The 144,179-nt window shown below is 37.9% G+C and overlaps 2 protein-coding genes across 3 annotated transcripts; both read left to right on the top strand.

Annotated features, from left to right (window-relative positions):
• Positions 1 to 48,374: 48,374 nt before the first annotated feature.
• Positions 48,375 to 82,602, top strand: GUCY1A1 (guanylate cyclase 1 soluble subunit alpha 1). The gene is made up of 9 exons (XM_034064862.1): positions 48,375 to 48,450; positions 69,010 to 69,418; positions 72,202 to 72,263; positions 73,859 to 73,917; positions 74,994 to 75,703; positions 77,190 to 77,675; positions 78,147 to 78,290; positions 80,402 to 80,556; positions 81,544 to 82,602. The coding sequence occupies exons 2-9, from the start codon at positions 69,170 to 69,172 to the stop codon at positions 81,743 to 81,745; spliced, it is 2,067 nt and encodes a 688-aa protein (XP_033920753.1). The 5' UTR covers positions 48,375 to 48,450; positions 69,010 to 69,169; the 3' UTR covers positions 81,746 to 82,602.
• Positions 82,603 to 90,910: 8,308 nt separating this feature from the next.
• GUCY1B1 (guanylate cyclase 1 soluble subunit beta 1) lies at positions 90,911 to 133,897 on the top strand. Of its 2 annotated transcripts, XM_013129004.3 has the most exons (14): positions 90,911 to 90,974; positions 91,273 to 91,346; positions 108,569 to 108,669; positions 109,316 to 109,434; positions 114,724 to 114,921; positions 121,241 to 121,471; positions 122,912 to 123,028; positions 123,849 to 123,982; positions 124,796 to 124,993; positions 126,816 to 127,053; positions 127,836 to 127,976; positions 129,127 to 129,281; positions 129,588 to 129,714; positions 132,580 to 133,897. In XM_013129004.3, the coding sequence occupies exons 1-14, from the start codon at positions 90,972 to 90,974 to the stop codon at positions 132,601 to 132,603; spliced, it is 1,860 nt and encodes a 619-aa protein (XP_012984458.3). In that variant the 5' UTR covers positions 90,911 to 90,971; the 3' UTR covers positions 132,604 to 133,897. The 2 variants fall into 2 exon arrangements, with proteins under 2 accessions (XP_012984458.3, XP_033920695.1); XM_034064804.1 differs by lacking the exon at positions 124,796 to 124,993.
• The last annotated feature ends 10,282 nt before the right edge of the window (positions 133,898 to 144,179 follow it).

Here is a 144,179-nt window from a genome sequence, read left to right as displayed (position 1 = left end):
TAAAGAGATTCACAGCAGAATTTGACCACTTTACAAAGCAACTGCTTTGTGCAGATGCAGACACAGACAAAACGAAGCAGGTATCTCAGAAGTATCTTAAATACTGTATAGCTATCAAGTCTCATATGGATTAGTCCATATGACAGTGTTACGGGAAATTAATAAGTGATTTGAGATTTAAAAAAAGTGTTCAGGTATGTGGACCTTCAGTTCCTTTTTCCCCATTTAGACAGATGGACATTTTCCAATACAAAATAAAGCAGTATTAGTTAAAGATCCATGGCTAGAATTGGGAACAGAAACAGAAAGGTTGATGATAAAGGTTTCACCAAGTGCTTGGATACTTGAGCAAGAGGCTTAAGTGATTCTGTGGCCTAACAGTTAGAGTGGTATGTCCTCTTGATTGAGCAGAAGACTTCAGTGTGGTAAACCACAATTTAAATGGATGAGAACTTTAAATCTGCTTTTATATCAGGCTGATATGTTCATCTTTAAGAGTTCAAGAATGTTACTATTTTAACAGAGCCTTCGCTTTAATAAGATCTCCTCAATGCCACTCATCCACCATAATTTCTCCAGCTGCTCTGATTGCTGACATGGAGTCCAGCATGGTATTCCCACTGCTGCAAGGTACATGGAAACCTGCTGTCAGCAATGTTACTTTATCCCTGACTATATTAAGATGCAAATTAAGGGCATGTGCAGGGGAGGAAGCTGCATTTTTATAATAAGAACATGGATTTTTATTGTTCACTGCTCAGCTGTCTTTGTCTCCTCAAAAAAATTACCTCCCTCCCCTAAATGTTCATCATAACAGCTAAGAAATGGAGACTAAATTGCTTTTCGGCTTTAATAATGAATCCACAAGTGGAGGAAATAGCTTTTGTCTGCAGTTTCTGGTTTTTTTTTTTTTTTAGTAGCAAAAATTGCATCACATAATTAATTTCTGCAAATATCCCCATGGAGTAAATGCATCAAAATCCTTGACAACTTGAAACTGCTACGTCTGTGTTACTGCAAAGCATCCTGCTGCCTGATGGCTTTTGGTCAAAACCTAGTACAAGCATAACTCAATTACATGAATTTTAATACAAAATTGAATTATTTTATTCATAACATTGGTGTTCTATGTGTTTATTAAATTGTCCTACTTTTCTCTGTATTAATTAAATGGAAGTCAAACTGTTAAAAGAATCATTTGAGGATATTAGGCTGAAATCTCTGTTGATATAAATTGGCAAAGTACCAAGTTTGGTCCAGTAGCAGCTGAAATTCAACAATCATGCCTTATTGCCAAGGCAACTTACAGCAGTTGGGCATAAACTTGAGCAGCTAATCATCAGACTGAAGAACCCAAGTGTCTCTGGTCTGCTCCTTTGTTTATTTGCTTTTGGGGTTTTAAATTCTGCTTAGTTTATTTCTGAAAAACAATGGTTGCTGTAGAAGAAATTCTACAAAAGGCATACATACACAATTTATTGTAAGAAAAAAATATCTTTAGAATGAAGATTTGAGCTCTAGAAAATAAAACACCTTCAGCAAATAAAAGTGTTCGCTTCTTCCTACCAATATCCACATGGCTTTAGAGCTGACTGATGGATGCTGTTACATGTCAAAGATGGTGGTATTTGTGCATTTAACAAGAGCATGTTATTTTATTCATGGTCACTGTGGGTACTTCACTGGAAACTGTACATTCCTGCAGGTTCAGATCAGTTTAGACTGCTGGTCCAGGCAAGCAAACTCTCCCTGGAATTTTTTACTAGCCAGGGGAATATATGAAAGCTCATAATGGGCAAGCAATAACTCTAGCTTCTGATAAAATTCCCCTGATGTATAGCAACTGCTTCATTTTAAGCATCTAAAAGCAAGACACCACTTTTTAGACTGAATATTCTGCCACTGCTACTTTTGAAATGGTCACTCTCAAACACAGGAGCACAGAGGGAGGTGCTGCCTTCTGCAGAAGCAACCAAATGCTGCATGAGCTCTTTCAAACTTTGTGTGGGCCAGGTGAACAGAACAGTTTCTGGCTCTGGTGAGTCAGGACTCCTGACTATCAGCCCCTGAATGCTGAGGAATTGTGATCCTACTCAAGGCCAAGGTAACATCTTCTTCCCATGCAGGGCTAAGTGCACGATCTGAAAATTTCCAAAGAAAACTTCCAAATTCTGGATTCCGCTTATGTTGGGTGGAGTTGCTGGCAGTTGACAATGAGTACAGAAGCTAAGCACCTCCAAAAAGCAGATGAGTGGAAACATTCTGTAATGCTGCTAAGGCTTCTGTGCTTTGGGAATCTGATAAAACAAACAAGGTAATAATTAATCTCAGACTAAATAGACATTTTCAACAAATGTATGCAATAATTTTGAGTTTAGATTCAAGTGGGGTTTTTATGTTAGAAAGCACCTGAAAAAAAAAATCAAATTTTGTTGCTTGCTAAGCTTTAAATAAAACAAAACATTTAAAAAGCAAACCGGATTCATCATTTTTCTAAGCTATATCTAAGGCAATCTTCTATGCTTCTTGTCATGTGATTGTACTATTGCACACAATGTGAAACTGGGAACTAACCCTTTAAAGCAAGGAACTGAGAAAGGCATCTAATGGTTCCTGTTATGCACAGCCCTCTGATAACTGGCAGAATAAACTGACTTTTCAGCACAAGGCACATACTCCCTAGTTGGAGTTGAACACATAAGTCCTCAGTACAAGCAGAAAAAAGGGAACAAGGGATAAATACACTGAGAAAAAACTGGAAAGTTTTAGGTCTCAACACTGAAAAGTTCAAAGTGCACAAAAAAAGCAGGGGAAATTGAAGATCTTTCTGTTATAGTGGGTCTCTATACCAAAAGGAAAGGAAAAAGGCAGTGCAGTCCCTAAGACTGGATAGTTCTACATTTATGTGGTTACTTTCCATGGTTCATTAGTTTCAGGGATGACAACAGACTTTTTTTTCTGCCTTTCATACAGAAATGAATTATGTGGGCAGCATGTTTTGATGCAGGGAAGGCAAAGGAAGGTGAGTCCACAGAGGAATTTGACTGATCTGACATCAAAGAATCAACCTTGCAGTTTTGTGGCTTCCTTGATGGGTAGTTGAATCATGACACAACATGCTCCAAAACAGGGCTAGTAGGTAGGAGATTAATCAAAGGGTTAGACTGAGGACATTAGCACTGTGATGAGTTCCAGAGGCCTTTACCATTATATATCTGAACAGGCAGCAGGCTGACATGGACTGTCTTATCCTTCCAGTCCACACACTTCTTTCTGGCAAAAAGCAGAGCACACAGCATGGGGAAGAAAAGGATGGCTTCACCATGCCAGGATGTTACTTTTGGTAGTCTTGAAACACATAGGAAGTGTACACCAGGAAAAAAGCAGTCTTCCTGGGTCTTATAATTTTGATATTACTATAGAAGACTTCCAATTCCTCTGATAAACAGATTTAATAAAACAAAGTAAATGTCTCTGACCAGACTGAAGATTATGGGTGGCCTACAAGGAGAAAAGAAGGATCAGAACATGCAAGAACAGAGAAGCAAAGAAGAATATTATGTGGGGTCTGAATTAGTATCTTACACAAAATATTTTAAGTGTCTATATGCCAAGATAACAAAGCCCCAAAAAATGACACTTTCTTAGTACTTCTGTTGGGAGATATTAGAGATTTTGTCAAGAGCTGCAAAAGCTGTTTTAATTGAAATTGAGAGGCAGTAGCTGAACAGAGTACTGCTTGGAATACTACTGAGCATTCAAGGGATATGATATGAGAAAAAAACAATCAATGAGTAATAGCTGGTAAATGCAGAAATTACAAAATAAAAATAAGACTTCGATTAAGCTGCTGATTTTTAATTGCTCATAGTAGCCCAAACTTGTTTAGATTGGTCCTTGTGAAGAAACATTTCTATCCTGGGCACGAAGACAAAAGAGAGTTAAGACATTTTATTCTTTTTCCTTAAAGGAAGGCAAGATTAAACCTAGCTTGTATAATAAAGAGCCAAACAAAGCAAGGCGAGTAGGGATTTGCAGCTGGGCATAGAACAGATAAAACATACACATCTATAGCAGAGAAATAAGAAAGAACAGAAGGCTAACCAAAGTGGGGAGGAAAGTCACACACTGTTACAACCACTGTCTTTTGATGAAAAGTCCCATTCAGTGAGGAGGGCAAAGTCTGAGAGGGTGGTATGGACATGGAAAGCAATGCGTCAAATAATGTCACAGGTACCTATTAACAGTGAAACCTAAGTCTGCATTGCACAAATAATATACATGAAAATAATCATCAAGTCATAAAGTCTATCTGTTTAAAGGTTTTCAAATTTCTCTGAATTATGAAAGCACAGTACTAAGTACTAAGGCACCACTTAACTTGTTCATGTTTTGGTGAGCTGATATATATTTAGTTGCGTTTGAATTTGCTCTTATTTTGATCTACTGTGAACATCAACATGATTATTAGGTTCTTCCAAAGATGGATCTATTGACAATACAAAATGGAATTGGCTTGGATTGGTAAAGAAGAACTGTATTTTAACTGCCTTTGTACAGTCAGCCTGCAATGTAATTTTCAGCAGTGACTCCTCAACCTTTTTCGCACATTACTGTAAAAGATCAAACTAATGGATGTGCCGGCTCTAATTTTTGTTTGCTGTTGATTCATATTTTTCTTGTCCTGTGGCACACAGTAGGTTGTACCCTAATTTTTAAATGTTTTTCTCATTCAAAGCTAAGGCTGATATGCTTAAAAAAATCTTGCCAGAAAAATGGCATACTGTTATAGTGATTAAAACTGTATCGGTAGCCTGTTTTCAGGCTTGTTACTACAAGGAATGTTAAAGTACTTATGGGGAAAATTGTTAACAATTCTAATAATTAGACATACAAATTGCCTGGATATCACTGGAAACAGGATATGGAACTATGGTGAAGCAGTAGTAATCCTGCCTTCATAGCCCAAGTGGACACAAAATTATTTTGTGGATGAATGTTTGAAATACAATAACTATAATTTGCTTATAACAAACATTATTAGCTTAGGTGTCATAACTCTCTTCACCTCAGTCTTCACATAAACCAGATCTACCCTGCCCTCAAAGATTTTTAGGGACTTTGAACAATGAGTAATATTGACATATTCCTAAATATTTCTCTCAGATACTTGCTAAATTACTGACGCCTGTCAACTCACTGATTATTCGAAAGAAGGATATTGAGATAACAGAATTAAAATCAGATTAGGCTTGACATCCATGTCAATAAAATACAAGTAATAGAAAATGAAGTGAAAGATAACAGGCTTTTAAGGGTGGTCTGGAACACAGCTTGAAAAAGGGTTTGGAATTTTAAAGGAAATTAATATTTGCTGAATGGTTCACACTGCTCTGAAGGTAGTTGATTGTCATCAACTTCTCTAACAATTAAGGTCTTTTGAGACAATTTCAGAATATGTTTACAGGGATAATAATGGAATACCCTCTTAATTTTCCCTTTGATGAAATAGTGCTTGACTCACAGGGTAATTTGACCATGATAATGGTTTCTTATTTCTCAATTACATGTTTGTGTGGAGCTGTGAAGAGAATTAATTTTATAGTGAATCTTCAGTTTCCTACAAATACCTGACTGGGAACTTGTATACAGAGGAGCTGCAGCAATCTGATGAAAGATGAAATGGTGAGGCAGTTTATTTTAACTGGTGAAAATTTGTCTGTAAACATTTATTAGTTTTTGTTGCATCTCTCTTTACAAAAATTATAACAAACTTCTCTTGCATCCCAGAAAGAAACAGCATCACACCAAGTAGTTATCAGCTGTGTACAAACAAAAAAGATTCAGTTACAAACAGTCTTCTCTTCTGACTGGTTTATGGCAGCTCACAAAGCACAGAACATACTGTGATCCACCACCAGTCTCACAAACTATTTGCAAGTTGAACATTTAACTCTGATACTTAAATACTCTAGTTTATTTTAACATTATCTTGCAGTTTTTTTAGGGACCTAGCCTTTCTCCAGGAGTCTGGAGCTAAGTGGGGCCCCAAGGTCCCTGAGTACAGCATATGGTGCACTCAGTATCCCAGAAAAATGGTGTTATTTATGGTCAACTTCAGCACTTCCTGCTGGCTAGATGGATAATCATCCCACCCTGTCACAAGGGCTGTGTGGACACAGCTCAGCTCACTTGGAGATGGTGCTGCAGAGCTATCTTCTAGATATTGCCCCTGGCAAGGTAGTGTTAAGAGTCTCTACAGACCCTCCCATACCTCAGAAAGAAGAGGACCTTCTTGTAATGTGGCAGAAGAATTCTTTAGTCAATGTTGTAGATTTTTCACAGATGAAAGTTGACACAGCCTGGTATCATTAGGTATGTTGTTTATGAGGTTATGAATTTTAGGAAGAGATAACTGGTAGGAAAGATAACACCCTTCTCCAACTTCAAGCATCTAGTGGGCAGCAAGTGCCAAAAAAGACTGTGTAGCAGAACGGAGGCTTACCCACCCTCTTTTTCACAGCCCTTCAAAATTCATTTTAAAAAGTCAAGATCTACAGGTCAATCAAATTTTCTTTGACAAGTACTTTGTTGCAGATTTTAAAAAGTGTTCGGCTCCTACATATGTAAAGAGATGCTTTGCACTTTCATTAGCATCACCGAGGTTATGATTTAACCTGTGCTCTACCAAGCACCAGATGCAGAGTCCACATGCATGCGCTAAGGTGTACAGGTTGCTGGTGAAGTGCAATGGATTTATACTAGTAGTCCCTTCTTTTATGACCATTTCTACATGAAAAGGACAGCAACCTGTAATATGTGCACAAGGCTCAATCTACAGTTAAAGTTGCTGAAGTGTGGGAAAATCTGGCATTACAATATTTTTGGGAACCTCTGTTGTCTGCTTCTGAAGATGTAAAATGCTTGGAGACAGGGTTTTCCAATCCCAGTCATGTAAAATTATCTAGAAAAGGAGTTTAATGTTGCACAGAAAATGAAAATATCTCCCATTTCTCCAATTATTTACAAACATCTGCTCCATGTATTTGCCATCTTGTTGCTTACTGCTTAATAAAGTACCTATTGATGCGCCACTTGTAATATTTTAAATATGTTAATGTATGTTAATATATATTAATAATGCATTGTTAGGACAAGCTTACCTAAAACTATTATTCTGTTCTTTTCCCTGAATGTTTGAATTTGTTCCTCATTTAGGTCTTGGAATCTTGGAGACAGGAATATGTATGTCCTAGAACTATGATGTCAATTGGATGCTATATAGAATCATAGAATCATAGAATAGTTGGGGTTGGAAAGGACCTTAAGATCATCTAGTTCCAACCCCCTTGCCATGGGCAGGGACACCTCACACTAAACCATATGCAGAGGGAACCCAAAACTCTTTCCGTCACCTTTGGGATCGCCACAGTCAAATGACTCCGTGGTATAAAAGCCTGTGTTGATACAGTCTGAATATACAGATTTATTTACAGGACACCCCGCAGCGGTGCCCCGCGCGTGGCCATCATGGGCAGGGACATCCCCTGGGCCTCCTGGGCACAGGCACTGCCTCAGGGCCAGCAGCCCAACGCCCTTTCTCCAAGGGATGCTGGGAGAAGGGGCAGCAGCAGCAGGGCTGCGGTGGGCAGGGCTGTGGGGGCCCCGTCACCTCCCCGTCATAGCGCCAGCACCCGGCAACGCAGCATCACAATGCTCTGGGGCAGAATGAGTCCAACGCCCTCCCCTGTCCCACTGCCAGAGTGCCCAGCGCTGCCAGCAGGACAGATCTGGCAGCTTGAGGGCATCCGAGAGGAAGCCCTTGAGGCATCGGGGGAATTACTGAGAGGGGGAGGGGGTTAATGGGGGGAACACTCCAAGCTGCATGAAGCTGCAGGAGGTTCTCTGCTGCCGTTCCAGCTCCTGGAGGGGCAATGCTCAAAGCTCATAGGATGGATGGATGGATGGGAATCCTGCTTCAGTGATAGGGGAGCTCAACGTCCTCATTTCCTGGGCACCAGCTAATCACATGAAGGGGGAGACTTAGGAAGGGAACACTTAATGGCACAAAGTTACAGGAGCCATTCCAGCTCCTGGAGGAGCCACACTCAAGCTCATTGAATGGACGGATGGATGGATGGGTGGAAATCCTGCTTCAGTCGTCAGAGAGCTCACCATCCCCATCTCCTGGGCACCAGCTAATCATGCGAAGGGGGAGACTTAGGAAGGGAACACTTAATGGCACAAAGTGCAGGAGGTTCTCTGCTGCCATTCCAGCTCCTGGAGGGACCACACTCAAAGCTCATCGGATGGATGGATGGATGGATGGATGGATGGATGGAAATCCTGCTTCAGTCATCAGAGAGCTCACCATCCCCATCTCCTGGGCACTGGGCACCAGCTAATCACGTGAAGGGGGAGACTTAAGAAGGGAACACTTAATGGCACAAAGTTGCAGGAGGTTCTCTGCTGCCGTTCCACCTCCTGGAGGAGCCACACTCAAGCTCATCAAATGGACGGATGGATGGATGGAAATCCTGCTTCAGTTATCAGAGAGCTTACTGTCCTCATCTCCTGAGCACTGGGGAATTAGTTGAGGTGGGACATAGGGAAGGAACCCTAAAGGGCACAAAGCTGCAGGAGGTTCTCTGCTGCCTTTCCAGCTCCTAGAGGAACCACACTCAATGCTCATCAGATGGATGGATGGAAATCCTGCTTCAGTTGTCAGGGAGCTCACCATCCTCATCTCCTGGGGAAAGAGTGGCAGCAGCCAGAAGAAGAAGGGTGCACGGATGGCTCAGTGTCTTCCACCAGTGCTCTGCAGCTCCCACTGCCAAGCACAGGAAGATTCTTGCTCCAAGGAGTCATCAGATCAGCGCCATTTTGGTGTTGTTGGAAGCCCCTGAGATAGTTCCAGATGAAGGCAGAAAAGGCAGTGCCAGTGTCCACTTGTCCCCTCAGAGGCATAACCAGCATGTGGACCGAGAGCAGGTCTTGCTCACATGCTCAGGGAGCAGCTGATCGCCAGCACTGTGGTCAGGAAGGAATTTTCCCCCGGGGCAGATTGGCACGGGTCCCCGGGGATTTTTTGCCTTCCTCTGAGCACTGAGCATCACCACTTGTCAGGGCTCCTCGGTCCATTCTGGCTGTGTTATGGCCTGGTGCTCGTGCAACACGAAGGTGGCTCGTCGTGTCCTGCAGCTGGGGGGGGAAGGCTGGACTAGCAAGCGTCCCTGGGGTTTTTTGCCTTCCTCCGCAGCCGAGCACAGCCCCTTCATGTGGCTCCTTTGGGCTATGTCAGCCCAAAGGCAGCTGCTCATGCTCCACACAGGTGGCCCTCATGCCTCGCATCCGGGGGGAGGAAGCCTTCTGGACTCTCAGGGTGGCCCCAGCATGTCCCCGGGACTTGCTGCTGTCCTCTGTAGCACTGAGCACCACCCCTTGTTAGTCTTCCCTGGCCCTTTCTGGCTGGGTTCTTCTTGCACTGCTCTCACACCACCACGGTACCGTTCCTGCCCTGCCTTGCCTTTGTCAGGCTGCAAGGGAGGTTTCTTCCAGCTCAACTGAAGGGTCTAAACTAAACCAAACTAAAATTAACTAAACTAAGCTAAACTAAACCAAGACAACTAAAATAACTTTATTTCTAAATAAAACACTCTTTCCACCTGTAACCGTTCTGATTTGTCTTTGAAAGTGCTAAGCAAAATAAGAAATGGTCCCTCTTCCTATTTTGTTCTAATGTACACTGGTTCCATGTTATTGCATTTGTGTACAAATAGATACTCTGTTATATAGGGTATCAGTCTATCACACATGAAGTATATAATTTTCCAGAATACTTAAATATTCCTTTGGGAATAAATCCAAATTGATCTAAACCCAATATACAACCTGATAGTCTCTCAAGCTATTTGGCTTGTTATATGAGCAATTCACCTTTTTCCACTTTTACCTGTGGAAAAAGTCTGTCAAAGTAAAACTTGCAAGCAGTTTCTATGATTAACACTTATGCACAAGTACACTCTCAATAGTGATTAATGGAAACTGTTCCAGTAATTTTATCATGTTTGAGAATGTTTACCAGCTAAGAGACACTAGGACATATCAAGTTATTGAATTTAGTCATATGATCCCTGAAACAGATTATTTTTCCACACTGCAGAAGCAATAGTAATAGTATACAATACAATACAATTGTTGTGGTTTAAAACCAAGTCCTCACAGCTCGTTCACTCACACCCCCCTTTGCTCCCCAAACTCCCAGAGAGTTAGGAAGGAGAATCCAAAGAATGTAGCCCCCACGGGTTGAGATAAGAACAGTTTAATAGCTAAGGTATAACACAAATCATTACTGCTACTACTACTACAAATAATAATGATAAAGCCAATAACAAGTGAAGAGAATACAACACCTCACCAGCCACCGACCCATAACTCACCCCACCCTGCCCAACCGAGCACTGACCGATACCTCCTCTATCCCCCCAGAACTCCAGCCGTTCCGGGTCTCTCCCGGTTACATCCTGGGTATGATGTGCTATGGTATGGAATACCTCTTTGGCTAGCCTGGGTCAGGTGTCCTGTCTCCACCTTCCTCCTGGTCTCCCCTCCTCCCTGGAAGAGCATGAGCTCAGAAAAGTCCTTGGACAAACCAAACATTTGAGCAGTAACTCAAAACATACTTGCAACCGTTCCCAGCCCGAAAGTCAAAACACAGCACTGCACCAGCTACCAAGAAGGAGAAAAATGACTGTTACTGCTCAAACCAGGACAACAATACAATACAGCTTCACAAGTGGCAATTTTCTTATGTTTTCTTAGTTTTATTCTAAACTATGCCTCTGAAAATTAAAGTCAATAATTAACCTAAGGTGCCAATTTGGGAATTTCTGTGGATGATAGCAGGACAAGCAATGCTGAAATGGCAGAATGGAGAATGCATCATTATGCAGGGGCATTACTGATACCTCTAAAAGAAAAACAAAAGAGAAAATCTAGTAGCGCCTAATATACTCAGTGAAGACAAGTTGCAGTATATTCTCATCAGAAAAAATAAAATCAAATGCCCCATGCAATGAATCATGCTTATTTACAGTGTTAATTTGAGAAGAATGTAACAGTAGCACTAATAAACAGCATTGATCCAAAGCCTATTGCACAAAGTTAAAGAACTGCCTGTGGCTTATGTGCCAAGCTTAACTGATAGTTCTAAAACCAGTACCTTTTTTCTATATCCTTGTCTGCACTGCTTTCCAAGTGTGAGATTGTATGGACTTGTTTCTTTTTCTTTTCCTTAAAAGGTTCCTAATGCTTATATATCAGGTTGCTAGCATTTGTGGAGGGGTTTAAACTATGAAAAACATTACATCGTTGGCAGGACAAAACATTCTGGCTGTTCACAGTAAGCTACAGGAAAGATAGCAATGGTACAAGTTTTCCATTTTACAGAGCAGCTAGTGGTATTTTACTGCATAGAATTGAAGATACTCAGATCTAGGCTAGCAGAACTGCTATATGCTCATAATAATATTTTTATAAATGATTGTCAGTATTTTGTAAATGCATACAGTCTTCTTATTAACACTGTACAAGCTGTTCTACTACATTGTTTAATCTCTGTACAAACCTATTCCTTTCATCCGATTACATAAGTTATGCTATAGTAGAGCTATTACTAATTGAATATAGTGACTTTGGTCCAGAAAACAAACTGTAAGTAGGAAAAAGATTGTATCTATTCTTACCATAATGTCCTAAACACAACCCTCACTGCCACAGGAATAGATCTTAATATGTATTTGTCTTATTCATGTTGAATTATGCAATTCAGGCTCATCTCAGCAAAAGAGAAATACATGACCACATTCAATATTAGCCTTAATATATATTGCAGACCTTCCCCTTTCTTTTCTATCTGACCCTCCTCCACTGACTCAGTTTCTGCAGAGTCTTCGTCCTATTTATGCTGCTAGACATAGTAAAATTCTTTTAAAATCAGTACTGGTATAACATTATCTCCATTCACCTTTACATTTTTCTCTCTTCCTGAATATTAGTTTCTAGCTAGTATTGATGATAAAGCATTGGTATTTTCTATAACTTTCAAGCTTCATATTTTGAGGCAGAACTTTGTATCTCCTCAGTAAGAAATGAGAAACTGAAAAGTTGGTGCTTTAGCCAGATAAGATTCAGCCTTTTCACCAGTCACTCTAACAAGCATTTCCTCTGCCAGCCTGTACTTAACAGCTTTGCTTTGGATTTCTGCATTTACCCTGAGTTGTAACAAAAATATGTGTGTAACATAGGATTATAGTCCATAAGCATTTATGTGCTCAACTCAGTACAAAATAGTCATGCAATAGCTCCTTTTCACGTTGCTTTGCCCAAATTTCCAAGTTAGCTGCATTATCAAGAATCAAGGCTTTCACATTAACTTCTTTTCATTTTTGAATTTCATCCATCCTGTCAAAGACAACAACTTGCATTTTTCACTGAATTTCATTATGCTTCATATATAACTTGATAAAATGCCAATATTCAGCTCAAGTCTGGCTGCAGTACAGTGCAATTACTTTTGTAGAGGAGATACAGACTGAACTCCATTCATTTTAGTACAAAGATGTGCAAAGATGTGCACATGAGTTGACAGTCTACTGGACTCAGGGGATGTTGGAGCAAATCTGAAAAGACTCATACCGCATGAAGATAAGTACTAACTTTCCTTTCCCAGATCCCTTAAGATTTTTCCATGAGCTGGATCATCTCTTGGTTACGAGAGTATCTTGTAAGATGTGCTCTCATGGTGGTCACACACTTACTTTTTTTCTATCAACAGTAAATATCTATTTTTACTTGTGTGTAAGGATAAAAAGATACTTTATTGCCTTCTTTTAACTTAAATCTCACACACAGTGCAGCTGGAAAGTGCAAGTTTTCTACTGATGATCATTTTAGAACATGTATTCCCCAAGGAGGGAAAAACAATGTCATTTTTTGAAAAGCATGTTCAGCAACATTCTCCAATTGAGAATTGATACTTTTTTCTTTTTTATTCAACTTAAAGGAAATTAAGCACTGAACCTGAATGGTAAGATGATAACTAACAAAAGAAAGAGATTGAGTGAGACAATATCTGAAGACTTTCTTAAAGCAGCAGGAGTACCAAATTATCATCCAGGCAGCCTGGAAGTAAATTAATATATTCAGCAACATAGGTCCCAAACGCATAGCTTTTCATCCTAAGAAACATTTCTTCTGCAAAGCTAAAATGCTTCTTTTGTGGAATGAAAAAATCCTGGATGTATTATTTTGAAGTGGCTATGAAAGGTCATTATGCATACAATAGAGCCTGAAATAACATCCCATATGTGCCTCAGTTTCCCTATGAGCATGAGCACAACAGTTTTCAAATGACTGCATAATCAGTGAGTTTGGCATATGATGTGTGTGGGAGCAAGCTTGTGAAACAGCAGAGATATGTGTGGACAGCTGTCCACCACTGGGACCCCACTCCTTTGTGTACCAAGATAAAAAAAAATGGTTTTGAGACTCATTGAGTTTTAATTAGAATATGTATGCAGGATTGGTGCTAGAATTAGTGATGGGGTGGGGGAAAATGTCTAGAGAAGCATAGACTGGATTGGTTCACTTGGCTGCAAGACAAAAGCCAAGTGCTCTTTATACACATACTGCCTGATGTGTTTTATGTGATACCAGGAAAGAAAAGAGCTGCTGAAGCTATATGAGGATTATGTTAACAGCAAAGGAAAATCAAAAAAGCCAAAACTTGCTCTGCGTAACTTCAGGCTGGAAATCAGAAGGAAGTTTCCTACCATTAGAGCATCAAAGGTAAGGAACAGTCCTCAGAGTTGTGCCAGGCAAAAAAATAAACCCTTAATTGGTTTCAAGACTCATAAATCAAGTTAAAACAAATTATAAAAGCATATTGCTTACAATAGCCTGGTTCCAGACCCCTGCTCCTCTTACAGCTCTGGGCTCCTTTGGGAGTGTGTTAGCAAGGATCAGAAGCATTAGAAGTGCCATTGTGGCATCTGTAGCCAAACCTCTCCCAAGAGAATCAGAGCTAGTATCAAAACTACCCAGACCCTGTTTGCCTGTCTCAGAAACCACAGAATAAAACAAATGTGGAAGCCTTGATCCTAGTTTTGTTTGTTTTCAGTGTAATTATCGCTGTTGGCAACTCTGACAGAGAAGAAATGACTCAGAGTGAATCAATACGTCCACAAGCAAAAGCAGACTTTTTATAGCTAAACCAGGGCAAAACTACAGTTGCATAAGCATATCTATACTATAGTCGTATTTGAGAGGCCTATCATACATAATAGAAAACAAACTGCTTCTTTATCACTTCCATATCCTCTATCAGTACTTGCACATGAGGAATCACATCTGGATTGTCACTAATGATGGATTTTTTTCAGAAAATGGAATTCTTGTCATCTTTCAAATGTTGCAACCTCACTTAAGCCAAAATTTTTGGTTTCAAAGATGCTTTTAAATAAAGTTTGAAATCTGGGACTGCAAAAGCCATCCTAACTAGAACAGGAAATCTCTCATTTTCTGTAGGGAAATAGCAATTTGTAAAGCCCTTTTGTGTTGTGTACAAACTTGCAATCATCTCCATTACAGTGTGATGAAAAAATCATTGCTGAAATCTCTGCAGTAAATTTCAAATCAAATTCTCCTCTGGTCAGCTATGTGACAAGATCAAATTTGCCTGCCATTAAAGTGCACAATGCACGTCAAATATGAAATGTTGTTATACTAGAAACTTTCATGAATAACTACCTGTTATTCCAGTGGAAGTAAGCTGCAAGTGATGTTAACACCAGTTTTGGACTGAGAAGAATCCAGATCTACAAATGTTAAGAGCTAAATAAATACCCCAAGTCCAGAAAAAGAAGTTCATATAACTGTAGCCATGACTTGTGATTAAAATACAGCCCAGTCTAAGTTATTGGCCCCTGCTCTCACAGCAGTCCACGTTAATGAACTGCTTAATGTAAAACAGCCATCATCTCAGGACTGTCTGATCCAATGGAGTTTACTGCACTGTGGCACAGTTCAACCAGGGGGAAAAAGCATCTGTCTCAGAATAACATAGCATAAAGCTTGTGGGAATAGCACTCTTATGCAAAGTGGAATATTTGAGTTGGAACTCCTCCAGGCTCAGGAAGATCTAACACTAGATCAACTTCCTGGTCTAGCCCCTTGGCTATGAAAAGGAGGGTTATCATCAGTCACATGATACATTAGAGTAGTGGCTGAAGAAAAGGCTAAAAATCAGGATAGATCTGCACTATTGGAGCATTGGTGTGACTGCAAGGATCTTAAGGTCAAATGTAATGTGCAATGGATTTGCGGGACTGAGCAACTTGCCTGAAAATAACAGTTAAGGGTTTAAATAGAATTTATATTTCTAGTTCCCCTTCAGATCAACTCCCCTATCCCTGGGTTTTATTATCTAACTCTTATGTGCCCTGTGACACTCACTAAAAATATACAGTGCCTGGTCTGCCCTGGATTTGCTTCAGATCTTTGTTAGCTGATATATTCCATCATGCTCTTTTCCATCCTTGGCAAGCTGAATCTTGAGCAAGGCTGAGGTAACAGAGCTATGTTTAAAATAACTGTTAAGGCTATTTAGCCTCATATTCCACAGGAAACAAAGGAAATTTACAGTGAGCTACTCCCTTTATGATGGCGCACAGCAAGTATTTACCAAGTAAAACACAATCATTTTCAGAGCTATTGCTTAACATTTAACATGACGTGGGGGGGGCATAATTTGTCAAGTTAAAGCCTTATATATCTTTATCTCTTCTAGCTCCCCACACCATTATTGAGGGTTAAAATGGGGTAATCCTTCCTTTTGCTTGTTGGTTTTGCCAAACAGATTCTAAGACACTAATTGCTTGCAAACAAAGTCAAAGTTTCACCCAGTTGGATTCTTTAAACTACTTATTGTAGTTGTGTAAAGTATCTCTACCAATAGGAAAAGCTCACACTGCATTACCAAATGGTGAGTTTTTTTTCCAAACTACATATATTTACAGTGATCCAACAATAAAAGTCCCTTTCTATAGTGCTAATACCTGCCTGAAACCTTGTGGAGCCACTTTTCATACAGATTTGTTTTCTGAAGATGCTGTGGAAGACTGGAGGCTCTGCCACCAAATCAATGCAATCTGTAGCAAGTTCCTCACATAATTTGAAGAATTCTTCATAATAAAAGGCAGCGTAGGGTGCTAGCTGCAAGAGCTCATGACTACCACAAACTGCCTCCTGATGCTTTTTAGTGAAGTTTGAGTTTACTTAAATCCTTGCTGGAACATGGCAGAACTGTTTTTAAGAAGTGCCTGAGGATTCAAGTATTAAGATTTTGGACTTAAATTGACAGCTGTGTGTGAATCTTTTCTTCATTTAGGTCTTTGCATAGGAGACCAGGTGCACTGCCAGAAGGCTGTTTTGTTCAAATGATTTGCAAAATACTTGGCTATACACCAGACAAGTATCTGTAGAACATAAGGAAACTGGAATTTATATGTTATAATTGAGGTCAACTCAAATCTTCATTTGCTGGGCAAAGAAACTGTATTTAATCAATCTCTGCAAATGCTCTTTACATGAAGAAATGATACTTTGTGCCTTACGCACCTTTGTTGTTATCACACAAAACATCTGAATATTTCCACTGTAGACTAAAACAAATGGATTCTGAGTTTGAGAAGCCCTACAAGTCCAGTTTCACTATTCTCTGACAAGGGATTTTTCTCCAAGACATAGCACACAGGACACTCACCATCTCTTCATCCGTGCACTAAGGAGATGGCTTAACCAGTGTTCCCTCCATTTTGATTTATAGCTGAACTCTTTCTTACAAGAAAAGAAGAGTAATTCCTGTCCAGGTTAATGGCAGAAACTTCTATTAATAAATTAAAGAATATTTTGGTAATATTTAAATAAGTTTATTAGTTAAATTTTTACTTGGAAAAAAAATGCAGAACTAAAAACTGGAAGACTCATTTAATATATTTGTATTTTTCCACAGAACAATTTTATTTCCTGTAACAGCAGGAAGAGGTTTCAGCAGATCATTGAGTATATCTCTCGCTGTCCAGAAAAGTCAACCAAATTTTTCAAACAAAAAAAATAAATCTCGACAATATGAAGCATGCTTTATTTTATTAGTTTGATAAGTTCTTCCTGATACAAAAGCCCGGTCTTCTCATCCAACTCTCCATCATCTTGCAGCAACTTGTATACATTTTGTAGATTAATTCATCCACTTTTGGATATGGACATTTTTTGTTACTGAAAGGTGCATCCACATATATAGTTCAAACCAGAAGTGCACTTCTAAAGTAAATCTCCTAGTTGCTCCCACTTACTGTTTATATATCACAAAATAGTCTTGGAGTACACAAATGGATTCCTTCTGGATGAAATGAAAGTTGAGGATGGACTCTAGAAACCCACCTAGTGGGCTTTGACCACAACTGACCATTCAATCCACAGGATCTTGTCTGAAGCAAAACTCCTTGAGAATTGTGTAGTACAGACATTAAGGGCTCGATGCCAACCAGCCCTATTAGGCCACAAATTAGTCAATATAAGTGCAGTCTGAGTACATTACTCTAATGTTTTATGAATCTAGAGGTTAAGCAGCACCCGCAGACCCACTAAGATGCTTCTGGCATATCCAGAAGCAGGTGCAACAAGAAATATAGTACCAAAGCATACAGGTCTCAGAATACACAGATTTCTCACAGGCTTGGCAGCAGCTGAGGACTGAACAACAAACAGGAAAAATGTTTTAGGTACTTAAGCCACAAACCAGCCACCAATGTTCCCACCTAGGCAGGTTAGGCAACTTCTAGGTTTTGGGGTGAGCTTTTTTTTTTTGTTTTTGCTTGAAGAGCCCACAGCAATCTCTGTGCATAATAAAAGAAGTCTCATCACTTAGTGGTTTTCCTCCTGCAAGCACCAAAGAGAATTACAGAACTCCATGCTTTGACTCTAAATATTCCTCAGTGCATACATATACAACCATGCATCGCTACGAGAGCTGTTATCTCAGATACTACAGGCCTGCATTAGCACACCCCTGTATCCAGACCAAGTATTCCTGCTTCTCAGAGGACTGCCCAGCCGAAGTGGCTCACCCTACCGACACCACTTCTTTCTTTCCAGGACCACCAGCTCAGCACCACATTCAACAGCACAGAAGCAGCTTTCATAGAGCAGGGCTTTGGTGTTATGTGACTGAATGTAATATAAAAGACTCACTGAAAGGGGGAAAAATAAAACACCTGGCAACAGTGGAGGTGGTCACATCACTTTGTAAAACATAATTGCAGACTGCTCCACAGACAACCTCTTCCAAGTCTATTATTTACATCTACTTTTTTCAGTTCTTTGAAGTGGACCTGCATAATTGCATCACCACAACTCTGATGTGTCAAAAAGACCAGTCCCACGCAGCGACAGAAACACTATATATCTATGCAACCATAACTGTTGTTATGGTTGTAAGCAGTACAACCTGGCAGTAGCTGGCTGATAAGAAGACTGAGCTATGGCCACCACACTCTAGACTTCCACAAAAGCATCAAATAAGGAGAACCAGACCTCCTTCCAGCCTCTCTCAGATGAACTGACACTTCTCCTCTGCAATAACTTTCACATGAAAATTAGGACAGGGCTAATTTAATCTACAGCAGACTGTTAACACTTTCTTGGACAGTGTGGAGTTTGTATTCCTCATCAGAGAATGTTTTCCACTTGAGTTTCATGCCTTTATAATAATGTGACTGAACTTCACTGTATAGTGAACACTCTACTCTGTAACTACATCGTCAGTCTCTTTTACGGTTGTAGGCCTCTCTGTACACCTTCAATGAATCAATACCTAGTAAATTCAGAATGAAAGAAAACACTTCTATTTTCAAATCTACTTCCTAGATCAGATGACCACGTCCATCAAAAGCAATGAGTACTTTCTGTTGTCTTCAATGGACTTTTACCAAGATCTGTGAACTGCAACCTTCTTCCTTTAAAATCTGTTTCTTCCATGTAGAATATTACATATTTGAAACTTTGAATTATATTAATGAATTCAGCCCCCCCAAAAAAGAGGGAAAAGTATCACAGATATTTCTTGCACCTTGTTTTCACTTGTATCTCTTGATAATCTGACATCAAAGTAATAATAGCTACATTGAAAAAATACTATGGTTTATCTTCATTACAAAAGTACAAGTATGAACCTCTTTTTTGGCAATGCAGTTTCCACAGCGACCATGCAATATCATCTGTTGCTTATCATATGGTGGTGCAAGACACACACTTTTTCTTGCTGATGTCAAAACAAGAAATGAAAACAGAAATCCTGGTGTGCATTGGTACATGTTCTTCAATATAGATATGAAAATAGGTATCTCACGTTTTTGTGGAGTATAATCCTTTGAGCCTCTAACAGAGAAATGTCACAGATAGATGCATGGCCTGATCATCAAAGTTACTGTATGTGTCTTCTGCTATGAGCTTCAATAAGGATATTTGCACAGGCAACAGAAGCAGTACTAGGTATATTCCCATTACCCCATTTCCAAGACTTGTCCTCTGGAATATTATCACTGCAATTCTAGCACTGCCCAACAACGCCAGGGAGAAGGAAGGAGAAAGTGTTCTACCCTGTATGAAATAGTAACTGATGAGCCCCATCTCCCCAAATCTACCAAATGTATTTCACTAAATTTCTTTGTAGATCTAACCTCAATTTTATTTTCTATAAATAAAAATCACATATCTTGCCTGAACCAAAGGACACCAAATGGTTATATAGGTTAAGCATGCTTAATTCATTTCCACACAGGATGGTAATATTTTCAATTCTTAGCTATCCCAACTCATCATATGTATCTTTCCTTTCTCACTGGTAGCTGTTGCTTGCCTATGGCTTGTATGCCTATGTGTGTATATGCAACCTTTGCTGTCTGGTAGAGTCACCCAGGATCTGTGGGTTTTGAATGGAGCTCCAGCCAATACTGTTAAACTATACGTTAAAAGTGGATTTTCTGTCTCTGACTAACAGTTTTGCTAGACTGAAAACATTACATTTTAACTACAAATACTCATGGGATTCATATTTCCAGCTATATTTGATTAATAACTGGAAGCATAAAGTAAGTCTCATATTTGGGCTTTGATCACAGGAAGCTTATTCACATAGGAGCAGACAATGTCAGTTTTACATGAAACAGTTCACAGACATTGCTAGGGGGCTGGATTTGGTCTCAGCTGTCTTTGACCCAGTGCTTTCCATTGTACTTTAAACAATGCTGCAGGAATGGGGCAATATCAAGAACTGTGGATTTAAACCAGCCAATTTTATATCTTTGCCTCTGAAGGGGCACACTGTTTGCTTTTGGATGTGACTATTATCAGCTGGGCAGGGGGAGTTAAGTCCAAAAATAACTAGCTAAATTAAAATGCTATGTTGCTCTGCCAGCTATTTTTATTATTACATCTAATTATCGTGAGAACCTTTCCTCAGTTCTCACCAGTCATTTTTTCACTTAAATAACTTGTCATAATAGCTGCCATCAAAGCTCTTCTTTGATTTAACTACAGTTATTCTAAGCTCCCTAAGTGACACTTGGAACTTTCTTGAGACAAGTTTTACAGTGACAGTGTCTAAGTCAGAGCAAAACCTGACTCCTCAGTCATTCTTTTTTCTCTGCTGAAACTGAGTGTATTGAAGTGCTTCATGCTATGGATTGGGTAGGAAATTCAAGTTTTAGTGCTAGACTTGGATGTGAAATCAGCAGAGGAAATGCATTTGTCTTAATGTGTAATTAATTGCTATTAGTGTATTTTCTATGTTGCATAGAAAACTGACTTTTCAAGTTCCTTGCATGATAAAGCAAAAGTTATGAAATAATGATAAGTGTATCAGAGAAAACATAGGCATAAATTATGGATGTTCTTTGCTTTCTTAATAAAGATTTTCTTTTACCTATTGAATTCTGCTGAGACAGTACCCTTCAAAAAGATTATAAATATTTTTCTTATATACCCCAGTAAATTATAGGGTTAAACTATTTTTTTATATAAGTATGAATTTCCCAGGAGTTTATGTAATTAGTCCTTCATGTAATTGAGTCTTGATACTTTTAATTAAGAGATGAACAGTCACAAAAGCAGCAAATGAGGCAAATGATCAGCTCTTTCAGAAGATCAGAAGTTTTGAGCTCTCTTACTCTGAAAATTTCCTATCTTCTTATTTCTTATTTTTAATTCTGAATGGTTACAATTGAATTTCATAGACTAGTTCTAATATTAAAAAGGATTAACTTGGGTAATAATGTGTTTTCTGTTCTGCATTGCACTATTGCTGTAGGAGAAGGGGTGTCTCAGTTTGACAGTACTTCCAGGAAGAAAAAACCATTATTGCACTGGGCTCCTTGTCTGTGTTCTGGTCATCAATTCTTGCTCTGCTAGCTAGGACACAGGTTTTAGGATATAATAATCCATTAGCTACAAAATATGCAGACCAATGACAATAGCTGTCCAGTAGAAGTAATAAGTTTTTATATTCTTTTAGCTGCTTTCCAGCCATGTACATAAGAACTGGTTTAACTTGACACTTCGGAAACAACCAAAAAAGCAGTTCCTCTACCACATTTTTATAATCATTTTTACATATTTTTACATATTTTTACATTTTTTTCACCTTATGTCGCCAGCAAAATTTTATGTCATTCTCTGGCTACATATTGCCACATATGCTTCAGTAATTTCTTTCTTTAAAATGCTGTACTAAATATCTTAAGGAAGGTTCTGGACAGTCTCACTTCCTCTGCCAAGAGGACTAATAAAGTTTATTTAGCAGTTCGTCAGATTATTATTATTTTAATGTGGGTTAAATACTACTCCTATTACGTATAATCATGTCATGTTTGAATAGCTGTAAGTGAAAAAGCCAGTTGTAATCAAGATACAGTGTCTGCATATCTTGAAAAAAAACCCAATTATACAATGTAAGCATAAGTGGAAATCAACTCTGGCATTTTAGCCCCTTGTGTGGTGATTTTTCTCTTTTAAAAACAAATTATACTTTCATAACTTCCCATAATCTAGAGTACAAGCAGCATGTGAAATGAAATTTACTTTGTGTTATTATTTTTAGCCTTGTTCAATTTCAGGCGTTAACAAATGACCAAAATAATGACACTGGATTAGAAGATGGCAGTGTGTGTAGCCATGGCAACAGAGAACTTGGTGTATACTCGCCTCCCAGATATTTACTGAATTTGTCAGGTGATGCCAGCATGCACTGAATTACTTGCTGCCACAGCCACATTTTATAAGTACCTTAGACAGTTAGGTTAGTACCAACTCAGCTACAGCCCCATGAGCAGCCAAGGCTAATGTCAAAGCAACATCTTTCAGGACTCACAAGTCAGCTGTGCACTCTGATGCTCAGGCAGAAAGTAATTTGCCTTATATTTATTGAAGACAGATGTAGTTCAACCAGGAATGTCAGTGTAGAGAAAAGAAAAGGAAGAGACATTGCCCTCCAAAGTACAAAATCTGTGGGCACCATTGCAAACCCCCTTCCACCCCGTCACCCTGAAAGTATTAAAATAACACTAAGTGAAATGTTTGGAGACAGTCAAATGAAACAGAGTATACCGATTCAGGTCAACCAATCTGAAAAGGAATGCATTGTTTTGATATTCCTGATAAAAAATGAAAAAAAAATAGACAGAAAAAGCAGTCTTTCTGAGCACAATTTCAATATTGTGCTTTCTGGGTTTTTCCAAGAAGTATTACTTTTAATTGCTCAACAGTATTTGAAGTCATTTTAAGTTGCATTGTTCATGTATATGATTGAACAGGAATGCAAACGCGCTCAAATTGGTTTTGCATTTGCTCCTGGTAAGACACTTTCAGTAACCATTCTGTGGGTCACTCCTCTCTCTTTCTGAGTTGTCTCTACTTAAAACACTCAAGAGAAGGGGGAGGGATGTGCTGTAAGTGAAGAGGACTGAACTTTTACATTAATGCTTAATAACTTTCTTCACTAAAGTAAATTCTTACACACAATTTCCAAAAACTTGGCAAAAAGGAGCATTGTTTACCTGATACCAGAAAAGAAACCAGGTTTCCAGGGGCACTGGGGAGGAGACAACACAATCCTAATGATCATTGAGTATGGATTTGAGGAAGATCTGAAGATCAGGCATAGCTGTTACTTACTTACATAGCTATGCAAATAAAGATCAGCAAATTACTAGGCCAGGGGTCTTCTGACAGTCATATGGTAGAGTCATAGAATGCCAGGGTGGAAGGGACCTCAGGATCATTTGGTCCAACCATTCCTGGCAAATCAAGAATAAGCCCCAAGTACTGCCCTTTCCTTGCACTCCTATATGGGTACTAGCAGATTCTGAATTCCCTGCCCAGCCATATTTTCTAGTTTACATTTAGTATATAAGGAAGTTACATTAATCACAGAAGTCCTATTTCTTAATGTTTACGCATGTTGCCCATCAGCAATATTACCAGAGAATCTACCAGTATTTTTTTTTTACTTTTCTGATTTCTCAAGCTAGCTATGCAATTAATCAATATAATCAAAGGCTGCAAATCACAGGAGAAATGTCCTGGGGGTCCATCACCCTATGTCACATTACCACTAATGTGCTATAGTGTTTCTCTTGCAGTTTTTTAGTAGTCTGCATCAAATTTTCTACAGATCTATTCGCTATAGTAGCTTGTCTCAGATCCCTTAACATGTCCGTTCCACCTAAACTGGGCAATACTCCATAATTGCTCTCAGGCACTGTCATCAGCATCCACTAATAGTAGCTGTGGGCACAGGAATGCACTTGTTCAAAAAAGAACATAAAATTATATTTACTCACTGAATTGAGTAAGTACACCTATATTGTAACTAAGTCATTTAAGGTGCTTTGGTGGTTTTTTTCTTTAAAAAACATTATGGACAAGTTCTTTATTTGAATCAGAAGCAAATACCCTAAACTGTAGCATAAAAAAAAATAAAATAAATGGAAACCTTAAGTTCCCTGGTATTTTTAGATATTTGTCAAACAGTACAAAGGATACCAAAAGCATGACCCTTTGGAGCTCCTTCCATCTACGCAAACTTGTAACCCAGTTTTCAGTTCACAGAAAACAACATTTTTCTTCTCTGTTTTACTTGGCTTGAATTTCAATTGGAACGTCTCTTTCCCACAGAGTACTCTGAAATGACAGAGAGAAAGAGGGAGAGAGAGAGAGATCAAGCATTTTCTTAATGGATGACAGCATTAGCAGTAAAGGTCTGTGACTTGCTAATTTTCAGTCAGCAACCTCTTTGGTAGTGTATATGCTAATTCATCACTATTCTCTTCAAATTCCAAAATGCATTTATAATATACCCTCCGGAAATGTCCCTTGGCCAATTTGCCAGCCATGCATTAACAGAGGAGTAAGTACAATAACCTAACCTTTACTGTAGGACATCCAGCCAGCCCCTGCAGAAGATGACAGAGAGGCACCCTGCACTGCAGCTGCTCCCAAATCTATTTATCATCAGCTACATGGATTTCAAAGCAAATCAGTAAAACATTCTAAATCTTCTCACTGCCAGTTGAAAAGACCTAATAAAAAAGCAGGTTTTGCCTGGTTACTTGAATTTCATTGTACATGAAGCTGTGACTGGTTTATCAAATAAACTACTCTGATGAGAAGTAATGATGTGATTCATGTTTAGAGCTTGCAATAAGGTCAGTAAATAATAAGACAGAGTTAATGGCCTTACATTACTTTAGTTACTAAGTAGTCTGGGTCTGATGCAAAATTGTGCATCTCCTAAATAAAATGAAAACCAGGGGAAAGACAACTTGCAGCGCTGAAAAATCTCCAAAAATCATAGCTTTTATATGTATCCCTGGAAAAAGGATCTCACTGCATCTTCACTGAACAGCAAGCAGTCTTCCCTCTTCAACTATGAGAAAGAATTCAACCAGTTTCTATTTTCTAGCATTGCTCTGGATATCATGTACTTCTAGCATTGTAGCTGCAGCACTATTAAAATCAAACTTACTTTATCTTTCTCATTATAACTGTAAATGTGCTTGGACTACCAGCTAGCTATTAACCTACAGGAAGTGCCCTCATTGCTGTAGGAATTTACAGTGTAGACAATTGATTGTGCCTGTACATCAGTATCCATTGTGGTTATGACCTTTTTCATTTACTTAACAAACAGTAATATAAATTCTTGATGAGTACTATAATTCTTATTTCCCAAGCACTCTCAGCCATTCTGATAAGAGTAACACTGTAATTTACTAGGGTAGCAGCCAAGTTGATGTTTATGGATAAGCACATGTGATAGAAAGCCAAACCTGTGCTGTACCCAGAGAAGCATTTTAGTGTGTGTTTATCTTTGAATACAAGAGCAACCTTATTATTCCTGTGAGCTGACTCAGACATTTAATATCAAGTATATGCTGACCAAGTTGGTAGAGCTGAAACTGTAACACATTACTGTTACGTGCTCAGTCAGCTGCACAACATTTATCAAAAAACATTTCTAATAAAGCTTTGCACTGGTATTATTTAATAATTTTCTGAAAAAGATAAAGCATAAATATTAAAAAGTTTGAGCCAAACTGTACCGTTATAAGTTTGCACACAGCTTCCAGTGATTTGGTATCTGCTGACTGCAGGTTAGCCACATGCTTCTGTCTGAAAGCAGAATTTGGCTCTATGACAACTTTAAAACAGAAAGAAGCCTTTCAAACCAATTTGTGGATAAATGCTTTGTACCAAAGGCCTTTGTATTTCAATGAAAATGAATCACCACACTTACTTTCTGTTTAGACAATACTTTTTCAAATCAAGTCAGCCTTAGGAAAACCACAAAAGCACATATTTGTATTAAAATACTTTTTTTTTTTTTTCAAATGAGAAGAATTCTAAACATCCATGACTGACATAGATATTTTCAGCAAGATAGGAATTAATTATATTTACTGGGCACTTTACTAATTCATCTTCACATTCTGATAGCAGAAAGCCTTTTAATGGAATTTGGAAACTATAGCAACTCTTTAAATATTTCATATCTAAAACATGAACTTACTTACATGATCACACCTGATTATAAACTATATTATTTATCTTCCTTAATACAACTATACACAAGCTAGTAACCAAAGAGGACAATCAGACCACAAGGTTGATCAATGGGTGAATAACTTTCATAATTTCAAATGTTACCAAACTGCCTGGTGTGACTTTGACCTGCTAGAGCTAACATTTCTCAAACAGTTCAACTGACAGCATGGGCCAAGGACTGTTCCAAGTAACCAGTCTGCACATGATCACCTTCTAAGGGTAAGAGTTTAGAGGCATAGACATGAGCATGTATGTCTCATGACCAGATAAGACTCCATAGTCCGTTAATAATCACAGAAACATAGAAAAAAAATCAGTTTGAAGGGATCCCTGGTCATTATCTGGTTCAAGCCCCTGGTCATTATCTGTTTCAATCCCCTGGTCACTGTAAGGCTAACTTCAGTTAGATCATTACTGAAGCCACTGTTCACTTGAGTTTTCCATATCTCCAAAGATGGAGAATCTGCAACATCTCTGGACCACCTGCTGCAATGGTTGACTACCCTTCCTGGGAGATTTTTTCCTTTCATTAGTCAAAATTTCCTTAGATGCAGGTTGTGTCTGCTATGTCGCCTCCTTTTGCTGTGCACACTGGGAAGATTCTGGGTCCTTCTTCTTTGTAGCCTTCCATAAATTAATAAAGACACCTCCTGAGCTTCCTTGTCTTCAAACTGAACAAATCTAGGTCTTTCAGCTTCTTGCGCATTATGTGCTTCAGCCTGCCAAACATTCTGGTGGTTTTCCACAAGACTCACTCCACTTTGTCAATGTCTTTGGAAGCACAAAATTGGACAGGTACACTACAGCATAAAAACTGTTCCCCCAGCTTAGTGCCATTTGTTATCTTCCTGAGAATGCTTTCCACATTTTTTTGTGAGCAGCAAAGGTTAGTGATTCCCATGAGATACTGCCTTGGCAATTCTTCTGCAATATCCTTGTCTGAGCTTGTGGCAAGCAACAGACTTCTTGAGATTACTCGTGTAGGGGTAAATTGACTCTTATATAAGTGGAGAAGCACACATACTCAAGATAGTGTTCTATATTAACTGTGCCTACAAAATCTGTTTCAGGATATCCCAGCTGTTTTACATAAAGTCGTGCTGGCACTAAAGTGGATACTAGAAGCAATATAGCAACATTTCCATCGAAGCTAATTCAACTGGAATTTTAATGCACCAATCCTATGATGACAAGAAATACATATTAATGCAAGCAGAAATATTCACTAATTTGGTTTTATTACTCCCAGTATTCAAGCCTCTCCATTTATACACAACTTTGACAGTTCTACGCTCTACTGCAATGTGCAGTATAGACATAGCCTTCAGCTGAACCAACCGCATTCACTGTGACTAGAACCCAAAGAGCTTCCTTCTCCTGCCAGATGGGATAGTTTTGACTCATGACACAGAAATTAACTCATAACTAGTCTTTAATGCATAAAAGGGAGAGGGGGAAAAGCAGCATTTTACTTCCATTTTGAAATCTGTTTGGTATCTATTTTTTCAATACAGATAGTACTTCTGACAGCTCACTTTATAATTAATCTTGACATCTCTGATGGTCTGTTTCTACATGAAGAAATGGTGTTTTCTTGCTATGCTGGCATTTCACATCCCACTGAGTTCAGAACAAAGGTGGTTTTGCTGCATTGCTTGAATGCTAAGTTTGGAGTAAGAGATGACAAGGTAAATGTAAGACTTTGATTAGGTGGATCCATTTTTAAGCCATGACTGATATATAAAATCTGCATCAGATTGTTACAAAAGAAGTCCTGTCCTGTTAAAATCTGCCGTACTTCCTAGAACAATGTATTGAAAGCATAAGTACATACTGCTATTGATAAGTTAGCATTACATGCTAGGTAACACTAGTGTTAGCTCTCTTACAACCATTACTAGAGTGGTGATTAGAATTTTTCTATATTACCCTTATCTGGAAAATGTCATTTTCTTTTAAAGTGACAAAAATCAGTCTCAGGATCCTTACCACAGATAAGTGGTAAATACCTAAAACTCAGAGGCTTTATTTGTGCCCTCTTCTAACTCTCAATGTCCTCCAGATGATGTTATCAGAAAAGTGTAGCATATGGCTACTTGTACATGTTTGGGATAGAGGACCAAGATGCAGAACCTGTTCACTTGGCTTTACTCCAGACAAGAGCAATTCCACACTAGCTGAACTGTCAGTTATGAGCTTTAAAGCTTCTATGTAATACAAAAGGAATATTATATCATCTGTTTCTCAACATATCTCACAAAGGTATTTTAAAACTCTCCCTGAGCTTTGCTGGAACAATCATCGGGATTTGGTAGGTGATAGAGGTTTAGTCATATTCCTTTGAAGCCATGTTTATTTGTTGATTTTGTGTTGTAATCAACTAAGGTAGGTGTTGGGATTCAGCTTTAAATACAGTTATAGTTCATTTAAATAAACTGAAGTAAAGCTTATCATCATGTAGCTAGTGGAATCAGATGTATCACAGAAATATAGTGCTTTTATTAAAATTAGGAAATCTAATGGCTTATGTGAAATGTATAATGTTCCTTAATTGTATTAAAGATCATCCTTCATCTGTTGTATAGTTTAGTGCAAAATTTGCACATGCACAAAATCTGCATCTCAAAAATAACACACACTGGTGCATCTGCCTTGGAACCGTAACTAAGCTTTTTGAGCTATTTGCTTAACATTTTTTTTACAGCATAAACACCAATTTTGTCTTTAAGCTGTAAATAGAAATAGGAAAATTCCAAGTTCAAGCCTCTGATAATCACAAAAAAAAGTCCTGCACATACTGATTACTACTGTCCTGTCTCTTATCTGTAAGACATATCAGCCTACAGCACTTTTAAGCAGACCTGCTGAAGGTGACTATAAGCAAACTAAATTGGGCGTGTCCACTTGCACTGTGTTTTATAAGTTTCATTTTGTATATAGGGTTTTTTCATGTTTTTTAAGATATTTTCTCATACTGCAGTTTTACACCAACTAACAGACTGAAAGAACTGTGTAAAGATTGGGACTCCAGAAAAAGACCTTGCTGCAATTATTTTTATAACCTTCTGAAATACGTCTCATACTGGTGGCCCAAAAATACATGGCAACAGTACACCACCCACACTGCAGCACTTTTCATGTGCATGGATCAGAGAAGGATTATCCTTTCTTCACTCTGTCCATTTTGAGCAGCTCTTTTGTGCAGTTGTAAAATGTGGGAGCCTTCCTCTACCATGGGATTTTGGGTTCTTTAATTTGGTGAAACAGGGTTCATTTACAACTGTAATAAGCTGATTAGATGATTTTCTATACAAAATCACATATACACACATTTATAAATTTACTTCTAGCCATACACAAGAAAACTGTTTAAACTCCTGAGTGTCTTCTCTGGTTGGCAAGACCAAAGAATTCATGAAGCAACTGATTTTGACTATATTTATCCTGTAGTACTGTACAAAGCAAGGAAAATAGTTCGCAAACTTGCATGTTTATTCTGATTTACTCATGAGAAAATTTTGCTTAGCTTCTGTCATAAATTACTAAATCATCACACAAAGGTAAGGTCTGATTCTGGGAGTAAGTATATCTGCAAAACACTTGCCAAATGCATCTGTGTACATAGACTGAGTCACATTGTGGATGATCAACAATGAAATTGTATGTTGTCGTTGCAGCAGATCCTTGCAGTGTATTTACTGAATAAAGATTTGAAGGAACTGCAGCATAAAAAGGAATATTATGTGTCCATGTGTCCTCCTGCTGCATCCAAGAAGGAATACAAAAACTCAGCTTTAATATGGTGAAGACAGGTAGCTATGATGGAGCTGCTTTACATTCTCATTTCAGTAACTGTCATTCATAAACTTCATTTTCCAATCCTCTCAGGAACTTTGTAGGAAAGAACAGATTTTCTGTTTAAAATCAAGATGCCCAAAACCCTCCACTGTCTTTCATGTTTGTGTGAGAGGTATTCTGCATTACAGAGAGCCTAGCCCAATGCTTCCCATATTCTTTAAAAGACTGCAGAAGGGTGAAGCAATATGTTCTTTCTGTTCTCCAATTTTACTCAGTTGGCTTATCCTGCTTTCTATTATTGGCTGAAAAAGCTGTTTGAGAGACACATAATAATCTAGCCACTCAAAGTTTGGTGCTTGAAAAAAATATACATATAAAGCCTATATGTAGAATATAAACCTATTATAATGGTATATTGTTTCTGAACACTTGAGAAAAAACAAGCAAAAACAAAACAACAAACCAAACAGTGTATGCATATATGTTTATATATGTATATATACATAAATATATGTATTTCTGAAGCATGAAAGGCTAGAAACCTTAGTTATATTTACCATAAACCAAGAAAAAAATTCCAAATATTGTATTCACAAAGCTTTTGATCATCTTATGCATTGATAGTTACCCAGTCTTACCTTATCTTCCAGATGGTTTCTGAAAATTAGTACATTAAAAGATTTTTAAGTGCTCAGAAACTGCAGAGCATTAAAGAGAGAAGGAAAATAAAACTCAAAAAGCTACCAAGAGAAACAGAGAAACAAAAGAGAAAGTCAGAACAGGCTCAAATACCTCTGGCAACGCATTAATCAGAAATAAGAATTTACGGTGGCCAGTAAAGGAAAACTGTAGTGAAAAGGCTCATTCCAATGTAATACAACCCAGAAATTTACCCTAATTCTCTTACACTGGAAAGTATTTCCTTTAAATAAATTGTTCAGTGTATTTTTCACAATAACTTTGTTCTTAATTTTGAATGGCATGGATTTTTTTTTTTAATTTTTTTTCTAAAGCGGATAGCTCTTGAATGAAGATTTCATAGGCATTTGCTGATACTTTAGGGACTGTTTTCCATAGTTCTCTCAATCCTGATGAAAGCCAGCAGGCAAAAACTAGGACTTTTCATAAATTCTTCTATTTCAGTTTTTATCATAGCTTTACTGTTTCACAGTGTCTAGCCTTGTTTCTCCTCTATCATGCAGCTTTATTCAGCAAGGCACTACATGTATATATATTACACTTTATTACATTGCATCCTATAATTATGGGAAATGTCTTTTGCAACATTTTCTGAATCCGTACTAAGCTGCTGAACTTTTGTGTTAATTCATAGCAAGAAAGCATGAACATTTTTTGACAGGTTTTCAGACTGAAACAAACATTACCAGAATAAACAAAACACAATGTGTTTGCAATTAATTAATCAGGGCACTTCTGTTTCTCATGAACAGAAATCTGAATTAATACAAAGAAAAATAATTTAATTATAAATATACTTGCAGTTGAACATAATGGTGCCATCAATTTTTTAGCAGATTCTACATTACAGTCCATAGGGGATCTGTTAAAATATTGATAGCAGGATATGACCCATTATGAAGACACACAATGTGTTCTATTTTAAACAGAGAATTAATAAAGATTTGTTTGAGAAAGATGTACGAAGAATAAACTGTAAGGTTTATTTCAGTGTGTCACTGGAGCATATAAGGAAATCTAAACTATTGAACTATTGCCTTTCTTATTTATGCCTTGCAACATGCATGTTATTAATAGAAAAGGAAAAAAATAGGAACAATGTGAACTAAAATATTTCTATTATGTAATCTATATAATTTTTGTATAGTAAAAGCTAAACTAAAGGGCAAAAGATGTTTCCATTGTTCTGAAGGAAGGAAATAAATCCCTCCATTTTTAACTCAACCTCCCTGAAGCCTTATAGAATGCATAACAGACACAGACACTAATATAGTATTTCACCTCTTTTATCCTTTTCCTGCTTTCTTACAAAAAACTGAGATACCTTCTATAAATGTTTTCCAGCTAATAGATTCAAATGCTTAAAAAAGGAGGGGAATATAATACTGGTGGCAACTTAGCCTTTAGAATTTTTACGTGAGAGCCTTTTCTCATTTTGCAATTTTTTCCCACACAAAGCATTCATTCCTCTCCTTAATCTGTTTCCTATCCTGGAGAAAGGGAGAGAAGCACAAGTGTAATGAGGAAGGAGAGGGTAATACAGACTGTCAAGCCAGCATAGTCCTTCGGACCCAGCAGTCCAGACTGACAGTTTGTTTGAGCTTGGTGTGTACTGGGTTCATCTGCCATTTGTAGGCAGCCTTAAAAGCCTATTTTGGAAACAAGGTGAATTTATCACTTTCTGGACAGGGAATTTGAAAACTGATGATCAAATCCTTTATCTTCAGGTTTCAAAGTTCAAGTAAACTGGAAGTTTATCTAACATCGTCATTTATTTTAGCTAGCACAATATATGAAGATAAGCTATGTGAAGACAGTTAGCTGTCAATGACAAGATTTTGGCTTTAGCAAGCTTTTGGCTTTCCCTGTTGGCAGGGCTGGGATATTTCTCAGAGCAGCAATTAGGGGTTCATAACTCCCCTTGCCTCCTAGAAGGGATAAAAATCATAGTAATGTGTGTGTCACAGCTGCCAAATCTAATTTGAAGCTGGAAAATGTTAATGTTGGGTCCTCTATGCAAGGGCAATTAGAATCGATGGGACTTGGAAACATGTGGTACCTGTACAAATGCCAAATCATCTCATTAGAATTGGTGAGATCGCACTAAATAATCATTAAACTATTCAGATTTGACTGAGCTATCAAATAAAAGGAAAATTCATATTCCTGAATTCCCAGTATCTAAAGTTATTTCATATTCTTGAGTTTTCTCTTTCCTTTTTCTCCATCTTTTATCAGTATACATTGGTTTGATCCCAGTCTCACTAAAACCAGTTTCAGCAGGGCTTGGATTACAACCTCGAAGCCATTCGAACATGTTAAATGAATAATCGCCAGGTGACTGCAAATTTATACAGAACTGAAACCAACAACCTCAAACAGTGTCATCAAGTGGGGCCAACAGTCATTCACACTGATGGAGTCATATTAGCATCTGGTGCTGGCAGGATGTTCCCTTCCTCTTACAAAACAGGTCAAGAAGTCAAGCATTAGATCCTGAGTTGTTTTCTTCAGCAGCTGCATCACAGGATGGTTTTCTACATCTTTACTTCTGTGCCTTTTTTACTTTTTTTTTTGTCTTTTAATGCAAGCCTTGATATAATTACGTACTCTTTGCTTATATGGGAAGGTTTTTATATGGAAGTTCCAGAGGCCTCTTCAATACTGAAACACAAAAGCCCAAAGTTTTTGTAAGGGGAAAAAGCTATACCTAGTCTAGTGTGGCCACATAAAGAAATGGATAGGAAAAGCATCTTTTTCATCTGTTTGAGCCCTTATGGCTCCATCTAAAAGGTGGATAGAATCTACAGAGCTCATAAGAGGAAAGCAGTAGCAGGTTGGGCACTCTTTATGAGGGCTCCTGTCTTGAGAAAATATGCAAAGTACCACATCTTGGATTTACAGAGATAGTACAAAGGCTGTCTTTTCCATAGATTTTCTATACACAATTTTATTCTAAAATTGAATAGAATCTATCTTGCTGATGGGCAAGAAGACATGAACTAAGTATTTTAGCTACAATGGAAATAATTTGGTTACTGTAAGTTATAAATACCTGAAAAAAGCACCCTTTGGTTGTAATGGTGTATAGCCATAATCACATTGTGTGTTACAAACAGGCCTCTTGCAGCTCTGAATCAAGCAACATGATGGGGATATTCCTTCAGTGTCAGGTCATGTTTTGTGGTGGAACACCATGAAGAGAGGATTTTATGAGTTCCTGAGACAGGGAGGAGCACATAGGACTAGGAGAAAGAAGAAATCTTTACCCTAGATAAGATCTATGGGATTTATAGGCTAATGTTTCTATACTTGTCAACAACCCTACAATCATCAAAATGCAGATTAATTAATGTAATAATAAATCAGTTAAGAGAAATAAATCTGTAAAGAGAAAATGGATATAATGAAGTTTTGATTGCACAAACTTAATTGTGTGCACATGTTTGCATAAAGGGAATGTATCAAACAGAAAAAAAATAATATTCAATTTTGCTTTGTAACAAGGATAGTTTCTGTAGTTAATTTACAGACCTTTCCTCTTAAACAACAGTTAAAGCAAACACCTAAAACCAGCTATTGAATAAATACATAGGTACTGTCTGAAAGATAAATGCCAAGGGTCTGCTGTATAGAGTCCCATTTGTTGGGTCTTAGAGAGAAAGTCCACATACTAAGGCATGCTACATAAGACTAACAGGTACTTCCTCTGTTAGCACACTTTAAATTTTTTATTAGAATTGCCTTAACAGCTGTGAAAATAGTGCTCTGCTGAAGTGAAATTAGAGATAAAATAAAAAAATTGATTTGTTACAGGAAGGTATTGGGAGCAAAGGGAGAGACAACATCAAGCTTTTGCTTAGAAAATGTTCTTTATAAGGAAAGCACATAATAAGGCCTGGTTAGACAGGACTATGAGCACCCTGGTCTAGTGAAAGTTCCCTTCCAACACAAACCATTCTAGATTCTATGCTTCTATGCTTCTATGATAAAAGATCTGTGGTGATCATAATTGGGTGTTTTGTGCTCACAGACACAGAAAACCACCAACAATTACAGATTTGTTTTGTCTTTCAACTTTAGCTCCTGCCAGCTATTGAAATACAGAAGAAAGGAAGAAATCAAATAGTGGCTTTGGATGGATGCTCACCATTTAGGGTATACTAGAGTGAGGCTGAGAGTTTCACACACTGCAGCCCTAGAAGCATTCTTTCCCTTTCAGGAAGAAGCAGACAGCCTATGACCTTGCAGAACTGGCTGCATGCCCAACAGGACATACAAGTTACTTCTGTCTACTGGGTCTCTGGCAGTCTATGCTTCTCATTTCAGAAGTTAAAATTTCTACATCAGAAAAATACTGAATTCAATAAAGAATGGCATTCACCAGAAATAAAATAGTGCGAGCAGATATTGAATCTATATGTTGCCTTACATCTTTGCCTTATCTCTATTTGTCATGACTGACCTTGAACCTAGCATTTGGGTACTATGAAAAGAACTCTGTTCTTCAGCTCCTTAGGGCAGTCTTTTTTGGATGTAATGGTAATGGTAGGTAATCATGAAATTAGTCTATAGGTAGTAGCTGTCTTAATCTACCAGAAATTTCATGTTTTACAAAAAGTCAGATGGAAGTGATATGCTCTATACACTGTATTTTGTATGCCTGCAATGCCCAGAACAGCTGCCTAACACAAGACAACACAAATGAATGGTGTCAAACAGCCTTTGTCACTTTTCATTACTTGAGCTGAGGCCAGAAAAATAGATGCAAAGTTTGTAAGTAAAGACCTGAAACTGCAGAAATGGAACAACAGTCTTTGTTGTGTTGGGTCTTTTTCTTAACAAAAATCCATGAGTAAAATATTGGAAAAACATTTAATCCAGACCAAAGGAGTATATTATGAGACAAACTCTATAAGTGTGTTTCTTTCTTAAGAGTATCTGGCTCTCAGAGTATGATCTACTCAATACAGATGAGGTCTTATGAGATAATTATGGCAATACAGTTTACGCTGAGTGATGAATAATGCTCAGATGTCCTCCCTGTTAAAAGAAGTAAGTGGCAGGAAAGCAGGTGAACATTTCTGAACTGGAGCTTTACAGTCTCCCATGATAACCTTGGCTCATCAGCCAAGGTTAGCTTTTATTTGCGACATGACTCAGCCTGTGTCACAGTTGTAAATATCCACACCTACACATCATATCAGGATTATAAAAGCACTTCATTTACAAAGTCCTTTTAACAAAGTACTGAGAAATATGAACATAAGTACCTCAAATATGGTTCAAGTAATTACCATTTTCTATGATAAACTCAAGGGTCTGTCTACATTAAGGACTGCAGAATTAAAAATATTTCATTTGCAATAACAAATAAATTCATTGTTCTAATATCATCCAGGGACAGGAAAGTTTAATAGCTTTATTCAGTGTTTGTCAGCCCCTTGTATGAAGCAAACTACATTCAATCATATGAAATACTCTACATAGAAAAAAAACTCATTCATTATGAACATTACAATAAGCATATTCATTCTCATCCATAAAAGAAATGTAAACATTGCGTCAAGTCTATGCATGTGAGAGTAGGACACGGTAAATTACCTTCTGGAAAATGGAAATTACATGATATAACCTGGAACTTGAGATGGAATATGCTGTATGGTGGTGCAATGCAATTTGGTGCTGATGTTTTGTATCCTTTTTTTAGAGGAAACAATGGAGAAGAGCAATAATCTTTCACCTGAGTAAAACAATGAAGTGATCATAGCAAAAATTGCTTGGCAGGAGTGGTCAGTGTCTCCTAGACATACAGTTTCCTTTGCACAACCTTCAGCAAGGATTCTTCTAATCATCACAGTAAGGAATACCTCCTCCAAACCAAAGCTAGACTTCCTATGGAATGCAAATAAATATTGCCACCAGAACATGTAGGCAGACCACTAGATTTTTCATAGACCAGGATCTCAAAAAATATAGCCTATACTGCAGCTCCACGGAGCACTTGCTGGTGGTTTGCAAAAATTCAGCACACTTAATGATGTTGCCCAGTCCTTTTTTCTAGGAACTGATTTGCATTACAAGATGTCTTGAAATACAAGGAATGCTTTTCTAAAGCTGATCTGCTATGGAAACAACTGCTGTGTTGTCACAAAAACCTGATGCAGCTACAGATGAGAAGATGTCTGTGCAGATGCAGGTTGGAGGAACAGCGCACACACTTTATGGGAAGGTTGGTTTAAACAACTCACCCATGTAAAAGCTATTTGTTAATAGAACTAGGAAGAACTCTCTGTAACTTTTTTAAGTGGTATCTCTTGAGTGTCAAGCTATTTTATGACTTTTGGTCCCAAAATATCTAGCCACTGACATTACTCTGTGCAAGAATAAGTCAGTGTCATGCTTGAACTCATGGCAGGTTATTCAGTGAGATGCTTTGAGATTTCTGTTGAAGTCAATCAGTCATTTCAGCTGTTGCTCTATAGACTCACACCCTCACAGAGAGGTAAGTACACAATTGCACACCATAATCTGGTTTTGTAATCTATTTCAGGAGTTTCCCACATATGGGTTTCTACAACAGGACACCATCACCTGTTATTCTAGCACTGTTAGATATTTAAACAGACTGGTTTGCATCACAAATGACAAAACCACCTGTGGGATGGCAGCAGTTTACACACCGAGGTGAAACATAACTGAAATAGAATTAAAGCAGATGGAGGAAACCTGACCCCTGCTTAGAATGTCTTACGCATATGAATTGTCTCATCTTGAGATCTGTTATTGTGAGCTCCGTGACAACATTAAGATTCAAAGAAAGGAAGCAATGCAATAACATCCTAGTTTTGACAGTCCTAAAACTGTGGCTGCTAGGAAAAAAAAAAAATACAGTGAATTTTTCATTTTTCAGCTTATTCCTGAAGCCACAAGCAGATTTTTTTTTTTAATCAGTTGACAATTATAAGCAGTTACAAAAAATCCATTCACTATGGACTTGGTCAGAAATTGGATTGCCTATCTGTACAGCTGAGTAAAGGGACAAAAAGCTGGCTACTGGAAGTATGCACTATATGAACAGGAAAAGCAGATTTTGACAGTGGTTTTTATGCGTATAGGAAAGGATTGGTAATTTAGTATTTAAATGATAATCTGATTCTAGACAGGTTTCCGCCACACACAAGAGGGCTGGCTTATAAGTTTGCATAGTTCAATCTCATCTTAGAAAGCTCACATAGTAGTTATAAGATCTTAAACATTTGTACTTAAAGATGGTAAATATTAAGCATAGAATACATGGTAAAAGAAGAAGTGGATGAAAATTCTCACCATATTCTAGAACAGGTTTGGTATTAGTTATTTTCCATTTTCAAGAAGGGGAAAATGGATGACCCAGGAATTACAGACCAGTCAGTTTCACCTCTATGCCTGGCAAAATCTGGGAGCAGATTCTCTTGGAAGGCATGCTTGGGCACATGAAAAAGAGAAAGGTGCTTGGTGACAGCCAGCATGGCTTTACTAGGGGAAAATCCTGCCTGACCAATTTGGTGGCCTTCTATGATGGGGCTATGGAACTAATGGACAGGGGTGGAGCAGTTGACATCATCTACCTGGACCTGTGCAAAGCGTTCAACACTGTCCCACACGACATTCTTGTCTCTAAATTGGAGTGTCATCAATTTGATAGGTGGACCACTTGGTGGATAAAGAACTGGCTGGATGGTCACACTCAAAGAGCTGTGGTCAACGGTTCAATGTCCAGCTGGAGACCAGCAACGAGTGGTGTCCCTCAGGGATCAGTGTTGGGACCGGTCTTGTTTAATATCTTTGTTGCTGACATGGACAATGGAATTGAGTGTGCCCTCAGCAAGTTTGCCAATAACACCAAGCTGTGTGATTCCATCCCTGGCAGTGTTCAAGACCAGGTTGGATGAAGCCTTGGGTGATATGGTTTAGTGTGAGGTGTCCCTGCCCATGGCAGGGAGGTTGGAACTAGATGATCTTGAGGTCCTTTCCAATCCTAACTATTCTATGATTCTATGATTCTATTATTTTAGCATTAAAACCCATCAACACAAAAACCTCCTTTCTAACAGTACCAGCTCCAAACAGATTTAAGCGTAAGGTGTGGCCACTCTGTATATCAACACGAGCAAATTTTGTGTTCAGTCAACATAGACCAACTGTAAAAAACAATTTCAATATGGCAGTTCTGACACTTCCCATATTCATATAATTTTGTAATAGGGTATTTCATATTGAGTATAATTTAAAGCAACCTTTAGGCTCTATATATTGACTTTCAGGAGGTTACAGTGCTTTGTACTTTGTAAATTACTATTGGTCTGTGATAGAAAAATCTATACTCATCAAGGAGTTACTTGAGGAGATTTCAGAAGGAGTGAAAACCAGTAGATTTGTAAAGCCCGTGCTTCTCATTTGGAAAGGCTAGCATGCGGTTCACAGTATGCTGCCTTCTCATTATCCCTTTTCATATGCTTCAGCAGCTCACACTTTATCAGAATTACAACTTTTTTAGAAAGTGCAAAATTATTTTCTTTTTTAGGCAAATGGCATTCAAGATGTGCATTTCTAGAGTTGAATAAATGAAACTTTTCTGCTTTAATTATATTTGAAGTTAAATTACATATTAGAAACTGAAAAAATAAAAATTCACTTACTGCCAAGGTCACATTTCTGCTCCTATCTGCATTATTCAAATAGATGAAACACCACATCCAGAAGCTATGAAGCAATTCTTCATTCCAAAGCTTACTGAATTAATAATTTTTATTAGAAAGAATGACAGGTAAACAATCTTACTGAATCTTTTTTCTCTCATCTTGATACAGTTTTCCTTATTTGAGTATTTGCTGGAAAAGTCTATTAAGAAGTCTAGGAGACTAGGACAGACCAGGATCATAAAACCATCTTTAACTTCATCAACACTTTGTTAATTTTTGCCTTGGCTTCTGATTGTTTGTTTTGTGGTGTGTTCATGGTTTTCCTAATCAGGAAAGATAACTGAATATACTTCTGAGGTTAGGAAAGCATTTATAAAATGACAAGCTTTCACATACCACCTACAAATGATGCTAATTAAGCTGCAATGGTATTTATATAGTGCCTTACTAACTGAAAAGATCCATAGCTTTGTACATAACTTAGTCCATGGTGATGATGCCTGTGATAGCTCCTTTCCTTAGGGGAAAGATTAGCCAACTTTGAAGCCTTGTTTACCTATCCATACTCCTAAACACACTGTAAACAGAACAAATCCTTACAGAATACTCAAGAGAATGTCTTTCCATCCTTCATGTTTTCACTTAAAAACCAGATTTTAAAATGAAGGGTTTTAAATTCAGATTCAAGGTAAAGGAGCTGTGGTTCTGTTACAAGAAATGTCACAGGGTGATCCTGGTGGCACCATCTGAGTGTGCAGGAGGAAAGCGAACATAGGTGCATGTGTCTGTAAGACCATGTATGTGCTTTGTATTTTTCTGGTTGGTAGTGTATAGTATATAATTTGTACTATAAAATGTAATAAAATGTACTTTCATATAACTTTCTTCATACTTTTCACCTAAGGAGCTGTCTCAAGAAAATCACATTAAACCTAATGATACTAAATAAGTACTAGGGGAAGTGATGGGGCTAACAGGTGCATATGATCTTTATCTGAGGAAACACGCCTTTTAGTCTGCTGGCTGAAGGACTTGTTTTATTTCAGTTTTGAGGATGTGTGATCCAGCTGTGCAGAACTCTTCTAAAACAGAGCTCTAGCTTTCAGGACTTTTTTCATACCAAACATACATACTTTCAAAACTTTTGAATTTCTCCCCATTCACTTTGTGAGCAGTAGTTTGGGCACTAAAAACCAAGGAAGTGCAGGGACATATTTTTACTATTGACTGTCTTGCAGCAGGTGCAGTGGCATTTGGTGTAACCTAGCAATGGAAATTTTCATAGAACAGATAATGTGTATGGAATTTGAAATACAGAGACAAAAGAATAAAATCATTCAAGTGATGCTCTCTTATTAATAATCACATTCTTTTTTTTATTCTTCTTGCCTGTATTTTTATCTTTTGCCAGGTAGCACTTCTTCAAGCTTTTCAGAACTTGGCATCTTTTCTCTTTTCCTTATTCTGGTTCTAGTCATTATATTAAGTCAATTTGAGATTTCCTTCTTTTGTTGTCTTATTATCATATTTAGTTATTCAAATCTGAGAGCATAAGTGTTACTTTGAATTGACTTTATACAAAGAATCTACTCATAGACTTATTCCATGGAAAGGTCTATAGAACAAAAGGAGTGTCAGGCTCATTATAGGACAATGCTCACTGCAAAGAGCTAATTCTTTGTGATTAATAAAGTGTGAGGTAAAGGGAAAATGACAGATGTGCATGCCTAATGTAAAACAGAAGGTTTCTACCAAGGTGTGGGATGTATTAAAAAATACTTTAGAAAGTTTTAGAATGAGGGAAAGATACACATATATTGGGGTGTGGGGAGAAATCAGCATTTTATTTTGTGATAATATGCTTTCATCTGTCTTGAACTAATTAATACGTGGTTATTCTTACACTATCAGTGCTCAGCTGACACTATACATTGAGCTTCAGCAAGACTGTTGGAATAACTTTTTCCTGGTGTTTAATAGGAAGTACTCTGCTGCTGCAGAGAGTGACAGGAGGCAGTTCCTTTCTCAGATCTCTGTAAGACATTCCATTTCTGTCTTGCTATATGTGTTATTCCTACCAGATAAGGAAAATGAAAAGGAAGAAGCAATGAAATAAGAGAAAAGTTACCGGACAGTAGCCACACTATTGCTGGGAATTAAAAAAGGAAAAAAAGGGGATGGATGAATTGGAGGGGTGCAGGGGGCAAGGAAGTAGAAGGGGAAAAAAAGTAAAGATCTGGCAGGCAGGAGAAGGAAAAGTGCAGGAAACTCCTTGAAAATGCAGTTCCCATTTGCTTGAGTGCTCCCAGAGAAGAAAACAATAAGACTGCCTGCATGTGAGTAGTCCACATGAGAAGTCCTGTGAGAAAGATGTTCCTTCCTTGATTTATTTTCTGTTTTTCTCCAAAAGAACAACCTGGGGAAAAAAAGGCTGTATTACTATTTTTTCCTCCATATGAATTTTGACCTAGGTTTCCATTACCTAGCCATGATTTCTTTGACTAGACCAATTGAGATTAATGAGGTCACTGTAGCTCAGTGTTTATTTGCATTTATTAAAATTAAACAACAAAATTTAAAGGGGGGGGGGGCAGAGGAGACGGAGAAGGTGTTTGCAGGCTTTTTCTGATTAATTAAAAAGCCTACTCCAATCAGTAGCATGATGAACCTATTCAAAATTTCCAGATATCAGTAGCAAGTGCTGAGAGCTAGATTCTGTTGATGATAATACCTTTGCCATTCATTTTAACTCCTTGTAAACCAAGCTAAGAGGTTTCAAACTAAAATGATCCAGGAACAAACACTGAAAACAAGAAACCTTACCTTCTTACAGTGTGGTCAGTAGGCATTTGCCATAGTAGTTAATTAGAATAAAAGAGACACCCTTATCTGTACTAATCAGCATTTGCAAAACTGAAGTCAACCTAATTTAATTTGCAAATAATGCTCTGCATTCTCAGTGGTGATGATTCAGTACTGTGTTCCATTTTCTTTTGACAAAAAAGAGTTTCTGGAATAAAGTCTCTTTAACTGCTCATGACAGTTTCCCACAAAATCAGTAATGGATCCAGATGTTTGCCAAACAGTCTGCAAAAGAGAAGCTTCATGAATTCACTCAAGAATGTTTTCATGAGCAATTATATCTATAGAAAATTGAGAGATTATGTGTACAGGAAGTTGGATCTTTGCATATGTTTGTACTCTCACAGCATCCAAACATGTAAAAAAATTGCTGGAACCCATTGTACTTGACACAATGCAAACAGAATCTCCTTAATAAAAAGTGAATGAGTAATCTTTATAATGATGTAGTTGTGCAACTTCATCTAATTTAGAATACTGAAGATTGAAATATTGAATGGGAGCTACTGTTATGCTCAAGAATGATGATCCTATTTTCAATAATACTAAGAGCAGATGAGAATACCTCAGATGTGATTACCAACTTGTGCACAAGTTTTTTATTTATCACATAATTTTAACAGCTGAATTAAGCTGATACTTGGAGACTGCGGAAAGAGGGTGACATTACAGCAGTGGGCTACAGTACATAAACATTTCTCAAAAGTGAGTAGGTTAGAATTCCTTTTTTTTTCCTATATAATAACTGGCATACAGCATCAGTAAAAGGCTGTTAAATAGTAGGGAAACCAGTTTGAAATTGTCTCAGGGCAAGTTTTCCACCACTGCCTAGTATAGTTGTGTCTTTCTTAACTGTAACAAATGCATTGAATAGGTGAATAATCTAATCTATATAAAACCTATATCGAGTTTCTTCCATATGAAGAAATAAGCAAAAGTTTTGCTAAACTTGAATTTCTGTGCCTTGAGGAATCAATTCACTAATCTGAAGATAAAATGTGAAAAAGGCTGAAATTTGTTTCAGCTTAAAGGCACTTTATGGTGTTTACTCCCTGCACTCCTAATTCCCTATGCTCTGTGTTCTCTTTGGGAGCACTCTGCAGCTGCTTTTCTGCCTGGGCTTCCTTTGAGTGGAAATCAATGCACAATGGAAACAAATATATTCACAGAGCTCATCTAAGACAAAGTCAGGTTGTTGTCTGGGCATGCACCTGGAGCAGGGAGCTAAATTATTATTTGGGATCACATCACATAGGCATAGCTGACGTTTCATAGAACACATGACAACAATTTCATAACAATCCACTTGCAACAGGAAGGATGCCATAACAATTAGAGGAGGATGCAAAGAGTTTTCAATTACTCAAGCTGGAACTTGTATTTAAACTTGAGAGTTTCCTAAATATGACTTAAGAAATTAAATAAATTTATCCTCTGGCCAAGTAGCACTACTTCCTTGTCTAAAAAGAAGTATTAATATTCAATCAGTACAAACAAGAATTATATCCATCTTCCAACTGGAAAAAAGAATATTGAGCAAGAAAGTAAATCCAACTGGCAGAAAGACATTTCCACGGGAAGTCTGACTATCTGTAACTTCCAGTGAAGATGAAGACTGAGAATCCTATTTATCTGATGCTGCTGTTAGAATCTTTGTAATATTTCTGTGACTTTCCATGGTAATCGCTGTAAGAACTTCACAAAATTGTCTGTCTACACAAGACATAGACATATTGTCAGAGGACACAAAACAAATCCAGCCTGCCCTTCAGGAAGAAGCAATTCACCAAGAAAACTTGCAACAGCCACAAAAATGCTTTAGAGCCTCAGAAAGCTCGTGTTGCAGGACAGCTTGCTTGCATGTGCATGAAGTCTATGAAAGAATGGGGAACCTGTGCTTTTATTCATTCATCAAAACGAACCCCTTCTTCAAGGCAGACTTCAAACTACACAAACCTTTCCTTGGTGAAAAGGTAGACAAATACTCAGGTTTCACTGACCAAAGTTGTAAGAATATGACATGTACTACTTGAAAAGGAGTCCTTCTGTGGAAGAGGGTGAAGGTAAAGCATTTTAATATTGAGGAGAGGGTATTTATGAGCTTTAAGGACAAGCATCTTCTAACAGATGATTTTACATTGTCCAGAAAAGGACAAATGAAGCTAGATGTGGATAAGCCACTGAAGCCTTTTCTGAATTTGATCAATTTTTAAAAAAAGTCCAGTAGATGCCTTCAGGCACATCAGTGGTCGCATGCTTTCTACAGTGTTTTCAACTCCCTATAGCAAGCACAATTGAAGCAATAAAAGGATACTAACCAGGTGGCAGAGATATCCAAAACCCACATGTAACCTCAGTACAGTTGTATTTTAGATACTGCAAAATTAAATTAACTCCTCAGTTGGCAGCACACCCTTAGCACTTATATTGATCTTAGAAGTTTCTTGAAAAGATATATGATACAATTTTGGATTTTTTTTAGGTTTTAAAATTCTCCTTCGCCTTCAGGAAAAATTGTCTTTTTTTGTTCTGTAAAACCTAATTTGATTACTAGTGCCATGGATCAGGTGACTGTCACCTTTCTGTGTCATGTGCACCGCCTCTGCACTGGAATGAATAGCTAATGTGTTCTTCATGTAAGTCTCCAATAAATGTCTTTGAATGACAATACTGAATATGTATCATTATAGAATGGAGGAGAAATCACAATTACAAACCAGACACATGATCTGAAAAAAATATAAAAATGGGTCAAAGCTACAGAGCCACGCATTACAGTTAAGGCAAGAATTAAGTTTGCCCATGCCTTGAAAAAAGAATAGCCACATCATTCCTGGGTTTACCAGCTAGAGGTGAACTGAGCCACGGAGACCAGAAGAAGGACTCTGACTGAGCAAGTAAAATTCAAGAGCTGAAAACATAAATAAGCATAGTACTACAGCCAAATGGACTACTAACTGAAGTGGAGCACTGCACAGTTACAACAGTGCTATTTGCAGTGTTGGTGATAAATGCAAATAATATCAATTGCGCTGCAATAAGCAGCATATGGCCTGTCTTAGGACGAGCACAGTCAGCAGGTGGAGGGGGATAATGATTCCCTTCTACTCAGCTCTGGTGAAACACACTTAGAGTGCTAGGTCTGGGTCTGGATTCCCCAATACAAGAGAGACATAGATTCATGTCAGCAAGTCCAGCAAAGGGCTGCTAAGATGATTAAGGGACAACAGCACCTTACATTTGAGGAGAGGTGCAGACAGTTCAGCGTAGAGAAGGGGACGCTCCGGGTGACTTATCCACTTGCATAAATATTTGATGGAAGAGGAAAGAATATAGAGCTGGACTGTTCTCAGTGGCATCCTGTGGAAAGACTGGAGGCTGTGGGCAAAACCAGGAAATTCCATTTAAATAGAAGAAAAAACTTTTTTGCTGTGAGGGCTGTCAAACAGTCAACACATTGCCTACAGAGGTTATCTACTAAAAACCTGACCAGCCACTGCCCTGAACAACATGCTGTGGTTGCCCCTGCTTTGCACAGCAGGGTTGGACTAGCTGACGTCCAGAGATGCCTTCCAACCTCAGTCTTTCTGCAGTTCTGTGATCCGCCAGCACCTCCGGTCCCATAGTGCTACTGGTGCCTGAAGCCATCAAAGCTGAGCCATCAGCTGCTCAGCACCACAGCTTCGGGCTGCAGCTTTCTGTGTTCTCAGAAATTTCAGTTGCCACGGGGGAGATGATAAATTTGAGAGGTGCTTCTTGAAGACATCTGATTTTGAGAACTTGATTTAAATACAGCAGATGCCAGTAAATGACAGTTTAGGAGTGCTAATTATACTCTGAAATATGATGCCCTTATATTTGATTATACGTATATCTCAGAGCGTTACATATAATATAATCTTTCTATTTTATCTGTCAAAAAGAGACCTTTAATTTAAAGAAGCTGAAGAAAATGCAGCCATTTTTAAGTGTGACATAGCGTTTCTTGATAGAATCATAGTCTTTTTGGTATTTGTAGGATTTTATGGAAGAAATTTAGCTATATTTGTTTTGAGAACTAAATTTTCAATTGCTAAATTAAAATGAATACTGCTTTACATAAATGTTTCAATTAACAGAAGTTGAAATATTACTTTCTTCTTCCAAATGCTTACTTCAAGCATTTTCTTTGGTTTTTATTTGGTGCCAGTTTGCGAGCCATTACAAGCATGCACAGCAATTGAATGATGGCTTTTCTAGAACTATGAGAGACCTCTGGATGCTGATGATCCAGTTACCTGCCAAATGTCCAAATTCACCTTTCTTGATAAACATCAGTTTTCCACACTGGGCACAGCAGGTTTACACTGAAGTGTTCAGCCCATCTAAATTTGCACAGTATACCCTGGAACAGGAGTTCTTACTCCTTTTCAGAACAGAAACTTGGTAATGGAATTTATTTATATCAATTGCTCACAAGCTGGTTCCACTTTATTTTTTACAGAAAAAGATGGTTCCATGAGGCAAGAAAAGAGAGAACAGTAAGAAGTAGGATGGTTTACAGGGAAAGGCAAACATTAGCAAGACCAAACCTTGCCTTGGGACTAATCTTTTGTTTCTGAAAGCAACAGACTACATCGATATATTATCCATTAATAGAGTAATTTTATAAGGTACACAATGTCCTAGACCATTTAGCACTCAATTAAGTTTCACATCGCTTGTCAATATCTTCAGAAATTGCAATAAAATGGGCTTTGGCAGATTATTTTCAGCTGACTAACCGGTGATTGAAGGAACTCATCAGTTCCCTACTCCAGCTGACAGGTTTCTCTTCTTTTAACACTGCAGTAAGGGAAGCATGGTGCACAGCACACGCGTTTGTTAAACCGTTTTTCAGTTCTGACAGTCAAAGAAGCAACAAAACATTCACACCTTGAGCTTTGATACTCTCTGTGTAAAACTGGTCTGTTCAAAACCGCTCACAGATGGGCTGCTTTTGGCTTGATTGATTTCAACTCTCTTTCATACTAGCTTGCTAAGGTACATCAGTGAACTACTAGAAATGACACACCTTCTTCTCTTGCCGTGTGGGTATGTTGCTCCTTCAAACTTACCCTTAGGCTTGCAGCAGCCATTTTTCTTGGTGAAATCTTGTTTGCTTCCATGAGATTTGTTAAGGCAACTAACACTACTATGAGGTCATTCACTGCTGGTTTTCCATCTCCAACAAAATAACTATTTTTGACCTTGGGCTTCAAAAAACTGCCCGATATTTCCACAGTGAAAATGCTATAAATACTCTATGGCATTTGTGAAGATTTAAAAGTGTGGAGTTGTCATTCTGTTTCAGTGGTGACATACAAGAATTAAGGGTATAATTTCAGACTTGGGCAACTCTGTAAGTGTTTCATGATTCTGTATTCTAAATTGAACCTGGCTATCCAGTATTTTTGAATGATTCTTGCTTTCTGTGCTTATTTGGACAGGTATTGTTTCCTTTCTGCCATTGCTTGGCTGTTACTTTCAATAGTCGCAATCCAAAGCTAGAATGAAAACGTGTATGATATGGATTGCACAGTGTCATTACCAGCAACGAGTACATGGAAGCCGTGGTAGGGGAAGTGCAAACGAAACGAATATGCTAGCACACGATTTTCAAACCAAAGAGCGTTCGGAAGGATGCTTGTGTGCAAAGCACAGCAGCCACCACCACGCCCTGCCACCCCTGCAGCCACTGGCTCCTACCCGCGCGGGAGCCGCACGCAGAACCTCCTGACTGCGCAAGTGACATATCTCGACACCCAGCTCCGTGCGGCGCTGCACGAAGCCGGGTTCATACGCGCCCTCCGAAGCCCCACTGCCGCCCCGCGCACAGCGACCGCTGCACTAACCCCGCACCGTGCCGCCGGCGCTCCGCGGCCGCGGTTCTTGGGGGCCGGGCAGCGCTGCCGGGGGCGCCCGGGGGCAGCTACAAACCCTCCCCGGGCCGCCACCACCCCCGCCGCGGCCCGGGGCCGCCCGCCCCTGCCCTGATTGGGCCGGTAGGGAGGCCCCTCCCGCCGGGCCCCCGCCCGCCCGCCGGGACGGCCCCGCCGCCGCGCCGCGCCCGCTCCCCAAATACACCTTTGCGGTGGCAGGGATCGGCAGCGGTGCCCTTCACAGAGCCCTTCCGCGGGGCTGCGCGTCCGCGGGTAGCCCCCGCGGCATGGTGAGTGAGCGGCGCGGACGGGGCGCGGAGCGGGGCGCGGAGATGAGCGGAGCGGGGCGGTGCGGCGGGGACCCTGGACAGCGCTGGGACGGGGCGGCGGGTTGTGCCGGCAGGGAGAGGGGAGCTCGGGGCAGGGCCGGGGCTGGTTTTCTCGGCCGGCTCAAGGTGTGGTGCTGAGTCCCTTGATTGGCAGTGGGGCGCGGAAGCCCCTTCCTCTCAGTGCCCCGAGCCCCCTGTGCACCTTGCCCTGAGCCAGATGTGGTCCTGAGCGGCGTAATGTCGCGATTTGGGGCTGGAAGCCACCTGGGAGCTCGCAGAGGTCTCCAGCCAGGAGGGGTGCTTGGCTGCCTTTGTGCATTGTGAGGCTCTCTAAGAATTTGCTAACTGCCGCTGCCCGTCAAGCGACTCAAACCTATTCAAGCTAGTGTTACTGCATTGTACTTAGGTAAGGTTTCTTATCTGGTTTTTCAGAGTAATTCATATCATTGCATTTCATGAATTAGACACAAACCTGGTATTTAATCACATACTCGATGTTTTAACAATGACTGCATTTTTGCATTTGTTATTTAAATTCTTTTTATTCTAGGAAGAAAAAATGAAACCCCAGACTGTGTTGTGTTCATTAAGATTGGCAGTTTACGTTTTCAGTTGATTTTCTTTGCGCCACCATTCTTTCTGTTTTTATCAAGACTTTACACTTCTAATTCTTTTTCTGAGTGGATAAGAGTTGTTTCTGTGGCTAAAGTTCAGTGGCCGTTACTAGCCTAGGCCTAGTAGTCATTGTATAAAATCATCTCTATGTATAAACATGCAACACTTGAAAAGTTTTCTTTCTTCTGTAAAGGAGTACTTTTATACATTGTTATGTACACTCAAGCTTGATCTAATGCTGCTCCTAAAATGGCTCTGTTTTCAGAGCTGGTCACTTTGTGTATACAGGGAGATGGCTTTCTAAGTTCGAAGGATGAATTAACTGGAAAAAAATCCTAAGCAAGGATTCAGTACTGCTAACAATGAGTACTACGCTGAAATTAACTGTATGCAATGCTTGATTTGGGTTCTGCACTTTCACTGGACTACAGGTTACACTGGCCTGCATATGGGTTGGTCTAAAGAGAACTGGTAAGAGTTCTGGTAGTTGAAATGCTAGTAGGAAAAAAGCCATTTTTATTCAGTCAGATTTTCCATTGTGAAGTCTCAGAGTACAGAGTTACAGAAAAATGTAACAGTGCACGTTTTCATAACAAGTGTAGAGTTTAATTATCTTTCTATGAATAGAACAAAGTATTTTACTTACTTGGAAATGGTCTAATCCTACAGTTTTTCCTAAGACTCCCAATGGAGCCACTCCCTTTTCTTGTAGTTATGATTAAGAGGATTTGTTTCATACCACAGAAAGTAGGCACAAGGCAGCATATACTTTCAGTCACATAAATGGGTCTGCTGCTTTTCCAGGGTTAGGAGCAAAAGGTGGTACCAGCCCACAATGGAAAGAGATTCCAGTAACAGACCATTTACATAATTATTCAATCAGAGAAGTTAAGCCATTTAAGCAACCAGAGAATGTGTGATGTGTTACAAATGCAAGCATGGGAAGTTCTTCTTATAGTAGTGAAGTGTCTTGCTTGGATTGTGTTGCTCTGGGGTGTTACATATGGCAATACATTCTGCAGTGCTGATGACTGTTCTCTTTGCTTTGCCAATAGCAAGAACCTTAAATGAACTAGATGATTGTAAGAAAGCATGAGGAATACCGTAATGGTGGTACAAAAGACTACACTGCAAATTCTCAGAAGAGAAAAGCAATTGCTGAAATCATGCTTATTTAAAGCGGGCAGGAAATGTAAGGAAGAAGAAAGAAGAAAATCACATCTTGAGATCTCATGGTTGTATTTTTTCTGGTGGAATTCTATAACTTGCAGCTATTGCTAGTCATGACAATGCAAGATCATGAGGGAAATGCTGGAGAAGAAAGTAAGGAATTTAGTTCTGCAGTGGGTTTTTTAGCCTTTTTTGACATTATTAATAAAATGGCTCACTGTTGCCTCTCTCACTGGTTCACTTGCCGAGTATTCACTTATATTATTCAATTGATCTTTTGATGAACTGTTATAAATGAGAAGTCAAGGTTGGTCTTTAATGTTGTGTCCATAAAAATAAGCACTGAAGTCTTGTGTATGAGTCTTATTCTGATTAATGCATTCTTCAAGAAACCTGTCTTTAACCGTTCTATGACAGACTGTTGCAAAACAGATCCCATGGTGAAATCAAAACATAAGTAAGAGTTTGTAATAAAACATAATACTCAAAACAGCAGTAGCAGTCAAAAAACGGTTATGTCACATAATACAATGTAAAATACCACAGCCTTTATGAAGATAAATGCCATATGTTTGCAAGTCTAAAAAAAATGCTGAGACTCAAAATAAGCAATCCAGGAAGTCCAAGTCGAGTTTGTAGCAAATGCAGCTATTTTCCTTATAACTGAAATGAGTTGTTATAAATTATAACTTCGTTAAAAGAAAAAAGCACCTCAGTAATTTAAGGAAACTGACAAAATATTCTAAATTATCAACAAGGAAATATGTATTGGAAGATACTGGATGCATTTTGCGTTTACTCTGTAGACAAGCAGCCAATTTCCTTTTTTTATACAAACTTACTCATTTAAGAAGAGCTCAACAGAGGTAAAAATAAGTTTAAAACAGTTAATCGGAAACTACAGGACATGTTCTAAGAAATGTTGTTGTTATGATATTTAGAAATCAGTGTGTTTCAGCTTGCACATTTTATTAGCAAATGAAAATTGAGCGGTGGAGAGCTGCCATTAGAGTTCCTTTGCTGGAATTCCTTGCACATTTTGTACTATTTCCTTTTTGAAGACCTTTATTGTCTATATGTTTATTAAAATTCACTGCATTTATTTAGATGCTTAGTGTTGCAATTAAGATTTTTAGCACTTGAAATTTAAATTAAGCCAAATCTCACATTTACGTCACGTTAAATATTCTATTCAGCATGTTTTGAGCATCTGAGCTATTGCTCTAATGCATATGAGATTTATTCAGGAAGTCTTGTGTGACGGGTTATACCAGGAGTAGAACAAAGATTCAAGATTATCATTGAACAGATACTGTATTTTTCAGTCAGTGTTCGGGGCATAAGTCTTTTATCAAGAAAGCATTGCTGTTCTGGATCAAATATTAGTATCCACTTAATTTTTAAATTCCTGTAGAATTTCATCATGTGCATAAATGGAATTGGGCTTCTGACCAGGGCTTCTAGCTAGGGCATAAACAAAGAATTTTATTTGTCTACTTTTCAATAAAGGCAGCAAAATTTGCTAGAGAAGGGATATTTTTCATAAGTGTTTTGCTTATATATCCACCTGCTATGAAACAATTGAATAGACCATGTTAATATCTCTAACGAAGCATTTTAATTATAACACAGATCTTGATTGCTACTCGTTTGTTAATATTCTGTTCTTCCCATTGTTTTGTTGTCCTACTCAGGTGATGCCACTCTTGGCTCAGTGTTAGTGCTGCCTTCTCATTTTGGCTGCTCATTTATAAGAGCTCACACAGGATGCTCACTTACTTTTGTAGATGCAGAGTCCGGAATAAGCTGACATCTACTCCCTTTTTGTAGGAATGCAGGTTTCAGTGCTGTCAGTTGCTCTGCTGCTTCATGGCTTAAGTCAGAACAAATACATTGTTTACAGATTAATTTTACTTCACTATAGAGGTACCTCACCAAGTCCTGTTCATTGCTTCAGATGCTAGGTAAATTTGAGCTTTAGGGCTTCCGCAGGCCTTCAGCCTTTGGGACAGTCTTGCCCTATCAGAGCATAGTCTTGTGATACTCACTTCCACTTATTTTTCATTCATATTTCTTATTATATGATAGGTTTTCTAAGTGCATTGAATGCCCTAACATTGTGAATTGATTTTCTTATTGCATATTCATACTAGAAGTAGCTGTTTCAAGAGAATGATGTCCTGTTATTATTAGAAGTAGCCACCTTGTCATGCAAGTCTGCACTATTAGGTTAATTTCTTACAGGCAGCACACTAAGCCTAGATGATAACCAAGCTATGACCCTATGTATAATTCCTGAGAGGATACTTTTTTTCATGAGACCCACTGTCTATACCTCCTATTCATATATATCTACCTGAATGTGAAGCAAATGCTATGCTGTCCCTGCTTCAGTGCCAGGACCACTTTTTCTCTGCCCTAGGGCAGAGGGGAAAAATGCCGGAAGACTTGCATCCCAGCATGGGACTACAGGGCACAGGGCTGTCCTAAACCCTCTCTGGCTACTGTTCATCTGTGCCTTGCACTTTATGCATGAATGTGCCCATTGATTGTTTTGGACAAGTACATATAGAAAATAGGTCAGCTGTGCAGTGGCTCAGGAAGAGAGCTTTAATTATGTGACTTGTAATCGAGAAAGCAGGGTGCGTGCATCATCATGGAGGAGGCTGGAACCAGTTCCAAAGATGTTATCAAAGATGTTGTGGAATCAAGCCCTTGACAGTTATTTGTATTAGAGAGCTTCAGGGAATATCCCATGCAAGTCATCCAGTTGTTTCAGTGAGTAAAAGGTCCTTGCTAGAAAGCAGTGTGCTAATGTCCTTTGATTATTTTCTCTTCCACAAAAGGAAATTGAAAGAAACATACATTTATGAAGTGAATCTCTTCCCCAGCTTCATTCTAAGTTATTCAGAACAAAAATACATTTCCCTACTCTTGTGGAGAAAATATATTTTGTGGGAATCTTTCTGGTTTATTTCTAGAATGTCATTGATTCCAGAGGGCACAGTAAAACTTACATTTTCTGTGATGCCACATACAGTAGTTGCTGCTAAACTCCCTGTTTTTAATGAATAGTAGGTTTCTCTGTGGTATATTAGATAGTAGTGTGTTACATAGTGGTGACTGCCTTTCTAATGCTGACCAAGGTAAAGATGTCTTTAATTTAATTTTAACCTCTCCTTTCACTTGGCACTTGATACAGATGGAGACTGACAAAAGTTCTTAAGGGAAAGCTGATTTTTTTCCTCGACAAATACAGAAACTCTTCACACAAGAAAAAGCAATAGTAAAGGCCTGACTACAATGGAGGAACACCTCAGAAAGAGTTTCAGTTTGCTGCTTGGAAAAACTGTGATTTTACAGTTGCTCATAATTATTTCTATGATTTGAAAACACAAGACAATATACCCAGTTGCTGCCTTCTGGTTAACAGGGAGGGGTGTCTGCTTATATTAATAGCTGTGTGGCTCCCTAGTCCTGACTGCAGGCACCCTGGAGCCTAAAATACTCATTGCAGACCCTGTTTTAAATAGCACTGCTAAAATTTCCCTGTCTTTGGAGAAAGCATGCATCAATCTAACTTTAACTTATTTTTTTTCTTTTGCCAAAACAGTCTTTGTAGTTGTCGATTTGCACTTGCAAGCTGAGAGTGCAAAACCACTTGCCTCATGCTGAGAAAAAATATTTGGTGCATTGATAAACTGTTCAAATTTTGGTGAAAATACAGCTGTTAGGCTGTAGAACTCATAAAGCATATTTGGAGGTAGGGTTTTAGAATTTCCGCATGGGAAGAATGGTGTGAAGGGAGGGATTGTCTTGTGAAGCTTCTCAAGGCTTTTGGTCAATGTAGAACTGATTTTTTTTCTTCTCTTCCCCTCAAAATCTTGAGGAAATTGTGATGGAAATAATTACAGTTAATTTTATCATAGAATCATAGAATGGTTAGGGCTGGAAAGGACCGTAAAGATCATCCAATTCCAACCGCCCTGCCATGAGCAGGGAGACCTTCTCAAATCCCCATCCAGCCTGGCCCTGAGCACTGCCAGAGATGGGGCATCCACAACTTCTTCGGGCAACCTGTGACACACTCATAGTGAAGAATTATTTCCTAATGTCTAATCTAAATCTCCCCTCTTTCAGTTTAAAGCTATTCCTTATTTTATCGCAGTTAAAGTTAAAGGTTCTCAAACAGGTTGCATAGTACTAATAAAACCAGCCAAGAGGAAATGTCTTTCCTATAAGTAATTACAGAGCTTATAGAAATGAGAAAATTAAGTTAAACCGAGTGTGTGTTAGCCATGAACCTATAGGGTGAGGACAGCTTTCTTGTTCTGCTTTTATATATTGCACCTACACCCTTTTACAAATCCTACCTGCAAAATATATTTGGATTTCACTTGTAGAAATGTGCAGTATTCTCATATTTATTTTTAAAATCTGACTTCAGATTTTTATCAGCTTTGACCTGATTTTTGTAAATCACTCAGATCTACTAAACTCCTGGCCAAAAAAACTTGTGCAACTCAGTTCAAGAGGTCTACATTCACTTCTTAGCTCAGCAGCAGCCTTTCTTTTGTGATGTCCAGCATGCCTTATTTTCCCACTTCTAAAAGAGGCATCTGACCTCTTCTTTTCATATCCCATTTTTCTGTCTTATAACTATTCAGAGGGCAAACCCTTCTAGTCAAACATCATCTTCTACTCCATATTTGGGTATTGCCCTGATCTTATTTGGACCTTTTGGGAGGTTAAAGTAAACAAAGAATACACCTAGCAACAGCAATAGAGAAGAAGCAAAATGCAAAATAACTGGCACAATTTGTCTGCTGAGCAACCTGCCCAAGGATGAACTCACCAGACAGATGGTTAAAAACCATTATTCAGGTTTAAGCAAAACCTCCATAAGAATTTTCACCTGCAGACCAAGTATTGATCTCACTGACTGAACGGTAGCCTACATGAATGCTAAAAAGTAATGAAATGTTTCCCTTCCCACAGAAAAAAAATATTTGATAGTGTGGTGGCAGTGAAGTAGCATAGAGAGCAGTCTTCCAGTCATAAGTTAGGCATGGCTTGCAAAATATTTTGGTAGGCTCAAGGAGGCAGAGACTACATTTGTAGTAGGACAAGAAGTCTACAGCTGATCTGAAAATCGGTATCAACTTAAATCATCTCTGCACTTATTCTGCATGTTACATGCTCCAAATCTGTGTGGAAAATGCATTAATATTCAATTATATGTGGAAAAAGTCACTGACCATAATAACACCAAACATAACATCACAGCTTAGTCAAAGTTTGAAGTGTGCAACTGTATCATGTGTGAGATAGTGGTGGGCATCATCACAGAATATTTATTCTCTTAGAAGATTAGAGACTGGCACTAGCAAATACCATTAAAATGTTTTTAATGATTGATTAATGTAATATATGAAATGTGGTTTCATGATCTCTTCCTTCCCTTTTTTCTTTGAAAATAATTTGCAGTCCTAAGTAATCCTAAATTCTAAGCAAAATTAGGTTTAAATGATAGATAGAGGGGAATTAAAAGCTAAAAGTATTTTTTCAAATAGGCTTTGAAGTGGTGAAGAGTAAGGAGTACTGATGGAATACAGGATTATGATTTACATGTAGTAAAAGCTAAAAAAGAACATCCATCCCTGCCCATGCTGTGGGCAGATTTTTGTTAGCAATAAAGTGGAATAAGTTAAAAATGAGATAAGAAACTGAAATGAGAGTAGCAGTGGCAGAAAAGCATCTAATGGGCTTGAAGTATTTAAAAAAATAGTTGTATTTTATTGCAGTTTCTGTAATGTACTGTATTGTAAATGGCTGATCTGTCTAATGCTGGAATAAATACACAAAAATAATATAGTTTATGCAAGATTTTCTATAACATATCCTCAGTGTTTTCTTTGCCAACTGTTACTCTGCAATCATGGAAAACACTCATAATCTTTAGTAAAATATTAATCAATGCATTCAGATCTTTAATGCTAAACTTAGATCTGGTACTGTCTTTTAGCAAAGAGGCTGCATTAATTAGGAATGGAATCCTGTTGTCAGTATAGTATGGGCAGCGTGGGATTTAGCTGCCTGTTATAAACAGAGTTTAAAACCTAGAGCAAGGGTTTACAACATGAATATGATGTAGAGATACTTGTGATACTGTGAGAACTTAATTTCTCCATTGTCACAGGATACTTGTAAAGTTAGTGCTTTTGCCTCATTGAAACTTGCCAGGTACAAATATTTAAAACAATGTTTTGAATTTTCAACATCACCTAAACTTGTAAGCGGAAATGTCAAAGGTTTCTGACCCCATGTAAAGAAATCATACACAGTGCAGCAAACTTTCTTTCCTGTTTTGTTTTTACCAGTCAAGAGTGTACACCACGAGATTCATGGTACTTCTGGATGCTCCAGAATGCCAAAAGGCTTAAAAAGATACTGTCTACATCTTGGCAAGAAATTCTTCATGAAGGAAATGCTACCATTCTTTATCCTTAAACTTAGGTTTCTAGTTATATCCTCTAGAAATTCATGCCTCTCATTCCTTCCCACCTGCTTAACTATACACATGGTCCCTCAGCCTTTTCATCATGAAATTTCATATATTTCTAGAAGAAGGGGTACTGGCTATGTGCACATACACAAATACAGAGGTAAAACTTGTTATCTGTTAGATGTTTTCTTTTATCGTGAGCCCAGTGAACAAAAAACGTTAACTTTGTCAACATTAACCATCAAAGGAGCATTTCTTTTCAGGGTACTCTATTCCAAGGCCATTCAGAACCCATTTGAAGTACTCTGAGTAAATACGAACTTGCCAGGGCCGGAATTTGATTTTGGCTCATTTTTAGGTTTTCACCCACAGTTCACTGTCCAATCTGTCTGTCCTTTCACCTCTGAAACAGATGAAATGTTTTCTGTATTAGCTTGAGCTATTATTCACAGTGCCACTATGCGACATGGCATGTAAGAGACATCTTGTTGCCTGGCCCCATTTTTGAAATGAATGTGGTTTCTTAATATAATGAAAAAAAAACAGGTATTAAGTGGTAGATGCCCATTTTACAGATTTAAAAAACAGCACATACAGAGTGGTTGTTCTTCTCCATTTTGGTGGGGAAAAGTACTTGAAGGACCTTTGGTGTGGGATGGGTCCTACATTAAAACTGAGCTTCACAATATCTGGGTAGTTTATCTATCATTGCACAAGCTGAAGTGTTGAGATAAAGATGTTTATCATTTGATATTAATTTTGATCCTCAGTGAAGTACAACTGAGATGACTCCATTGCCTCAATAAAGTCAATGCAGCCAAGATCCTACACAGTCATTGCCTGTTACTTGAGTGTTCAGATTTCAACCTTCAAAGGTGACTGGCAATGTCCATTGGTCAGCTGTTATTTCCACAAGCCTATCTGCTGCTACTTCTCCTTAGCTGATGCTCACATTTGGAGCCCTACCCTCTAGAGCAAGACTCAATCTGTGTTCTGTGCTCATTTTTCCTGAGCACTGAAACCCAAAGGCTGCCAGCACTGAAGCATAAATTGCCACTCCTTGAATTAAGAAATGAGTTCCCGTACAGTTCCTTACCTTCTGTGGTGGCACAGTGCAAGGAGGGCTTGGCTTGCAGTTCTTGGTGATTGCTGACATAAGTGCACTTCTGTGCTGCCTCACTGGACTGCAGGTCAGGGCTTTCAAGTAAGCTAGGTAAGTAGTGTTTCCATCCTGGGATCTCAGATGCCTGTGCAGCACTAATTGGTATTTCAGAAGGCCTGATGGAGAAAGAAAAGAGCCTCCTTATAAACATATTACAAAAGAGAAGTGAAATGTCTTTGAGGAAAAAAAATGCAAAACTATGAAATCTTAATTCAGTAACTATGTGTATCTGGCCTTTAAATCAGTGCCATTTAAAACAAAATCGTATGTATCTCCCTTCTCTCCTTTTTCTCTCTGACATAAAGACAATAGGTATTGCAAAATAGTGCTCTGATAAATGAGAAAAACTGCAATCTGAGGACTAGAACAAAGTTTTGATCTTTTAGACTCTGGTCTGAAAGAGCAGAATCTGTGATGTTAACATTGTTACAGTTAATGCAGTTATACAGGTTGTGAAACGAAAAACTATGGACAGTTTAATAACCCCAGGACGATTACCTCATTATTCCTACAATGTATAACGTTCATGTTGTGTATCACAGAAGCTTATTAGTTTCCATGACAAAACATATTTTTTGGTGAAAGTTTTTCATATGATTCTAGTCTTGGAAAATCCAAGTCCTCTGGTGAAATCATCCCCCTTCTTTTATGGAAAAGTTACCTGCATTTTCCCAGTGAGACAAAGGCCTGAAAGTCTTGCCCCAGAAGTCACAAAAGGATGTGGGAAAAGTAGCAGGAGAATCCTTATGGTTTAAATACATCTAGTTTACCTTTATTACATATTTAAACCCTGAATTTTTACCTCAAATTAGAGGCCAGTGATTGTACATCTGATGAGAGATTCTGCAGTCTATGCTTTGTTAACCCTTTCTTGGATTTTCATTCCTCCAAATCTCTTAATCTCTTTAATCTCTGTTAATCTGAAATGTCTGCCACAGAAATGAGTGAATATCAATGAAATTTACAAGTATTTCGAGCCAGGCGTATGTTTCTGTGCCTGTTTGTGCCCAGCACTCCATCACTGAAATAACAGGAACTGAAGCAGGTGCTAAACTTCCAAAAAGATGGATGACATTATTTTTATTTTTATGGGATTTAATATTCAGCTTTGATACTGTTACAAGAAGCTGCAATTCAGCAGTTAATGCACTTGAATCAGTATAATCCATGGTTTAAGACATGACAAATCTTTCTAAATGCATCTATTATAATTGGGGAAGCAGCACTAATTGAGGCTTCTACTATTCTGTGATTCAAATTGATGGTAATTTTTTAGACATAAGGATGAATCTTCATTGTTTAGCAGCACTGAAAGTTTGGAGAAGTAGCATGTATGTCATGTATTTTTTTTGTGTTAATGTCTCAATAATCCTCTGATTTTCAATGAAAGTATTATTTAAACAAGAAATTCCTTTATAAAGGATCTCACATTTCTAGATCTGAATAACCTAGATTTTTGCTGTTGTCTGTCCCATACAGTCCTTTCACTTTTAAATAGATGTGTCAAAGCTGAATGACCCATAAATATTTTCAGCTTACTTTTCTGCAGAGCTACATTTTCACCTCAGTCTCTACATGAAATTGCCACCAAGGCCAAGGGGAAGTTCCACTTACAGAATATGTGGCAAACATGGCATTATCTCTGAGTTATGTTTGCATGGCTTATTCTCTCTGCTGCTGTCATTTGCATTTGCTGACGTTTCCTATGCAAAAGTAATCTGAGAAATCTGTGCAATTTGATTTCTTTCACATGCTTAAAAGGGAAGTAGAATAAATTGAACGGAAGGATTTGAAGGATCAGTAACTCTGATAACTCCCAGCAATTGCACTGGAGGCAATAACAAGCATCACAGATTGAACAGTCTACAGGAAGCCAAAATCCGTGTCTTGACTTCTCTAATATTTAGTTTTGTTATAGAGGTGGTATACACTAACATCAGGCTAGCCTTAGTCATTGAGTTCATATTTACTGTGATTAATTAACAGCATTAATTTCTCTTAATACCACATGTGCAAGCTCAGTATTTCACAAAACATCTCATCTTTACTTTGCTTCATAATTTTGGTGAAAAAGAAGCCTGTGTTTTCAAAGATAATATAAATTTATATATTTACTGTAATTACTTACCTTTCTCTGCTTTAAATGCATATCTGCTGTATTTTCCAGAGGAGTATTAGAAAGCAACTAACTGATCTGCTCAACAGGGAAATTGGAATTTTAATTTATTCCTAGAGCATTCAGTCTCAGAGGATGTGCTGATAGGCTTTGCAACTGTGGTTTTCAAAGGTAAGATCCACTGCTCATATCTTTATTTAAATTGGCAGATTTTGAAAGGGATGGGCTGTGAATAGCTGTAGCTGCCCTTACATTTTGAGAAAAATGACAGGCCAATCAGGGAAATAAAAAATTAAGGTGCTCATTTACAATGCACATGCCAAATCAGCAATTTAAATGACTTTAAACCTGTTTTCTAGCAGAAACTCTGTAAGCATTTAATAAAAAAGGAGGTGCCTGATGGTCCTTCCTTGCCAATACCATGGAAGAGAACAACTGGGAAAGTAGCTGATTTCTCCTCTTCTTCAGAGCTGCTTTCTTTGCCATGGGCTTTAGCTAAAACAGAATCAGTAGCTGCATGATGGCTGTGAAAACAGCTCTTCACTCATCTATTCTGGTTGAATACTCTTCTTCAATTAATGTATTTTTTTTCTCTATCAGAAAAATTACGAGAACATAACCTTGCTGGTGTGGGATAAATGATTTTCACTAATTAGAAGTTCCTGTTAGGTTTCCATGCATAGTTTTTGACTTCTCCAGAGTCTCAAATACCTCAGTTCAGTGTTTACCATCACATTCTGCACACCAACCTGTGAAAAGGCAAAACAAAAAAAGCCTGGGCTTATTTGGCTTCAAAAATAAGAAAGATGCAAATCAGTATTTCTGTGATAAAAGTCACAGACTTGTTAGGTTAATCTTGTTTCTGCTATGTCCAGAAACCAGCTATTGACTTCAACGGTAATTGGCATGAGTGCTTAACTAAAAATAAATCTGAAAGGTAGCTGTCAGTGATTTTCAGTGCAAAAATGATTGTGTCGGCATTGTAAACAGAAGTGGCAGGTGGCAAATATTCAGTCAGAAAACTCTGCAATTGAAATCTACTAATGAAACACTTTGCTTTCTACAGACGTAGTTTTCAAACAGTTCTTTAAGAAATACAGAGTTTGGGGACCTTTATTTATAAAACTTGCTCTTCATTATAATTTCAAGTTGTGAACACAAAGGGAATGTTTAACCATAAGCACCGTCGTACCACACTACAATCAATGTTTTGTATTACTTGACAATGCTTCGGTATCTTTGGGAAAATAGAAACAATAATGGTGTTTATGCAAACCTGTGTGTCAGTTGTGGAAGCAGTTACCCACATTGAATTTCAATCAGATGAATGCATGCATGTAGGAGTCTCAGCAGGAAAAGTGTCTTTGAAGAAGTAGGGTAATTATTTTATCATCATGCTTCACAGTTAATCTAGACCATGGCTCTCAAATGAGAATTTACTTAATGCATTGGAAATCTGGATTTTTTAAATAGTTTATTCCACATGATGCAGCAATCCTGGCTCAGTCATGAATGCTAGCTAAAAATTTCCCTGCTCCTAAAAAAAAAAAAAGTTTGATCTATGAATTAAGTAAAAATCAGATTTTGTGGGCATTTGAAGTTTGAGGTCCAGTTGTATGAGAGAAGTTTTATGCATCAGTAAGTTTGAGAGATGCAGTTGTAAGTAGGTATTCGTAAAGAATCAGTAAGAACAACTGTTGATAATTACTTCATATTGTAGAAGCACAGCCCTTCTCCTTTTGTGGATTCTAATTTACATTCCATTTGCTGTAGGCAAGACTTCTGTCTTTACATTTAACTCCTGATAACTGTCATAAATACCACATGTCCTCAGGACAAGTTTTAATTCTTGAAATGAAAGAGTTCTGAAGACATTAATTTATTTCTTATCTTTCTTCTTATGATTTTTATGAAAGTATTGTACTTTCATGGACTGCAAATGCAGATTAAATGCTATATTTAAAATATATTAATTTAAAGTGTGAGAATAGTTTCCAGACACTGTAGATTGCTTTTGGTTTTGCCTGTCCTCATTGCAGCACCTCCTCTGTTTCAATAGTTTCCTCATCTTTGTACCCAGGTCACTTGAGTTGTCAACAGTTATGTCAGTTCAGTAGCAGGATTTCTCATTATAAAAAAATACCAAACAACCTAAATAATGTGTTAGGGTTACGTACAGCAGGTTATTTTTAGTGTTTGTGAGGTATCATTGACTGCTTCAGGAAAACTGCCCATGAGCAATCGCCTTCAAGAGTTCCCACAGTGTAAGCAGGTTGGGGTTTTCAGGGGTAGCATCTCCATCATAAGCTGCTTATCTGGTGGTACAAGCCATGCTTTGAACTGGGATGAGGGTCCAAGGATGTGCCACAACCAAAGGCTGCTGTCTGCCTGAGCATGTGAGCAGGGAGGCAGAGAATCAGGTGCTGTGAGACTGCCTGCTGGGCTTGCTATGGAGTGTTTTCACAGATAGGTTTTGACTCACAGGAAGAGAGTATTTTTCCCACGCTATCTTCTCAGCATGCCTCCCTGTTATTTGGTCCTGGCGTAGGAAAAATATTTACCCTATGAAAGTACATGCGATACTTAAAATGACAAATATATATTTTATAAACAACATTTGGGAATAAGTCCTTCCTTTAGCTACATGCCAAAACATGAGTGAAGTAATTAGGACTCCCCCTGTGCCTTTAATTGAAAGCAGAGATGTGTCTGCAATATAACTTTCACATCTGGAGTCTGGGCTTCTCCCAGGGATATATTTGGGTCCAGGGATTTGCTTCAGACCATTAGAGAGAAATGAGTCAGTCACAAAATCAGTATCAGAAATTCAGTGACACTTCAGAATTTTTCCGTGTCTTTAAGAACAGTTTTCAATGTCAAGGTACCTTATTACAGATCGTATTACACAAATCACAGAATTACAGTATCACAGAATCATATAGGTTGGAAAAGACCTTAAAGAATATCCAGTCCAAACATTAGCTACCACTGCCAAGTCCATCACTAAACTATATCCCTAAGTGCCACATCTACACATCTTTTAAATACCTCTAGGGAAAGTCTCTCAACCACTTCCCAGGACTGCCTATTCCAGTGCTTGACAACCCTTTCAGTAAAGAAATGTTTCTTAATACCCTATCTAACCCTCCCCTGGCACAACTTAAGGCCATTTCCTTGTCCTGTCAGTTGCAGCAGAAATGTCTGTCTCATAATGACCTTAAAATGAGACACATTAGCAGTTTTGAAGTTCATTTATATATTCCTTGAAACTTATTTTCTGCTGATTACGATAGGGACAAGATGGAAAAGGAGAGAACTTATTTTCTTCTCTGAAAACAAAGGTAATTATTTTCTTCATCTCCTGGCATTGTAACTATCTAATGTTGCAGCAACACAGGTCACAATCCATTCAACCTGGAGCACAGAGGAAACACTTGATTGTATTTCTCTGTTTATTAAAACACTTGATAAAGAAAAAAAAGGTGGAAAGGTGAGGAAATTCCACGTTACATCGAGAGAAAGTCTTTCTTGCAAGCAAGGGCTAGATTTTTAGCTTGCCTGAAGAAGTCATGTAGGACAGTCACTGGGATGAGTTACAACACTGAATTTGGATTTACTAAAATGTTTGGACTGTTAAAATAATAATTGATTGCTGTGACATATTATTTTATCATAGCTGATTTACTACCTTGTACTTACTTAGCTTAGTCATCACTGCAGTTCCATTAGATAGTTCAGTAAGTGCTGTGGTGTCCTGTGGTATTTCCTTACTATCAAAAGTATGCTGTGATTTACAGAAAACTTTTGAATATACTTATCTTAGAATTAGCCCTAGGCAGAGCTATGTCTGTCTGTAAGGACACTGGAAATGGGCTTGCACAGCACACAATGGCAATTAGTGCTTTGGAGAAAAAACGGTAAGACTACTCCAAAGGGCTAGATCAGCACTGGGGATGACTTGTCAAAAAGAAGGGTGGAAGTTTGCAGGAACAAGCAGAAAAGTTGATGCCTGATAAAGTATATTTTGAGACCTAGAGTGGAATTTGCTGAATCTAGCAATTTCTTGGGTACCAGTAAATTACTGTGAAGTCCACTGTCCAATATTATGTCTCATCCTGATGTATAGAGAGGATTTTCATCAGTTACTGCCTTTGTTCAAGTAGCAAAAATCTGTGTCATGAAAGAGGCTAGATCTTGCTGGAAAAAGGGTGCTACTTTGTAGTATAGGTAATGCCAATGTCTACACAAGAGTGGTCATGATTTAGGATTGAATGGTCACCTGTATTTGGAATCTCCTAGAGCTCAATTCCTCTGCTTTGCAGTTTCTTTCTATAGTTATGTTCTTTATGCTATATGGTTTGATTAATATTTTAATTACATTTCTGTTGCTGCTGCAGATTTAGAAATCCTGTCCCTACTGTGCGCTTTCCCTAATACGCAAGTTATACACGATATGGTTTTAAAATTATTCTTGTGTAATGACACAGTTATCCCGTGGTAGGTTAGCAAATGTATTTACTGTGTTAATGACAGGACTAAATTACCGGAAAGAGGTAAATGAGGCATCCTTACATTTCAGTTGATGGGTTAGTTGCTGACTGGAGAGATACAGGAAAACATTTCACTCCTCTTCACAAGGACACATTTTTTCCAAGATGTCCTCAACCTAAATCAACAACTCCACTTTTCTATTAGGTATCACCTGCTACCACTAGGAAATTTGTAATCAGATTTGCCTCTCTGCTCCAGTTACTTACATCTTGTTCTCTCTAAAGCAGCAACACCCAAACAAATTAATGCTTTGAAGGTGTGTGCCTTCTGAATGTGTTTAACAATGAAGCAGCCAGCCAAAGCTTCTTACCTGTACAGAACTTAATAAACCTAAGAAGTACTTACGTTGACTTCTTAAAATATTAACTTACTGATGTGGACTTGAGCAGTTGTCTCTGAGCATTTTAGAAGCCTCCTTAAAATCCTTGGAAACAGACAAATCACAAGGGCTTTGATTCTGTTGCTACACACAGTGCTTGAAGTATTAAAAATAAAGTGTGGATATTGCACTTTAGATTAATAAGACAAAATTATAGGATTTAGTTATTTTCCCTGTATTTGTCTGCTGAGAGGCACAACAACTGAATCCACAATGAGCTGCTACTGATAAGATGATGGGTACTAACCTGTCTTGCTAGAAGCTGATTGTGTTTTGCCTGTGAGTAGAAGGTCCTGCCTTGCTCTGTGCAGAGGCCTAATGACCAGCAAGGGACAAAAGGCAGGGATTTCTGCATCCCATAATGATTGGAGCTGAGAGGGAATTGCAAGACTCTGTCTTCCATAAGGGCAAGCTAGAAGTTAACAGCTGCTTCTATTGAGACAATGGCTCCCAGACCACACTTGAGTTTCTGCAAGCAGTGCAATCACTCTTGTGGTGAAAAAAGGTAGATCCAGTCAGTGATATCTTCTGACTGCTGCAAAACAAACTATTTGTCTTTCTTAATTCTTGTTCAACATGCAGCAGTTCAACTACCAAAGTGATATGCGTGATTAGAACCAAGAAGTGACATTGTAGCATCGTACCATATTCTGTTCCCTCAAGCAAGGGACTCTGAAGTAAAAAGTATTTAATATTGCTTCTGATTTTTGTGCCATATCCATAAGTCAAGATTATAAACCATTGTTAGCTACTGTTAACAAGTGGTAATTCTTATAAATGGCTGTATTAATATTAGGGGGGTTTATTGTGCAGTTGATTCATTACACTGTATTTCATGGCCCTGTCAAGGAAGTGTTCTAGCAGAGGTAAATATTCAAAAGCGCCTAGTAAAAATAAGCATACAGGAAGGCATTTTGGCCTTATGACAAGTATAGATGGAAATGTACAATGAAATGTTTGCACAAAGCATTTTGAGCACTTAAGTTATTCTGCTGCTATGACTATACTATGTAAAGTCATCTTCATTTTTCTGAGTGGCACAGTGCCATGTTGCATTCAGCCAGGCACTGAATAAATTGGTTGCTTGTAGTTTGATCTCACAGGAGATTATTTAATTTTAATTTTAAATTTGCTTCCCAAGGTAAATATGACATCAATTAATATGGCAGTGATGGAGAATTCACATGAAACACTGCTGCTCCCCTGGGATGAGCTCTCTCAAAGCATATTTGGAGATGAATTAAACCCAGAAACTTTTCCCATGTTTCCTAATATTTTTTTGTTATGATTAGAAAATGTCTTTAAACACTATGAACAAAGGGAGGGCTGCTGTTCCTCAGTCTTGAAACACAGCTGCAAATGTCAGACTTAACCTGTAATGTGTGCCATCTTTCTTCTATCTTTTTAAGGTCTATTATACTGTTGGAATTTCTTCTGTAGACTCTACACTGGTGATTCATCGTCTTTCTCCTGTCAGACCTTAAAAACACTAATTACTGTTTGAGTGAGACAGGTTTCCCTATAACACAGTAGACTTTGTTCTGAATTTTAGTTAATACATTAAGGGCAAGATGCACTTAGGATACCGGATGCAAACTTGATGTTTTAATAAAGAAAGACCTAGTACATGCGGGAGAGTTTTGGTTTGGTTTTTTTGGTTTTGGGTTTTTTTTTCAGTATTTGAATCCTCTGAAGGTCATGGAATTAGGTTTCCCAGTTTGTTTCATTAAAGATGTGATTTAGGGGGTCTTGCCATTGCAGAGGTCAGCAAGAGTTTTGAATTGCTCGCTGCTTGAAAATTGTTGATACTGGTTTTCAACCAGGATAAATGTTCACAAAGGACCATCCCATTTGTTTCTGGGAAAACAAGAACATTGGGGTACTTAGAAAAATGGTTCTGTAGGAAGCTTTCTTCAAGAATTGTGTTGTTGTTATTTGGAATTTAAAGACCCATACGTTAATGCTACTGGTTTTGTACAACGCTATTATTACTAGAAACATGAGGTATTCCCACTTTCTTGCACATCAGTGATGATTTTGTAGTCAACTGCAATTGGAAGGGGCACAGGGTCGTGTTCAGAGCAAGGGCATAGATTCCAGTCCCCTCCAGGGCTGGAAGAGGTCGAATACGAGTGTCCTGTGGCGCAAAGAGTGGCAGGCTATACTGCAAAAAGAAACTGCAGACACAGTAGGTACATGTCCATCAGCTTTGTCTGGATATCAGTGCCCATTCTGCCCCTGAACATAAGTCCTGGCACAAGATCTTCTTCTGGGGCCTCTCCTTCCCACTTAGCAGCTTGTGAAGAGGTGTAAAATAATGGCATCACTTCCTTCAGATTCTACCTGCCACATCAAATGTAATTTAATTAAAATGCAACATGCCATCATGGAATTGAACCCCCAGATAATTCCAGATCATTCTCCTCTAGAAACAGAGAAATAGTTTTCATTTTTAGTAATACAAATGTTAAATAATGTAAAGTAATACAAGGTTATATAATGGCTCCTGAATAAAAGTACTTTTACATGTATATAAAGTGCTTACGTTATAAAGAAAAAGTATTACATATATTTATGTATTGAAAGTGTTCTTCGTGCTGGAATTTTTCACTGCCTTTTTTGCTGCACAACAGTATTCAGTAATAAAAATAAAGCACTACTAATGTCCATGCAGTGGAAACAAATTAGTTTCTATGAAAAAACTGAAATCAGAAATATAGAATGTTTATGCAAACTTGTTCTTAGCATTGTGTTTATTGATTCTTAAAATAATACTTTAACAATTCTAATAGATGTCCACTAGAAGCAGACCTGACACTCTCAGTGTTACAGTATACTTTAAAAGAGCCTTTTCTGCCAAATAGTTTTCTGCAGCATGAGGTCCAGTTAAAGTAGCTTCTTCCTGTTTCTCCTTGTATTCATGACACTTGTGCTGGGTCTACAGCACTCCTCTGCTGTGCCATTCATTCCAGCTGTTTCAAAAGAAGCAGCTCATAACCTGTATCGGGGAATTAGTTATTTTTAACCCTGGTACAGTTACTGTATGACCCTAAAAGCCCTTTGGGTGTCTCAGGGGCAGAAATAAGCAGCATGGTTCACAGGCTGATTAAAGCCATAGTGCCTCTGAAAGAAAGAGTTATTGTACCATATCTCTATAGAGACAAATCAGCTGCTCCCAGAGCAGCCAAAAGCTCTTAAGGATTACCTTGTTCGAGTATTATATGAGGATAAGAGGATCTGATTCAATCAAATACACTTAATAGAAAATAAAGCCCTTAATGGAAGAACATTTTTCATACTCAGCCTGAAATATGTGTAACAAACATTTATTATTAAAATTATTAAAATGAGAATTTCAGCCTTTTTTTTTTTAATGCATTGTTTGAAAGGTATTACCTTCAAAGCACAAAAATCCCTTGGTGTTTCCAAAACGCTTCAGTTATGTGGTCAAATTCCCATTAGGGTAGTTGTCACACCAGTCAGTGGCTTTTACCCAATGTTCTAACCTTTGGTCTTGGATGGTTTTCTGTTCCAGAAGTACAAATATTAACTTTAGTTATACATCTCTTTGATACAAAAAGACTGTCTTGGGCATCAAGTAAATTGAAATTTAAGTATCCATAACAAATAATTTTCATTTTGCCGTATCATGTAGTTTTTAAATAGCTGTTTATGAAGAATTTACAAGATTTTCTCATTAGAATTTTGTTCTCTACTGTTTCAGAAGCTTCATCCATCAATGTGACGAAAGATACATCAGATAAAACAACTTCTCTGCCTTAATCACTAGAGCCCAAATTCAGCCAAGAACTTATCCATGCACACAACTTTAATTACCTGAATCACTGAAGTCAGTAGGGATTATATACCTAAAATGCCACATGAGTTTAAGTGCTTTCCTGAGCAAAGTCCTAGAAAAAGCCATTGTTGTAATGCACATAGGATAAAACTAGCACATCATGGGAATTTAAAAGAGAAAATAAATGTTTTTAATTTTTCTTTTCTTTCCTCTTGTTTTGCAGGGGCATACATTTGTTCCTGTGGTGATTTATAGCTACCAATAATCTTCCACAGTGGTTGCCTTATCTACTATTCTGCCATCTTCTGCTCTTGTTGGTAACAGAAGAGAACCATTAAACACAAAGCCAAGTACTCAATCTCAAAGGAGAGACTTTGTACAGTATGTTCTGTACAAAACTGAAAGACTTGAAGATCACAGGGGAATGTCCTTTCTCCTTACTGACTCAAAGTCACATTTCTGAGGAGTGTGACAAGGATTGTGCAGAAAACAGCTCTAGAGCAGCTTTGCCCATCTGCAAAGAAGTCCATGAAAAAGATGCTCACGGAAACCTTCCACAAAGGAAAACAAGCAGAAGTAGAGTGTACCTGCACACATTAACTGAAAGCATCTGCAAACTAATCTTTCCTGAGGTAAACAGATACTGCATAATAATACTGCAATATCTTTCAATTATAAATACTAAAAAAACATTTTATGCTAGCCTTTAGGCAGTCTTTTGGCTACAGAGTTTGTGTTCTTATGTATAGTTTAAATCCTCATTTCATCCTCTTCCATTCCTTCCAGATACAATTTTGCCACAATCAGTTTTGTACACACCATCCTTTCCACTTTATTTCCCTATAGCTTTGCTTTGTATTGGCAAAATTCCATTCATCATTTTAATTGTTCCTTTAAAATCCATGTATTTCTGTAGCAATTTATTTTGCTTTAGAGATGCAATCAGAGAAACTCTGCCCTGTTACCTAATTATGTAAATAATGCCACCTCATCACTTCAACTAAGTGAATCCATACTGCTAAGTACATTAAAATTAAGATAGCTGTTTTCATGTGGTGTGATGCTAACCTCCTGCTATACTATTTTTAAAACCTCTGTGTTTACCACAATGGTATTCTTATGTCTCTGCTCAACTCAACTGAAAACAGATACATGCATGGACAGTTATTTGTTTGAATGGAGATAAATATGGTTTATCTCTTTAAAAAGAACATGAAAAATGCAGCTTCATAATATTCAACACTTGGGGTTGCCTCAAATTCTGTTGAAAGTGTGAAGGAACTGGCTGTGATATACTGGGGCTACAAATGGCAAATGGCCAAGTCTGTAAGCTCATTTAATTACAATTCTGTTGTTTGTACGTTCAATGTTCCTTACTAAAAGTGCTGGAGTTTTGTTAAGTATGTTTTCAGATCTGTTTTCACAACTATTCATCTATTACTCTTTCACTAAAACTCCACATACGTTTTAATAGACCCTTTTTCACCTCTGCTGCATTTACAGAAGAAATTCATCTCTTTAAACTGACTTTTCCATACATAAAGGAAAAGACTTTTAACTCAAGAATGAACTCAAGAAAGGACCCTTTCTGTGGCGTCAGTATTGCTGTATTGCTTCTTTAGTATATAGTTGTTGTTGGGTTTCTTAATGAAATAACCGCGTTTTTTTTTTTTTAATTTAAAGAGTAGTATGGATATATGCAGCTATTTATTACATAATACCAATAAGCTAGTTCATCAGCTACGACAAAAACTTGGCAAAGTCAAAAATGTTATGACCATTTACCCCAGGAGCTACTGAAGTTCAAGATTACTGTCACTGCTATTTCCAGTTATTCAAGTCATATTCACCGGAACTTTGTCCAAGTGTAGTAATCTGTCCTCATGCTGATTTGGACTCCTGATCATTTTGCCGGTCCCAGTTCTCCATGGAAGGGTTTTGCTTGTTTCAGAACATACTTTTCATTGCTTAGATACTTTATAGTGCCTTACTTCACCATCAGTAATTAACATAATCTCTCTAATTGGAAACTTTAAAGCAGGGGGCCACATTATGGCTCCAGTTGATTCAGGAACTTGTCATGAAAAAGCGAGTTGTGCATGGAAGTCCAGGATGTAGAGCATCCAGAATAACTTCTGATTAAATCTGAGATAGTGTAGTATGTGTTATTGTTTGATTTGCTTCTTTGGGTGTTTACAGAAACACAGATGACATTGGCAAGTAATGAATTGGAAGGTATTCCACTAACTACCAGTTTATACACAGACATAGTGTACATTGCGTTCATACACATGGTAGAACAATTAGTTTAGATTTTTGCTTCAAAAAAGTCTCACGAAAATACTGCCTTTCTTTCACATGATATTTACTTCAGGTGTGCAAACTTTCCTTTTCAAAATACAGAAAGTAAAGGATGGAATAGAAATGCTAATTTCTCCAGTGAATGAGAACCAAAGAAAAAACAGAGCACAGCAAGCCTCACAGCCAAATTGTGTCCTGGCAGTATAGCACTAGTCTATGACCCTGTCTTTGCAGGAAGTTTGAATTTCAAGTGATCAGAAACTACATACATAAGACAGCCTTACTGGCCCCAGCAATTTGAAATATGCATGTTTGGAAAGTATTCTATCTTTTCCAATTAGGAACTTCCAATTAGGAATGTGGAACCATGGGATTGAGGTAAATTAAGATAAATAAATCTTCATGATACTCTAAAGGGTCTTTATTATGGAATCCTTTTACAAAGGTTATCTACAGTGACTAGATTTTCATCTGGAGTATATTTAGTTTTGCAGCATACATAGCCAAAATTATTCTTTTTGTACAAATGTAAAATAAATTATTCTAATATTGTCTTGAGATGCTGTATTCTTGAAATAAGAAAAGGAGGTAATCTGAAGCACAGAATGCTGTATTGATCTTTTATAGCTGTGTTTGAAACTCTGTTACCTTTTGCAATTGCAAACTTTGCACTTCTGAAAATTGTCCTGAAAAAATAAATTAACTCTTAATATTCCAAGAAAAGTTACTATGTAGAAGAGCTACTTCTTACTCTTTTGTTCTGGGCATAATGCAGAATATGACTATCTTTTCTGTTAGAATCATAGGATCATAGAATAGTTAGGGCTGGAAAGGACCGTAAGGTCATCTAGTTCCAACCCCCCTGCCATGGTCAGGGACACCACACACTAAACCATGTCACCTAAGACTCTGTCCAACCTGGCCTTGAACACTGCCAGGGATGGAGCATTCACAACTTTGCTGGGCAACCCATTCCGGTGCCTTACAACCCTCACAGTAAAGAACTTGGGATATTAGTCCCAAGGACAGTGAAGTAATTCCTCTCTGTATAAAAATGTTATGATTAAATTTTCAGCAATTACATATAATCAGCATACCTTTTTTTATTCCCCAGTTTGAAAGACTAAATCTTGCACTTCAGAGGACACTCGCAAAACACAAAATCAAAGAAACCAGGTATGTATGTGTAATGCATTTGCAATTCCCCTCACTGCAAAATTGTTTTGCAGACAGTTCATAAGGGCTGGAGGGGTAACTGGGAATAGGGATTCTGGAATCTGTTTTCAGTTATCTTGTCCTACTGGTGTGTAACATTTCATGTAATGTAAGTTAATAATGTTTTTATTTTAAAAACATTTACAAACATTTGTATCTCTCATAAAGTTGACTTAATGAGCAAATTTAGCCATTTGTGCAGGGAGTCAGGCAACGGCTGTGAAAAATGAGCAAGTATTTTGGAGGAAGTCAGAGTCTACTCAGGCATAAATGGAAAGGTAGATACACTTGTGTATAGATCTATCCCAATGCTTCTGAGATCTGAGAAAAAGATTTTTGAATGCAAACAGTTAATATTAAAAAAAATTGGCTTCTGAACAATGATGTGCTACACATACTGACACACGTTTTCACTGGGCTCACTTGGCTTCTTGTTTCTGTTTCTGAGGCACTCACCTTAATTTTCAGCACTCCTTAGTACTAACCCAGTATTAATCATCTGAGCCTCATAGGGAGTGAGAATTTCTTAGCATCTTGTTACACAATGAGGATTCAATATATTGAATGCAAAAAAAAATAAGTGGAGAAAAAAATGAGGCTGAAAACTATACACAATCACTCCTCATGATAAGAATAGACAATTGCAATGTATCTTTTAAATTATACTTGGTATTTTCAAAGCAGTTTACATGCATAGACTGAACCAAAGATAGCTGGTCATATGTACATTGCAGTTGCTGACTGGCATATTGTTATGAATGTTTTCCCTATCGTTAATTATGTGTTGCTTCCTGGCGTATTAGTTTGAAACCTAAAACTATTGTGCTATTCTGAATGATGCAATAATGCAAATGTAAAACAGATCTAAATATCTGCATTGCTTTTGCACATAAATACATGAACAATATTTCAGATGAAGAAATCCAGAAAGCATGTACCAAAAGCTTATTGCTTATATGGAGGTTAATCTAAGCTACATGTTCTTCTCATCATTGTGGGTTGGGTATTCAGGTAGATGTTTATTGACCTCAGAGGGCTGCAGTTTTGTATCACAGAATCTGAATTACTACCAATGAACAAATAATTTTGAAGTTTATAGATATTACTGGTATTTCCTCTCAAAACAGAAATGCCCTCTCATCTCTTTTGAATTGAATGCAATGTAATTAAAATAAATGCTTGAATATAAATTCCAATTATATTATAAAATGTGTTATGAAATTTAGTTATGGCTTCAAGCAAAAAACCTTAACCAAACGAAAAAACGGGACTGTTGCAACCTAAGAGTTTATAATCAGTGATGGGCCATAGCATTTGGCCTCAATCCATATCTGAGCTCAAACTGCTAAGACTTTAACTTACCACAAATACACAGGATAATCTAAGATCCTACCAAGACCCTATTTTGAATTAATGAATAACTGCCTATTTGATCACCAAGGCTTAGTTGACACACGTTAAAGACAGGGTAGGTAACTTCCATTACGTCCTATTTTTTATACAAGGTTTATCTTGACTTTTCATAGTATTTATTTATATTTTTATGATCTTTACAGAAAAACTGGGGATAGAGAAGATTTTGAAAAAATAATCAGTGATCATGCTAATGCAGCAGGTAATATAAGCTCATTCAATAATATATATATAAAAGCATATATATGTGTATATATATTATTATCCTGGTTTCAGCTGTTATGTGTGTAAAATAACATATGTATGTATAAATTAGGGTTGCTACTAACAAATAATTTCCTCCATGCAAGGGCTGAAGTGATGCTGGCAACACAGAAGCTAAACTGTGATCTCTGCAACTAACAGTTCAGAGTGTCAAAATTTGAGCTAAAGAGATGAGTTTCTCAAGTTTGAGATGTCATAGAATCATCTACCCCTAAAACCCAACATCTAAAGGGAGCTGAAACATTTGTTCATTAATAAGTTTCAGTCTTACGCTGATCCTTTTCTTCTGAAGGACTGTAGTCTGTTGGAAGAGAAGTGATGTAATTTGCAATATGGAACTCTCTGGCTACATCTGTAATAGTAAATTAACATTTCCAGGAAACGGAAACATGGTTTTTTGTACACTTGAACTGTTAAGCTGGCTCTGGCATGCAGTTGGCCTGTGACAGATAACACTTTTCCAAATGATTCCCAGTAACAGTTGGGGAGTTGGAACATTTCCAACCATCAGTCTGCTTGCAGCTGTGCTGTTAAAACAAATTTTCTAGCAAAGATGTGGGCTGTGCTGTGCCAACTGGTCTCAGTGTCCCGGAGTATTCCTAGGGTCATTTAATTTATTGTATCAGGCATAGTACATATATCTGTGTGGGTGCACAGATCCTATTTTTATTCTTCCTTTGTGTTCTTATTTTAAGTTTTTTAATTCTTATTTTACTTCTTTATATTGAGCTAAGGGAACTGGGTCAAATCCTGTGCCAAAATGTGCATTCATTCTGTCTACATCTCTACAAAGAAGATGAGTCTTGGATCTTTCCAAACTACAGCTTATTGTGTCCCTGTTGTCCGGACACCACAAGTATGTCTTTGGTTACAGCAGGACTTCTAAATGAGGGGGCCCTCAGGTGACCTTGCTGGATCAGGGAAGGATATTGCTAATTTGATTTGGTCTAGTGGAGGTTAGCATGCAATTCAGTGTGATGAGCGCAGTTCTGACTAAAATGTGATTCCATGCAGGTATTCCTGTGGAGACTCTACGGGAATCTCTTGGTGAAGAGCTATTCAAAATATGCTATGAAGAGGATGAACACATACTAGGTGTTATTGGAGGAACCCTTAAGGACTTCTTGAACAGTTTCACCACTCTGCTGAAGCAGAGTGGCCACAGCCAAGAAGCAGGAAAAAAGGACAGACTTGAAGATGCTTCCATATTATGCCTGGAAAAAGATCAGGACTTCTTAAATGTGTATTATTTCTTTCCTAAGAAAATCACAAGTGTTATTCTATCTGGTATTATTAAAGCGGCAGCTCATATTTTGTATGAAACTGAGGTTGAAGTGATGCTCATGCCTCCTTGTTTCCATAATGACTGCACTGAGTTTGCTAATCAGCCTTATTTGCTGTACTCTATACAAGTCAAAAGTACAAAACCTTCCTTGTCTCCATGTAAACCACAGTCTTCACTTGTGATTCCTGCCTCTATGTTCTGTAAGACTTTCCCATTTCATTTTATGTTCGACAAGGATATGTCAGTTCTTCAGATTGGAAATGGGATAAAAAGACTTTTGACCAGGAGAGAACTTCAAGCTAAGCCCAATTTTGAGGAGTATTTTGAAATTCTTACCCCTAAAGTAAGCTGCACTTTTAGTGGAATAATGACAATGCTAAATATGCAGTTTACTGTACGAGTCAGAAGATGGGATAATACTGATATGAAATCATCCATGGTAAGAGACTTTTTATAATCATTACTTCTGTGAGAAATTCGGTTTCTTCAGGTAAGAGTGAAGATAGCCATGAAACATGGTGTACTTTGCATTGTTTACATACAATATGACTGAAGAACAGTAATTTATTGAGAGCCGTAATGTAATTCAGCTTCTGAATCCAATATTCAGTCAAAACTCTGCTTTAGGAAAAGTAAAATCTGAACTGTTATCTTGATTTTATAAAAAAAACCATATTAAGTCAGTAAATTAAGATAAAGCAAATGACAGGCTATGCTGCTGAGAATAAGGGCATTTCCAGCACAATGGCAGTGGCAGGGAAAGCTTTCCCAAAGTGCTCCTCAATCATGTGGAAACAACAGCTCTATGATTTGGGGAAAGATGTAGACATTTCTTGTGCTCATTCAGCCTTTGGTATTTTGGCAGCTTTGACATTTTGATGTTTTCATCAGAGGCAATCACCAAAGGTCCCACTTAGTTTCAGCTGATGGGATTACTTGCTGTCTGCTGAAGCTGGGTCTGTGGCAAATGAACTGGGACAGTAAAAAATGTTGAATATTCAATGACTGCTTTTATTCATCACTGCCTCTTAGCTGAATTCCAGCTTATGTACACCTGAGGTACTCCAGGATGAATTAGCTGTTCAGCCTCAGTACTCCAAGAATTTAAATGAAGAACAGTAATAAAGGTTTCACTCAGTTATTACTGAAGTGGGAAAGAATGTAGCACTGAACAGCTGCTTCGTCTCAGATCCATTTCTGCACTAGGCAACAGTTTAATGATTACAAGGGGTAGTAGACTCTCAGTTGCTTTTGCATGTATTTACATCTGCAAATCTCTGTTAGCGTGTAACAGGTTTTCTTGAAAAAATGATCTTTCAAGCAATGTTAAGCAAAGCTTTGCAGCACCTTGTGCGTTTCACAACTGAATACAGAAGGGACATACAAACACTTCTCACAAAATATTTTGCTTTTTTTAGATTATTAAAATGGGGTATTTCTGCCATTTATGTCTTTAGTTTTAAATTGCAACGAGTACTGAACATCCTGTGATAAAATTGACGCAGGTTTTCTCAACTGTGTCTTGCAGAGAAAGTAGTGCATGAATGAAACTACTAGAGTTATTAGCAGAAATTGAGAGGCCACTATAGTCATTAACAGTTTATCCGTTGATGAAAATGCATAAAATTCTTTTTGTTTTTCTCTCCTTCCTAAGCTAAAACTGAGCCTGATACTCAAACACAATTAGATGTTTAAGTTGTGGCCTTAACTTTTGTAAAAGAAGGCTCAAGCAAAATAAACTTACTTGATAGCCCTATGATTTAGCACCCTATGTTTTCTCTTAAGCAACTAACTGAAAATATAATGACTATGGATCAGTCTCATTTTCCTAGGTTTAAGACAAATGTATTTCTTCAGAAATGTCTTGTTTCTAAACCACTGCCGTGCATGTTTTGCATGAATTCTTATTTCTTTAACTGTTTCAGGTAATGGATCTTAAAGGACAGATGATCTATATTTTTGAATCCAGTGCCATCCTATTCTTGGGATCTCCTTGTGTGGATAGACTAGAAGATTTTACAGGACGTGGATTGTACCTCTCAGATATTCCCATTCACAATGCATTGAGAGATGTTGTTCTGATAGGGGAACAGGCCAGAGCTCAGGATGGACTGAAGAAGAGGTTAGGAAAGCTAAAGGCAACTCTTGAGCAGGCCCATCAAGCCCTTGAAGAAGAAAAGAAGAAGACTGTAGATCTTCTGTTTTCAATTTTTCCTGGAGAGGTTGCTCAGCAGCTGTGGCAGGGACAAGTTGTGCAAGCCAAGAAATTTAGTAACGTCACAATGCTTTTCTCTGACATTGTGGGATTCACTGCCATCTGCTCCCAGTGCTCACCTATGCAGGTTATCACCATGCTGAATGAGCTGTATACTCGCTTTGATTACCAATGTGGAGAGCTAGATGTCTACAAGGTACACAACTTATTTAATTTCTACAGGGTTCTGGGGCAGAAAGGGAAATGGAAGACTAAATTGGACGAAGGACAATAGAAGTCCAAAAATTACTTCCCCTAACCTTCATTATAAAAAAAGACATTTAAGAGATATAATAAAAAAAAAAAGAATCAGCCATTAAAGGAAAGTATTTTAGCAAACAATAAATACAAGTTGTGCAGTTTTTCCTTTTGAATGATACTGCAGGATTTGGGCAGGACTTAAATCAGCAGAACAAGTAAGACCCAGTCAATATGTAGGTACAATTCTTACTGATGCCACAAACTATTCTATTACGTGTCATAGTCTAACAGTAAGGAACAGAGCCTTGGGTGACATGGTTTAGTGTGAGGTATCCCTGCCCATGGCAGGGGGGTTGGAACTAGATGATCTTAAGGTCCTTTCCAACCCTAACTATTCTATGATTCTATGATTCTATGCCTGTTTCAGGTTGAGACTATTGGAGATGCCTACTGTGTTGCTGGAGGTTTACACAAAGAAAGTGAAACACATGCTGTTCAAATAGCGCTGATGGCCCTGAAGATGATGGAGCTGTCAGATGAGGTGGTGTCTCCCCATGGAGAGCCTATCAAGGTCATATATTTTGTTCTATTTTATATGGCTAAAGTGGGCATTTTGTTTGTTTAGTTGCTATTTGGGTTTTTGTCTTGAGGAAATTTGTCATTGCATTAACTCAGATGCATTCAGGAATTAAGTGTGTATGACTGGTGAGGCTGATCTTTTCAGTTACATGAATTAAAGTTTTGTGGAAAGGCAAAGATGAAACAAAGATCTGAATATCAGGCCAAAAAACTTGAATGCAGTGAAATTAACAGGTGTACACTGACATGCTGCAGTTTTTCTCTCATTTCAAATGTCATAGAATATTCTGTTACATTTTCTAATGAGGAGACTAATCCTCTCTCAGAATTAGACCCAATGAGAATATCTAAGTCTTGAGGTAACAGGTGTAAAGATGAATCATCAAAGACCTGTTCTGATTGCACTAATCCACGCATCTTTAAAGGATTCTGTTGCCGTTCTTTTTACAGTCAGATACTGAGCTACTACTATAAAGTAATGGTGTTAATGCTCTCAAAACAAGTGTTAGTTTCAGTGGTAGTTATATCTGTGGCTTCCTTTCAGTGAAGACATACACATCTACTGAACTTTTGATGTACGTTTGCCTCTCACTGAGAAGAAGAGAAAGGCCTATATGCAAAATAAATGATGTGGACATTCTTCTAGGTTAAAATATCCTGCAGTAGGGTCCTATTATTTTTAATACAAGTGTCTCAATTCATTATGTCATTCTTTCGTTTGCTCATTTTTAACATTTATCTGTTCATTTGTTCCTTTAGAAAACTTCAGGCTTCTTTGATTTTAGGTTAAGGAATATTTGTATTCCGAGACAAAGATAATTATTATTAAAAGGATTACACACTCTATATCTATCACAGAGAACAGCAGTATTATATTATAAATAAATGTTGTTCTTTCTGTGCTTCACAATATCAAATTGAGTTAAGATTAAAAACTCTGGAAACATCTTAACAATATCATAATATGTTTATAAATTCCATGCAAATGCTACCTCTAATTTTGAATGAGGAATACTATTACATTTTTTAATAAAATAGGGAGAAAAAAATGCATAAATACTTACTAGAAGCCTCATAAAGAAAACTGAATCTTTCTGTTTTTAACAAAAGCATGCATCTATTTTAATGAAATGCATTATGAAAGCATTATTTGTTTTGCAAAGCACAAAATATATCACACAGTCTACTGTCATTTAATGTATCAGTTGTCGAAGAAAAAGGCGTGACTGCAAACTGTTTACTTTAAATCAGACTTGTATATCGATGTACATTATTACAGCTTTCTTTGCTGTGTGGATGGATTTTGCTTTTGTTGCAGGCTTTTATGCTTTTCCACTTAAAATTAGAAATTGTGAATTCTTCATAATGATATGATAGTCTCTTATGTAAAAGTAGCACACGTAGTAGATGTGCAAGCTTCCTGACATCTCACCATTATTGTGTCAGAGTGCTATTCTAAAGAAAACATGTCTACATCTGTACAATGCACGTAAGAAAAGGAGCACATCTCAAAAAAAGGAACATAAAATCACAGAAAGTAGCACCAGCTAAGCAAAACTCAAAAATCTGAGTATGAGTTACAAAGAAGAGGTATCAAAATGTTCCAACTGTGGTATAATTGATTAATTATCAAAAGTCTGTACTCTGGGATTGGGATTTACTGTTTGTGTGAGTTTGCCAATAGAGTTCAGTTGGAACTACGGCATATATGTATTGTCTTTACTATTCCCTAAGATTTGTCTTTCTGATCATAACAGCAAAGCATTAACAACATATATCATGTAATTCCTCCCAGGAAAGCATCCAAGTATTATAGTAATCCCTACTGATGTTTCCAGATCAATATACTGCCACAGAGACCAGCATTATCACAGTCATATCAGGTGAAGGATTACATAATATAAATGGAAAAAGCAAGGTAAACTTCAAGTTGTTTCCTCTCCACAAGCAGTGGTGACCAGAATACAGATATTGTAAGGAGACTACTAGCTCAGTGTATATTAGTAGTTCATTTTATTTTTTTAAATACAGGATGGATTTATGAAACCGACTTTAACCATTTTATTTTGCTTAATAAGGCTATTTTGTGTCTTTTATTTAAAGATGCGCATTGGCCTTCATTCCGGATCTGTCTTTGCTGGAGTTGTTGGGGTTAAAATGCCCCGTTATTGCCTTTTTGGAAACAATGTAACTCTTGCCAATAAGTTTGAATCCTGCAGTATACCGAGAAAAATAAATGTCAGCCCAACAACTTACAGGTACAGTGCTTCATATCTGTAAAATATCCATCTGAAGTTGTTACTGCAATAGTTCATTATTCTGGGCTGCATCAAAAGAACTGTGACCAGCAGGTTGAAGGAGGTGATCCTGCCCCTCTACTCTGCTCTTGTGCGACTCCACTTGCAGTATTGTGTGCAGTTCTGGTGTCCTCAACATAAAAAGGACATGGAACTGTTAGAACAAGTCCAGAGGAGGGCCACTAGGATAATCAGGGGACTGAAGCACCTCCTGCATGAAGACAGGCTGAGAAAGTCTGTTCAGCCTGGAGAAGAGAAGGCTGCATGGAGACCTCATAGCAGCCTTCCAGTATCTGAAGGGGGCCTACAGGGATGCTGGTGAGGGACTATTCATTAGAGATTGTGGTGATAGGACAAGGGGTAATGGGTTCAAACTTAAACAGGTGAAGTTTAGATTGGATCTAAGGAAGAAATTCTTTACTGTGAGGGTGGTGAGGCACTGGAATGGGTTGCCCAGGGAAATTGTGAATGTTCCATCCCTGGCAGTGTTCAAGACCAGGTTGGATGAAGCCTTGGGTGATACAGTTTAGTGTGAGGTGTCCCTGCCCATGGCAGGGGGCTTGGAACTAGATGATCTTAAGGTCTTTTCCAACCCTAACTATTCTATGACTAATTATGGTGCTAGTTCATGTGCAAATGTGAGCTAGCTTTCAGCATCAAATAATTTTTGAAAATACTTACAACAAACAGCACCTATGTGGAAAGCATTGACAAGACAAAAAGAAGAGTCAATATTCCTGTGTGTGCTGGTACATAAGTTAATAGGCTATCAAGGTTACCAAGTAAACAGGGCGGGATGTGTGTGTGTTATATTTTCAGTAAATAGCATGCAAATATTAAGTTAGATTCTGCCCTGACTTCCATGAATGATTACTGAATGTGTCTGTACTTGTAGTAACAGTTAGTGACTGATTAATTTTTAATCAAGAGGATTTGTCTTTATTCTAGATTGTTAAAGGAATATCCAGGTTTTGTATTCACGCCTCGCTCAAGAGAAGAGCTCCCACCTAATTTTCCCAGTGATATCCCTGGAATTTGCTATTTTCTGGATGCTTATATTCAAGAAGCAAGCTCACAGACTTGGTTTCCAAAAAGAGATACGGGAGACGGCAATGCCAATTTTTTGGGTGAGGAAACAGGAATAGACTAAATTATATATTCACAAGTGTATAAAATAAATTTATAAACAATATGATTTTTTTGTATAAATTGATTTTTTTTTAAATATATGAAACATGAAAGCACTTTAGGATGTTAACACCTGAAAGCCAGTATTAAAATTTCAGGAAGTATGTCACTGACTACTTTTTATTTTTCCTTTGCATAAGGAAGATAGTCACTGAAATAACATTGCAACTTCACTGTTGAAAGTGCTACTAAAAACTGCATTTTCCCTGTGGTAATTTGTAAGTTTTGTGTAACAACTCTATTGGTTTTCTCTGTGCTGAGGATTCTAGATGTATTGTACATGCAGTGTGTCAGGAAATGTAATGTGCAAGCGATGCAGCCAAATGCAGTGTTGTGAGCTGGTGCTTATCAGTAACTATTCAAATGTATTTTCTTAGTGATTCCATAAGAAAATATCCATTAAAATATTGTCATTGCTATTACATACTCCTTCCATCTTTTGGGATGTTTTGGGCCATATCCTAGAAGCTGCTGACATCTAACACTGATCAGAGTCAATATGTTAAGGGTGCTCAGTATCTTCTGGATCAGGCTGCTAATTGTAGCTAATACATATATATATATACATAGCAGAGTTGCTGCTTACTGTTTCATGAACTTTGTGTATAAAATGAATATAGACTAAAACACTGTATTATCATACTAAAATTTATGTAATCATCAAACAATATTTTAGTTCCTGGGGTTTTTAAAATACTTTAAAAAATAATATTCACTTGCTATTATGTATTAGAGCAATAAATGGTTTCTTTTTGTTGTAATTTAAATTTTAAATGCTTAAAAAGAAATGTAATAAAACATGCTTTGGAGTGTTTACTTTGAAAGGACATTCCAGTGGGACTGTATAAAATGGAACAGAAGCACACCAGTTTAAAGCTATGAGCCTTATTCAAGGACAGCAATGTGGGTATGACATGTTATTGAAATGCCTATGGTATACTTACTTTAAAGATGCCAAGGAAATCTACAGGTAAACAGAAATGCTTTAAAACATGAACACATACTGTAAACATGGAGCATGAGTTGAGAACTCTCGAGGGTCTACCTCAAGAACAGGCAGAGTAGAGTTAGTTATGAGTTCTGAGTTTAGGATTCTGCCTCTCAGACTAGCAGATCCATATGAACAGAAATTTCTCAGATCCCAGCTGCAGGGTAACTGCACTGCTTACACACATACAAATATTTCCAGTAGTTTCAAATATTATTAGTTATTATTCTAGCCTCTTAAACTCTTGGGTTCGGGCATATCAAGCCATAAAAGTCTTTCTTCAAGCTAGCTGCCACTTAATCAGATTTTGCTCTCTGCATATTTACAGGGAGCAATTACATTAGACTAAGGTGCCATTCTGTTTGTTTTCTGAACTTCTCTGGTTCATTCTGAAGCTCAATATCCTGTTTTGTGTCAGTTTCTTATTTGAGTGTTCATCTGAGTAGAAACTCATACAGAACATGTACCATCTCATATAGAACAGGTGCCATCAGAGGCTTGGGAAAAATTCTGATAATGAACTAGCACAGAGAACATTTAAAAAGAATGTTTTAATTCCGATTTCCTGTAATCAGCATTTGAGCAAAACTGCTATTGCTTTAGGTCTCCTATATCCATCCAACACACTTAGAAATAATTCTGTGACACAAAAATGGAACCTGAAAGTCTATATATTATATATATATACCTATCTCTCTCTTGCACACACCATATATATACATGCAATGTATACAAGCAGATGTATTTGTAACATTTTTAACAGCAGTGTTTCAAGGAAACAAGAACTATGCAAATCTTGGCAACTGATCTTTGCAATATTATTTTGGTTGGAAAATTCTGTTCTGTTGACATAAATACCCAGAGGCTAGTAGCAGTCCCATGGGGCTACTCCTGGATTTTAAAATGTCAGAGTATTTGAGTACTGACTCTTCAGCTCATGATATTAAGCCAGTAATGACTGAAGTCAGTAGGAATTTATCCATCCCCATCAACTGTTGAATCCTAAAAAGCAAATAGGCTTTTAAATAAAAAAGCATTACTTCTTATCTACTGAATGGGAGGGACTCTTAGTAGTGAATTTCCTTCTGTCCCTAGGAAAGAATATTGCTGGACTGGATGATGTTCTTCTGTCATTCAGTAGGATGTCCATGACACCTTCCTAAGTATATCTCTGTAAAATTAAATGTGCCCTGGGCCAAAAGGACTGAATGAATAATTGTGTATTAATGCAGATAACTGAACTGATTACAGATCAAATTAATTTTCCAACATTAGTTTTTATATCTATTTTTAAATACACACTAGGCTGCATTACCAGCTAGGATAGAATTGCTGTAGAAATCCATTTTGTTCCCTGGAAAGTTCAGAATATTCCCATGCCTACTACTTCAGCCTTAGTTCAGAGGAGAAACTGGGTTAAGCACTTATGTGTACACATAAAGCAACTTACTTGAATCTCAATGAAGTAAGTAGGATTTAGGCACGGATTTAAGACAATGATTCAAGAAAGTGCTTTAAAATGCACTTGTGTTCAGACTCGTTCTGCAAAAAGCCCCACAAGTTTATGTTTAGCTTTAAGCATAACTTTAGAATGTAGGTCTCACTGAAGCTGTTCCTCTGTTTAAGTTTTTTGCTGAATTAATATGTATCTAATAAGGGACAATTATTTTCAACTAATCTTTTCACTTAGATCTTAAATAGTCCTTTCACTTTTTATCTTTTCATTTAAATTAAAGTCAGTGGAAAAAAAAGGCATCAGCCAGTAAGAAAATCTCTGAGATAAAGAAAAGGAAGGCAATGTAACTTCTGCTATACTGGGAGATTTTGCAAGGAAATAAACCAGTTGTTTTTCAGCTGATGTATAGTAGTATGTTGTACATTATTGTGGAAGTCTTCGGATGCAATGCTGTTTATGCAAGTATACAATTACCTTAGTATTATGTCCAAAAGCAGTTTTGTTACTATATGAATTTTTATTTTACCTTTATTTTATTAGTCCATGAAGATTCTGAGGGGCTAATTCCATCACTATGTGATGAAATATAGATTTTATCATCATGCAGTTTTTTTGCCAAAGATGCTCATGGCCCTTGAAAGAAATAACAAGTGGGACCTTTGAATCTTAACAGTGACATAGTGAAAGCAAAAGCTATATCAAAAGAATTCAAATGAATTTATTTTATTTATATTTATTTTAGCAGCCAAGCCCTGATAAGATTTCAGGGAGATGTTGAAAAGAAACTCTCATTGCTGGTGTCTGAGGAAGTGCAATTAGTGTGGAACTGCTGGTTTCTTTCTGAACTACTGTGTAACACCAAAGTAAATAAAGTCACAAAAACTGATAGAACAGTGAAGTGCACAGATAATAGAGCCCCAGGAAAGATCTACATTTTCTTGCAAAATCTTACAAAGAAAGAATTCAGACTTCCCCCAAAATCTAGTGTATTTCTCCCATCATTTTCTTCTGCATTCTCTGCAGCATGGCTGCAACAGATAGTACAGGAGGCAGAATCAGTATTTCCAGCTGCAGGCTACCATAATTAAGGGTTATTTCTCTTGAATCTTGGCAAGAGAACCATTTTTTCAAACCCCACCCATCCTATAACCTAGCAGGCTGTAGCTCCTACCAATTTTTATGCCTGCTCATTGTTCTGCAAAAGCAGTGGAAGGGAAGTTTTTGTTTCCTGCTACAGCAATAATTTTTGTGGCTATTTGCCCTATAGCAAGGAACCATGTTGCTGTCAAAGCCCTGCTCCAGTTTATCAGAAATCAACTTGGCAGGAACCAAACTTAACTTTGTGGCTGTTTCTGGAGTGAAAGCTAGGCCTTTCTTTTCTACCTCTTAAAGAAGTCTGCAAGATGTGTGTGACAACAGTCTTTAGAGACCTCTACAACCATCTCACATGGGATGGCTGCTCACAAATACATACAAAGGCAATAATCAGAGATAAACTTTTTTTTAATTTCCTAATCCATTCACATGAGTTAAATCACAGTTCTTTTCTGCCAAGCAAAGGCAGAGAGTAAAACTCACTGTCTTACATTACTCAGTATTGTTCCGATTATGAAGTGCAAATGTAAGATGGAAGATAGTGGTTCCGGAACTTCTGCTATATTGAGGTGTAGAGGTTTAAAGATACGTACTCTCCCAAAAACAAACAGTATGATCTGAATGTTAAACATGCAGTTAGGCTAGAACATGAAACTGCAGAGCCAGTTGAAGAAATAATAAACTGTGAAAGAATCTCAGACAAAGTAAAGAACCTTATAAAGTTTTGTATCTCATCTGCTTTTGGTGGTTAAAGTGAAGTCAAGTTTAGCCAGTGGTTTCGTAATATAAATGGAAATGACCACAGTGCTTTGCAGCACCATTATAAGTCTCCTTCAAAGATCTGTGCTGAAATTATTTCCCATCTTCTGAGCAGTAAAATTACAAATTCTTGTGCCCCTACACCAAGAACTTCCATGTTTATATGATTATTCTGAAAGCATGTAATAGAAAATAACCTAGAGGAACACATGCTGTAACATCCCAAGGATGTGAAAGGGGGCAGATTAAGTCATAGATATACTTTCACTCTTCTGAATTTTTCAGCCTGAACAAAACCTGCCAAAGAAAATACAAAGGACAGTTAACATTCCCAGGAGCTTTGGAGTACAAGCGTAGAAGAAACAACAGAAGTCTTTTCATTGATTGCAGAAGGTATTAGGGAAGATTTGGATATATGATTAGCTGGCTCTACATTGCTAAGATTACATTCACTTTACAGGAATGGGCAGAGCCCCCAGAGTTTCTCAAGTCTGCACAGGTTATGGCATTACAGAACAGCACTGACATATCGAGGACTGTTTCAGTCAAAGCTTGTCAATATGAGTATTGGAAGATGAATGTAATGGCATAGTGAAATAATGTATAGCGTATAGTACAGTAGAAATAATGAATCTTGCTGAAGTGATCTTAAGAGAATTTCTCTGTACCTGAGAAATATTATTATTACAATACCAAATGTCAAGTCTCAGACCATTATGATCTGAAACAGATGACTAGAAAATACCCATAGTTCAGTTTGATGTCAGTAAAGTAACTCCATCTTCAGTAAGTGAAATTCAGCAATACCATATGAGGCAGCATTTTTATTCAGGATTACAGTAACAATATAAACTGTAAAAGCAAAGTCCAAAGTAAAAAATGCAATTTATTGCAATACTTTGTTTTATAGTGCTTGTGTATTAATGCAAACCTTATTAAACTGAATGTAGATATTCTTGGCCAGCTAGTTGTTTTCCCAAAGTCATTGTCTCAGCAGCTGCCCTTTCATACAGAATAAAAGGATCTTATGCTACTTTTTGTTTTCATGGATCTCACCAAGAATTTCCAGATGAAGCTAGCATCTCAAATCAGGAAAAAACATGTATACCACCACTTAAAAAGTACAGCAATTGTTTTCTTCCCGTAATCAGTGACTGCAACTCTTTTGGCTTTCGGATGGCCAGTGCAGGAAACTCCTCATGAGAAGCATGTTCAGGAAGACACAGAGTGATGAAGCTGCCTAATAGGTTTTCAGTTACAAAACCCACTTTCTAAAAGGCTCCTTTCCATCTCATACACATCCCAGTTGTGGCTAGTGTCACGGCTATCTTCCCACTCCTGCATACAAAAAAGGATCTGAGCAGCAAGATCAGAAGCTGTACCTAGTGTATGAGGGCTCCTAAAAGGAAATGAAACTATGTGCTATAATGAACAAGCTGCATGCCTTATGTAAGTGCACCAGACAGAGTCTAAATGGTTGCATCACGTGCATGATGCATGTGACCTGACAGTACTGATAATTATAGGGTTCGGTCTTGAAAAACATAGGCCATATGTAGTTTATCTTGTTGACTTAGATCCTTTCCTTCAGCTGAAACAAAATCTTGCATAAGACCTACCAGATAGTCATGATTCACAGGCATCTGGAATGGAGGCAAGCCCCTCTCAGCAAATCACTATGTTAAATTCTTTAATTGAGCATCTTCCAAATGTTTAAAGGGGATGATCCCTGTTTTAGAAAACAAATCAATCATTGTCTGCATTAATTCTGCCCATGGTGGTTTCAGTTCACATTTTATAAATCTCACCTGGGATGCTAGAACTTCCACTTGTATTACAATGGTTTAATGGCAAGAGCAACATGTAAAGGCAACCTACCAACCCTGAACCAAAACAGAGGAAGAAAGGGAATTTCACAATTAACCTTTGCAGATATCAGCACTTTTTCAAAGTGTCTCTCAGTAACACGAAATTGTCAGGATAATCCACTTTCTGAAAACAGTACCCAAAATTATTTTATATAATCTCTCTAGTATTATATTATGAGCATGAGGATTTACCCCATATACAGACTAAACAAGTGGATCCCCTTGAAACTTATGAAGAATGGAAATGTTAACACTGATTCTCAATCCAGTCTTCCTGTTTCCTGCCTGGGATGTGCTGTCAGGACTTCCTTGACAATTTGTGTTCTCAAAACTGTGTTATAGGTATATAAGAGGAAGACTACACAACATCAGAGGGCAAAACTCCCAGGCGTTGTCTTAGATCTTCCAGTAGTATAGATTTACTACCACCAGTAGGCATGCAAAGATTACAAAGCACATGTAACTACAACATTTGTATTACAGTATATGTTTTCCCACTTTTCCAAAACTTCCTTGCTACCAAATCAGAAAAGCAGATGGAGATCTGAAGTACTTGAACCCAAGTTAATTGTTGACTAGCTGGCCCCTTCTCAGCTATGGGGAAACATAGGCTTTTGTCTGGTTACAGCAACATGATTTATTATATCATCTCTGTTGCCAATTTCTTGGAGATTTAAGAGATTCTTAGAAAGTTCATCTCTTAGCTTTTGTTTAGTTTTCTATGCAGGCATCTTCAACCAGTAGTTTGGTTATTCTTTCCTAAAAATTTTCTTTCCTCCTTTCAAAATTAGCATACTATTTGTATGGTTTTAACTGGTTACATTGAAACTTTTGCTCTGGGTCATTCTCTAAAAAATATTGAATTGGTTTTCCCAGTAGATTGGGAATGTGTTAAACTCAGTAGAATTGATTAATACACCTATGTGACGCAAAAGCAGGGTTTCCTGCCACTGTTCTTAGAGATGATTGCCAAAATTTTAACGGTTATCCACCCGTAATCTGTCTCCTCACTTATAAGCAATTTTAACAGATCTTGACACAGATTTGAAAGTTCACCAAGCAATACATGAGATTTTAAAAAATTTTAAAATATGTCATTTGTTAACTTTATATGGAAGTTAAAACACACATACTCCATCTTCTTCACATTTTTATTTTTTCATGAACTATGTCAACAGTTCAAATTTTAAAATTATTTTGCACTATGCTAGTAACGTCTGAACTTTTGCAATTTTACTTACATCTAGAATCCATCTGGACTGATTAGCATCTATGGCTCTACTGACTTGATGCCCAAGAGATAGTTCAATAGTAGCCCATCACATATTTATCTTATAATGCTTCTAGATAATGTCATTACCTCTTGAACATATTTTGATTCTTTTTAAGTTATATAAAAAAATAAAAATCAGTAGTCTCCATAGTATTTTTATTTCACTGAGGTCTGGTGGTACAAAGGGCTCTAAACTAAATAAGTTCTTCAAGTGTTGTATTATAGAATAGTTAGGGTTGGAAAGGAACTTAAGATCATCAAGTTCCAACCCCTCTGCCATGGTCAGGGACACCTCACACTAAACCATGTCATCCATGGCTCTGTCCAACCTGGCCTTGAACACCGCCAGGGATATGGAGCATTCACAACCTCCCTGGGGAACCCATTCCAGTACCTCACCACCCTCACAGTAAAGAATTTCTTCCTTATATCCTTATATCTAAAATTCCCCTGTTTAAGTTTTAACCCATTACCCCTTGTCCTATCAGTCCTTCCCCAGCATCCCTATAGGCCCACTTCAGATACTGGAAGGCTGCTATGAGGTCTCCACGCAGCCTTCTCTTCTCCAGGCTGAACAGCCCCAGCTTTCTCAGTTTATCTTCATATGTGAGGTTATCTTTTTTGTTCCGTGTATATGGTAACATGATGACAGTGGGTTATTTCTGAACTGTCTTTGGCATGTTGTCAGCAATCCTCTGCTCAAAACCTCCTGTCGTAATGGTCATACCTTACCTGAGGAACCCTTTCAGAATCCATACACAGTGAGTTATTGATAATGAAGTGTTTATTCACAATGGCTACTGACAAGGAGTCAACAACACAACCCCACCCACCAAATATTATTGAAAGCACTTATTATGCTTTTAAATTCATCTGCATTTGAAGAAATGAATGCACAGAAACAATGCCTGAAATAATTTTCACTGACTCACAGAATACCAGGTTGGAAGGGACCCCAAGGATCATTTGCTCTAACTTTTCTAGGCAAATTATGACCTAGTCTAGGTGGCCCAGCACCCTGTTCAGCCAATCTTTTGCCCCTCAGATTCTTCACTTTTTAGGGTGCATTTATTTCACCCAAAGCTAAGCAGTTGCACTGGGATATGAACAACTGAGGAAGCGTATCTGTTCCTGCAAAGGCAATCATTGAAAAGGGCACTGACACCAGAGCACATGTTGCCCTACACATTCCTCGCTAACCACTATGAACCTGCATTTTCTGCTTCAGTGTCAGCCTAGTCCCAACGATTCCAGCTGGAGAGAAGGATCTGGGAAATCTTTTTGATGCTAGGAAACTCTAAGTCAGATGTTAAAAGGGTTCCCCTCTGAGGGAAGCATCAGGAAAAAATAGCCGAGAGGGATGCGTGTATTCCCTAGGCCTGTCCCTCCTTCCCTCTCCCACACACGCCAGCCCCAGGCAACAGCTAACACCGTTATCCCGCCGCCCTCAGCACCTGAGGGCTAATCCTGCCCAGCCGCAACAGCAGCGGCCATACCCGCACCCCCGGCCCCTCACAACCACCGCTCCCACTGCCCCTCGCCCAACCCCCGCCGCTCCGCCGCATGCCCAAACCCAAGCCTCCCGAAGTCCCGCCTCCGCCTCTGATTGGAGGACAGCACTGCTGCCGCGCTCGCCATTGGCTCTCGACAGATGCCACTCGGGGCGGTGGCGGTCGGGGGAGGTTGTGAGGCAACCGGGACCGGTCTTGTGCTCCGTGGCGGTGGCGGCGGGGTAGCGGCGACGGCACCATGGTGAGCTCCGTCGGGAGACCGGCAGTGGCGGAGGATGTCTTGTCTTGTTTTGTTTTGTCTTGTCTGGTCTGGCCGGTGGGAGGAAAGAGGCCAAATCTATTTGGGAAGAGGGAGCTGTGAGGGGAGCCGGGCCCTAGCCCTTTGTTTTCTGGAGGGAGATGGGGTGGTGGGTGGTGTGGTGTTTTGGGGTAGTTGGCTCCCGCCGGAGTGACCGGCACCAAGATGGGATGCTGCGGGCGGTGGACGGGGCTCCTCCGCCCGGCGCCTGACAGTGCTGCTGTCTTGGTCTGCCTCGCAGTACGGCTTCGTCAATCACGCCCTGGAGCTGCTCGTCATCCGCAACTACGGGCCTGCCGTCTGGGAGGACATCAAGTAAGTGTGCGTGTGTCTGTCTGCGTGTGTCTGTGTGCGTGTCCCTCCGCCCCGGGCGGGCGGGGCCGGGGTCCGGGGTCGCGCGCGAGCGTAGGTACCAGGCCGGGTGGCCGCGGCCCGGCGGTGCCCTGTTTACAACCGGTACCGGCAGGTCTGTGTAAACGTCTGTTGTGTGTCAGCCGACCCCAGGATGTGGCTGTCATCCGTCACAACACCAACACGGTTCTTGCTGCGCTTGGTCCTGCTCGGGGCCTTTCTTCACCCGAAAGAAAGGACCTTGTCCCGTCGTTACTGCTGTTAAGGAACTGCAGAGGAGATGGCATTGAGTACCTGCGGTTCCTTTGGTTATACAAAGTATATAGCAGAAGTAATGTGTGGGCAAAGTGTCCCAGAAGCCCTTCCTAGAGTCAGACTTCCAGATGAACCATGCAACAGTTGCATCTCTTTGCATTCCTAAAGGAACTGAAACTGCAGTGTTTAGCTAGTAAACTCTCATAAAAAAATGAGTGTGAAATTTTGGTAATTTGGTTAGCTTGAAATTAGAAAAAGTCACCGCTATATAGAAATATGTATAAAAGTGATTTTTGGTTTTCTGCTCTCAAACTCTGATTTCTTGTGTTCCGCCCTTGATAGTGTGGCAGTATAGCATTTTTCCAAGGAGGTGACTGTCTTTAAACTTTTGATGAATAGTGAGATTGCACAGAAAGTTTGAAATTGGTAGTGTGAACCAAATTCTATTTACCATAAATATGGTGGTATTGATACTTTGGCCGAACTACAAGAAATATTTTTTAAGAAGACATAAATGCTCATAGAGTTTTAAGCTTACTTTGTAAGGCATCAGGTAACTGTACTTTGAAGAAAGGATTCCGTAAGATTTCTTGGTATCATATGCTTTAAAAGAGAAGTAGATTATCCAGTTTGGAGAAAGTGGCCTTCTTTCAACTGCACACCTACTTCTATACTCCTCTTTCCCATTTATTTTGGGCCAATTTTAATATGTTGATGTAACAGTTTTGCCATTGTTGTAATACAGTTTTTGGAGTTAAAGGGCTGTTCTTGACTGTGATTTTTGTGACCATGACCCTTTTTCTTCAATTAATCCATTTATTAAGAATGTAGTAATCTGACACAGTACCATGAAATCAGGGAATCATAGAAATGTTTGTTGGAAGAGACCTCTGGAGGTCATTTAGTCCATCTGTTCCAACCAGGACTGTTACCAGCACTAGATCAGTGCCTAGCTATGACTTTTGTCTATCTGCGTCTTTAAAATCACCAGAAATGGGGAGTCCCAGTTCTGGTTTGGTAGGCATTCACTGTTCCAGTAGTCCCTGACAGTCTGTAAGTTACTCCTGGCAAATACAGTTCTATGGATTGCATAGATGAATATTCAGTGTTGTAGGTTATGTGAACTACGTAAGTTTATTTTTCTTACATACCTTATCTAAACACACTGCTCTGTTTTGAATTCTGGATACTGGTTTTATATGATGCATTAAGTTTTTTAATTAAGCAACTTAATTAAAAAAAAGCAATACATACATCATTTCCATGAAAATGATAACAAAAATGTATAAAATAAAATCATATTCCCTGTTTCCTGGCATGCCACCACTTACCAAGATACCTGTTAGTGTTATGGTCCACTTTCATGACGAATTGAGTTTGTATTTAAGACTAATCTATCTGAAAAGATACAGCATTTCATCTTTTAGTATGATGTCATGCTGCAGTCTGTCAGAACCTAGTCATGATTCCTGATGCATCCTGTGTCTTAAGATTTTATACACACCTAATAGATTACTGAAGATAACTAAAGCCTATGAGGAATACTACTTATTTAATGTTTTGGAAAAAATGAGTAGAAAGATATGAAATACTTTGCTAAGATCGGTTGTGGAAATTCAGGAAGCTCCTACATCCTGTTTCTGGTTTTCAGCTGAGAAACATTTCTGTCTTATAGCAGCCCAACAGCTAGGCCCTGCTATTAGCTCACAGAGAAGATGGCTTTCTGGAAGAAAACTGTACCACACTACCATCTAAACAGAAGAATGGAACATGATCTCCAAGAAAGAGCCAACATATATGCAACAGCTGCCATACCTGCAAAAGGTGTTTGCAACAGGATAATTACTCAGTAGGATTTATCTTAACTTAAGATACTTACACTTATCTTAAGTAAAGTATCCTAGAGTTTAGAAACTAGCAGACAAACCTCTGTATATACACTGAAACAAATTATAGTGGTGCTTATTTAGGGGATGGTACAGGTTCAACTGATAGCCACTAAATGCTTGTTGATTTAGGTACTTTTAGGTACTGCAGGTACCTGTGGTGCGCTTGCAGAGGAAATGTGGAAGAGGTTAGGTGTTTTAGCTTATGTAAGTAAATACCTATTGCAGAGGCTTTGGTAGAAGTGTAAATCATGTAGAAAACAATGGGAAGATACAGACTAGTGCTGTGGTATGCTGGATTGAATCAGCTGAATTGGTGATGATTGAATTGGAGGAGTAATTGTTGAAGTTAACAGTCTTTGGCTGTGTTGTGGCCGTTTCCAAAAAATGATAGGAACTTCGCACTGCTAATATGGTTAAACTTGCTACATTCGCAACAATGTAAGCATTTCTGTCAAGCAGAAAGGCCTCTGGGTAGTTTGGTACAAAATTTGACATCTAAGCTTTATTTTTTGTGTTGAGCTAATCACATGCTGTTCTCTCTGAAGTCATTGCAGAAGCTGTGAATCAGCATTGCAGAGTGGTGGGCTGTGATTGCTGAGGGATTCTCAAATGCCTGTGAGGGAATTTGTACTTGATAGAAGTGAAAAGAAAACATAGAATAAACTGAAGTAATGGAAACAGTTAATTTTCAAAAAAGCACATTCAGAAAAGTTAAATATTGAATTTAGAGGGTATGCTCCATCTGAAGCCTGAAAACTTTTGTATCCTGTGACTTCTTCAGTCAAAAGCAACATTGAATGAGGTTCTTACATATAGAATTTGGGAGACCAAATAGTTGAATTTGATGCTTTTGGGAGAGTGGTGTTTTTGTTGACATAACTTAGTATTAACTGAGTCAGAATGATGATTTCAAATCTCTGCTTCTGCTATTTCATTAATTTTTCAACATTCTTGTCAAACCACAGTCTATCTAGAAAACATCCATACTGATTCTCTTTTGAAATAACCCATAGTGGTATTCTTGGGAAAGTTAGACTCCATGTTTTTTTAATCCACTTTTAAAACAGAGCATAACTAAACAACTGAATATCAATTTTGTCAGCTCAATGGAAATATGGCTTGGTTTTCCTAAAGAACTGGAACTAAAAAGCTTTAAACCCCAAACAACTTGAAGCCATCTATTTCTGAACCAACATTGTTGATCCTGAATAGGATGAATTCAAAACAAGATGAAGAAAGCCAGTATATGAGTGATGAGAGGTAATTTCATTTATGGAGTCTTTATTCCTTTTCTCAACTGCAAAGTCTCAAAAATTAATTTCTCCTTAAGTTTTTATTTGGCTGCCACTCACAGAGCTGGGAATTTGGGCTTGTGGACAATTTTTTCTTGAGAAGCCCTGGAAGGATTAGAGGGATTTAGCAAAGCTGGATGAGAGGGGGAGTGAGAGCTGCTTGTAAAGAATTCTTCTGCAGTTGCTGAATTCTAGAGTAGCAGATTTTTCTTCTGGGGAAGTGAAGATGATCTAGCATCATAATTTCTTTTGCTTACTGACAGTTGTAAGCTGCATATACACTTGTCATTGTAGTTCACTCCTTTAGTCTTTGGAAAAGAGGACTTAGGACCTGGAATACATGAGGATAGGCTGCTTTGATCAGCACTGTACTAGCTGTGCAAAGAGTTATTAGTAAATAAGCTTTTACTTAGAGCTGTTAATCAAATTTTTGCTAAGAAGACACATTTGATTTGTCCCTTCCCTGGCTAAGAGAAAAGCTCTCTCAAATCCCTTATCTTGTCATTTCAGGGCTATTTCAGATTGTGTGGCCACAATTGCAGTGGCTTGAAAACATGGTGCTTAAGATAAATTTTGGCATTAAATATCTTCAATTCCTCTGCAGCTGACATAAATGCTAGCCAACATAAATAAAAAATCTGCATTGGTGGTATAGTGGTGAGCATAGCTGCCTTACAAGCAGTTGACCTGAGTTTGATTCCCGGCCAATGTACCAGTACTGTCCTGCGTTCAGTGGTGACAATTCATTTTCTCCTTCTTAGTAGCTATACAGTGCTGTGTTTCAGTTTGAGAACAATTTCTGATAATACACCAGTGTTTTAGTTGTTGCTAACTAATGCTTACTCTTAATCAAGGACTTTTGAGTCTCATGGTCCGCCAGTGAGAAGGGCCGCAAGAAGCTGGGAGGAAGGAGAGACAGGACACCTAACCCAAACTAGCCAAAGGGGTATTCCATCCCACAGCACATCATGCCCAGTACATAAACTGGGGGGAGTTACCTGGAAGGCCCAGATCACTGCTTGGGTTGGGCTGAATATCGGCTGGCGGATGGTGAGAAATTGTATTGAGTCACTTTTTTAATAGTTTTTTTTCCCTTCCCTTTTCAGTTTTATATTCTCTCTCCTTGTTATTTCCCTTATTATAATTATTGTTATTACAGTAGTAGTAGTAGTTTTATATTATACTTTAGTTATTAAACTGTTCTTATGTCAACCTGTGAGGTTTACATTCTTTCAGTTCTCCTCCCCGTCCTGCCCAGAGCTAGAGTGGGAGATAAAAGGGGGGGCATGAGTGAGCAGCTGTGTGGTTCTGAGTTACCAGCTGGGCTTAAACCATGACACTAGCATAAATTAAAAATTGTCAGGCCTAACTATTCTCACATACATGCAATTGTGTGCTCATGTCTGATCAAAGCCAAATTTGTACTGCTGGGTGACATGGTGTGTGAATGGGATAGTAAGTAGTATGCATGGAATTACTGCCTATGTGCCTGCCCAAAACAAAACAGATATTACTTCATTTAAAAAAAAACAACCAAAAAAGAAAATCCAAAGCTTGTGAAGTTCTGTCTTCTCTGATATTTAAACACATGTGTGGGTATGTGTTTTTAAAAGGGGATTCTGTCATTACAAGGTCTGAGTTCTTCTGCAACAGGTGTCACATTTGGCTGAGCTGAACAGTCAATATGTGTGAAATTCTGAGCACTCCATTCAGCAGCTATAAAGTTTTAATTGTTTAACAAGCGTTAAGAGGAATGTCTTCCTGAAACAGCTCCAGGACAGTATGTGGGAACTAGAGCAGTGCTGTCAGCGGGGAATATGTACATAGTCATTTATCTTGTGTTTCCCAACAGTATCCCTCTGTGTTTGATTGAATGAATACAGGATTTTCGTACAGGCTCCTAAATCTGAATTTAGGCCAGGTTAGATGCTCAACTGTGACACTTTCAAATATAGTGCCAAGAAAAGAAGTAAGAACTCAAATATCTTATTAAGAAATGCATTAAAATGCTTCATCACAAGGCTGTAGAATAAATTAGCATTTTTTCCACAGAGATACATGAAAGATCTGATTTTGGGAAATCAAACAGCACAGCTAGTCCACTGCTGTCCCCACAAATGCATGCGTAGCCTGATGAGCATGTAAAAACTAGAACTGAAAACTCAGTGTTTGCGGAAAGTAACTGCCTAATGGTCAAACCACTTTTTAATTAATTCTAGAAAATAATATCTGTGTTGAAATTTGCACAGTAGCAAAACAGACATTTTCTGCCCCAAGAGCCATTTGTCCTTTGCTAGCTGTGTGGGATGCAAAAAGCAAGTGATGGTCTTATTTTCTTGGTGCTCAGTGCTTAATGTAGAATGAAGGCATCATCCTGCCTTTGCCCTTTCTTGTCCTCCTTTTGTGGGTTAGGCTGATGTGTGCTGCCTACACATGCTTGTGAATTCCAAGACTCCAGGTCTGGGTAGCCTGCTGTGTAGCACAAACTTTACATGGACCTGGTGGTCTGGAAGTGCACACAAAGAAAGAGCAAGAGTTAGTCACTTGTCCTGTGAGAAAGGAAATTTTTGTTGTTCTCCCCTAGACTTCATACATTAACACCAATGCTCCAGGCTAGTATACATTACAGGATTTATTTTCTGTAACTGTCCTGTTATGGTTAAAACAGTGGAAGATTGAGGGTTGAGAAATTATCCTTGTGCAATATAAGTGGGAAGCTTCTCTTCTCAGTTTCAAATTGGGTTCAGCTGAAGTGGTAGAAAACTTTAGAATTAGGGGGAGTGAGATAAACTGAGGAGCTAGCAATTGCCTGTAGAAAACTGAACAGGCTGAGAAACTTATGCATCATATAGGTAAAAGTTAACAAAGTCAGACTTAGGTGCTCACTGTGGCTTTTGCAGTAAAATGTGATTTAAAAATACATTTTTATTGGGTAAATTTTAAAAGACATTCCTAGCAGTTAGGTACATTAGTGTTATTGCAGGTTGGCTAGTTAGGTTAGGAGAGGTAGATGGTTTTTATTCATTTAGGCATTTAAAAATGTCCTCCATTGACTTTCACTAGAATTTAAATATTTATGAAGTCATTGACAAGATCTGATATTCTCATTAATTTTATTTGCAGTTATATTCCAAAATAGTAAATAATATAAAGTAAAAGATTAAATGGAAAGTCTGCTCAACTCTGCCTTTAAGCATGTATGTTACAGGTTATTTTTTTTACAGGGGACAGAATTGGATCTCTTTTTAAACTGTCATTGTTTCCTTGGAATTTTTTGCAGAGCAAAACCTGCCCATTTTTATGGATATTAAACAAAGCAAATAATAAAAAACCTTTTGTAGCTGCAGAATAACAGCACTAGCTTCACTTATTGTGTCCATATGCAGAGTTCAGAATGTCACCTTGTCAAAGATGTTTTTTTTTTTTGCTGCTTACTAGTACGGCAAAACACAATTTACATTTGTTGACAAATGCTATAAAAATCAAGGTCTTGGCATATTTTGAAAAGAAGCGTGACCAGCAGGTCAAAGGAGGTGATCCTGCCCCTCTGCTCTTGTGAGACCTTGCTTACAGTATTGCGTGCAGTTCTGGTGTCCTCAACATAAAAAGGACATGGAACTGTTGGAACAAGTCCAGAGGAGGGCCACGAGGATGATCAGGGGACTGGAGCACTTCCTGTATGAAGACAGGCTGAGAAAGTTGTGGCTTTTCAGCCTGGAGAAGAGAAGGCTGCATGGAGACCTCACAGAGCCTTCCAGTATTGAAAGGCGGGCTATAGGAATGCTGTGGAAGGACTATTTTCAGCAAGGGACTGTAGTGATAGGACAAGGGGTAACGGGTTCAAACTTAAACAAGGGAAGTTTGATTGGATCTAAGGAAGAAATTCTTTACTGTGAGGGTGCTGAGGCACTGGAATGGGTTGCCCAGGGAGGTTGTGAATGCTCCATCCCTGGTAGTATTCAAGGCCAGGTTGGACAGAACCTTGGGTGATATGGTTTAGTGTTAGGTGTCCCTGCCCGTGGCAAGGGGGTTGGAACTAGATGATCTCAAGCTCCTTTTCAACCCTAACTATTCTATGATTCTGTTGTTTAGCACAATGTTTAGATGTAATAATAATTCATATTATAGCATAGTTTTAACTTTTCAGAAACCTAGAGAAATATGCACAGAAGCTGTAATGAAAGGCTATTGTTACAGGTTACATTCGTAAGCTCTTAACAGGCATTGGAATTCAGGTAGCTTGTTGGTCTGATGCTGATGGTTTGTGAAGTCCATGTAAACTGTATTTTGAGTATAAAAAGTGTAATACCTTGAAAATACAAGTCCACCTGTCTCAAACTGGGCACCCAATATTAATTAAACTTTCTGTCTGTGGTAGTCTTTCCCGTTTAAAATAGAAATGGTGTAATTGGCCTCACAAGAGCTAGTTAATGCTTGTATGTGCAAATAGTATAGGGTTCAGTTCCGCAGGAAGGCTTTAGGAATGATTTTGTCTTCAGAGCTGGATTTGAAAGCTATGCTGTAAATCAAGCCTGATGTTACATATCAATAAATGGGTAACACAAAATATAGAATTGTTGTATGCCAACCGAGTAGGATCTACCCTCCGTACTGAAACAGCCAGTAGCCTGGAGGAAAAGGGACAGGTTGGGTGTGACTGGTAGGTTGTGTCATGCAGGCTTAGGGAGAGGCAGGGATATATGACTTGGAGAAAACTTCACGAATGTTGCTGCAACTGGTACTTGAGTGCATCTCTTCTGGTTTCACAAAAGAACAAAAAAAGTTAATCAAATGCCTACGGCTCTTTATGAGACACTTGTTTTATTTCTTCATAATCATTCTGGAAAATGACGTGTTTTCTAAGTTTTCAGCTGACCGTAATCTCTGTATATAGTGCAACTCTTTAAAAAGCATGTAAAACAGTACCATAGTCTATACCAATCTGTCTACAGTGTTAACAGCGTCATTTCTGCTAGGAGAAATTATCAGCTTAGATTGTAAAGTTTTTTGATAAACTATTCTTGTATATGCAGATACATATGTATAGAAATATATATCTGTATGTATATATGTGTGTGCATATTATGACTACATAACCACAGTGTGGCCTGGGCAATATAAATGCAAACTAAACAGGAGGTAAGAATCAAAAATCTGTACAAAATAAGAGGTATGGCATTTCAGTTAGTTATTGTGGATAGCTGAAATGAGTGAAAAGCCTTTAAGTTGTCATATTTTTCAGCAAGGGCTGATTTGTAAGAGGACCTTGGTGTCAAACTCCTTTTCAACACCAAAACATAGGTTTGGGTGTGCTGAGGATTTCCAGGGTTTTTTTTTTTTTTAATCCTATTAATGCCTTTTGCATTTCTTCCATGAAATTGCTGGCTTTCCTATTCCTGTTTTATGTACTTCTCTTCCCTGGACTGTAGAAGACCAGGTAGGCAATGAGTTCTGAATTTTACCAGATAGGCATGAATAACTGTATATTGCAGTGGTGGTGGTAAGTCCCATGTGCATCATCTCTCCTGCTTTGTTGAACTGCTGTTGAGCTTGTTCAATATTTACCTTTCCCAGCCCACAACTCATATATTATAAAGAATGCTTGCTTTACAGTTTGCCTAAAGTTACTGATTCTTTTGTGCTCAAAAATGTTGCAAACATACTGTGTTAATTACCTGCTCACCATGAACACTGATTTAAAAATAGATTCTTCACTAGAGTTTTAGACCGGAAGCCTATACTTATTTCAGCTCATCTAGGACTCAGTTATAATGAATTGCAGCGGTCTATGAAAAAACATGAAAATTATTTTTTCGCTGCTCCGTAGTAGCATGTGGGTTTACTCATTGCTGAGGATGGAGTGTTATGTTCAGTCAGTCTCATAACAATAAAGATATCTTATAAACAGATGTCAAAAAGAGACTTTGGAAAACAAATAGTGAAAGGACAATTCAAGATTAATTTTTTTAATCCATATACCTCTTAACATTAATGTTTATCCAGAAAGTGGCATTAAGTAGGAACATTTATTGTTGTTTATGTTTCTAAGTCCTTATTTCATACTGTTCTGAAGTTCTAAGCAGTATATTTTCTTAAAACTGATGCTGAATAGATGATTCTTCGTGGGTCTGACTCATGATACTCGCAAGATTCGTAGGGTCAGGACACTACACTTCCTGCCCCTTCAGTTACTCACAGGGGTAGGACCTGCTTGGAGGTCAAGTGTTCAGCATGGATGCTAAATTCTTTAATTCATTTGGGAAAGACTTGGCTAAAAGGAAATAGTGGCATGTTGTAGAGGGTGGTGAGTGTTCTTGTAGCATCTCTCAGATACTTTACAGTTCTCCCAGAATGTGGAAGTGCTTTTAGACCTGTCACGATAGTAGGTTTTATAAGCATGTCATTCACTCATATAAATGAAATGCTTAAAAGAGTATTTTGTAAACATCATTCCTTTTAAAAGGAAGCAAAATAATACTAGCTTTATATTTTCAGGTTTTAGAATAGTAGCAAAAAGCTTCTACACTTGTTAACTGTATCTTTTAGGATTATCTTGTTTTCAAAACCTACATTAAACACTTTCATATCCAGCACATAAAACTGGGAAATAACTCAGAACTCTGAAGTCTATAAATACACCTATTTACTTTACCCAGAACATAATTTTCCTGGACAGATTCCCATTTTTATTTAATCTTGTAACTTAATATAATTTATGTTTTTCCCAGCTGGGTGTTTTAAAATATCTCTGGACCATCCACAACATGTACATGTCTATTTTCTTTTTTTCCTTTTGGGAGGAGTGAGAAGAGTGGTTCAATATTTTTAATAATTTTTAACAAAGCAGCTTCATGAAATACATGAAAAAAAGATGAGAACCATTTTGAAAACACAAACCATCTGTGAAATAATGAAATGTGCAGCGAGTTTGCTATTTTAATGTAAAAGAGATACAAAGATGATGATTCTGATTTCATTGATGACATTTTCAGTTCTGACACACATAATTCTGTTTAATACTGTTACTCTTGGAACAGAATTAAACTTGACATGCTCCTGTTGGTGAGATCAGAGCCATGCTGGGTTTCTAAGTAAGTGCTTATTTTGTCATTAGGATAGTTTTGACTGTTTTGTCAGTAGTGTTATTTTGTCATTAGGATTGTTTTGACTGGTCTGTTCAATTTAATGAGCACTTTTTCCATCCTTGGTACACTAAGAATAGTTAAGCACAATGGTGGCAAAAGTCCCAACAGAAACAATACCTATCATGGAAGAAGTCATAAAGGTGGTCTTGGAACTAGCTGGTGTTGTGGTGTGTTCAGGGTGACACACCCAGGGCATGCACTTTGTACTGGAGTTTTCATAGAAAGACATCCAGTGTGCTTCTGGGGCAGATATGATCTGTTAAAGTGACAACAACAGATTCTAAATAATAGTGCTGTTGCATCACAGAGGAGCCTGTGCTTCTTCAGGATAAAAAGTAGTTGTTCCATGCAGTCTTATACCATCTTGTTGGTTTTTTTTTTCTTTCCTATTTGTATCCTTTACATTTTCTCAATGTTTAGTGAATGCAAAACTTTCTAACAGGAAGGGTTCTTTTTCTGTAAGAGTGTTTAATTCCAGCTTATGACTGACTACAGAGACACGATAGCAAGTGCTACTTCACAGGAATAAAAAAGTTCTGACAGCAGCAACCTTCATCTTGATTATGGTTTATTCAGATTCCCTTTGAATGCTACAATTCAACTACAAAACTACATTAAAAAACACTTTGTACACAATGGACTGCATAAGTAAGACCAGCCTGGCATGACATCTTGTTCAACTGTGTTGTCTGTAAAATCTCTAAAGATGACAAAAAATCCTTACTACATCAAAATAGAGAAATTACTTCCTCTATTTGAAATAAAAATGTGTGCAATCTATGGTTTAAAAATCAGTGTTATTAACATTACCTTTAAACATTGGTAGTGTGTTTTCAAATACTAAACTTGTTTCACAATAGGAAAGATTTTCAAAAGGCCCATTGGATTCATGTAGTATCACCTGTTACACCATTCTGTGCTGTTAGGCCAACAGCAGTTTGGGAGGTGTTATCATGACTGATGGAGGAAAGGCTGCTTTAGGACTTGATCCTGCTTTGACATACTCAGTAGGAATTTTTCCATTGATTTCAAGGTCAAAGTTGTACATGAAAAATGCCTCTCTATAGCTGTGTTATTTTCCATGGTGCAATGGTTAAAGGTTTTTTTTTTCCCCAAGTAAACTTCCTCACATTAACCTGGATAATATAAACATTCTGGAAGAAAACAAAGGGCATTTTAGAAAAGTCTGGGCTGGAATCTTTGTTTCCCAAGCTCTGTGTAATCATTCGGAATTAGTCTAAAGTAAATAAAAAGGGCTGCCAGACTGTAGCAGTTAAGACAGGCTTAACATAGGATGTAAGTTTTGAACCATGAAATATCACATCCCATGTGCTGATAACAGGAGTCAGTTTGGGCAAGAGTGTTAAAATCATGGATTTTTTTAGAAGAAAAGCACACCCTTCTTTTATCTCTAGAAATGTAAATGAGACATTAATTGTAAATTCTGTTCTATTTGAATTAGAATTTACTTTGAAAGAAAGGCCATATAGAAGTTAAAAGTTTGCTACTGTGGTGCTGCTACTTCACTAAAGAATTAACAAGGGCTTGGGAGTTTGCCAGAGCTTGTTGCTTTTGGCTCATTTCCAGTCAAGCCTTTAAGAAAGCCACCAACATGTTGTTGCCATTAATGCCTTTGTGATCAAACACTGCGGTCTGCAAAAAACATTAGAGCAATGCTAATCTATTCCCATAATTCTGTCTGGTCAAAAACTGTAATTCCAGCAAAACATTTCCGGGGGAAATGTCACAGTTTTTCATAAAACTATGGATTATGGAGTTTTTGTGAAATATGGTCAGCCAAATGTAAATTCTCTGCACCTAAGGATTCTGTATAATATTGCAGTTGTAATCGCAACTCATGAACCATCTGTCAGGCAGGAGAGGGAAGTGTTCAGGTGAGAACAGTTGCAGTCTTCTGGTCTTTAAAAGTTCACATACTCAGCTCTATAACCATACCTTGTTCATCACAGGCACGTTTGTTTTCATATGTGGTACTCATACATTATGGAGGTAAAAACATCTGTCTCCCACTGGAGGAATGCTGTTGATGAACAGCCAACCACAGCAGCTCTGGAAACCTCACAAAGCATGCTCACTTTTAATATGGGTTATAACACTTTTCACAACACTATCATGTTTCTTCATATCATCCTTGTTGGAGAACCAGTTCCTTAGTGTAAATACAGGCAAGCTTTGATACGTCAGGTACCAGTTTTGTGGACTTGCTGAAGGACAAGCACCTCTGTAAAGACAGGAGTGTTATCCCATTGCATTGGCCATTTTGGATAAGCTTACAGCAGCATTTCCCCATCACATGCAGTTTTAAAGCTAATCAAATACTTCAGAGAGAAAAGCTTTCAAAAGTTCTCATTGCTGTCAGATTGCATAGGAAGGCAGAAAGGCCTCAGAAACCACAGACCTAGCTCACTGGAGGCAGGGCAAAGGCTTCAGTTGACTTCAGTGAATCTCCTGTTCTGTCCTCAGCCACAGCATCTTCTGTGACCAGGTGATGAAGCAGACGGGGAAGTCCATCCAGCAGAAAAATAACGCAGGAAAATAACTGAATTACATTTCAGCTCAGCATCTAGCTAAGTGATTGGGATGTAGCAGCACAGGAGGGTTTAGAAGTACAGAGAAGGAATTGTCCTGGAAAGGAAGAAAAAAAAATTAATAATTTTAAGTACAGGCTTTAAAAAGGCAGTTTATCATTTGACACAGATTTAGATCAGACACTAGCATGTGATTTACCATCTTTGTAGGACAAGCAAGAGATTTTTGCCCACATGATTGTGAGTGAGAAGCATAATCCCCTGCAGGAGTATATATTTAATCTGACAAATTTTCTAGAAAAAAAATCACAAGGTGAATTATCTTTTGTTGGATTACATTTTTTAAAAATATATTTTTCTCTGTCTTTTAAAAATAAAAATAACTGAAAAGCAGGATATTTTTGTTGCTGTTTTGGAGTATTAGCCTGCAGTACAAGCACTGGGTCCTTTTCCTGTACTGCAGGAATGCCTAGCAAGGCTCCTAATACTGGGGATAGTGAAACCTTAGAGCAGTGAGTTTCACTGCAGAAGATTATATCCAAGGAATGCAGATGTGTTTGCTGATTGAACTCTTCTTTAACTTTTTCAATAAAGTTGTATTAGTGGGAAATACAGCATTAAGGCTGCAGAGGAGATGGCTGCTGAGTTATCTGAAGGACCTAGAAAAAACTGAAGAAAAACAAAATAGCTAAAATAATGGAATAGGCATTGAAATAACCACTGATTATTTTAAAAAGTTGTGGCTCTGAAAAACTGCAGGCATTGAAGAAAAGCTCTGAGAAAGTAAACTAAAGACAAAATAAAGAAAAAGGAAGCATGGCTTGGCACAGAGAAAGAAACAGGAAAAATTCTAGTCAGTGTAATTGGAAAGAAATGTAAAAAGTTTTGAAGGAGATACCAGCGTCATAAAACTGGGTCAATTTTTAAGAGAGAAAATTCTCACACACAAAAACTGTGTCGACTGGATTGGTCAAGTATGCATAATTTTTGAGGATGTTCATTGCTTTTCCAGATGTGTGTTATCCTTTGTGGTTTGGCTGAGATCAGAGAGACTGAAAGAAAGCACAGTATGTATCAAAGATGTGGGAAAGTTTGTTCACTCTTTGCAAACTTCCCTCCAAACTATATCTGATTTCTAGTTACATCTCCTGTTATAAGAATCAAAAAATCAAGATGGTTTTCTTCTCATATTAATTTTGGTTCAGTTCTTAGGATATGTAAATGCTGCCTTCTTGTCCCTGACCTCATGCGCTTCAAGATGGTGTTTTCTACTAATAACTCCAGCTGTCCTCATGCTTAGGTAAAGAAGGAATATGTGGCATGGAAGCTGTTTTCAAGAATCAGTGAGACTTCGATATCCCACAAGCTGATCTAAAGTTTTCAGAGAATGACTTGGGAAGAGGACCAGAAGTACTATTGTGGAGTGTGAAAATATTTTGGAGTATGAAAATAAACAGCCCCATTATGTTTATTAATGTTTTCATCCTGTTTATTAGAGAATGAGGTTCTTTTTATGTAGAACTATGTAGTCTCACCTTGCTGTATTTAGGAAAATTGTTTAGCTTGTTTTTAGTTCGTGCCCATTCACAGAGTGAGTATAATAATGTATTTTTAAGTAGCAGTTAAAAGACTTCATGAATTTCTTTAAAAAAAGTAGATATCTTTTTAGATATAAAAACAATGTAGTATAATTTTTGGTCATCAGTAAGAATATGATGAGCAAGATTAAAGGAAAATGAAAAGGAAATAGGGAGTTCTAGACTTTCATTGACAAGGGAACAGATTATTGAAGACTGATGATTACTAACTGGAGAGTTAAATGACAAGGAATTTCATATAGACCAATGGAATACTACTATATAAGATTGGACTCAGGCCTTATCAGCCATCTAGCAGTTTTAAGATTAACAAGAGTATTTAATTCTCAGACCTCTCTCCTCTTTGAGTAACACAAAAGATGTTTCTGTATGGCTGGATAACTCTCTACAGCTGTAAATGCTTGAATGGTTGAGCGGGCATTATTATTTTGTATTTTATTTTTGAAATAAGTTATGCCTGCTCTAGAAAATTAGAAACTGAGTTTCAGTCAGAGACTTTTGTTTCATCTGATGGTCGACCGTGGTATGATTACAGACAAAGATTTTGATGTAAAAGTGGTTGTAGGCTTTTACATAGTAGATTTAGAATGTACTTTTTTATAGGTTTGTAATTCCTCTGATGACTGTTAGAAATCTAAAGCAGTTAGAAACGTTGTCTCTTAAATTAATGTTTTAACATATCAAGGAGCATTTCTGGTACTAGTAAATATGTTTTTAACTCATGAATCTCTTTCATTTGTACTTTAGAAAAATTACTATTCCGGTCCTGAGTTGATGAATGTCTTGGTTTGCATGACATGTGATTAGGTTTTTTTTATAAAAATTACCTCCTTGTCTGCCTTTTTGATAATTTTTCTAATTCTGAGGCTTTTTCTGAGTTACAGCTTCCTGTACTATTTGTTTTTTTAGTGTGACATAAGGATTTAGTCATTCTCTTCTAGGCTTTCTTACCTCTTTGGCTTTCTTTTGTCTTTCTGAAGTGTTCTGCAGCATAAAGCTGCTTAGATGAAAGGGTATCTTCTCTTTTTAACAAGGTTGCTGTTAACCTCCTCTTGAAAAGTTACTATTAATGCAATGATCATATTAGTTTTACTCAGCCAAAAGACATTCTAAGTGCATAAATAAGAACATGAGTACCTCCAAATGTCTCTCTTTTGTCGTTATTCTGCAACATTGTCTCTAAAGAGGGTAATTGTAGGTGGACCACAAAAGGTGAACAACTGTTACAGAAAATTTACTGAGAAAGGAGGCTGTGCTCCTTTGTCAGATGAGGGCTTTAACAGAGCATGGCTCCGTCACACACCACAGTGTGCCCCCCTGCATGTCACATTTCTCTGCTGAAGGCGAATGTGATGGAATGAGGAGCAAATACAGAGTACGACTTGCAAGAGCTAGGGCTATGTCCATAGTCGTGCACTGTCATGGACTTAGGACAGCCTTGTCCTGAAGTCTGCCTGCCCATGAAGGTTCTTCTCCTGCTGGCTGGGACTCAGCCACCACTGCAGCACCAGAGGCCTGGTTCCTCTGTTAGGGCTGTGGGAGTAAAACAGGGATGAAGGCACATGTGGACCCTTCTTAGTAACTCACTTCTGTCAGATACAAGGCTTGGAAGGCACAACAGTTTATTTCTAGGGATAGCAACTTGTTTACCTCAGGCAAAAAGAAAAAAAACTTCCGAAGTTGTGCTGCCGTTTGGACAAGGTGCTGACCCAATGTTCAAGCTGAAAGGAATAAGAAATGATCCTGAAAAATTAAGAATTTCGTTTTTTTTCACTTAGCAACAGTACTAAGAGTGCATGTGATATATGCATGAGGCTTGTCTTAAACCTGGGGCTGAGAATTGTTTCCTTTAGTGAAGAAATGTATATTTTTATTGTGCTTTCACTCATGAAAGTAGCATGCAATGCAAGAACAAGCTCTTACAAGATCCTAGCATGCTTCCCCCCCCCCCGTCTACTGGGAATATGCAAAAATTATTTGATTAGGTACCTACATCTTCATTTTAGATTCCTATTTGAAGATATGTGCAAACAGTGTTAAAAACATCCCGTGCCTTTTGTAAATAAAGTAGAATCAAAATTGGAAGAAGAATCAAAATGGAAAGAAGACACTTTTTTAAAAAGTGTTTGAAGAGCCCATCTTGGTCTGGATTATTAGATAGTCCCCTGCTTTAAATCCAAATTCTGTTGTTGTTGTGAGGATCTGTACTAAAAAATCATGTTTATTTTCCCACAGGTAATTATTATTTTAGAACATGCATGGTCTGAAATATTTGTGTTGTACCTTAATGACTCTGAGATATGGAACAGATTTGTCATTTTCTATCTCATGTAACTTCTTAAAGATAGAACCTACAAACTTATTTATTTAAAAGGCTAGTACCAAGCAGTATACAATAGTTTTATCAATATGGTGCTTCTCCCTCAGCCAAAAAGATTTTATGCTGTTTTCTTTTTAGGAAGGAGGCACAGCTGGATGAAGAAGGACAGTTTCTGGTCAGAATCATTTATGATGATTCTAAAACCTATGATCTTGTTGCAGCTGCAAGCAAGGTCCTTAGTAAGTAATAAGGGTATCTTCTTTGCCCCTTCATCACAGAAAAAAAGATACACCCCCAAAAAACAAAACTAAAAAAAGCCAGCGTAGCAGAGAGCAATGGGATTTAGCACAGAGGAAATGAAAACAGGGTAGTGATCAAAGAGATTTTTTTTTTTTTAAATCTCAGAAGGAAGGAGTTTACTTATTCTATTTAAGATATTTTGTTCCTTTTATTCCTTAAAGTGATTTTTATTACTTCCAAAGTATACTGAGTCATAGCAACACCTTAAACTGTAGTAATATACCTCATCCACAGAACATGTGTAGCAACCAGTTAGTAGTAGTGATTCCCACTAACAACTAAGTTCCTTTATTTTTGAGTAGTGATTACTAAACTGAATCAAAATCTAAAATCCTGTAAATGCATAAAATGCACAATGCAGCAAAGTCATAATGGTAATTGGTAAATCCTAATGAAATTCCTGTATTTAATACTTATTATGTATCATGTGGACCCTGAATCTTGTTTTTCTCATATTCTTGATGTAATGGATCTGGGTAGAGTTCAGGTACTGTCTTTTTTGTTTATGAATATGAAATTGAAGGGGTAAGCAAAGGGCATGAAATACAGTGTTTGGACTTAATCGTGTTTTCCTGTTTTAACTAGATCTAAATGCCGGGGAAATTCTTCAAATGTTTGGGAAGATGTTTTTTGTGTTTTGCCAAGAATCTGGTTATGATACAATTCTACGTGTCTTGGGCTCGAATGTCAGAGAGTTTTTGCAGGTAAGAATTTTGTGACAAATTATTTCAGGTACCAGACAGAAGTATGTTCTAGTCAGCAGATTAAATTGAGATTTGGAAATATAGGTTGCAATCTGTGATCTCCCAGTTATTTGTGGAGAGCTGTCTGGAAGCCTTCTCCCTTGGTATTTGTATTATATTAAGTTTTCCACTGCTCAGCAGTTTTAGTGGTGATGTCCTCTTTCCCTCTCAGTTAATACAGTTACCTGATGGAGTAGTAATTTTCCCATAGCATCTGTGACTGTTCATTTTTATAAAAGGCATGTAAACTGGGGTTGCAGAGGCATTCATTAAATCTGAAATGTTATTTGAAATTCCAAAGAAAGGTTTTGAACAAGAGTTCTCATATATAACAGAAGTATGGAGTAGAAGAAACATGGAAAAACCCACCAGTCCACATTGTCTGTTTATTAAGTACCTTGTTTATACTAACAGAAAATGTGGTCTTCAGATTTGTAGGGTATTTCTTCTAATTTCCCTTGGGCTAACTATAGCTGCTGGTTATTTCTAATTGCACACTATGTACAGAGCTAGAGGTCATACACAGCTCATCTCAAAGACATTATCCTTCATCCCGGCAGTAAGAGTGGGATAGAGTAGCAGTGTTGAAGTAAATTTTTATGCTTTCCTGACTGCAGAACATTGTGACATGGTACTGTAAACCAAAACAAAATGAAAACAGTTTTTCAGTGGCGTGAAAGAAATGCAGTTGCTTCTCTAAAGTGTGATTTCTAAGTGTAGAAAAAAACGGGCTTCCTTTTTTTGTCACTTGAAAATTGCTAACTTCAGAAAAACACTTTGGATTTAAGATTTGTCATATATTTCACTTTTTGAGAGAGCTGTGTGTTATAATGAATTTAAAAGCACTCATTAAGATTTCACAGGACATTGCACAAAAGCTGTGTCAAATCTCTGTTGATTTTCACTGGAAGTTTGGCAGCCTTTTGTAATCTGTTCCCTTAAAATGTCTCCAGCAATATTAAGTGAAAAGAGCAGAGTGCACAGGTTGCTGGATTACCAGAATATTTACTTCTGTGTCTCACTACCTACCCCAAAACCTGGATTATTACAGAGGATCCTAGATGTAGTCAACCCAGACTTCTTGTACAGATCCCATGGACTGTAATTGCTGGGCAGATAGTTTATGTGTACCCTCTAACATGTGCATACCATATGTGATCTGTATACTATTGTCTGTCTGTGGGATGTGACATCCTTTATATTTCATGGCTTCATTCACAGGCCGCTCTCAAAGCAAGATAAATGTAATTTCTAAAGATGACTCATGTATTGGTTGCAGTTACGGTTGAACAAGAATAGGGGAGGAGGAAAAAAAGGGTGTATCTAGTGTGTTGTTTCATCACTGTGGGTATACATCGATGGGCCAGTACTTCTCTATTCCTTTCTCTCATGCCTTTTTCCATACAGTGTACTTCCTTCCATTCCTTAATCATGTGTGATGATGAAAAGACTGGACACATTTGTAGTGCACACCAAACATTTATAAAAGTGTGAACAGTTTAAATTTATTTTCTTCTAATGATTATATTTTAAGCTGCTTTGTTTGAATTTCAGTGTTAACAGATGATGTTGGCTATTACGTACCTCTGTAAATTTTAACAGGAATAATGTACTAGTAGCTCTGCCAGAAGTGTACTTTTTAGCTTTTTGTTGTGATGAAAAATCAGCGTTATCTGTGATTTATTATTTGTGCATCTTCCAGCAGTCAGATTATGTCAGGAAACTAATTCATATACCTGTTACAAAAATAGGTGCAGATTGGATTCAATGTGCTGAACTTAAGTCAGATTCTTAAAATACATAATAGAGTTCCAAAAGGTGCTTCTTGAAATCTGTGCTGAGTCAGGGTATATGAAATAATTGAGGGCTGCACCTTTTTAAACATATGAAAATAAATCTCATCTTTACATTCTGTTTCCCTTGACATCTCAGAGAAAATTGAGTTTATTCATAGATGAAACACAGGTACTTCAAACTTCATGAAAGGAAAAAAAAAAAGAAAAGATGCAACTAAACCTAATATGTATACCTTCTATGAAAAACACAGGCCTGGAAGAATTGCAAATCGTATTGAAATACATGCCCAAGAGAAGCAGTGTGAAAAGAGGTACCTTCTAAGAAACCCAGTGTGTAGCTTTCTACTGAATAAAAATCAAAGCCTGGAGTAGTGGTTAGTTTTCTCATTTAGGGAATCATTTACATGGCTATTTAATTGTTCACAGTGGCAGTGCAGTAAATTTCAGGGGACTATTTCCTCTTTTAGAAAAGTTTCCAGATGTTCTGTACCACACAGAACTGAACAGCATATCTTTGAATTTCAACTGCCAGTGACAGCTCTTTTGCTTTTAGACAGGCCAGGATCTGCCTGATTTAGTATCACTGCTTGTTCTTGCTTGGAGATCCCTTAGTGTTTTACCATGGAGCTGATCACTGCTCTTGAGAGCGCTAGAAATAGAGTCTCTGGTCCCAGCACAAGCTCTGGCATATATCTAAGCAATCTAGGAGCCAAGAATTCAGGCAGAGAGCTTAACCTATTATCTGTACATGATCACACCTCTGGCCCACAGCAGAAACAAACTAGAAAAGCACACACATTTGTTCTTCCAGAAGCTGCAGTATCAATTTAGAATGAATGAAACACACACACATAAAAAAAAGTGGGAGTGACAATAATGACAATGACACAATGACAAAGTCTAAATGGCAGGGTCTGGGTGTGCTTTCAGCTCCTTGATCTGGAAGCACATCTTTACAGCTTCTTGTGTCGGAGCAAGGTTCTGAATACAGTAAGCTCTTTGTTCAACCCATAATCTCTATGCACAGGGAGAAAAGACACATGGGGACTAGAAAGCAACTGCAATACATCCTGAGCAAGTCCACACTCTGGATGATTAGAAAGTAAAGGCTAAAGGGCATATCATATGGGCTCACCTGTGACACTTCTTGGACAAAGTCAGCAGCAGTGGGGTATCAGGCTGGCAAAGTGGTCTTGCAGAATGGGGCTAGTGCCAGATTTTAGCAATACTTGTGTCAGACTTAAATGTTAATAATTACACAACCATCTTAATAAAAGTCTGGCCTTGATATTGGCCATTTCTCATAACAAACTCCTTTTGAAATTCTTCAGGTGTTGATGACTGTAACTGAAAGATTGTCGTCTTTTCCCATGTATCTCTTCAGCAGTTTTTTTCCAAAAGGTCAATTTATCCCAGCTGTTTCTGAGACATATGTACTGAAAGAGCATTTCTGTACTTGATTAAGAAGATTGTGGGGCACTCCCTCGGAGCCAGTCAGATCTCTTGGTCTTTTCTAATCCACACTTCCAAAGCAGTCTCTTCCCATTTCATTGTCTTGAACCCTGTAAAGATCTTGCACAATTTACCTTCAGGCAATTGTAATTGAGTGCCCACTAACAGCTGGAATGAATTGACTCCCACATTGTTGCCTCTTCAAGTTTTAATTTGGAGGTGTTGATATAGCAACAAAAACATGGATTTGAAACAAACCAAAAAACTGAAGAAGGAAGTTCCAGGCTGAGTACATCCTACGGAATTCATTTCTAAGCATCTCATTTCCTCTGGAGGCCTCCCAGGAGAGGCAGCTGTCCAGGCACTTCACAGCTCACATGAAATCAAGTTCAGTATGCTTCCACAAATTTGATGATCGACAGATGCTCATGGAAGGTGGAGAATGTCCCAGACAGCACATTGAAAATATTTTCACCTCTCTTCTTGTGCTGGCAGAAAACAATATGCAGAGCCTGGTTCTAGCACTTATTTGGGAGGGTAAGAGAACAACATTTAAAATATGCAGTAATGTTCTGAACTTAAGATGTTAAGGAGTTGTATGAATATTACAATATAAGTAAATAATTATCTGGGTTGCAACACTATCCAGCAAACTAAGTTGCTCTTACTGTGTTAGATATTCAGTATTAGGTCTTCCATCTAAGAGAAGGACACTCTTATAAAACCTACGACCTGCGGACTTTGCTGTCACCATCCTAGCTCGCTAGGCTCTGGCAGATAAATCTCAGGTGTAAAGGGTGGGGACAGTTCCACACACACTGTGGCTCACCTAAAAAATCCATTGCACAGGCTGGAAGGGCTTCCTCACACTTGTGAAGCCCTGTAGTGACAGGTGAGGGACGAATCGGCAGGTGCCGAGGTGCACTGGAAGCTGCAGATCGGACCTTGCATGCAGGCAGTTCAGGGTCATTGGTTGCTCGAGATTGTCCCAGGAGACAACAGTCCTGGTTGGAAACATCCTGATTGCCTAAGCAGCCTTTTTTCCAACCAGATTTGCCTATCCCACATTGCCCTTAGTCATCGTGCTTGTAGTAAGCATGGGTAAATCCCTTCCCAAATCTTCTCTTGCAAAGCCAAGCCATCAAATAGCAACCTAGAGCCTTGAAAATTGCTTCACAATCAAAGTCAGAGCAAGTCTTGTGTTCTAAGTGTGATATTGGTCTCATTGTTCTCTTTAATGTTCTTATTAGTATGCCTATCAATTTATCATTTAGGTCTCCTCTTTCTGGTCAAGATTTAAAGTTAAATGCAAAAGATGTCCAAGACATTAACTAGAAAAATAGAAGACTTCTTCCCTTTCCTGAATAATCTTTTCTGAAACATGATTGCAGCAGCTGTGATAAGTGCTATGTATTCTATGGGGCTTTTTTTTCAGTTATTCTCAAAGAACATATGTATTTGAGGTTTGTCTTTCAATCATTTTTATCTTTACATTAAAATTTGAAACTTTGTCAGGTTCTGTAAACTTGGGTTGACTGTTACAGATGTCAGAACTAGGCCTTTTCATTGAAAATAAGGAAAAAGAGTCATGTTTATTCAGACATGCTTATTTGTATTTGACACCTGAATTCACATCTGAAGAGAAAATTATAGGGACTATAATCGGAAGGGATAAAAATGGATAAGGTATAGGTTTGGGAAACATGCACAGAGTCTTTAATCATCAGAGTGTTTCCAAATATGGCATAGTCAAGCATGAATTCATACTAACTGGAGTAATTTTTAAAAGTGTTAATTTTGATTGCCACAGTAGATAGAAAGAACATCACAAGCTACCTGAAAAGCTTGCTATGATGACAATTCTACAAATCATATGGCAAATGCACAGCGAATGTGAGCAGCAGGAGAAACCAGATGTTCAAATTAGACAGAATATGTACACACTTTCTTCAGAATTAATAAGTGAATGCCTTATAATCATGTTTTTAATTTCTTCTTCCAGAACCTGGATGCTTTACATGACCACCTTGCTACTATTTACCCAGGCATGCGAGCCCCTTCCTTCAGATGTACTGATGCAGAGAAGGGGAAGGGACTCATTCTGCATTACTATTCGGAAAGGGAAGGTCTCCAGGATATTGTCATTGGCATCATCAAAACAGTAGCTCAACAGATCCATGGTACAGAAATAGATATGAAGGTAATGTCTGAAGGGATGTGCACATCAAAAGCTTCTGTCAAATTAATAAAATCAGAAGTGATCTCAGATTGAATGACTAGTTATGTGTAGTGATGGTGATATACTTGATGTCCTTGCTTAGATTCTACTTTGTAGAAATCCATAGTTCAAACATTTACAGCAGGTGTTACTACTCAAATACGGACGGATGCAACAGAATCAAAACAGTCCTCTTCTTAGGTCCCTGTTTATTAAAAGTGTTGAGACAGACAAGGAGGGCCATGTTGGAAAGTTGGCTGCAAGAGTGTTGAAGCTGTTGATTGACAAGCATTTCTTCTGGTAGCACAGGCAACTTACTCAATCCTCCTTCTCTTACTGCTCAAGCTTGTCCTATGACAGCTTCTTCAGCTGTGTCTTTCCAACTGTTGTCGAACTATAAAATAAGCTAGACTGAGGAATTGAACTGGGTTTAAAATAACATTTTTCTTTTTTTCTGGGTTATTAAAATAACATTTTTTTTTCTGCGTTTATTATACCTATTCCTTTATGTGGTCTGGCGTCCTTTGTGTTAGAGAGAGTTCTGCCAGCACAGTCAAGGGGTCATACAAAGACAAAAGTGGTCAGCCAGGCAGCAGAGAAATAATGTCTGTTCTGAGGAGGCTTAAATATTAATTATAAATTTAATTCTCATTTTCATGTGACTTTCTTAGGCTTTTCTGGAAATTTTATTGTTGTACTGTAATTAAAAGAAAATAATACTGTTGATCAAACGTATTGTAAGTGAGCACAAAGTTCAGTTTAAATCCAACCTATACTTACAGACTGTGTGGGCTAAGAGCACATAGGTGCCTAAAAATTAGTGTTACCTCTAAACTGAAGAAAGTGCATATTGTCTGTATTTTATTTTGTCTGTTACCCTGTTTTTTCCCTTGTCTCTACTAGTAAGTCATGTGCCCTCAACCCTGAACTTTTGTTGTCTCTGCTGGTTAATAATCCTAGCTTTTGACACCTTTAATGACATTAAATAGTGCTTAACTCCACATGTGCTCACAAACTGCAGTGGTAGTTATGCAGAGAATAATCACTTACTTGTTTCTGCAAGGTCAGAGTGCCAAAATTTGCAGCTTATCCCCACAGAAAATGAAAGTCTCCCTCCATTACTCAACAGGTCAACTATTAATCATTAACGGTACATAGTAGAGTTATTACAGCAGAGTAAGCTTGCCGTTGTGGTACCTGGCTAGTTTTAAACCGTTCAAAAAAATGAGAACAGGAGAAAAAAATTGGCTGACTTCTCTCATTTCAGTCCCTTGCCTCATAATTCAATTAATGCTTTCATGTTTCAGACTGTTTGTAATGCTTTGTTTGAAATAGCACAGCACAGAAAAACAATGGAATTGATTTTCATTCTCTGTTTTTGTGGACCAATCAATGCCTCTTCTGTAAAATTTTTGGTTTGGTCTTCAGTTAGAATTTTGCGTAAGGAAGAATTTTTTTTCAACTGGTAAGAGCCTCAATACCTAGCCCTAAGTTTCTCATGTTATTATGGGAGTTGCCTACCAATGTGCAAAAACAAAGATGAGATTCACAGATTGCCCTTCCAGATCTCTATCCAAAGTATTTACATAACAATCCAACACAGGACTGATTTAGTAAGTTTTGCAGTTCTCTTTATGTTAATTAGTGTGAAGTTGATATCTACAGTTTGATGTTTAGTACTTTATTAATCACTCTTCTGTTTTGGCTATTTAGAACAAATGCTTACATAAATCTGTTTGAGAGAATGAATGCTTCTAAGTCTCTATTTTCCTGCGATTCTGCTTGAATTCTCGTAATTTTTTCTTATCAGGTTCTGTGCAAGTGGTAGCAGATCTTAATTGCTTACAGTAATTCTGCTTTTATTTCATTAAGTGATTAGATTTTGTTTCATGGGTTACGCAGAATCATGGAATGGCAGAAGCTGGAAGGAGCATGCATACATATACATATATATATACAAATACGTGTTCTTCTAAAATATAAAAGGGCTGCCTTTCCCAGAATGGTGTCCCTCAAGAAATGTGCACTTTCTTTTAACACCTAGGGAATGTGTGTGCTGAAGGCAAGGAAAAAGAAAAAAAGGTAAAAGGTCTCAGTTTGTCTCTACTAAATGCTGTTAGCACTGAAAGGAAAGCGATTTGATTTGCACTTGGATTCACAATTGCAGTTGTGTACTTCACGAAAGCAGAGGTTGACATGGATTGATTAATTAGTTCCAATTTGCTTTATCTTCCCTGACAGTGTAATTCAGTTTCAGCTAAGTCAAGCTAAGACTATGTAATGTTTGCAGCACGTATTGTCCCAAGAATTGTTGCTGACTTTGAGAACATGCTAAGAATATTTAAGTTCCACCAGTATCAGTATGAGAGCTAGAAATCTTCATGGTGCTGGTGACTAGCTTTGGCATGAGATCTCTTTTAGAAGCCTTCTGGCTATGTCTTCTCTTGCTTCACTTGTCAGAGGTTGTTTGTGTATAAATGAGGGTAACTTGGGAAGGTGAAGTCAGGGATTCCCTCAAGGCTACAAAATGGGATAGGTCAACGAAGAATGTTGTACAATCCTACAAAGCCCAGAATTCTGCAGTTCTGTTGTTATCTGGGAGCAGACTATCAGTGTCTTTCTTTTAGACAGGGAAGATGGTTTACAATATAAAATGAGAGAAGATCAGGGGAAGTCCTTGAGAAGATAGTAATTTCAGACTGTCTCATTACTAATGGCGATATAAAAATCGAAGATGTGACCAGCTGGAGAGCTGACTAAAAACTACTTAGATAATTATGGAGAGTAAGCAGTACTGACCACATGTTAAAATGCTAGCTGTGTGTGAAGATGTCAGTCATGGAGCATGATCAGCATCTAATTCTAATACAAGGGCAACTGGAAACTTAGAGACATTCCCACAGTTTTAACGTTGGGTGTACAAAGCTAAGGGTGGTACCATTTACACAGTGAACTGCTTTGCCTCAGGATTGCCCCAAAACAGCTGCAGTGAAATTCGTCAAGTAGCATTGCGCACTTGGTTTTGATCAGAAGACATCAAGAATTTTCATCCTGTACCAACCTTTAAGTGGCAAACTCCTGACTTCATCTTAATCTTCACAATCTGATGGAAAAAGACCCTGTTGAAGGACAATCTGTCCTTCCCTCTCTCTCTGTCCCTAGAGATGAGTGCATCTCAGGAACATGCTCATATCTATACAATTGAGTTTATTGTGTAGGTACATCAGTGGAAATTTAACAGATAGCATGTGTTCATTATACCTGCTGTATCACAGTGATACTACTAGATTTAATGTCTTGTGTGTAGCTCACCAAATATATTAAACCACAGTGTCATTTTAAAATAACTGTTCTTTTAATCATCCTTCTCTGAAGTGTTGGTTTGACTTTTCACTTGGCTAAGAAAGGACGAACTCTGAAGATACACCCTCTGGAAAGCACAGGCATGTTAGCAGTTGTTATATGTTCTCTTTGAAACCAGGAGAGTGATTTTCTGCTTCAGTTTTTAACCACAGTTACTATGGTGATTGAGTTCTTAGACATGGTGAACTGATGTCACTTTACCACCTAAGACCGCAGAGGAGGAAGAATTAGATTTGATTCCTGGCTTTGTTACTTCTGTCACTGAACTTTTATTTGTCAAGCATTTAACAGAGGCTTCTTCAACAGTATTTAAATGACAGTGAAATTCCATGGCTTACAAGCTGTGCGTGGAGAATGAAACAATGGGTAAGTTCTATCCTAGTTAAGCTTACTGCAGAGTATGTAGGGCAGGTCTTTGGCAAATTACATTGGATCTTTAGGTACAAGGGTGAAGGGACAGAATTTAACATACTCTGTTAATGTCAAGAAATGCTCATTTTAAATTTGCTGATAAAGTGGATAACATGGTGAGATAGATTTTGTCTAAGATTAGATAGTGCATAAATGATGTGAGCAGAAAAAACATTATGAAATTACATATCCAGTGAGAAGTTATGAATCAGCATTTTTCTTAGCCTGGAGAGAGGTATAATTGTAGTGTCTGTTAAAAAGAGTCTGTAGAATCAAATTCAGTAAACCAGCCAGGTCCACAGCATATCAAGTTTACCAGGAGTGTGCAGCTGGCACTGTGGCTATCTTGTAGATGTGACACATTTTGTGTGTTTGGCCTGTTGTTCATTTGCTGCACTATATACTAGTACGGCAGGCATTTCTTGATGCCCTGGAGTCTGGTCAAAAATAGTGCTGCAAATGAACTTGAAGATGCCTGAGAAATTTGTATACAGTGACTATCTGGTCAGTAGGTTATAATATTACTGTCTCTGGAAGGTGATGTGCTGTTAATATGAACATTTCTATAATAATTATTAGATACTAAAAAAATAATTTTAGGACTGCTTTGCTGAATTAAGAAGCTTTTCATTCAAAATAAGCATTTTGTTTTTTTTCATCTCTGGCAAGAGCAGCTCTTTGAAGTAAGATCCAAGACTGGGAATGATCTGGAAGCATAAATCAATTCTAGTGATAATTCTACAAAATCTGAGAAAGGCTATTGTGTCTCAGCTATCCCTGACCACAATAATATTAGGAATAGAGTAAAATTTATGGGAGTATGCACAAGTGGTAGAAATTAAAAATTGAGACTCTAAGTCTGTTCCGTCAATCCTCAGGATGGCCACAGTCTCACAATTTCAGGGATAATGGTTTAAAAGAAGAGGAAGAACATGGAGAACCTTTAAACCCTAAAGTCAGAGGAAAACTAGGTCTCCATCTACTATGTTCCATTTTCCTGGAGAAACCCACATAACTTGCTTTCCTCAAATGACCACCACATAATTTTTCCGAGGTTTACCTTTTATTAACTAGAATTTCCCACTTGTCTTTGCCATGCACTGCCATATGGATTACCAACACAGTTTCTTGAGGAAGTTAGGTTTAATCAACATTAGCATTTGAACTTTTTCATACATCCAGCCTCAGGTACCTACATGGGCCAGTATATTTAGTAGCCCAATCTTTCTCTTTTAGTTACATATGCAATAGAAGAAGTCTAATGCAGCACATGGTATAGAGCACCTAAACAAGGCTCCTGCTCTGTTTTCCAGAAAAGCCATTCTTTCCTTTAAACGAATAGTCAAATAGGAGATCAGGGAACACTGCCTTCTTAATTAAGCATCATTTAGCAAAAAAATACAGTTTTGTTGTTTTCTACTCCACTATTTGTATAGGAACAAAGAAAGGTATCATCATTTCCCAGCCCATCAGTGCCATGGATGGCAGTTGTGGAGGAGAAATATTTAATAAACTAAACATCTGAGGGATCAGTGCAGTGTTTGTGCTTTTAAGAAGTCTATTTTGCTTCAGTGGCTTCAGGATCAAATTCTGCATGAAAGTAGAATCAGGTGCAACATGTTCCAGAAAGTTGCCACTAAACAATACTGTGTAAATAGAATTGTTCTGTTCCAGTCATTAAATCTAATTAAGCTTCAGAAGAGGTGATTTTGGCCTCTCAAGGTAAATTATGTTATTCTATTAGTTAACAGCTGTAATTATACTGCAATACACGACTCTCACTGCAGACAAAATAATCCCTATTAATTTCCTGTTTTTTACTAACTTTGAGTAAAATTACTAAAGTGTGAGACACACTTATTTGAGATTCTACTGTCAGAGAGGACTAAGGCTTTGCTGTAATTTCATTTAATATGGAATGCAGCTTGGAAAAGATTATCATTGCTTTCAGTTTTGTCTGTTGATCTTCATCTAACAGTCTGCTTGAATGTGTAGGGACTATATATTCAAATATCTACTCCATCCACCTTTCTTCTGGCTGACTGTGACATGCCCATCCTCTTGTCAGCACTACTTGCAATTGTGTTATAGACCTTGCAAACAGATTTCATCAAAGTAAGAATTCAGGTGGCCTGTGTAATTCAAGATTGGCCACATGTTCATTTGACCGAAGGGGAAAGTCCTGTTTTCCAGCAAGTGCCAGTTAAAGCAAGCATAACCTTAGCCTTGACCCCCGATTTCAGGATGTGTACTTTACTTAGGCCTTACAAATTGTATTTGGGTGCTATTCGATATACTGTTCATACAAAGAGCAGCTGGACTAAACAAAGGCATAATTATTCACCTGAAATTATAAAGACTCTCTAAAGTCAGAAATACTTACTAGAAAACAATATTTTCCAAGATGCAAATATCATTCTTGAATTAATCTTTTTTGCTCTGAATGTGTTCTTGTCTTTAAAATAGCATTCCAATTATTAATGAGTAGCAGTTTTCAGTTTTTCATTTTTTCTCCCTCATTTTTTAGGTTATTCAACAGAGAAATGAGGAATGTGACCACATTCAGTTTTTAATTGAAGAGAAAGAATCTAAAGAAGAGGACTACTATGAAGACCTTGATAGATTTGAAGAAAATGGTACCCAAGAATCTCGCATCAGTCCCTATACTTTCTGCAAAGCCTTCCCTTTCCACATCATATTTGACAGAGATTTGGTGGTCACACAGTGTGGCAATGCTATATACAGAGTCCTTCCACAGGTTAGATGATTCTCATGCATGAATAGTTGCAGAAATTCTTAATAGTAGATGCTTCATGGGTTTATTTTAAAGATTAATAAAATAGATTTACTATTATCTGTCTAAATTGCATTCCTGTGTAAGTGTGTAATATTTACTACATTGTGTTCCTCTTGTTTGAAAAAGGACTGTGAAAATAGCCCTAATTCTGCAACAGCTTTTGTCTCTTACAATCATGTCCATGTGCAGTAAGAGAATAAGCTTGAGCAGAGAGAGTTTGATCACCCCTACAAGTCAAATGTTAGCTTGATACCCTGTTCTTTCTTGTAGCTCACTCCAAGATACATTTACTATGAAAGTGGTAGATAACTCTTCAAAGTGAATGTGATACAGTCAGTGCAACTTAGCCTGGGGTTCAGGACATGGTCTTGCCCATGCTACTGCATAGTGTAGCAGCAGATAACTTAGTCTATATATGTTACTTGATAGTAATGCCTTTAAATACTTGAACTGTCAGGTGCACAGTAACAGCAGAGCAGAATAACAGAAATTCTAGCATGCTTTCTTGGCTTGTGCATCAGTATTAGCTAAGATGAGCCAAACTGTATTTGTGAGGTGTGTGCATATATATATAAATGCACATATATATGTGTATGTTCTGAACTGAGTGCAGCTACTGCAATTTCCTATGGTTATTTACAGTAAAAGAGTTCTCAGAGGTCCATTTACGTCCATTTAATGTTATGTATTGTGTATCTGATAGGATACCTCAGTTCTTGCCCAAAAGAGCTGACAGTTTTTCAAAATGTAAACAGGTGAAAGGAATAATATGAGAGAAGCAAAAGGTAGGATGCTGAAAATGTCAAATGATCTTTACAATTATGTGGGTTAATGTTGCACATACTTTCAAATGTGATTTTATGGTATTAGCTTTTTCCTGCAATTTGTTTTTTTGATAATTTCTCTCGGAATTGTGCAGAAAAATCTTAAAGAAGAGCTTTATAAGTACCTTTGCCAGATTCTTCCCAGGGTCATTCACAGAACAGCTGTTCAGCCTACTGAGGATAGCTGTCAGTATCCTTATTATCAGAGGTGATGCTTTAGGGAACATGGCTTATTGAAAAGCTAGTTTGAAGGAGGTAAGTTAGGAATAAAACACTGGCAAGCTTTTTTACTGTAGAGTGGAAACATTTTGACAGATAATGAATGTGATAGTCTAACCAATTTTACAAAGCCATCTTGCTGATGAGAATTGTGCTTTGAAATTGATATACTTCTGATGTAAAATCCTTAGTTCAAACCCCTTGTTATTTTAATGGAGAAATGCATAAAGAATATATTCTCTTCCATTCAGTATTGCCATCTAAGCAAATTGAATATAATTACTTCATGTTTGGTTTTATTATAAAACATAACAACCTTCTTTTTTTTGTTGTTTTTCCTTTCTTTTCACAATTCTAGCTGCAGCCAGGAAATTGCAGTTTGTTGTCAGTTTTCTCCTTGGTCCGGCCTCATATTGATATTAGTTTCCATGGGATCCTCTCACATATCAATACAGTCTTCGTACTGAGGACCAAGGTAACTAGAGAATATTCACCTGCCTTTTCTTTAAGTAAATATGCTTTGGAAAGATACAGAAAGGTGCTGAAAGATCAGAATTCTTTAGAGAAAATTCTTTGCAGAGTAATAATCCCTTTTGAGTTGGAAGCCAAGAAAAAGTCACAGGTCTGAATTCATGTGTGGATGTCAAATAGAGCACTTATAGGTGTGATGGAGTACATATACTTTATGTCTGATGCTTTCATTTTACAAGGGGCCAATCCATACTATAGCATTGTACTGAAGTATATGTAGAAAGCTAATTACATTTACTTTTGCATCATAACAATATGGGAGACAAATATTAAATGTGTTCTTGCTTGGGTACATATGTTCATACACAGTTATGTGTCCTTTTCTCTAGAGAGGGCAGGAGAGCAAGTGGCTGATGTAGAACTTGTAGTGTAGCATATATGATGTCAAGGAGCCTGTGTATTTATAGAAAAATGTACCTGAGAGAAACACAACAAGATTTCTTAAGAGTTGCTCCCAGGCACAGATAGAACTTCATAGAATAGACAATACTTTTGTCAAGCTGTTGTGAAAACATGACAGAGAAGAAGTTACAAATATGAACGTAAAGAAAGATACCATGCTTTATATCTTTGAGGTAGCAAATCATAGTATTGAAATATAGGTAGTGTATGGTGTTCAAATGGAAATTAATTGGGGTTTGATGCAGGGTGTAACTCAATTCCAAACATTCTGACTGCCTTTGTAGTGAAGGCACTTGCATATGTGGCCTGGTGTGTAACACATGTACCATAGCCCTTGTATAATTGTGAGTTTTCATCACCAGGAGGGGCTGTTGGATGTGGAAAAGTTGGAGTGTGAAGATGAACTGACTGGCACAGAGATCAGCTGCTTACGTCTGAAAGGGCAAATGATCTACTTGCCTGAAGCAGACAGCATTCTCTTTCTTTGCTCACCAAGGTACTTTAAACCTTAAGAGTTCTACAATATTGATTTTCATTTTACAGTTACTAATTTTAAGAACACTTATGAGAGTAGTAGTACAGAGATTAATTGCTTCAGGTATTGATTTCATTGATTTCAATGTGTTTACACTAAAAGAGGGAGGAGAATTTAAATATTAGAACTTGATTGATTATTAAATAATTCAGTATAAAGATTGGGATGCCCTGGTCCAGTTTGTACAAATGTGAATTTCTCATGATTCCAGGATTTTTGGTAAGTTTTGTCCTCTGGTTCTTGCTCTGAGAGTGCCAAGAAATGTCACAATGATTTGGTGTCCTATGTGGATTCATATATTTTTGCAGTAGTTCTAGTGTAATAGATCATTGATAATTATAAAGAAGTGGTTGAAATGGGGGATTGAATGAAGGACATCTTTAGTTAAGAGCATCTTGAGCTAACATATCAGATTACAGTTATGATGTGTTAATCTCCTGTGTGGAAGGGAGAGGGTAGATTAAGACAGAAGAGGAAGAGGCTACTTCAGTGTAATCTTGGTCTTTGTGAACTGAAGTATGTACATTTGATACATTCATAAACCTCATCAATGAGAATTCTGTATTTAAATGGAACAATCAGGAGCCATCTGTTAACATGGATGAACATAAATAAGGTGTTTCACAGAAGAGACATGTTGCACACCTCATCACAAGTTCAGAAGCATCATCTTTCTTCTGTAATTCAGCAGCCTCTGCTGTTCATTTGGTTTTTAAATGCTCCTTTGGCAAGTTAAATTGTACCCATAGTATTATATGTTTCTTCACATTGCAGTGTGATGAACTTGGATGATTTAACCAGGAGAGGTTTATATCTAAGTGATATTCCATTGCATGATGCTACCCGTGATCTGGTACTTTTGGGAGAGCAGTTCAGAGAGGAATATAAACTGACTCAAGAGCTTGAGATCCTCACTGACAGACTGCAGCACACACTGCGTGCACTGGAAGATGAAAAGAAAAAGACAGACACGTAAGAACCAAATTCTGATTCTGAGCTGAAACTGTCACAGCAATATATTATTTATAGCTGTCTTCTTAAAAAAATAACAGAATCTTGGAAGGAGTATGAGAGATACTCAGTGCTGTTAATTTTGGAGTCAAGGAAGAACATTTTACTTTAACACTTCATAGGGTATTTCTTCATTTAGATTGTCAAATGTCATCTGCAGTCTAGGCTGTTACATGCATAGGTGCTTTGATTGCTCCCTCCCTGGTAAGGAAAGCTATGAGAAGTGAACTGACAATCCTTTTTGCTTTGTGAGTTACCTAAACCAGTAGTTTTACAAACTTGTGTACATGCAGTCCTTGTAACCAAAATAAATTTGGTGAGTGGCCATACGCTACTATTTGACAGAGTAAATCTGCTGTAGACCACTTTGTCTATCTAAACTGCCATGCTTACAGGTTAATAAAGGAGGAAAACACATTTCGGGAGCTTAAAAATAGTCTGTGTAAAGGTGAAGTTTAGCAGTAGGCTAATGCTATGAATTTTATTTTATTCATTTTTTTTTCATTATTTATATTCAGTATTTTATTTATATTATTACCTGCAAAAGTGAGTTTGGGGCTATCTAGATAATACAAGTGTCTAGATATAAGTGCATAACAATAATAAAGATTATGCATTTGGCCCCAAATCCATTTCTACAGGTAACTGCAAAATCAGATTCATAGCATTAGTCTGTGGCAGCTCATTTTAAGGACTACTGGCAGGTAAGTTGAAAGTTTGTGTTAAAAGCAGTGTGGGTTTGGTGGTTGACTCTTGTTTTTAAAATATAGTTCCCATCTCTGTAACAGAAGAATTTCTTGTGGATTATGCTTGTTTAGTAGTAGAATTAACATTCATTGTGCTATGAATTCTATGAACAGATTTTTTTTTCTGTAGTAATGGAAATTATTGTAAAAAGATCTGAAAGGGATGGACAGAAGAGTCAGAAAAGAAGCCTAAAAAATATTTTTTAGATTCATTCCTGTTATTTTTCTTTGTAAAGTAATTTTATTTTAAGGAATTCTAGCCTTCTTGGCAGCTGCTGGAACAGACAGTGTCAAAAGTATTCGCTACCTATGACGCATGCAGTAGCGAACTTGCCAAAAACTCTGATGAGGTTTTATGCAGGAGGCTGTGTACAGAGCAATGCAAAACAGTCAGAGATCTTTAGCTTGTCCACTTAGCTGTGTAAGGAGGGAAATACACCTTCATTTGGCAGTTAGAAAGTTGAAGGAATACACATGAGAGTAGGGTGAAGCTCTTTGTGTGTGATTTGGATTTTATTTGCATAATTTGTAAATTGAAACAAGTGTTAATGGGTCATGTAGACTATTAATTAAAAAAAACATACAATAAACCCTAAAAGCAGCATTCTCAACAGAAGAAGAAGTGTTTAGCAATGCAGGAATTGATCAAAGGTGGGAAAATCTCTTCATGGCCCTTTTTTGCCATTTTTGTAGTTCTTTGAGCAAAACCAGATTACATGAGCTGAGGATATACCAGAAATGCTTAAGCAATAAGCAGAAATGATCCAAGATCCAGAATTAGTAATGTATGCCTCATTTTGTTGGTAATTTAGATGTATTAATTTGTGTTTGAAATGCATGGCTTTAGGTATGCTGGTGTATATCAGTTCCTGTTTCCCAAGTAACATATTATTTAGTGAGCATCTTTTATATTGCTCTTTGATGATGTATCTTATAAACCCTATGGAAGGTATTAAGTTAATATTTGAAGAATGCTGATCGAAAGACCTTTCTTTATATTATGTTTTGCTTGTGTCTTTCTTTTCTTATACATTTAGATTACTGTACTCTGTTCTACCACCATCAGTAGCAAATGAGCTGAGGCACAAGCGTCCTGTTCCAGCTAAGCGGTATGACAATGTGACTATTCTGTTCAGTGGCATTGTTGGATTCAATGCCTTCTGTAGTAAACATGCCTCTGGAGAAGGAGCCATGAAGATTGTTAACCTTTTAAATGATCTTTACACAAGATTTGATATTCTAACTGACTCACGAAGGAATCCATTTGTTTATAAGGTAAGCAGAAGATTTTCAGTCTTTAATTTGTGACTTTTCAATAATTTATGACTATGCTATTCTTTTCCATCCTTTGGATTTTAGGCTTTAAAAAAAAGAAAAAAAGAAGTTATGTTTGCAGTCTTTGAACTGTGTAAATTGCTATTACATAGCTAAAGAAGAGTATGTTGTTTAAGTGTGTGAAGGAACATTAAGGGCTTAGTTCCCAGCAGGATTTCTGGAAAGTCACACAGTAGGTGGATATGCAAATCTACTTCCACATTTAGCAGATATGAGCAAGCAATTTGTGGTTCTGCTGACCCTGTGCTTTTAAATTTTTCAGTCATATACCTGAGCCTCCTGGTTGTAGATTATAACATTATTCAGCTATTCATAATGTGAATTTCTTAGGAATGAGGTGTAGTTGCAGATGCAGCTGGTAGCAGGAAGATAGGTAGAGGAAGAGATACATACATCGTATATGTACCTGTGTATGCTTGTGTGTTTATATGTGTGAGGTTCATTGCTGGCTTTTCCTAGAAATCAATTTTTTGTCTTGTTTGTACCAAGTGAACCAAGAGAGAGTCAAGTCACAATCACAGTGTCATTTTAATTGGTTGCACTGTGGGCAAACGGTACATTCTCTTCAGTAACAAGTAGAGATGACAGGGATTAGGGTGATTTGAGTGAAAGTGAAGGGAAGCTTTTTGAAAGAACTAGCAGTCTTGTAGGAAGCACTACTTCCATTCTAATACTCTAAAGTTCATGATTATAAAGTAATTGAAAAATATGTATCTTGATAGGTGGAAACAGTTGGGGACAAGTATATGACAGTGAGTGGTTTACCAGAGCCTTGCATTCATCATGCTCGATCTATCTGCCACCTTGCATTGGATATGATGGAAATAGCAGGCCAAGTTCAAGTAGATGGTGAGCCTGTACAGGTTAGTAGATGTGAGGGCTTGAATGAGAGCCCATTCTTTGATATGATGGTAATGCTTTAGAATATGATAATGTTCAAGTCCCAGTTCATGCAAACTTTGATATTGTTAAAATTTAAGACTGATACCTACAAAAACTATGAAGAGTCACACATAGATGTGATACATTCATTTCCCAGACCTTAAAATCTAATTATTGTGCTTAAACTTTTAAAGGACTAAATTGGGTTTACATGATTTGTGTCTGTTTTCTAATCATTTCAGTCTAATCAACAAATTTCCTCTGTGCATCAAGTACAATTAATTGAGTCTTCTTCATCTCAATGAACAGAACAATAATATTTTCAGTGATATTTTTGATCATGCTTTGGATCCTCATGTCAGTATGAGAAAATACTGCATTAAAAAGAAAAGTACAGTTCCATAGGCAGTTATGGCACTGATTAGTGGCAACAATGTATATTAGTGGAATTTCACTCCTTGTGGAATTTTATGGAGATACTGTGGCATTAATACAGAAGTGGGAAGGCTGCATTGACCTGTCCTCATCAGAAGGCTGTGAGAGCAAAATAATAAGTGTGATGCCTATTTCTAGTTCCATGAATGTTACCAGTTTAACACCTAGCTTAGATCTGTGTACTTTATTTTGTCACTGTGCAAAGAAGCTAGAAGTTTTCGTTTGGGGCTTTACAATAACTGTAATGTGCTATAAGAATGATTTTCTCCAATCCCCTCTCCCATCTCTTGAGCTTTTAACTGAAAAAATACTATGATGTTTTCATCTGAGAAACATCTTTTTTTCTTGACCTAAACCATCCATTTCTGCACCTTCTGAGTACTCATTAAACACAGACCTGCAGAGTATGTCTCTGTTCCACTTTTTTAACTTTCACAGTACATAATTGCAGCATGGCCTGTTGCATGCTGGAAAAATACAGTTTGTTCTTTCATGTGGGAGGCAAAACCATGACACTGCACCAGTAAAAAGAAGTGACACAAAACATAGAATGCAAGGCTTTGAAGAAGCAGGAGGAGCACTTTGAAAAAAACCCTGTAGTAGATAGAAATAGCATAATACTTGTATTTAGTAAGAAGTTTAAGATTAGGTGCTTTGACTTTGAATATTCAAACTTCATTTTTTTTCTCTCTAAAGATAACAATAGGTATCCATACTGGTGAGGTAGTCACAGGTGTCATAGGCCAAAGGATGCCACGTTACTGTCTCTTCGGAAATACAGTGAATCTAACAAGCAGAACAGAAACTACTGGAGAAAAGGGAAAGATCAATGTCTCTGAATATACTTACAGGTGTGTAATGCTGTATTTTTATTGGTGTTGACATCTTAAAAGAAATCACTTTGACAGCATAACATCAAAGTCTGAAGTTGAAAGTGATAAGAGTCCTACAACATGTTATTTAAATATATCAGTTCTCATGAAACTGTATGACAGACTGCATTATGATATATCTTTACTGGTATGCAAATATAATAATGATCTGGAGATAGCTTTGACTCTGTTGTTGCTCACATATCTGTATCATGTTTAATATTTTATATAGTACATGGCATGCATGCAGAGTACGTACATTTACATGTTTTCTCTTAATTTCAGGTGTCTTATGGCACCAGAAAATTCAGATCCTCAGTTCCACCTGGAGTACAGGGGTCCAGTTTCTATGAAGGGTAAAAAAGAACCAATGCAGGTTTGGTTTTTGTCCAGAAAGAGTACAGAGACAGAGGTATGATTAACCACCATGTAATTTTATTTTATTTTTTAAACAAAACATAAACATGACAAATTTAATCTAAACCACTGAGATCAATTTGCATTCACAAAACTAAATGTTCCCTAGAAAAAATGAACTTTTGTCCAACACTGTATCATTAATGCGTTTACTATCTTGACAGCACAAAAAAGTCCTTGATTATTTGTCTTTGCAGTTTATGCAGTCCCTGAAAAAATATTCTTGTACTTTGAAAGCTCCTTGAGAGAATGCCACGTGTTCAAGTATTTATATCTCCATTTTCTTACGTATTTCTTCACTGTACTAGATTTTGCAGTATAATGTCAATTTCTGTTTAGCTAACATGTCTGGTTATCAGCAGTTCAAAATTCACCATTTGCTTTCTTACAGTGAGTGAATAGATGTGCCTTCAAATGTTTAGGCAGTAGTCCAGCAACTACTTGCAGGCACATTCACACCTAATGAGTATGGTGGTCATTTAACTCCAGATGGATCTGCTTGTTCAGACATAATATATTGAGTTCTTGCTTTAGAAATATACAGGGTGAAAACTATTTCTTCTAAATTGCATATGACTCTAAATCTTCTCAAAATGATGTAAGATAAAGCCCTTCAAGCACTGAGTGGTCTTTAAGCTTATCCCTCAGTTTCATAAGTCTGGGCATGTATTAACCAAAATCTCAATGAAAACCAATGAGATCTCATTAGACTCAAGTCTGCTACAAACTTAGACATTTAATTAGGTTACAGTATGCCAGCTGATTTGCCATAGCTGAGCAGGTGCATACCTTCCTACCCATTGCCAACAAGGAGAAGAAAGGGGTAAAAGTTATTTACATAGCTTGAATTCTGCCCTAAGTTAATGCAAAGAGTTGTATGCTAATGTATTTAATGTTAAAAATACACTTTACTAAAATAATGAAAGTCATCAGTTACCTTGGCTGAAATAATTCTTGAAGTCACGGGAATCAGTTACACATCTGAATACTGATGTGCTTCTGAAAATGAAGTTCAGGCTGTTAAAGTAGATCTAATTCAGACTTACTGCCACTGGTACCCAAGTATTTGAATACTGACTTTTTAATGGTAACCACCAGTATCATACTTCAGGGGAAAGCCTGTACTTTAACACTACTGAAGTCTGGATTTTAGTATATATTGCTTACAATAATATGCTGAGTGCCGCTTTTGATAATACTTTCCATTTTTTATTCTAAATCAAGATTAACTATAATTTCACGTGGCTACTGTTCTTTCAAATCTATAGTTGCGCTTAAAATATATTTTAATTAAATGCCTTTCACTTTTTCTGCATTATAAATTGTCGTATCATTTGTAGCAGGGCACATTGTAATTTTTAATGTAAACTTTCAGAGAGGTACTGATTCAGAAGGGTATTTTCCTAGTTTAAGCCTCATGCATGTTTAAAAAATGAAAGAATATAATCCTCTGTAATCTTTTAATTCTTTTTCACTTGCACAACTTCATCTGTCCATACACAAAAAGATGCACTGAGTTTTATTAAGTTTTTCTGAACTGTTTGCAGTTTCTCTTTGTCTTGTGAAGGTACTCTCCATGTTATTTCTGGCACTTTATAGGTTGTACATGATAGTTGTAATCCAAAAACCAGAATTCAGATAACCAGAAAACTGCTTTTCTTTAGGCAAGGGTCTAGTCTTGTTTTTCTTTAAAGAATCTTATTCTCTCTGACTTTTCAAATACATGCACATGCTAATGTATCTTGATGTGCAGTGTTGTTAATTTCAGGGGGACTGTTTGTAACAACAAATATGGCCTGCTAACATATATTCAGAAACCATATGGTAAATTTCCTGAAAAATCACTCCAGAATATTGCAAGTGGCTTATAGAAGTGAACATGAAAATATTTCTTTAATTGTCCTGAAGATATTTCTGCTAATCATTCTTTTATTGTGACATTTCCTACCTCTAATATCTTTAAATCTACAAAAGATTCGCATTAGTGATATATTCTCCATTATATCCCTTAGAGAGTAATTACCTCAGCATTTGCAGATCTATCAGCATCATATTTTACCCTTAAGCCTAGTAATTAATACATGGTGAGGAAAGGGGATAAAATACTTAGAGGTGGCATAGAGATGTGAAACCAAGGCTTACAATATGGTGGTTTTCTGCTAAACCTGTAGAAAACAATAAGGTTGGAGCAGTGCAGCATAACTCAAAACTTGGTTGCAAAACTGACATCTGTAATATCAGTCACCATGAGCAGTAATTACTTCTGAGAAACACCTAATTTACAAGAATCAGTGTTGATTTGGACTGCTGCTTCTTTACTTTTTTCCACTTATCTCTTCTATGATATCGTTCCAGCAAAAATTAGGATTGCATCAAAAATACACATAGAACAAAAGTAACTGTGACCAACTGTTAATTTTTCATCCACTTGTTTGCATGTTATTAGATTATTACTATCATTATTATTTTAACAGAAGTTTAGCTGCAGCTTCTCTCTTGAGAAACAGATTTGTTGTGAAAAATAAAGCTTGCAGAAAGCTTCACTTGTTTGACTACAATTTCCATCATTCCCTACTTTCAAGTATCTCTCTTCTGCTCTGTCCCCACATTACTGATGGGAACAAGTTAAAGTATCTCAGTCAGAGCTGGTAATTCATCAGGGAACATAGGAAATAATTACATTCCAATATACAACACATACAAAAGAAATGTGTATTATCTATTCTGTGTTTTATTACTTTTATTATTTCCTGTTATTGGTTGCAAGTTGTAAACTATGTTTTGTCACTGCACTGACCCACCATGTTGTTGCTTCAAAAAAAATCCCTTACTTCTCAAATTCTACTTGCATGCATTCAAGGAAACAAATCAAGATGCTCTCTAAGCTGAGGGAAGAAGAAGAGGACGCTGGATAGGGTACAATACTGTCTCCAGATAGGGTGCCAGGCAGTAAGATTGTTATGGATGTTATTTCATATCATATCTCCCATTGCCATGTGCAGTACCATTATCTTTTCCCTGCTCCTCAATCATACCATTTTTCTCTAGGCTCGCTTGCTATGGATTTTTTTTTTCCCTTGATGTTTGGTATTGTTATATCTCTGCTATGAGCATGTGTTTCAAGCTTTTCTTTTTTAAATATGCATTTTTGCACGTCAGTCATGTGGCCCTTCCTACTGCCAAGTAATACTGAATACAATTTTGTAGTATGCACGCCACAACTAACCACTTCAGTGTGATGCTTCACATCTTCATCTTCATCTCTGAAGTATTGTGGTTATGTCAGTCAGTGACATTTCTGGAAAGATAGGTATTTCAGTTGTTGGGCAGAACAATAAACCTGAAGAATTATTTTAAAGAATAATACCTAAAGCAGCATTATGAAAATTATTGTATAAATATTGTTTATCAGATTTAGTTCTATTACTAACATGCTTCCCAGTCATTTTGTGAAGAACACTTGATGCACTGTAAATTTCTGGTTAGAAAAACATTCCTCTTTCGATATCATCCTGCATATTTTCCCTTTGTCTACATTATGTAAACATTTTCTGTATTGAAAGGGGGCAGTTGTTTGTCTGATATTGCCGTTTGAAGCATGTGCCAATGTACTTCTGCTGAAATGCTGTTCACTTGCAATGTATTTGTCATTGATTTTTATTAACTAAATTAAGTTGTCAAGTTAATAATAGATTGCTGGACAATTTTAGACCACCTGTAGTGCTTTCATTGTTTTCTGATAGAGCCCTCAGAATCGAAAGGTGTGCTGTCCGATTGTGGTAGTCATGCTTGCCCTTTGGTTTGGTTTCTCTCATTTTTAGAACTTATTTTATACCTTGGGAGGACCTGATAATATTCTAGGCATCATGGATAATCAAAGGATGCAAATCTTCTAAGGGGACATAGTGCATTTTGTCAGCTGATAGTAAAAGTGGACAGTTTCAGATGTGTGAACCTTCCATAACTTCAATATACAGTGCATTTTTATGTGAATAATACCTGTTCTTATCTGACTGATAATTTCTGAATATTTGCATTATAAAATAGGATAGTGCAATTATTTTGTGTATAAATTTGTCTATATCTAGTATACCTTATCAGCACAGAATATATATGTATAAATGTTTCATGTTAATGTGCAAAAGAAATTGTAATAAATTATTTTTTCCACTGACTTACAGAAATCTGTCAACTTTCTTTTTGGTGAAAGCTGTATTTCATTGTTGTTGATCATTTGTTGATGATTTGTTGATCGTACAAAAGAAGTATGATCTCCATTCTATAATTTAAGTCCAAGTGTAAATAATTTATCAAGTCATTGTTCCAATGTTTGCAAATGTCCAGGATTCTCCCACATTCAGGTTAATGGTCCACGTCCTCAAATTAGTGTTCAAAATGCGCAGAGCAGTGCTCCAAAAATAGTAGACAAGGTCACAAATATGCGTACACTCCTTTGAAACTTGGACAATGTTTAACAAGCAAAAATTATTAGCTGTCCACTTTGAGCAGGATGTACATTACCAATAAATGCTTTAGGAATGGGAAATGCAGAGAGGAAGCCACATATATTCCTTTCCATCATCTCACTGTTAGCAATGCATCCCAGCACTCCCTGAGAGATTGCCCTCACTCTAATAGATACACAACAGCAATTTGCACTTAATCAAGCCTGGCAAAACATTAATGGTGACTGCTAAAGACACAGGATTTGTGTCAGCTTGGATTGTGCATTGACATAATTCATGCAAATGGATGTGAAGTAACTGAAGTTTCTGTATAATACTTCCAGCTGTGGAAGAACACTCGAATACTGCTCTGACTTTATATTTTACCTTCTTAATAGTGGTTATAAGCTCACATTTGTAAGACAATCACATGCACAAGAAGGAGATGGGAAATGATATGCTGGCATCTGATATGAATAAGAGCTGGGTGGAACTTGAGCCTCTGAATCTTTTCTTTGAAGAAAACTCCATTAAAATCTAAAGCTAATAAATATTTGACTGTGTTGCAGCCAAGCTGTGTAGTGCAACACACACACTTGTACTCTGAAGCTTTAATAGCTGTGTCAGTAACACCTGTCTCCATGGAGCCAGAGGAAGGCCTGAGTCATCTGTATCTTAATATGGTTCTCATTCACTATGTAAATAGGTCAATACTATATGTATATTGTCACAAACTGTAAAATGGTTATCCAGTGCATTTCCAGAGCTAAAAAGAAGAAAAATGTTGGATCATTGTGTTCTAGCAGCATGAGAACTTGAAGAGAATTTGGTACTCATCTTCTCCAGACAGTCAGCAGGCAGTCATCATGGCGATACAAATAGGAGCTTATAGGCTACTATATATGAATTCTGTCAGTTACTGTGTTGGCATATCATCTCCAAGTAAAGTGATGTTACTGGACTTACAGTCCTGTTTTATTTGCCAGGGACACACAGAGGGTCTGTGTTACTATTTTTCATTTAACAAGATCCTTTTTTACTGGGGGAGAGTCTGAAAATGGTGTCATTTCATGCACCTATTTGGCAAGGAGGGGGAAGCAAATAATATGCCAGTAAGCCGAGCTGTACTAATTTAACTATAAATTAAAAACCAATTGGTTCCATTCCCCAACCCAGAGCAGCACATACAAGGTGTTGTTTTCTTTTTCTTCTCTACTGTTCCTGAGTTTTCTGGCTGGTTTTGGGAGACAGTTGTGGAAAAACTCTTAACAATACGGGCTGTCTCCACCAATTCACTCTTTGTTTGTTATGAGCAGGAAAAGGCTAATGTTCGTTTTCATCATAATGGTCAGTGGGTCTTTCTGCCAATGTGACTGTTTTGGAGATAACAATCAGAGAATGTAAGAACAATTTTGTGATTATTATTCTGGGATGAAGATGGGTGTTCTCTGTTATAAAGGTTTTGTTCCAGACTATTCCAAATACCCAACAGTCAAGTTAGCATTGCCTTTGTTATTGTGCCTTTGTTAATCTTCTTTTTGCAGAGATGATCATGGGTATTTTGATGCATATAAAGCAGCTAGTGCAAAGTTTATGCTACAGTACAGTTGTACCTTCAAGGAAAGTGATTTTATGTGATGAGGGTCTGGGAACTCACAGCAGTCAGCTAGTGCTAACACACATTTGTTTTCAGCTGTTCATATGCTGGACACCTTTGGCTTGAAGCCTGTGTGGTTTATTTCCATTGCAGGTTCCCAGGGTCATTTTAGCCTTCCAAAATTGATTTTACACTTTGATAAATGTGGTAACCTGTCCAGTGCTGAAACAACTGACTTGTGATTAAAATGACACAACAGACAAAGTGTTCATAGTTCCTAGCTGGTGTTAATCATAATCCAGAAGTGGAGACCAATAAGGTCAACAGTCCTTGGACCTTTGTTAAAAAAAAAACAAACCACATACACCTGCACACAAAAACTACATGGCCATGGTTTTCAGATGTGAAATAAAACTCTGAGTTCAGTATTGCTGGGTTCAGATCCTACACCAGTATGAGCATAGTGTTGTAATGCACTGTGTGGAAAATCAAACCACATTATAATTACTTTCAAGGTCCCTGTCCTTGCAGTCCTTCTTTTACAACAATTATTGGCAGGGAAGGGTTCAGCTAGGCACAAGAGAGGAACACCTGAGCTCCAACTCCAATGACCAGAAAGTGTCTCACATTGCAAACAAACATTGGTTTCTCATCTGCACCTCATACAGTGTAAATTTAAGGTTTGGTGTACATACATTATTAAACTGGAGATGTCAATATTTTCTAAAGCTGTAATCAATTGTTTTATCATACAGATGCCGAGAAAAATTCAACGTCTGTTTAAGAAATACTTGTCCTAGGCTTTTTGCTTAGTCTCATTACTAGGCATGATTCATTTTCGAGGTGTTATATCTTTGGTAAATGTTGGAAAGCACAGTACTACAGCTGGAGACAACCTCCATTGTCTCTTGCATTCCCAGGTATGTCACATTTTAACTGTGGTACTAACTTATCTTAGGACCACATATTTCTGGCACTATGGCACTGCAGCAGTAGGAAACACTGCTTTCTGACTGAGTGCCATCGACTATTAAAAAAACCCAAAGTGAACCTTCACTTCAGCCAACACTTCAAAAAGCCTCTAATTCCTTTTTTCATTATCTTTTCTTCATTTCTGACCCCAACAGGCTAAAAATTCTCCAATAAATCGTTCAGAAAGAATCTGCAAAAGTAAGAGCTGCTGGAACATGGGAGATCACACAGTAACCAAACAATAAATCTGACTGGGTAGCTCTCCACTGGAACAGCTGCCAGTCCCAGTTTTATGTTTCTTCTTGTCTAATGGAGGAGCCTGATCTGTGTCGGATGATGTCATGTTTTCTAACTAAATGCTTCAGGGTGCTAGTATTTTCTCCCCTGTTGCTACAATAATACCAGGAAATCTGTGTAGAACGTTACAACAGTCTTGAAGGCAACAGAATGTATATCACAGACACGGGTATCAGGTTTTGAGAACTCTGCAAGGCTGACAAAATAAAGCTATAATGATTGTTTTGTGTGTGATCCTGCCTATAGCCCTCAGATTCAGACCTGACTTTCAGCGCCATCCTGAGGTAGTGGCAGTGAAGTTGGGAGAGGTGCTTTGTTAGAGCAGGGAAGAGTCATTTTTCTGGGGCAGCAACTCAAAACTGGCTAAAGGGAAAGTATCACATGATGTAAAACACTGGGGGAGATGTAACAGAAGGGCCTTGCTTTGCCCTGACACAACAGAAAAGACAATGCTGTCCAACAGGTCATACACAGATGGAACAGTAGCTGCCTGAAGAGGAAATAATGTCTTTTGTTTGTGGGGTTTTTGTTTAAATTGTAATCTGTAGGAGAAGCTATTGTGAACTGGATACTTTTACCTTGTCATGTTTTGATGTTTATTATCTGTTTATACACGATTAGAAGATAAAGCTTTCCCTGTAAATGAGCAGCTAATTGATGAGCTGTGTGTTTAGTGCTGAGTTACCTTATATTTGTTATGCTGTGACATGAGTACAAACATTGCACCATGTTCCTGTAGGGTGGAGGTTTTCTTTCTGTGTCCTTCTGGCTGGCTGACGTTGTGTTGGGCCATCACCTCTGCCAAGAGAAGGGACTGTAGCCTCATTAGATGTGTTACAGGATGTAAAAGTTTGCAACTAATACCCAGGCAAAACTCTTACTGAAGGCAGCCAGTAAATTCTGGATTTTACAAACACACAGACTGCAGGAATAATTCACTTCCACAGATGGATCATGTCTGGAGATAATTCATAAGACTGCTGATGCTTTGCAGGAATGAGGAGGAAGAAAAGGCAAAATTAATCAGAGAACCTGCACACAGTGTAGCTTAGGCTGCATATGCTCTGTTACCCTTCCCCTCACACTCTCCAAATGGCCTAACCTTGATATACCCTCACTTGGAAAAAGGAGAAAGGAGGTGCAGGAGATCATACCTACCTACTAAGTGCACAACTTAAATATGTTGATCGCTATGGAACCGGTGACTGGCACAGATGGCACACTCTTTCTCCTCCCTTTCTTAATGACAGTGCCTCTGGAGGTGTGGATTCATGAGCAGATGTTGCGTAAGGCCTCAAGAGGTGACCTGGTGCTAGTAAGTGTTTTTGTCCCAGCACTGTGTAAGATACCCAGAAGAAACACCCAGAAGTCCAATGAGCAATCACAGGTCTGCTGCCAGACAGGGAAGGCACAAAGAGCCCGCTGTGTCTGCAGGACTGTGCACCTCCAGGTTCTTGTCAACCTCCCCTGCTATGGCTGTCTTGGCAAAAGGGTACAGAAAAGCAGCTGGTCTGTAGCCTGGAGGCAATGCACTTGCCTTGGCTGCTGGAGGCTTGCTTTTGGTTAGGGCAAGCAGGATCTTGCAGGTATTTGTTAGGGAAGCAGCAGAGGGCCACTTTCATAGTTGTTGGCTTTCTCCTATCAGGCAGTTAGCTCTTTGCTGTGCCTGCAGTATTCCTGTTTGAAAGATGAGGAATTAATCACTGACCAAATAGGCACCTTGAACTGCACCACTTGGTGGATAAAGAGCTGGCTGGATGGCCGCATGCAGAGTTGTGGCCAATGGCTCACTGTCCAGCTGGAGACCAATAACGAGTGGTGTCCCTCAGGGATCGGTGTTGGGACCGGTCTTGTTCAACATCTTTGTCACTGACATGGACAGTGGGATTGAGTGTGCCCTCAGCAAGTTTGCCAATGACACCAAGCTGTGTGGTTCTGTTGATATGCTGGAGGGAATTAATGCCATTCAGAGGGACCTTGACTCACTTGTGAGGTGGGCTGATGCCAACCTCATGAAGTTTAACCATGCCAAGTGCAAGGTCCTACACCTGGATGGGAGCAATCCCAGGCACAGCTACAGGTTGGGCAGAGAAGAGATTCAGAGCAGCCCTGCAGAGAAGGACTTGGGGGTGCTGGTTGAAGAGAAAATGAACACAAGCCAGCTTCAGTGTGCACTTACAGCTCAGAAAGCCAACTGCATCCTGGGCTGCATCAAAAGGATCGTGACCAGCAGGTCAAAGGAGGTGATCCTGCCCCTCTACTCTGCTCTTGTGAGACCTCACTTGGAGTATTGTGTGCAGTTCTGGTGTCCTTAACATAAAAAGCACATGGAACTGTTGGAACAAGTCCAGAGGAGGGCCACGAGGATGATCAGGGGACTGGAGCACCTCCCATATGAAGACAGGCTGAGAAAGTTGGGGCTGTTCAGCCTGGAGAAGAGAAGGTTGCATGGAGACCTCATAGCAGCCTTCCAGGGTCTGAAGGGGGTCTATAGGGATGCTGGTGAGGGACTCTTCATTAGGGACTGTAGTGATAGGACAATGGGTAATGGGTTGAAACTTAAACAAGGGAAGTTTAGAATCCAATCTAAGAAAGAAGTTCTTTACTGTGAGGGTGGTGAGGCACTGGAATGGGTTGCCCAGGGAAGTTGTGAATGCTCCATCCCTGGCAGTGTTCAAGGCCAGGTTTGACAAAGCCTTGGGTGACATGGTTTAGTGTGAGATGTCCCTGCCCATGGCAGGGGGATTGGAACTAGATGATCTTAAGTTCCTTTCCAACCCTAACTATTCTATGATTCTGTGGTTCTATTTGTGTCCTGTACACCCCTGCTCATAGTAAGAGTCACATACAGACTGCAAAATCTGAAGTCAGCAGGTGTTGGAAGACCTAGCTTCTTTGAGGTGCTTAATTCTCCTAAGGAAGACTATGGAAATAACAGCTGCTTTGCTTTGATTGCTGGGAGAAAAGGTCAGTTTTGTTATGCAGGAAAATATTTAATTTCGAAAGCAGTTGCTTCCTTCAACACATAAAGATTTGTCAAATTTGTTATATTCATTTCCGTTGTTCCTTTTATAAGGCTTGAAAGAGAGGCTATCTGAACAAAAGTGCTTGGCTTAAGAATCAGTTTTCTACCTCTGCGACAGGCTCAACCTCAGTTTTCACTTCAACCTTATTTCCCAGGGGAATGGCCCCCAAACCATGCTGTACACTTATCGAGGGGCATTGTTCATCCTTTTGGTTCACTGCCCCCCTCCACCCCCAAGAAAATGACAAGCCTTTCCCTTCTTGAGTTCTAACTGACTTCTAGCTGCTTTAGTCTTCAGACATGAGTTTAATGTTTGTGGTTTGTTCATCTAATACTGGTGGTTTTAATGAGATTTAAAAAACATACATCGTGTGGTTCATTGCATTTCACTTCAGGAATACACAAACCAGATATTTTGCTTCTGATGGATGTATCAATACTTTGCATTGAAACAGAGGTCGTGTAAGAGGATGTATAACCTACTATTCTGAATGAAGATAAAATATTCCAGTATTTGCATAAGAGATGGTTAAAATGCTATTCATTTTTGGTAACTTTTTTTGGCAAGGGTTATGTAGCAGCCCTGCTACAACAGCCCCAATTCAAGATAAATGAGTTAAACATTTCCCAAGAGGCACACAACATTCCCAGAACTCCCTTTACAGGAAGCTTTTAGCAGTGTCCTAAAAGCAACAAAAACTTGTTACAAAACAGATCCTATTTGAAGAGGCAATTGTTTGTTTTAAGTAAGACTTCCAAGCCAAGGATACCATAATACCACATCTTTCTAAACTTTCATATTTCATGGATAGTTCCTCAAAGATTTTTTGTGTTATTTCTGCTTGCATAACTGTCAATTTTATTTCTCCTTTTGTCTTTTCAACCTGGAGACTTGTAGCAACTGCAACATTGCTGCAAGACAACATATACTAGGGCATTACCATGATGCATTTAACTGGTCTGTTAGTCTAATTAGTTGTTTGAAAGAGCTTGTCAGCACTTCAGCAGTGACTTCTGTTGTGGGGTCCTCACTTCTCCACTAGGAGTTTCCAGTTTCGACTGACCAAAAGTATAACTCTCAATGCAGGGTAGTCCATTTTGTACATTGATTTCTTGTGTCTTATGTTCTTTTTGACCACAGCTCTCTGGTGAATATACAAAAACAGTTTCATTAAGTGTTACTGAATTGGAGACAGGATTGAAAACACTTGCAAGAAGAAAAGGTATCTTATTTCCAGGCTGTTGCTCACACTGGAGTATGCCCAAAGCCCTTAAGTCTGATGCTTTTGTTCTACAATTCTACCATCTTCAAGCTACTGCACAATCTTAATTTATGAGGATCTGGATAAACCGTATGGAAAGATGCTAGAGTCTTCGCTTCCTTTCCTCAACAATCCCTTTCCCCTTCCATGTGTCTCAATAGTGGAGATAGAAACTTTGGGTTGCAGTTATCAGAATTGTTCTACTTGCTCAGTGTACTTGCAAGCATCTGTAAGCCACTAGGGCTACTAACCACAGCAGCTGCATCAGGCTGGAAAGTCTCCTGCTTCCAAAGGAACACATCCTAGGAAACTCCCTGCCTGTGGAAGACCAAAACCAGCTTTGTTCTGCCTCATATACAAGAATATGGGTGAATTCTGCCAGTGTATGGCTTGATGAAAAAAAAATCAGTACTCAGAGAATAGGGACCTAAGCAGGAAATCAGGTGATGAAAGGAACAACCCCCACCCACTGGCACACAGCTGCATCAGGCAATAGCTTTAACCCCTATGTGGCTTTTTCATTGATGCCTGTTTTGACCCTACAGAGACAGGTGGAATAGATAATCAGAAATCTGTAGGACAAAGGAGAGCTGATGTTTTCTGAGCATTAGGCCACATGTGGGCCCCTCTCATTTTCTGGGTGTTTGCATGAGCAGTACCTGCCTTGGACTGTAGCATCAGGAGTACGGCTCTGTGGTTGCAAGGGGCTGGAGAAGGAAGATTGGCATGCAAGGTGTTGGAGGCTCTGGTCCCTACTGAGAACTTTCTTCCCATCAGCACCTGAAGAAGCATTGTAAAGCAGTGTTGCTGCTTTTTCACTTTTAACAAGAAAAAAATGGTCAGAGGTTGGGCACTGATTCTGTAAGTATGGCTAAAAGAATTGTTTTTATGAGGCTGGGTACTGCCTGGTATCTGGTGTCTGTTCTGTTATCCTTCATGCTCTTAGGGCAAAAGTTCATCTGTTGATGCATGTAAACTATGCATTTATTTTAATTAACAAGCCCTGTATATGCTTTATTTCATTAATCTGTAGTTAGTAATACACAGTCAAAGTCATGCAGTCAGAATACATGATATAAATCCATTCCTCTTGTGTCTTTCTCAGCAGGACAGCCATCCTGATGGCTGATTGCTGATCAATCTCAAAAACTCCCAACCTTTTTCAGCTAATTGTTAGAAGGTAGAGAGCCTTTGGTTGACTTAGTGTTTATAGATGCAGACAGGGAGACTGAAAAATAGTAGCCAAATTTTATCCTTGATGTAATCCTCCAGAATCTGGCTAGCTCTATCCACTGTTGCATAGGATTTTGTTGTAAATGAAATCCATATTGATAAGTGAATGTTGCAGGTTTTCCTTATAGGGCACCCTGGGGCTGGTCTTAAAATCATGTAAACGACTGATCAGTTTGTGGACGTGTTTATGTTCTTTCCTCTGTTGAAAGGGACAATGTCAGAATTATGCAGTTGGGTTCTGAAATATATTTGTTGACTTTAAACTGTGAGAGTGTGATGAAAGCTCCTGTAAGGGTGAATTAGTGGAGCCTAACTCCATTGCTGAGTGCAAACTCAGTAGCAGGTTCTGTGTTTAGAAGGCATCTTTTCTGTTTGATGTTACAAAAGGCACAGAGGTTAGGAAAAAAGGCAAACGTGTAGGGCTTTCCTTAGCACAGGAACTGTTTGGACCTTCAGCCCTTCTCATTTTCCTCAGAGATACAAACCATACCTCTCATCAGAAGTGGCACAAGAAATATTCTGTTCTTTTGAAAGCTAACCCTTTCTCTTCTTTTTGTGATGTTTCTCCTGTTAAATGGTTGGGTTTTTTTCTCATATCTGGTTTGTTTCACGTGGAGCATTATTTGCCTTTTTTATTCATGCATTGCTCAGAAGTTTGAACTAAAATAGCTCAAAAAAAATCCATTTATTCAGACTGCAGGAAAAGATGAAGATGTGATGTAACACTTCCAGACTAGGGCACAAGCTGTAAGTGAACTGTGAGTTCACATGGGCATGGGCTGAAGTTTTTTGGCAGTTTTGGATTGAAAAGTTTCCATTGAAGTCTGGATCAAGTCTGTAACAAATAACACTGTTCCTGCAGATGGTGGTTAGAAGCATTAAGGGTTCATTCAGGCTTACAAATGTAGCAGGCCAGATGACCAACAGGAAAATATTCCAGGGCACCAGTCCTACTAGCCAGGAGTCATAGTCTTTCTAAATATGTTTTCTTTGGCAACTGCCATGTACAAAGACCTGTTGGTTACCCCAGGGAAAGAGCTTATATTAAAATTCTTAGCTAAAGTTGTTGAGAGTATCAGTTACGGAAACAGCACTAACAATTGAGTCATTGTTGTAGGAGGCATGGGTTGAGTTGAACAACACCAGAAAAAAATTCTGTTTTATAATGAACAAGTTTTGCGTATTCCATGGCACATGTGCAGCTCTGAAGCCCACATTTTTCACAGCTTGTGTGCAAGAGTCTTCCTTCTTGTAACTCTTCCTATTTCTGATCTTCAGTGAATCCTGCCTTGAATGCCTACTTGCCAAGTCTTGAATAGGTAGAAGTAGGTAAAGAAACCAAATGCTGTGCTTAGATTGAGACCCATGAAGGCCACAACCTGTGTTAATCTAGGTGTTTGTCACTTTAACTCGAAACAACTAGGTCGTTGAGAGTGGCTTTGAAAGAGTTGCAAAGTAAGCAGAAATCCTAACTATTATAATGTGGACTTACAAACCTTATTTTCATCAAGGACCCCGCAGTGTACTGGAGGTATTACTAAATTTTCTAGGCTCAAGGTTATTTTTTGAATTGAAAACCCCACAGTTATGAAGGCAAAAGCAAGATATGCACTTAATCAGGCTTCATAC

Source organism: Melopsittacus undulatus, chromosome 7 (assembly GCF_012275295.1).
Source record: "Melopsittacus undulatus isolate bMelUnd1 chromosome 7, bMelUnd1.mat.Z, whole genome shotgun sequence".
Classification (NCBI taxonomy): Eukaryota; Metazoa; Chordata; class Aves; order Psittaciformes; family Psittaculidae; genus Melopsittacus; species Melopsittacus undulatus.
Note: the sequence above shows the minus strand (reverse complement) of the source record. Positions and strands in the feature narration are given on the sequence as shown.

What these genes read in the sequence shown, in the direction of transcription:
- GUCY1A1 (XM_034064862.1), top strand. Translation starts at nt 69,170, where the DNA reads ATGTTCTGTACAAAACTGAAAGACTTGAAGATCACAGGGGAATGTCCT. An exon ending in GCAAACTAATCTTTCCTGAG is followed by an intron (nt 69,419 to 72,201) that starts GTAAACAGATAC and finishes TTTATTCCCCAG; the next exon opens with TTTGAAAGACTAAATCTTGC. An exon ending in GTCAGCCCAACAACTTACAG is followed by an intron (nt 80,557 to 81,543) that starts GTACAGTGCTTC and finishes TCTTTATTCTAG; the next exon opens with ATTGTTAAAGGAATATCCAG.
- GUCY1B1 (XM_013129004.3), top strand. An exon ending in CTCTTTCTTTGCTCACCAAG is followed by an intron (nt 123,983 to 124,795) that starts GTACTTTAAACC and finishes TTCACATTGCAG; the next exon opens with TGTGATGAACTTGGATGATT. An exon ending in TAGATGGTGAGCCTGTACAG is followed by an intron (nt 127,977 to 129,126) that starts GTTAGTAGATGT and finishes TTCTCTCTAAAG; the next exon opens with ATAACAATAGGTATCCATAC.